We start from the raw sequence: 144,179 nt of genomic DNA on the forward strand, positions 1-144,179 counted from the left end.
CATGAATCTATCCAGCTTTTTCTGAACCCTGTTAAAGTTCTAGCCTTCAACACATCCTCTGGCAAGGAGTTCCACAGGTTGACTGTGCGCTGAGTGAAGAAAAACTTTCTTTTGTTTGTTTTAAACCTGCTGCCTAATAATTTCATTTGGTGACCCCTAGTTCTTATATTGTGGGAATAAGCATATATAGTGGTAGTATAGTCACAGTAGCAGAGGTAGTGGCAGTGGAAGCATCACTTAGCTTTCCAAATAGAGTCTGGGGACACCATTCCTGCCCATCCTGGCTAATGGCCATTGATGGACCTAACCTCCATGAATTTATCTATTTCTTTTTTGAACCGTGTTAAAGTCCTGGTCTTCACAACATACTCTGGCAAGGAGTTCCACAGGTTGACTGTGCATTGCATGAAGAAAAACTTCCTTTTGTTTGTTTAAAATCTGCTACCTCTTTATCATTTGGTGACCCCCAATTCTTATCTTATGGGAACAAGTACATAACTTTTCCTTATTCACTCTTTCCATACCAGTCATGATTTTATAGACCTCTATCCTATCCTCCCTTAGCCTCCTCTTTTCTAAGCTGAAAAGTCCAAGTCCTTTTAATCTCTCTTCATATGGGACCCGTTCCAAACCCCTAATCATTTTTTTTGCCCTTTTCTGAACCTTTTCCAATGCCAATATATCTTTTTTGAGATGAAGTGACCACATCTGTATGCAGTATTCAAGATGTGGGCGTACCATGGTTTTCTATAGAGTCAATAAGATATTTTCTGTATTATTCTCTATCCCTTTTTTAATGACTCCTAACATTCTATTTGCTTTTTCAACTGCCGCTTCACACTGAGTGGATGTTTTCAGAGAACTACCCACAATGACTCCAAGATGTCTCTCTTGAGTAGTTGTAGCCAAATTAGTCCCCATCATATTGTATATATAGTTGGGACTATTTTTTTTTTCAATGTGCATTACTTTACATTTATCAACATTAAATTTCATTTGCCATTTGGTTGCCCAATCACTTACTTTGGTGAGATCTTTTTGAAGCTCTTCACAGTCTGCTTTGGTCTGAACTATCTTGAGCAGTTTGGTATCATCTGCAAATTTTGCCACCTCATTGTTTACCCCTTTCTATAGAGCATTTATAAATAAGTTGAATAGGATGGGACCCAGGACACACTCTTGGGGGACCCCAGTAATTACCTCTCTCCACTCGGAAAACTTACCATTTATTCCTACTCTTTGTTTCCTGTCTTTTAACCAGCTATCAGTCCATGAAAGAACCTTCCCTCTTATCCCATGACAACTTACTTTACTTAAGAGCCTTTGGTGAGGGACCTTGTCAAAGGCTTTCTAGAAATCTAAGTATACTATATCCACTGGATCCCCCTTATCCATATGTTTATTGACCCCCTCAGAGAACTCTAGCAGATTAGTAAGGCATGATTTCCCTTTATAGAAACCATGTTGACTTTCCCCCCAAAAATTATATTCGTCCATGTATCTGATAATTTTACTCTTTACTATAGTTTTAACTAATTTGCCCAGTATTGACGTTAGACTTACCAGTCTGTAATTACCAGGATCACTTCTAGAGCCCTTTTAAAATATTGGTGTCATGTTAGCTATCATCCAGTCATTAGGTACGGAAGCCGATTTAAAGGATAGGTTACAAACCACAGTTAATAGTTCTGAAATTTCCCATTTGAGTTTTCAAAATTATTGAGTGAATGCCATCTGGTCCCGGTGACTTGTTACAGTTAAGTTTATCAATTTGTTCCAAAACCTCTTTTAATGACACTTCAATCTGGGACAATTCCTTAGATTTGTCACCTAAAAAGAATGGCTCAGGTTTGGGAATGTCCCCATTATCCTCAGCCGTTAAGACCGAAGCAAATAATTCATTTAGCTTCTCCACTATGACTATCATTTTTGAGTTCTCCTTTAGCATCTCTAATGTCCAAGGGCCCTACTGGTTGTTTAGCCAGCTTCCGGCTCTGATGTACTTAAACATTATACTATTACTTTTTGAGGTTTGGCTAGCTGTTCTTCAAACTCCTTTTTGGCTTTTCTTATTATATTTTTACACTTCATTTGACAAAGTTTATGTTCCTTTCTATTTTCCTCACTAGGATTTGATTTCCACTTTTTAAAAGATATATTTTTATCTGTCACTGCTTCTTTTACCTGGTTGCTAAGCCACGGTGGCACTTTTTTGGTTCTCTTATTGTGTTTTTTAATTTGAAGTATACTTTTTAGTTGGGCTTCTATTATGGTATCTTTGAAAAGTTTCCATGCATCTTGCAGAGATTTTACTTTTGTCACTGTGCCTTTTAATTTCTGTTTAACTAACTTCCTCATTTTTGTGTAGTTCCTCTTTCTGAAATTGAATACCACAGTGTTGCATTCAGATCCCTTGTAGTCCTCTGATTTCTGACTTTTAAAATGGAATGCAGCCATGGGACAGAACCAAGCCACATTCCAGGATCCCATAATTGCATACTGAAGGATTTCTTCCACCCGTCTCAAAATCATCTGGTACTGGACTGATGCAGAGATAATATTAGACCATATGGATCATGGGTATGATCCAATATGGTAATGCCTATGTGTCAAACCTCCTCCCAAATTTTGGGAAGTTCAGATCAGGACAGAATTTTTCATCTGGCTTTTGTCTCCATCCTGAGCTGACCTTAGATCTCAGACATGCACATGACTGGACATTAGGTTCTGGATTATAATGCTACAGCTCAAGCATCTCTCTAGAATACACATTACATGGAGATCTGTGCCAAAGAATTCACTTTCAGTTTCCAAACTTGCCTAAGCTAGATCTGGTACTGTATGGAGAAAGAGAGAGAGTGTAGGATGGGGTCCTCCCTATCTTCCACCTTTGCGTGTGTTGAAGTCACCTCCATGTGGTTGCAAGATTCATGCATTCTCATACCTAGTTCCCCATTGCCCAAGTATTATTTGTGTGTTTACAGCTGTACCCATTACAGGTGAAAATGCCACTTTGGAACAAACTAGGGATGTGAAAAGTTAACTGGCTAGCATCACCCTTAATGTGTGATGCTTACTGGCTCCGGTTAACCAGTGGGGGCTGGAACAGCTCCCTATCTACAGGAAGGGGGTTGCTCCAGCCCCACAGGGCCTATCGTGGACAAAGGCTGCTCCTCCGTCTGCAGCAGGGACTGCTCCATTGCTTGAGAGAGAAGGCAAGGAAGCAGAGTGGGTGGGGGAGGAGTGGCGGTACAGAAGGAGTTGCCCCACACCCACCTCAGAACGGTAGTGCAAGGGAGGACCCTGATTTGGTGTGTGAGTCTATTTTTTAGGGTATACCTTAAGATACATTAAAGAGATATGTTTTCGGAGATGTTCCACACCCCCAAATCCAATTGCTGTTAGTAGGAGTTTTGCATGCTCATCAACTCTCATAGCCAGGCCTTTCTAAAGGAAACAGTCACAACTAAGATCAACTGGCCATTTGAAAACATGTCTTAGCCACTCTGTGGCTACGTCTAGACTGGCATGATTTTCCGCAAATGCTTTTAACGGAAAAGTTTTCTGTTAAAAGCATTTGCAGAAAAGAGCATCTAGATTGGCACAGACGCTTTTCCGCAAAAGCACTTTTTGCGGAAAAGTGTCCATGCCAATCTAGACGCGGTTTTGCGCAAGAAAGCCCCGATTGCCATTTTCGTGATAGGGGCTTTTTTGCGCAAAACAATACCATGTTGTCTACACTGGCCCTTTTGCTCAAAAGCATTTGCACAAGAGGGCTTTTGCCCGAACGGGAGCAGCATAGCATTTCCGCAAGAAGCATTGATTTCAGACAGTAGGAAGTCAGTGTTCTTGCGGAAATTCAAGCGGCCAGTGTAGACAGCTGGCAAGTTTTTCCGCAAAAGCAGTTGCTTTTGCGGAAAAACTTGCCAGTCTAGACACAGCCCGTGTGTTTGTTTCCCCACACGCAAGCTGGGGATCACAAAACGCACCTCCTTGCAGGGGTATGAGGAGGTGTTTGTAAGTGTTATTATTGCTCTTCTCTTTCTATGTTCAGTCGAAGCACACAGACACCTGCTGTCCCACTGCCTGGAGACAAACCCATCACAGCAATGTGTTGCCTTTGCTTTATGACACCCCCAGAAGGTTCAGAGTTTGGGGCAGTTCAGAGGCCTACTTGGAATTTTGTTAGTAAAAACCAAGTGGGACACCTCTAGAGCACTCCCTTCGCCTGCCTCAGCCTTTCTGCTGCTGTTTCAGTCCCGACAAGAACCCAAAAGGGCAAGAACATGAAAAATAATGGGGCCAGACAAGACTGGGGTGGATCAGGGTCTCTGCTCCAAGGATTCTTGCCCTCCTCGCCTTACTTAATGGTCAGCTGCACCTATTCCTCTGATCTGCTGTGAACCATACATATGGAAATACACACACACACGCCCCCAAACACTGTGCAGCCTCTCAGAGCAGTGGATGTTAGGGTCAGAAGGGAACATTAGAACAGTGGCTCTGAGGGTTTTATTGAGTCCAATGGGACTTGGAGGGACTCACATTTAAATCCATCAGTAGATGTGTCAATATAGTTGAGGATCTGAGCCTCGGGGCTTTATAATACAATTCCAAAGAGGAGGATTGATTTGGTTCTTTGCCTGATCATCCGATACAGCAGACAAATCAATGTATCTGGTTTTATTAACGAATAATTATTTCTGAAGGAGATTGACGAAGAAAAATAAAAGCTTTGCCTATTTTAAAAGCTAACATGATTGACACAATTGCTAATATCTCCAGCTTCGCTTTTCACCCCACCTTGATCTCAGCCTCTTTTGGTGCTTATTCTGCACCCACATTTAGCTACCTAAATGTACCTGCTTAACCTGGGAGGAGCCCCTGTGAGGTTCACATGGGCAATGTGTGGGTTCTTCCCCTATTCCCTGCCAGAAGCAACTTGCGGGATTGATCCTGTAATTATTTGTGTCTGCAAAATTGCAGATGCCAAAGTGACTGCCAGGTGTTAAAAAGCATCCCCCTTAATGTTCCATGCTCTGGGCTGTGTGTGTTTCATTTTAAATAATTGAATTTAGAGGAACAACAACAAAAAAAGAATCTAGTTAGAAAAGGGAGGGGGAGTCTTTCTGAGGTTTTTTTTTCTTGAGAAGCCTTGCAGCAGAAGACGTGAGCAATGAATTGCTGACAAATGTGGCCTGAAAACATTTTTAACCATAGTACGTGACAACTGCACCAGCAAATCTGCTGCATTAAGGAGGATCCAATTTTAGTTGTGCTGCCCATTGCGGGGAGCATTTTTACCAGGCAGGAAGAGGGAAAAACGAGCAAGGCAGAACATGTTTTTATAAGCATCCCAAATTATACAGGGATCCACGTAGGAACCCAGATATAAGTGCCAAAGGGACTGCTTAAGCTGCAATTAGACACCTGTGGCTGACTCGGGGTCCCAGAGCTCAGACTACAGAGCTGTTTAATTAGGGGGGGCTGTTTGGGGCCAGATGGAGCCCGAGCTCTACGATCTTGTGAGGACCCCACAGCTTGAGCTGTAGTCTGAGCCCATGTGTTAACTCTGCTATTAGCCCTTTAGCCTAAGGTTGCCAGATGGTTAAAACAAAAATACTGAATCCCGCCCCCCCGCCAAAAAAAAATCTGTTGAAGGGGAAAAAAAGGGGGGGACACCAAAGTTGTTGGGGGGGAAAAAAAAGAACCCCAAGCCAAAAATAAAATAAAATACAACAGCATTAAAACAGCATGTCCCCTTTAAGAGTGAGTGCAGGGATAGGAACAGGGGAAAAGTTGAGCACTAAGACTCAGGGGAAAGCATTGCTTCCCCTAGGTCTTTTGACAAGCAGCCATTTTGTGCCGGCAGCCTTGGGGAACCAGGTAAGCATGGGGGTTGGAGTCGGGAGACTGGGGGTGTTGGGAGCCAGGAGAGGCTTTGGGAGGGGAGGCTGGGCGCTGAGTGTTTGTAGGGTTGCCAGGTGCCTGGAATTTTCACCTCCTGGCTGGGGAACAATTCAGAAAATACCGGACATTTTAAGTCCGGACAGGAGCTGAAAATACTGGACTGTCTGGGTGAATACCAGACACCTGGCAATCCTATGTTTAGCCTGAGTCAGCTGTCAGGGGCCAGCCACAGGTGTCCAACTACAGCGCAGACATATTGTAAGCCTTCAGTGTAGGCACCTAAGTCCTAGTTTTGGCTCCACCGTGATCCAAAGTCTCCCACCGAACCCTGCAGGTGCCTAAACTCACTCAGCGCCTGCGTTCCAGCCTCTGAGAATGAGCACGGATGCTTCCCTCTAGCTGCCTGGAGACCTACCTCCCACCTAAGTGCCCAGAGTGAGTCACCAACCAGGAGAAGACTGGCTTTCCACTGCCTGTCTCGAGTGTGGGGCCCCGCTGAATCGGCAACTTCAGAGCACGCCAGGCAAATCATGTCCCATTCGGTTTCGGCCTGGAGGCAGAGCTGGCCTTATGACCGTTAGCCCCGTGCTTGGAGTAGGGCACCTACCTGAGATATGGAAGCCTCTATTCCCTCTTGCCACAAGGGGAAAAAATATTTTGAACAGGGGCCTCCTACCTCTCAGGAGAGGCCTTGAACCACCAAGTTGTGGGATAATGTGGGAGGGGCTCGATCGCGCCTGTTAAAGCTTCTCCATTGTGGTTAAACCATTAAACAATCATTGAACTCCAAAGAAAGAGGAGGAATGACTGTAGTCCAAGGGGGCAGGGGGGAGCAAAAGGACACCTCCCTGGGAGGAGGGAGGCTCAGGGTCCTGTCCCCAGCTCCAATCGCTCTGTTATTTATCCACAGCGAAATGGCTTTGAGAGGAGAGGTTGAGAGGAGCCCCACCCCAACCTGTCTCATAGCTTAGAGAACTTGTCAGAGAGGTGAGAGACCCTTGGCAAATCCTCTCTGACGGAAGGGGGAACTGAGCCCATGTCTACCACATCCCATCTGAGTGCACTAGCCCCTCAGCCGGGGTGGCCAACCTGCGGCTCTCGCATCTGCAGCTCGTGGCTCTGAAAGGGGCAGTGTGTTTCTGTCTGAAAGAGACAGAGTCGTGGGGTGCAGACTTCAAAATGGCCACCTTAAAAGGGCAATGCCTGCTTTTTTTTTTGCTCAGCAACTTTTTCCCCTTGGCTCTTTGTGCTGTTTCCACCACTATTTTGGCTCTTTGTCTGTAATGGGTTGGCCACCCCTGCACTAGGCAAACCATTTTCAGACAGACTCCTTTCCTCCTCCCTCCCCCATTTTGTGTTTCAGGCATCTAACACATTCCCCTAAGCAAGGACAGCACAGCTTTTCACTTACTCAATGATAGCAAAAATGAATAATTAGCAGACTCATAATTGCATCTGCAATTAATACTGCAGCTGACAAAATGGGTTTTACCCATGGAAGCTTATGCCCAGATAAATCTGTTAGGGTATGTCTACACTACCATCCTAGTTCGAACTAGGGTGGTTAATGTAGGCATCCAAAGTTGCAAATAAACTTCGACTTCTTCTTTCTCCTCAGCATCATCAATTTCTTCTTCCTCATTTCTCTGGTTCTGTTTCCTTTTTTCTCTTGGGGATTTCAACGGAGCATAATTTGGGTTTTTAAGAAGCTTTATATTATGGGCTAGGAATGTCAGCTTGCCTGCCCTTTTTTGTGTTAACTTGTTTCTTTTTGCATTACGAATGATATTGTAAGTACTGAAACTTTTTTCAGTTGCTGCCGTTGTTGGTGACATATTCAATATGTTGATCACTGCTTTCCCTAATTCTGATCCATAGCAAAGACCTTTCCACCATGTTATTGCATCTACTGAGCCAGCTGATTGTTACATATGATTTTCCAAAAAAAACCTTCTTTAACACGATACTCTGCAAGCTCTGCAGTGACTTTTGCTGAGTGATCAGTGCCATACATTCTTGTGACTAATTTATCGATGAATTCAGTTCCTTGTATTTGTTCATTTCTAGAAAGGCACTCGCCATTGAATTTGGGATCTAGAATATTTGCAGCATAGTGAATGTCTTTTAGAGACATATCTTTTCTTTTTTCAAAACTTTTCATCACATCCTGTTTTTCTTGTTTGGTAAGTGGACTTTCGGGAAGTAGCCCATCAAAATGATCGCTTAATTCCCTGAAACATTCAGGAAGTTTGCTCATTTTTGGCTGGTCAGATTCAAGCAGCGTAATCCATTTAACAACAGGACTTATCAGTACATGCAGTTTTTGGATCCATACCCAAAATACATCTTCATCCAGGATTGAATTCCTGGTACGTTTGCTCAGTTTAGTCTGTAAATCTTTATGGACAGCAAGGCGTTTTAAGACTTTTTTTTTTTAATTTCAATAAGCTTTTCAAACAATATAAAATGGAACCCCAGCTAGTTTTAACTGGCACAAGTTTGATTTTTCTCTTTTTGAAATGCAGTAAAATGAGCTTGTAAAACTTGTGATTTGTTAATTTCCTTCACAATAGTTTTACAGGTAGCTTCAGTTTCTCGAACAGATTTTAAGTTACTGATGTCACCAATTAACAAATTTGGTGTATGAGCAGCACAAGTGTACATAGCAATGTGATTGTATTTTTCGTTAAGCATTGATAAGGATTTCACCATTGCTGCAGCATTATCAGTGACAATGGCACCACATTTTTCAGTGCCTATTTCTGTCATTATTTCTTCCATATGGAATGCCTTATACTCAGCAGTATGGCGTTCAACATCGGTTGCCACTGTCTTGTAAAACACTGGTTGGAGTGTTGATATAATAAAATTTATAACATTCACTTCTTCGGTTGCTCCAAGCATCACACTGCAGTGCAAGAGAAGAGGCTTCAGTAATATTTGTTTTTAAGAGCATCAACGTGTTGATATTCAGCTTCCAAAAGTTTGTCAGCAAGTGTGTACCTGGATGGCATCTTGTAAGATGGTCTTAATTTTTGCATGAAAGTAATCCAATCTTCATTTTCAACCAGTGAAAGAGGCAATCCCAATGAGAATATAGCTCATGCAAAAAATTCATCCAAAACTTCGTTTTCAAGCTTCATTCATAGAATCAAAGTAGCAACTTATAGAGTGAGACACCTTGGCTGAACTAGATGTGGAAGGCGGTGATGTAAATTCACTAGCACTATCACAGTGCTCTGTAGATGTTGAGGCAGTTGATGGTTGAGGTGATCTGCTTCTGGACTCTGGGAATTTTGTTGACTTTTCCTTGACGTAAGCAGGAGTCTTCAGACAATTGGAAATATGCTCTCTCATCCTTGTCGCATTTCTGATGTATTCAGCCTTGCAGTACTTACATTCACATTCATATAACACTTTGTCTTTAATTGTTTTATGAAGGAAATAAATCCTCACATCACTTTTAGGCTTAGTTCTTCTTTTCATACTGAGGAAAACACAATTACACCTTTCACAGAAGAGAATAAATGTGTTATTGTCTCTTTATATACTTTTTGTGATGCTTCTAGAAAGTTCCATAACAGTCTGAATTCCTGACTCATGAATGTTCTAGAAAGTTCCATTGCATTCTGGAATGTTCTATAACATTCTCAAACTATCTTGAATGATCAAGCTCTTTAACATACAGGGTGTTCTAAAAGTTGAATACAATACAGTAATTCCTCATTTAACACTATAGATATGTTTCAGAAAATGATCGTGTTAAGTGAAAACATGTTATGCGGGGTCAGTTTTCCCACTGAAAATAATGGAAAAGGTGGAAGTTGCATTTCAAGCGCTGGTGTCTGTTGGGACCGGGACATAAGGTTGGGGGAGAAGGGGACTGGGTTACAGCAGGGAGGGGAGGCGTTTGGCTCTCAGGAAGGAAATGGGAGGAGAGGGAAGGGGGATTGGGTTGGGAGTATGCCCCTGTGACGGGTCTGCCAGGACCTGCACTGCATCCGGTGATGGGGGGTGCCGGGGAATGCTTTGCAGGGAAACGGGAGAAGCCCCGCGCAGACGCCGGCATTGGGCCGGCTGGGGAAATCGTGTTATTCCGGGGATGTCGTGTAATTAAAAAAAATTCCTTAAAAAATCCTGTGCCATCGTGAAAACGTGTTAAGCAGGCACGTGTTAAATGAGGAATTACTGTATATTATTTCAAGAGGAAACGAAAAATTAGAAAATTCTCAAAAATTCTTAGGAAATAATCTTTTGGAGAATATTCTCAGAATATTCTTGTTATCCAGAGAATATTCTAACCTCACATCACTAATCACAACCCAGAGTTTGAAAACACCCAGTCTAGACGGACCCTGCATCTCCCATATCTACAAGACTGCCCTAACCACTGGGCTATTAGCTATTCCGGGATGGCCTCTCTCGTGCTTATATATATGTCTTTCCTGGAGCTGAAAAATCATTTGAACGAATCAGTGTTTCCTGCCAAACAAACGATTCATGGATGAATTCACAGCCAGCTCTAGTCTGCATCACAAAGCCTGGGATGACTGGCTTAGAACACGACAAGGATAGCAAAAGACAACCCTCAGACAGGCATAATGGGAGCTTGCGGTTCAGGAGTGAGGACCATCAGCAGATCTACGACAGGAAGTTGCACCTGCCAATGGAATTTGTGCTTCAGGAGCAATGAATTCACGTGACATTGCAAAGGATTTAAACTAGCAAGTGAAGTAGGGATGAACAACAGAGATGGGGAAGGGACAGCCACTGGATAACCAGTGCCTCAAACTTGTCCTTAATTTTAAAACTAATGAGCCTGAATCTCTTATTCCTTAACATCATTCCATAATTTGGCATTCTCCACAGACTGTAAAATCAGCCCAGCATTGGTCAACCCACATGGGATCTGTGGCACTTAAGGAGTGAGGTCCAGATATTAGACAGATTAGAGACCTAACACTCTCAGTGGGAATTAGGTGTCTAAATACCTTTGAGGAGCTGGGCCTAGTCCCAAGCTGGAAGCAGTAGACAGCTCATTAACCTCTTGGCTGGCTCAGCCACTGGAAGGAGACAAAGGTCCGCACTGTCTTAGCGTGGGTCACAATGTTCCATGATTTTCCTAGCCCACGATCCTGACATTTCAGCTGTCCTACTGGCAGCACAAGACACCTGCACTGCCTCACATTTGCCCCACTGTCTCCTGAGAAATACCTCTCTGGCCAGTTCCCAGAGAAGAGCTCTCTTCCCTAGTGGGAGTGGGCCACTGAGGGAATGCCTGCCGATGGGGGGCAGGCAAGGGGAGAACAAAAGAGGCATTTGCCTTGGGTCCTGGAGATTCAAAAGGGCCCAGAGCTCTGTCACCAGCAGTGCTATTGCAGTAAGTGGCCGGAGCTCTAGGTCCTTTAAATTGTCGCCACAGTGATGCACAGCACGCTCCAGGCAGTGTTAAGGGCTGGCAGGGGAGGGGTGCAGCACAGTGTGCTCCAGGCAGTGCTGAGGGTTGGCTGCCACCAGCCCTGCCCCATCCACTCGAGGCCCCACCCCTTCTGGGAGCGCAGAGCAACCCCCGCTCCCCCCACATCTTTCCCAGGGGCCTTGCAAGGCTGCATGGGCCCCCACGACTGAGGCAGTGTCTACACACTGAATACATTTAAAAAGCAGAGGCGCAATGTCTGGGATTGGGCGTGAGCCAGGAATCAGCTGATTCCCGGCTCCTGAGGAGACAGTGCTGGGAGAGACAGCAAGGGGGGGAGGGACATGACTAGTCGAGGGACTAGTCATTTACATCCCTAATCCACGTCTGCCTGACCCTCTGGCTCCGAGCTCAGGCAGTCTAGTCTGGGCTGCTGCCAATGTCACAGTGCTGTTTTCGGTGCATTAGCCCCCACTGAGCCGGTGCAAGTCTATCAGCCTGTGCAAGGCATCACACTGCCAGATGCAGGGTAGAGCCCAGACCACAAAGAACAAGAGGGGGCAGAAGGCCATTTTGGGAGGAGAAGCAGCAGCTGTAGGCTGGGGAAACCCAAGAAGAATTGCATAAGGGATATGCTTGCCTGGAGCCAGGAACTAGCTGTCTGCATGCAGCTGTGAGCTCATCACTGTTCCCACCCTCTCTGGACAGCTAAGCGTCTCCACTGTATCACCATGAAACAAACACTAAGTTCTTGTACAATCTTGTACATCACTGACAAATACAAACCTGCATGAAAACCAGTTTACACATGAAGGGCTCAGTCCTGCCAGGTACTAAGCATCCTGCACTCCACACACATCAATATCACTAAAGCAAGGAAGGCCAAGAGATACGAAGAAAACATGATCCAAGGTCACTAGTGCCCAGGATCCTCTAAACTAGTTAGGTACCTAATTCCCATTGGGCCCAGATCCTTATAGATATTTAGGCTCCTAACTTCCATTAGTCCATGGGAGTTAGACACGTGAATAGCTTTGTGAATACACAGAGGTACCTGAAGGATATGGGTGGGCTTTTGTATCTTGTAAAATTAAGCCCTTAGTGTGGATTGGTTAAATGACTGGAAGCCATTAGTTCTACGCAAGAATGGTAATTGAAACTAATTACTATTATTTGCATTGCAGAAGCACCTAGATATCTCGGTTGAGAATAGGACACTAAAGTGCACTGTGTTGTACAAACACAGTAAGAGATCCTGTTCTGAAGCATTTACCATATAAACAGACAAGAGGCAGAAGAAAGGAAGAATACTTATCCCCATTTTACAGATAGGACAACTGAGTCAGAGAGTGATCCATTGATTTTCCCAATTTCCCACAGATAGTGGCAGACCTGAACTGAACGCTGATCTGCTGACCCCCAGTCCAGTGCCTTTAAACATAAGACCATCTTCCTTTGAATTAGTAATGAATTACGGATAGATTTTTAATATCAGTCATTAGCCACAGGGTTTGGATAAAATTACCATCAAGCCAATGGCTCTTCAAATGTCCACAATATCTTGTTGAGAAGCTAGTGTTTCGCTCCTCTTTTTGCTTAACTGACAATGCCTTGTATGGAAACCAGTGTCTTGTTCAGAATCCCTCACCTCACTGCTTGAAATCATAATCCTGTTTGTAACAACACAATTTAGTTGCTGTGGCGATTATGACAACGTCACAGAGAATTGACATTGGAGGGGGAAGAAAGCCTCAGATTTTTATATCCTCCTCCCCCAACATCCTCTTCTTTATGCACGTTTCTTGATTAATGAAGAATGAGGAAGATCCCTCTCCGGATTGTACGTAAGCAGTTAGAGGATCTTAAAACCACTGTTTCCTACAAAAGCGGCAAGGACTCCTGTGGCACCTTATAGACTAACAGATGTGTCTGACGAAGTGGGTCTTTGCCCATGAAAGCCTATGCTCCAATATTTCTGTTAGTCTATAAGGTGCCACAGGACTCCTTGCCACTTTTGCAGATACAGACTAACACGGCTACCACTCTGATACTTGTTTCCTACAGAACATCAGCAGCTGGTTCACTGAGTGCGAAAGGAACACATTTTTACATTGGCCTCTGGGTTTACAGCACACCAGAGAATATTAGAAAACTCTCAAAAGCTACAAAACGCAAGCTTGTCCATAAAAGGTGTGTTTTCAGCTATTTAATGCATGCACATATTTAATGAATGTGGAAGCATGAGCTGTAATACAGGGAGTTCATTAGGATAGTGAATGATCCACACGCTGCTGCAAAAGAAATAAACACAACCACCTGGAAGACGGAAATTAGGGCTCCAACCCCCACATCACCAATCCATGTGCTTTCATGCCACTCAGACCCAGACTGGGGCTTGGTTTTCTGGTCCGTGTCTACTTGGAGATCAAAGTTACCACCAGGAAAGTGCCATTTAATTCAAGAGCATTCAGGGTCACAGGGAACAATGTGGAGGCAGCAGAGATGTGATGGTTTCAAGGAGGAAGTGGAAGAGTTCACTGTTCAGTAGGGATACTACTTGTTTCTCAGTCAAGACAGACTGGGCACCTGCTGCTCCTTGTGACCTGGTCTCAGGCAGTTGTATTAGACCAGAACGCCTACAAATTGCCACGTTCCTTCCAGTCATGTTCACTCTTTTTTTTCCTATTAGTCCAACGATTTTACTGTCCCTAATAAACCTGTTTGCCACATCTCCAGTGACAGCAGAAAATAAGTCTGTTTTCAATCATTCATACTGTATGTTACATAAGGCACAAGACAAGGAAAAACAAGTGATTTTGCAAAAGAGAACCAAAGTAACTCTTGATTGTTAGGACTTGCTGTGGAGGGACAATTGACTCTCCTAGAGTGTCTAGTGGGTAGGACACCTGGATTCTGTTTTATTTCATTCCCAGCTCAGTCACTGGACCTGGTGGGTGATCTCAAGCAACTCATTTGAACTCACTCTGTTATCCTTCCCCTGTGCGTCTGTCTTGTTTACTTTGGGAGTGACCTCTTCAGGGTAAAGCATTTGTTTATTCAGCGCCTGACACAGAACTCTGAAAGCATGCTATTAAAATACCCACGTCTTAAGAGTTCATTCATGGTGATGTGTCTTTAAGTCCATAAAAATGACACGGGTACATTTTTACAAGTGGGGGTGCTGAAACCCAGACCCCTTACCCTTGTCCATCTTCTGAATGAGGCCGGATGCTGCAGCACCGCCCTCCCCCGCGCACATCTTTAGTTCCTGTGCCTATGGTCCACACAAGCAGCTTTCAGTTTAGACAACTTGACCATATTCTTCACATGCATAGAAAGTTCTTTCTTTACCTCTTGCCAAAATGATTACTTGCTTAGCCTTTCTCTTCCTGCTCAGCTTTCTGGGTTCAGAAACCGTAGAGGACTCCAAGTGGCGCCATGATGGAGGGTAGACCATGGCCGTGTTGACCGTAGTGCAGCTCTGCCAAACCCATCATCATCTCCGGTCTGTTGGACAATGGCATAGTGAGACATGAACACGTGGACAGAAGACCACATAGCGGCCCTGCAGTTCTCATGGATGGGCACATGCACCAAAAAGGTCACTAACGAGGCCTGGGCCCTATTCAAGCGAGCTCTGACAAAGGCCAGGCTAGGGGAGAGCCCTCACGAGCTCATAGCCGGTCTGTATATAGGAGATGATCCACTTGAAAGCTGCTGAGCTGACACCGACAGGCCTTTTGTTCCATCAGCGGTGGTCACAAAGAACTGTCAATTTATGGGAAGGCTGTGTGTCCAAGTAGAACATCAACACCCTCCTGACGTCCTGGGCACGAGGCCACTGCTCCTTTGATGACCTACGGAGCTTGGCACAGAAGGCTGGCAGGAACATGTCCTGATAAACGTGAAAAGTGAAAATCTTTGGCAGAAAAGCCGGGTGCAACCGCAACTTGACCTTGGCTTTGCAGAAGACTGTATACAGGTGTTTCGAGATCAGGGCTCTGATCTGGAACCTGTCATACTTAAGTAATTGCTTGCTACTAGGAACATCACCTTCCCGGCTAGGTGGGAGAGGAGCAAGAACTAAGGGGCCCAAAGGCAGAGAGTCTTGCTTGGTGCTGTCCTCCGAGGTATCTCCCTCTGTATCCAGGGACCTGGTACGGGATGGACTCCAGTTGTCCCATGACCAGTGGGTGGTGTGGACTTGAGAGGACTTGGCCAATGAGCCTATTCCTCGAGCCTTTGGGAGTAGCATAGACCGATGGATCAACAACATGAGTCTGGCAATCTACGCTTCTTGAGCCTAGGACCAAGGGAGTGCACAGGTGCACTCAAAGCCCTTTTCCCATTGTCCGATTCTTGAAGGCTGTGTGTCAGGGAGTGCTGGCAGGATAGTGCCTTGGGAGAGGATCAGGGTTGCTGGGAAGGCAATGCCCGCATAGGGCCCAACATGGGCTTCTGATACCAGCAGAATCAAAGTCCTGCACTGCCCACAAGGCTTCTGGTGTAGATGGCTCTTTCACGTGCTGGAGGTTTTCATTTCTACTCGGCATCGCCAGAGCGGGATGGAAAGGGCTTGGCTGCTCTGCCTGAGCTGGTCCCTGGTTGGATCATGGTTGACAAGCTGCCTGGCACAGGCCTGGGCTCTCCTCTCATCTTCCCTCTGGCTCTACAGGCTGTGGGGGAGCATCCCCTTAATAGTGTTTTCTCCTTCCTCTCCAGAAACTGGGAGGGGGATGGTGCCAGCCCAGTGGGCGTACCGATAGCGTCCAGCACTGAGGCTCGGGTCCGAGTCTGACCTGGACTCAGTGCCTGGGTTAGTGCCGATTCCCTTAGGAGTTCCTTGAGGCAAATGTCTCTCTTTTAGTCAGAGGCTTAGACAACTTGCAAACATGACACTTGTCGTTAATGTGCCCCTCGCCCAAACACCTCAGGCAACTGTTATGCAGATCCCTAACAGGCATAGAACATTTGTATTTTAAAATGGTTTAAAACCTGGGGACCAGGGCATGCCCCATCCCTAGGTTAAGTTTCATCTGGGACGCTAACTAGATTGCCAACATGACTCAGGTCTATACTGGTGGAGAAAAATTGATGCAAGAGACTCAACTCCAGCTACATGAATTGTACTGCTGGAGTTGAAGTACCTTGCACTGATTTTCTGGGGGAGGGGGACCTACAGTGGAAAGTTGACAAGGGAAATGCTTCCGTCAACTTCCCGATGGGGGTGCCCTCAGTGTTCCTTACTAGGCCTTAGTAGATCTGCTAAACCAAACCCTTGAAGATCCATCATCAGAATGTTGATCCTCCAGTAAGTGGAAACATGACACCCCCCCCCCCCCACACACACACACCCCAGAGAGAAATATCTTCATGAAAAGACTGCCTACGCAGCAAGAAAAGAAGCTGTCTGGAGTCCAGCAGTTCCAATGCACTGTCACTAGCAGCAAGGAGGAACTGAGGGGGAGGGGGAGCACACAGTGCCCCTTATACCATGACATGGAGGTACCACTCCAGGGGTCACTAGAGCTTCTCCCCTACGGGTACTGCGGAGGGAAAAACTTCTGGCACCTACTGAGGAATGGACATGAGCAAGCACTCGAAGAAGAACTTAAGGAGTACTGATGCACCTGCGCCATTGTAAGATCACTCACATAGCCCTCTGTGCTGACGAGAGAGAGTGCTCCTGTCAACATAATAAAATCAGCTCAATGAGCAATGGTAGCTATGCTGGCACGAGAAGCTCTCCCACTGACACAGCACTATACACGAATGCTTAGCTGGCAAAACTTATGTTGATCATGGGTGTATTTTTTCATCGCCTGACTGACCTAAGTTTTGCCAACTTCCTGCCTGTCAGAGTGGTTAAGCACTGGAATAAATTGCGTAAGGAGGTTGTAGAATATCTCCAGGGATGGAGCTATTTAAGAGCAAGTTAGATAGACATGTCAGGATGATCCAGATAGTGCTTGGCTCTGCCATGAGGGCAGGGGACTGGACTTGATGATCTCACAAGGTCCCTTCCAGTTCTAATGTTCTGTGATTGTATAATAGGTGGCGTGGACATGGCTTTTTACTCTTTCGTGACCCCTGCTCCCCAAATCACTGATGACTATTAGTGTTTGGTGTGACTAAGAGCAAGTTTACACTAAAAAAAAACATTAAGTCTTTAAGTGAAATCAACATACAGCCCCAGCAGTAATAAAATCAATTTTTCATGGCCACATGAAAGGAAGGGTGTTCCTCACCTGTTAGTCAGAAGCTGCAAATGGGTGACGAGATGGATCAATCGATTCCCTGTTCCATTCACTCCCGCTGGGACACCTGGCATTGGTCACTGTCAGCAGCCAGGATACCGGGCTAGATGGACCTTTGGTCTGACCCAGTATGGCCATTCTTGTGTTCTTATGCCATGAATCTGATGCTTCACGCTCCATCCCTTGCTCCTCCTCCTCCCTCCCAGAGCCTGAACTCTGCAAATCAGCTGTTTGTGGCTGTTCCAGCTCTGGGAGGGAGGGAGGGAAGGAGCGGGGACAGAGTATGAATTAACAGATTCATGGTGCTCCAGAAGTGCTGGGAGGGAGGGAGAGGAGTAGGAAGCGTGGGGTCCAGTGCCCCAGTGTAAGAGGCACTGGGGAAAGGGGCAGACAGGGGGTGTATGGACCGTGGATGGAACGCAGTGTGCTGCAGGATACCCACCATCGAAGCCCACTGAGATGAAGGAGGGCCGTTCATGTGACCCACTCACTTGTCTTGGTTGCCCATCACTGCTCTAGGGGCCGACAGCCAGAACAAGCACCATACTGTCTACACTGAATGCATTGGTCTAGTTACATTGACTTACACATTGTCTCTCTCACAAAGGTGGTCAGCCAAACGGGCAGTTTATATTGGCTTCAGTAGCACCGTAGGGAAGATGCTCCGAGTTAGCTGCCTTACGTTGACCTGACTCTGTAGTGCAAACCAAGCTGAAAGCAGAGGAGAAAATAAAAGGACAATAGCAAGAGCTATAGTAGACCAGGCACTGCCATCCTCAGCAGGCCGTTGTTGCTAGCGTGGAACAAAGGCCACTTGGCAATATCCTTAACAGAGTCTTGAAACCAGGAGTTGAGTTTTAACGAACAAACAGTGAGGTTATCACTAATTTCCAATGGTGGCACAAGTAAGTTTGAACTCTTACCACTCTGGCACACTGACCCACCGAGCCCACCCTGCCCTGTACACAATAAACGTGTGTCACTACCCTGCACGGATACAAATTTATACCCGTGTGTGCAGCTAAAAGTCAGGATCTGCTGAACCAGGACACTCTCAGGAACTGCAACAGCAAAAGGAGTAAAATGTGGAGGTACTGGTCCCAGTGCTCTGCTGGCAGTTTCTCCGGGCAGCTATACCCCCTTGCCAGCCACCCCCAACCCTTCCATGCAGCTGTGTCCCGTCTGGGGTCCATATAGCTTTGAGAGGGGACAGGGCTGGGGATGGTCCACACGTGCTGGAAGAACTGTCAATGCAGCAAGCTGACTTCTGGAAGTGGCTGCCCTATGTACTGCTCCTTTTGCTGCTGTGGTGCTGAAAAGGTGTTTTTCCAGTATGGCATACTGGCAACAAAGCAGTGGTTCTCAAATTTGTCAGCCCGCCCCACTCAACGCAAATCTTTCTGCCAACCACCGGCCGACCACCCCTGATGACCAAATGCATGCAGGATGGGGAGGAGGCGCAGGGTCTGGGCAGGAATAGGGTACAGGCAGGCCTGCTGACAGAGGGTGCAGGAGCGGGGTGAGATCTGGGCATGAGAGGGATAGAGGGTGCTTACCTTGCTTTGTGCCGCCTGCCGCTCCCATGCTCCCTGCTACTCCCATTGGCCATGATTCCAGCCAATGGAAGGAGTGGAGAAAGCCTCCAGGTAGCGCTTCTCTACGCTGTCATTTCCCCCAGCTGTGTGGAGGGAGAAGGGCAGTGCATGGAGCCGCTTGCTCCTCCTGCAAACTGAGTCTAGCTCACAGGGCTTGGGCCTCCCCCAAACCTCTGCAGAGAGAAGCCGGTGCTGGTGCTCCAACCTCACAGGGCTGGAGCACCAGGGAAGGTTCCCTGCTGAAAGGGGAAGTTGAGCCTTGAGCCACAACCCACTTGCACTGCATCCACAGACCACTAGTGGTCTGTGGACTGCACGTTGAGAATCACTGTCTTAATGGTACAGGGTGTGCCTCATCGTACTGGCTTACTTGCACCACTGCTTTACAATCCCTTAACTGCAGCCTCCCAACCTGACATCGGAGTACAGTGTGATGTATTAACCCAGACACGTCACACCAATATGTAGGGTGGACTGGTAGGAAGGCTGTACCTTGCCTGTAGCTGCTTCTAAGTGCAAAATCTTATTCTGGAAGGAGGACAGAGGAGGAACCTGCTCACAGGCTGTTCACTCTCCAACCAGACGAGAAACGTTTATGGTTGTAATTCTTAAGTCTCTTGCTTATTGGACTAAGTCGATTGAAGGCCGTACAGAAGCAGAGCCTTTCATAAATGCTTTTGGCAGCCCCAGTAGATACAAACAGCATCAGTGGAGATGGTGAAAAGTGAAGGAACAGCCTACATCCACCATCCAACTGTGGTTGTCTCCACAGTGACAGGTATCTGGGGAAAAAAGGCCTCAAGGAACCTCAAAGAATTAATGGAAGTGGATGGGAGAAAGGCAATAGGAGGACTAACTTGGAAGCAAGGTTGTTGTAGAAGCTGCCTGGAAAAAAAAAAAAAAAGGCTGGATTAGTAGGGTAATTTTCTATTCTATAGCAAGTGGTTTGAACATTTCAAACTAGTTTCCTGTTGGTCTGTAACAGGAAAACTTTAATAAAAACAACAAATAGTTTAGTAGCACTTTAAAGACTAACAAAACATGTAGCATGAGCGTTCGTGGGAAGAGCCGGTCAGCTGAAGAAGTGGGCTGTGCCCACAAAAGCTCATGATACTATCTGCATGTTTTGTTAGTCTTTATAAAGTGTTACTCAGCTATTTGTTGTTTTTTAAATTTCAAACTAGGTTCGTCTCAGCCATGAAAAGCACCCGAGAAACTAGAGAAATCTAGAAGTTAATATGGAGGTGGGAGGAGAGAAGGAATGTTGGAGCCTCGTCTGCAGTATTAGAATTCACCTTCTTCCCCCTTCTCCTGCCCCCAGAAGCTCCACTAAAAAGACTCCCCATCAGGCTGGTACTCACAGCTACAGAATTCCATTGCACAACTTGTGGACAGGGCATTCTCTGGACTGGTTTGTTAGCCTCTGAGGCAGCGCCCCTTTTCTCTGCTGGGGATAGTATCGGAATATGGCATCTGGTGTACAAATGGCAAATTCTACACCTATCAAAAGGTAGGGGCATGTCTGACCAGCTGTCACCTGATCTTTTATTTTAAACAGGAAAAACAGTGGCACAATGTACACGGCACAACAGGAATAACTAAACTATAGGGCTACGTCTAGACTGGCATGGTTTTGCACAAATGCTTTTAACGGAAAAGATTTTCTGTTAAAAGCATTTGCACAAAAGCGCGTCTAGATTGGCATGGATGCTTTTGCGCAAAAAGTGCTTTTGTGCAAAAGCATCCGTGGCCAGTCTAGACGCGATTTTGTGCAAGAAAGCCCCGATCGCCATGTTTGCCATCGGGGCTTTTTTGCGCAAAACAGTTCTTCCCTGTCTACACTGGCCCTCTTGCACAAAAACATTTGCGCAAGAGGGCTTTTTCCCCGAGTGAGAGCGTCAGTGTATTTGCACAAGAACACTGACAATCTTACATTAGATCATCAGTGCTCTTGCGCAAATTCAAGCAGCCAGTGAAGACAGCTGGCAAGTTTTTGCGCAAAAGCAACTGCTTTGCACAAAATCTTGCCAGTCTAGACCCACCCTAGGGGCCTTAGCTCAAGAGTCTGGGCAGCTGAGCTAAAGACAGACAATTCAAGATCAAAAGGTGAAAGGGAAGGAACAATTCAAATGAGACACACCTCTGTTGTTGTAAAAACAGCCTTGTTCAGCTTGCACAGGCAGGGTAAGCCACTAAGCTCTCCTTGTCTGCAGCAGTCAGTTTCTGACAGTTTTGTTATTTCAGTTTTGCCTTTGCTTCTCTGGTTTAACCACAGTTTTGACCTCAAGAGATTGAAGTTTCACTATGTGAGAGAGCAGGCAGAATTCTTTCCCCTCTGCCTGATGTCTAAATACCTGTACTAGACTTTTAGTCACCCATATCCATAAAATGACAAGAGTCCCCAGCTATGCAGGGTCATTTATATGGATCTTTGGCTTCACTTTGTGCCTCCAGGCCATGAATTAATCAGTCCAACCCAACTGCTTGAGACAAAGAGCTGAAGAGGCTTTAGTCTGAATCTCTCACACCCACTATAGGGCAGTAATATCAGTGTCAAACTGAACATGCACTACCATAAACACATGCTAGCCACTGAGGGCATGTCTAGACTACATCCCTCTTTCGAAAGAGGGATGGAAATTAGACAGATCGAAACTGCAAATGAAGCCAGGATTTGAATTTCCCACGCTTCATTTGCATAACGGCAGCTGCACGTTCTTTCGAAAAAGGGCTTTTTGAAAGTAAAACCACCATCTAGATGGGGTTCTTTCAGGGAAAAAAAGCCCTTTTTCCCCTGAAAACGCACGGCCGCCATTATGCAAATGAAGCCCTGGAAATTCAAATCCCAGCTTCATTTGCAATTTTGATCTAATTTACATCCCTCTTTCCAAAGAGGGATGTAGGTCTAGACATGCTCTGACATCTCCCCACAACGTAACAGTCCAAGGCTCTGAGCAGTTCTAAGCTACTGCTTTTCAAAGGTTGCCAAAAAAAAGATTTCCTCTTTGTTTCATTTCCCACTGGAGAGTCTATGTTAGTGGAGCTGGGAATTATCCAGCCCTGCATTTCTGACAGGCTTTTTGCTCATCAGGTTAGAAAAATAGGCAAGTTCATACCACTGGAAAGGGAAGATTCCCAGTCTAACATCCACCTTTACTGTGGGAAAGTCCTTGGGCTGCTTTCAAAGTACTCCATGTATATACTAAGCATGGAATTTAGGTCACTTTTAGATGTTTTCAGTGTGTGTGATTTCCCTCTCCCCTCAATTCTTGAGCAGTGGGACTCATGGTAACTAGCATCTGATTTCCCAGAGGGATACAAGAGGCAATCCCAACTTATTTGGTTCAAACTTTTTTTATATAATTCAGACATGGGATGACCAGTGATGGAGATTTTATTGTCAATTGTTTGCCATCACATATAGAATGGTGCAGCCATTCTAACCTAGACCACAATGGAAAGGGAATGCAGATCTAATACATTTTGAGAGAGACAAGGGGAGTGAGGTAGTCTCAGCAATGGAAGCTGGGTCAGTAAAATATATTCCCTTCCCTTCCTTGCATCTGTAATGTCCTGGGACTAGTACAGCTATAACACTACCTAATGTGTGTTTGCCAGTTTGCACTTTCTTCCTTTGCATAAAGAAATGTGATCAGATCATGTGTTTATGATCTATTCTATCTAGGTATCGTGACAGGCCCAGGGCAGCTGGCAACAATAGTTTGGAGGACAAACGTAACGGAAGCTGAGTGAATGGTTTTCTGTTTCCTGAATAAACTGCCTGAGACTGCTGCCATGTAATCAAGGCCGGCGACACCTGAGGCTAATTAAGAGCTTTGCTTGAAGCAGCAGGCCTTTAATTGGTAGCAGGTGCCTGATTAGCCTGCTGGACTATTTTAAAAGGTTTCCCTTCAGGTAAGGGAGGGGGAAGAAGAGTGAAGGATCAAGGAGGAAGTGCGTGGCTGGAGAGCTGAGGCCTGAAAAAGGAAAGACTGTTTGTGCTGAAGCAGGAAAGAAGTCCAGGGAAAAGGCTGCTGTATTGGGACTAGAGTTGTCATTACCTACAGTCCCCTCGGCTGAACCCTTTGTGGGAAGGTCTGGGTTCCCCCCAATCCTCCCCACACCACTAAAAAGTGTTTCTGGAAAGGGAAGCCAGGATTAGAGAGAGGTTTCACCCCAAACCTTTGACTTGGCCCAGTAAGCTGTGACTTTAGCCTCTAGAAAAGATAAGAGGCAGTGTAGAGGGTCACAGCAAGCCTCTGAGGCAGACAACCACCTAGAAGCACAAAATCCATGGGGCACGGCTGGATTTTTGTCTCAGTATTTATGCTGCTATACTGTATTGGAAATGTGACACCTCCAGCATTGGAATTAAGACATCCCCACGTTCTTCCTGCCAGCAATACAAGGTATTCAGGGACCCTATACACAGCTCTTATTCAATCAGGTTTCCATTTGTAGAACAAAATAGCCCCAGGAGCCTTCATTTAGAAGCTGTGATTGTAAATAAGAACATAGATAAACCTAATTTAACCATCAGATCTGTGCAGCTGAGCTCATCAGTGTAGTAGCTGTAGACCAGGAGTATGCACAGATTAATACTAAAACTGCAGCCAGCCATGAAAGCCACATCAGCAGTTCTCTCTAAGATGGGGGGCAGCACAGCTTCACAGGTGATTAATCAGCCCCACCCAGTCAGAGGCTCAGGGCTGATTAATCACCTGTGAAGCCATGCTGCTGCACAGCTTAGAGGGAACACTGTACATCCGTTGTAGGGACCTGTAAGTTGCACACCAGTATCCATTCTAAAAGCTCCACCACTAGATCCCTGTTCCCACTGCACTCCCAGCATCTTCTGCCCATGGTTGGGCTGTTCACAGCCATTCAGGCAGGAAAGGCATTAATCTTCATTGATCTTACAGTAAAATGGTGCTAAGTCTTGAACTCCTAGACACCCCTACCATATGTGGTCCATATGCTTTAGTTCTTTACCATGGCTTGATTCAGCCTTGAAAAACGCGATCACTTACTAGCCAAAAGCCAACATGAAAAACTAACAGCTGCCTCCCATACTGAGGGGTAACAGGGTGAGATGTTGCCTCTTCCAAACATACTGGGAACAAAGAGGATGCTACATTCTACCAAGGTCAGTGTTCACCTCTGCCTAGGCCATTTACTGCACCAAACTCAGCTTTCTAGTGGTGGCATGGATCATGTGGGCTAGGTCTTTTTTCAAGAGAAAAGTGCTGATTCCTGGCATAAAGTACCTTTCCTCACCTTGGCAGCAGGTCACATATCCAAAACCACCAACACACACGAAGAGAAAGCTTGGGTATGAATTTAATGTAGCAGTTTCATTTAAGACAATCACGCATTATGCCTAGATCACGTATGCAGAAATTCAAAACCAGGCTACATTCTTAGAACTAGTTCAGACATCCCAGATCAAATCTAGGGCTTCTTGAAACAGATTCCGTGATCTGGAGACATCCAACCCACGCAGCAAAGCATCACAGAAGTTAACACAGAAGCATGTCAAGTAACAAACATCTAGTATTTTATTAATAAATTAGTACACTGGAAGGCAACTTTTCCATATCAGAACCTCCCCTCCCCTTAACCTCACCCCATCGCAGTGCCATCCCTATATTAGAATTCTTCCACACTGAGCGTATTACAGACTGTTCATTACAAGAACTTAACAGTTGCAAATAAACTATTCTTACAATGCAGCCTTTCTGGTTTTTGTTTTTTTAATAAAAAGTGAAGTGTGATTTAAGAGATTGCTAAGAGCAGGCAAGGTCTTTGGAACCTTGCCTCTTGGCCAACATCTGTATAAAAAAACCCCCCAAACAACCAAGTGACAACTGTAAAAGCAAAGCTCAGTAAGTCTTATAATCACAAGGAGAGTGTTACCACCAGGGCTCTCCCTCCCCTGCCACTATTCAGCACCAGTGCTGAGATGATCTACAAAGGGTCTGCTTATCTTCTTCTAAGTTGCAAGGCAAGATACTCCTTGTTGTGTGTGGTACATTCAGCTGCAGACCAAGCGACTTCGTTATAGTCCTGAAGGCTGGAGGAATTAAGCCATTGATTTTCTTGAAAACATTTCCGTTTTAGCTTAAAGGGGCACAAGTAATCAAGCATTCTAAGCATTGTCCAGGTGAAAACCATACAATAAATAACTGCTAGTAAAACCTCAGCAAGGAATATGAACCATACAATAATACATTTAAAAAGTCAACCCAAGGGGGGGAAAAATGCTAGTTGCGTTAGAGTAACAGACAACACTCACTTCTCACGTTTTCCCATTTTCCACCACAGAGAAGCGGGGACAAGGGGAAGAAAGTCTTATGAAGAGGAAAGTCACTTTGGATAAAACAGATATGATAAAAACTAAAATGAGTTCAGAACTATTCCAGATTCAATGTGTAAGTTGCGCCGGATTTGTGGTCTTTAGTTAATGAAGTGTGTTTTAAAGTGCATAAAATGATTGACTGGACTGAAAACAGAACAATTCAGAAGGGGACAGCGGGAACAAAGATTTTAATTTTGCAAGAAAGGTAAGCATGGAAGGTGCAATGTTTGTAAACCACCCCTTCCAGAAACAAGAGAAACCTTGAAGAAAATACTGGCCATGTATTCTACCAAAAAAACAAAAAACAAAAAACAAAAAGCCAACAAAAATGTTAAAACTCCCCCACCAGCCTGCATATTGTCAATCGTCTTTAACGAGTGCCAAGCTAGTACTAGCAAGATTCAGAGAGTGCAGTGGCCAATGCCTACAACAGATCAGGAAGGTGACTATAGACAGAGTCCAGCAGTGTTTGGCTGGCTTCCTGGCTCTTGACTCCAGCAATTTCAAATAGCCTGTCCAGCTTATCCTCTGCCTGCGGAATCTCTTCAATCATATGGAGCTCCTCAGGATTTAGGATGTGAAGCATGTCGTCAAAGATGGGTTGCAGATCACAAGGGTCCAACCGCACCTGACGCAACACTGTGTCTTTCTTTTCTGTGAAGGGAAGGGATTGAGGTTAAGGCACCATTTACTACAAGAGCATCCTCCCAGAGAAAAGACCACTAAAAACTAAATTAAATTCACACCTCTGAGACTTCACTCCCCATTCCCTGACTCTAGGAAAGTCACAACTTGCCAAGAACATAAAAGATGTGGGCAGGTTTTAGTCACAAACTAGAGATGGAGAAAGCCTTCCTGAGTCACCCAATCCAGATTCCTGCCAGGACAGCACTGTACCCTACAGTATATTTGCTTGGGCTGAATTACAAGTACTGAGGAATCCCAGCAAAAGAAGAGGCCAAAAGCCAGATTACTACATTCTGTTGGTTTCAGTGATTTTCATGAGTCAGATTACTTTGTGTACTCAAGTGTAGATGATGTGGTTTAGGTTCCAGTACGCCACGCTTCAAGTTACAAGTGATTTCAAAGGAACCATTTAAAAAAAGAAAATATACCATTTGGAAGTCATGCAACAAGGAAGAGGATCAATCATTAAAGTCTCTTTCCCTTGGATTTCTCAGACGTCAGATCTCCTGCTGCTGCCAAATAGGAAAGAGGCCATGGGAATAAAAAAATCCAAGGAAAATCACCACGTGGAAACTAACCTGGTTTCAAAGACTGCACATTTATAATAAATTCAATCCGGACAATTCTTGTGGTTTTGTTGCCACATGTTCCCCATATAACCCCATGTGTGAAAAACCTTTAGAAACGGAAGAAAATTCATTTAGGGTATGTCTACACTACACGGCTCCGTCGAGGGAGCCACGTAGTTTTGTTTACTGGGCAAAGAGAAATGAAGCGGCGATTTAAATAATTGCTGCTTTGTTTAAATTTAAATGGCTGCCGCGCTGAGCCGACAAACAGCTGATCAGCGCGCTAGTCTGGACCCTCCGCCGTCGACATCAAAGCCCTTTGTCGATCGTCCTGGTAAACCTCATCCCACAAGGAATAATGGGGCGGTCGACAAAGGGCTCTGATGTCGACCGCTGAGCGTCCAGACTAGCGCGTTGAGCTGACAAACAGCTGATCAGCAGTTTGCTGGCTCAGCATGGCAGCCATTTAAATTTAAATGAAGCGGCGATTATTTAAATCGCCGCTTCATTTCCCTTTGCCTACAACCCTAACCTACATGGCTCCGTTGACGGAGCCATGTAGTCTAGACACAGCCTTACTGAATAACCAGGGAAAAGAGTAGAATCTGCTGCAAGTTTGATCCAGGGCAACACCAGATAGTGTCTGTGGGAATGTATCCATTTCCTTTCATGGGACGTTGATCAGAAGCCATGAAAACACTGAAAACCTACTTGCAATCTGAGAGATCTTTGATATAGTCTCTCCAACTGATATGCAAATTGTGCTTATTCTAGTGACAATATGCTTCCAATAACTCCATATTGTTCTGAAAACACATTTAAAATTGCAGATCTGGGTACCTTTGGTAATAAAAGAGCCTGTTCGGCAGAGTGGGGAGGAGCCACTAGAGGCGGAATCACAGCGCAGAAGAGGTTCCGATTCATCTACAAAGAAGCCCTTGTTCTTCTCCAGCGGAGACGGTTCCACGGTGAGGATTGTGGCCTCAGGAGGTTTCGGATTCGGACTGGCAATGGGACTGAGAGGGCTGGGGCTCACCGGAAGGGCCAGTTTGTCAGTTTCTAGCTGTGAGGACAAAAGCAGATTATGATTAGTTATGCAAAACCTAAAGCAAAGTTCCTATTCAGAACCACTTGCATCCCAAACCGGGACAGAGGCCAGGATGTTAATATTGCAACTTTAAATAGACTATTCTAAATTGCTCTAAGAAAGGAGCTCCACCTTTTACCAGTGTTCACAGGTTTGCGAAAGACTTCTCCCCACAGAAAATTCACAGTGACTAATGTCAATGGCCTGTTCTTAAAAGCATTTTCCTTCCCTACAAACTGTCCCAGTAAACAAGGAACAAAGCAAAGCGCTCAAAATGATAAGACCTAAATTACCTGTTAGCATTCAAGTAGAAGTTCTTGAAGTCATTGTGAACAGTTCTCTGCAAACATCCGCCCAATGCCAGCGGCAGTCAAAGCTAACAATGTTAGGAACTATTAGGAAAGGGACAAACAATATCGTATCGCTACAGGTTAGACCTCCCCGGTCTGGCAGTCGGAATCAACAACAGAATTTGCCAGATCGATGTCCTGCCATAGGCCCTGAGCCAGCCAGCCCCCTGTCCCGTCTGCTGCCATTGGCCCCCCAGCACCACATTGCCACTTGCGCTGATGCCGCACTCCCATGGGCTGTCCTGGGTGGCTGGGCTTCTCCGGCTCCTTCCCCTGTAGGCACCTAGTGTTCCCCAGCCCCGGCTAATAGAGTTCTCCAGTCCTGGTCCCAGAACTGCTGTCCCCAGCCGGGCTGCTGGCCCTCTTGCCATTCGGCTCCAGGGCTTTCTGGTCCAGGAGTTTCTGTGGTCCATGTTGCCAAACCAGAGTACTGGTTTTCAGAGGTGCAACCCGTACTATATAAATCCATGGCATGCCTTCACCTTGAATACTGCATGGAAGGTCTGGTTACCCCATTTCCAAAAAGCTATTAGAATTGGAAAAGGTATGGAGAAGGGCAACAAAAATTAGGCTTATGGAACATCTTCCAATGAGAGGAAAAAATAAAAAAGACTGGGAGTTTTCAGTCTGAAAGAGACAATTAAATGGGGACATGACAGAAGTCTAAAATGATGACTGAGGTGGAAAAAAGTGAGTTAGAAGTGTTAACTTTACATGACACAAGAACCAGGGGTCAATGAGATTAATAGGCAGCAGGTTTAGAAGGAACAAAAGGAAGTACTTCTTCACATAATGCACCGTTAACACGTGGAACTCACTGCTAGGGGATATTGAAGGCTAAAACTATAGTGGGGTTCAAAAAGGAATTAGGTAAGTTCATGGAGGATTGTATTTAGAAGCTTGCTCCATACAGCCCTCTGCGTATGCTGGAAATGTAACATGGTGTTTCTGGTATTAACACTACAGCCTGACCCCTGAAGACACATGACACCGGCAGTCACTCCCTCGCATTCATACAAATGTCTTATGCACTTCACAGACAAAGATGGATTTGTATACACACTGTGGTTCTCAGGAACTTTGCACTGATCTTTCATACTGTGAATCACATTAATGTAATTCCACATTCTGCATGTGCAAAGAATTTACCACCTACACATATCCATTGAGCCACCCACCTCATTTCCATCAATTCATGAAATTGGCTTGTAAATTCCATTCCACTGTAATAAAAGGGCTTCTTTCAGCAGGAGACAGAGGATATGTTCTACTCCAAAATGTTCTGTAATATATTTTACAGTGGTGTTTTTTAAATATTTTGTAAGCTGCATTAAAAATGTCTTGCATGATTTCTGTGCAATCTGTTTACAATATTAGACAATTCTTATTTGAGGAAGACCACCATCAGTAGAGAATCAGGGTAGTAAACCTGTAAGCTTCCCACACGATATCCTACAGAATAGGGATTTTACCTTTAAAAATAATTTGACTCTTGGGGCTCTTCCAAAACTGTAAACATGTAATTTGTCTGTTCGATACACAACTGCAAGAAGGTCTGAAGACTAAGGGGCACAGAGACAGGACCAAAAGCATCACAGATGTTGAATACCTAACACCTCCTAGTACTACTTTGACTAAACACCAAATAAATCACAAACAGCTGCTAAAGCACTGAAGAAAGGGTGGTTTTCTAGAACCCTCAGGGTCTGAACTGTTTGGAACACATTATTGTTAGCTTATTATGCAAAGTAAACAGGATGCTGGAATGAGTTAATGTTTAAACCATGAGGGAAAGTGATCAGATTGGAGTGACACTGTTTAGAAGGAGAGTTAAACACTGCTCTGGAAAATTATTAATGGTAGGGCTGTCAAGCAATTACAAATTACAATTATTCACCAGAACAATAATAGAATATCATTTACTTTTTTGGGGATGTTTTCTACATTTTCAAATATATTGATCCAATCACAGCACAGAATACAAAGTGTAATATCCCCACTTGATTCTTGATTAAATATTTTCACTGTTAAGAATAACTTCACTCAAAAAAAGAACAATGTAAAACTTTAGAGACTCCAAATTCACTCAGACGTATTTCTTGGCCAGCCAAACAATTTTGCTTACATTTGCAGGAGATAATGATGCCTGCTTCTTGTTTACAACGTTCACCTGAAAAAGCTAACAAGCATTTGCATGGCACAGATGTAGCCGGCACTGCAAGATATTTATGTGCCAGATGAACTAAAAATTCACATGTCCCTTCTAGGAATGTGATCGTGTACATGTTTAACCGAGGAACCTGGACTCACGGGTAAACCCTCATGGTTACACACAAACTCCCCCTACCCGGTCTATATCAGATGCAGCAGTGGAGGTGGGAGCTGGTGATCATAGGGAGCTGTCTTAAGCTGGGTCCCTCTGCACACTGGCTCCCTCATAGCCGCTTCCTCCCCCCACCCCAGATGCGTAAACAAGAAAAATTACAGGACAGTATTTGTAGGAGATGAAAGAAACGGTATTTGTTTATCATTTTTGCAATGCAAATATTTAAAATAAAAATAAAGAACATTGTACACTTTGTATTGTGTTTGTAGTTTGAAATCAATATATTTGCAAGTGTAGAAAAACATGGAAAATAGTTAATAAATTTCAACTGGTATTTATTGTTTATTAGTGCGATTGAAACTGATTAATGGCAATTAATTTCTAATCACAATGTTGCATTAATTGCATGAGTTAACGGACAGCCCTAATTAGACTAACCTACATGAACCTGCTTGAAAGGCTTATTTTTAAAGCACTAGTCTAGACAGGTGCTGTCCACTTCCTCTCCTAAGCTGGGCTCATGGTGTTATATCTAGCTGAGAACTAGTCTATGGTAGCTAGGTTTCAGAACCTAGAAAAACCTCCTCCCATACACCGTCTATCCAGTACCATGGGTTCCTAGGAGCATGAAGGTGCGACCAAAATCTACGTCCAGCTGATCATGAATTGTTTCATGGGTTCAATTGGTCTAGGATAATCAGCTAATCGAGTAGTCAATGGAATTTCCATCGACTACTCAATTAGTCGATAAGGGGGGAAAACAGAGCTGCAGCAGGGTTCTGCCTTTTAAATGTATTAAGAACTGTCGGGCTCTTAATATATTTAAAAAGTAGAGGTGCAGCGAGGGGGGACCGGGAGCGAGCCGGGACAGCTGATTCCCAGCTCATGCCTGGCCCCCCGCTACACCTTTGCTTCCCCTGCTCCCCCAGAGATAAAAGCCGGTTTCCCCCAGCACTAAGACAGCTCCCCCAGCACTGGCTCCTGCTCCCTCCCTTTGCTGCCTCTCTCTGATAGAGGAATCAAGGGCGGGGGTGGGGGTAGGGGAGCAACTAGTCCAGTCACTACTCAACTACCCATTTTATCAGGTACTCAACTAGTTGCTTACAACCCTAATCTGGGATTTTGGAGATCTAGAGTCCATTCTCAGCTCTGCTCAGGTTTCCTGCACAGCCCTGGCCAAGATAATTTCTATGCCTAAATTTCTATGCCTAAACTCTCTCATTTGCGGGGAAAAAAAAGGAGACAATGCAACCTGCTCACCTCGCAACTGGTTAGCGTTTATAGCTGCTTCTACACAAAGCCCTGCACGGATACAAAATCTGTATCCGCAGCCACAAAAATGAGCCGCAGATCTCCGCATCCACATTTGCGCATGCAGATACCCACAGATATAAAAGGGGATTTCCACCAATTTGCAGGGCTCTGCTTATATAGAAGGCACTATGGAACTCCTCAATATTCTCATTCCTTTTTAACATTCTAGAGCCTTACATTAGCCATTGCTGCAACAGTTTAAGAATAGTGGAAACAAATAAAACAAGAACAATCTCACCATATTGGGAAATCACCATGTGTAATCAGAGAGGCATTCACTGCCACTGACCCGCAGTTACACATTTGTTTTTCCACACAGAAACCAATTCATGGCTCTGATGAATCAGTAACCCTCTGCAACAGTCATGATTAAATCACACAAGGGGCATAGGGCCAAATTTTCTCCATTACCGTAGCTAGAAGTTTGCATTGCAGAAAAACTTTTTGCCTACTTTTCTGCTATTCCAGGTTCCAAAGACTTAAATGACACCTCCCACTATGTCTCCTCAGTCCCTAATTGTAACGTAGCAATGGGAGCAGGCACAAAGGCAAAACAAGCATCTTCAAGCTCACTGTCTTACCAGACAACAGATTGGTTTTTAGTTTCTAATTGAGAGTCAACAATTTTTTCAAGGTACCCTGGAAGATGCTTAAAATGGCCTGATGAAACATACAGGACTTGTTTCATAAAGGCAGCTGCGAGGGCTTTCTGCAATGACCTTCAGCCAACCATCTGCTGAGAGCCTCCCCACAGTCTGTGCTTTTACATCTAGTTATTTTAGCTGAAAATGTTTTATTGGCATTATTACACTGCAGCACTAGAGTCTTGATAAAAATGTATTACCAGCTGAACTGATCTTTATGTATTATCTATGAATATATATGAATGTACTTATTCATTTATAGCCACTTCTAGAGCACCAATCACAATACCGGAGTGACTCAAGCCAGGTCTACACTAAAGAGGAAGGTCAAATTAAGATACACAACTCCAGTTATGTTAATTATGTAGCTGGAGTAGATGTACCTTGATTTGAGTTTCCCTGCCATTCCTGCAGCGGAAGGCCAACAGGAGCAAACGCTCCTATCAGCTTCCTTTACTCCTCTCAGGAGCACCACCCTCTGAGTTCAATTTAGAGGGTCTAGTAAAGACCTGCTAAGTGGAATTCCAGAACATCAACTGCAGCAGTGTCAAACTTCCCCAGAGTGAAGACATGGCCTCAGTTTGGGTACGTCTAGACTATATGTCTCTGGCGACAGAGGCATGTAGATTAGGTTACCCGGCATAGCAAACTGAAGTGGTGATTTAAATAATCGCCGCTTCATTTAAATTTAAATGGCTGCCGCACTGAGCCGATCAACTGTTTGTTGGCTCAGCGTGGTAGTCTGGATGCTCCGCAGTCGACATCAAAGGCTCCCAGGTAAGCCTCATCCCAAGAGCCGCTCAGCATGGCAGCCACTGAAATTTAAAAGAAGCGGCGATTATTTAAATCGGCATAGGAAAGTGAAGCGGTGATTTAAATAATCGCCGCTTCTTTTAAATTTCAGTGGCTGCCATGCTGAGCGGCTCTTGGGATGAGGTTTACCTGGGAGCCTTTGATGTCGACTGCGGAGCATCCAGACTACCGCGCTGAGCCAACAAACAGTTGATCGGCTCAGTGCGGCAGCCATTTAAATTTAAATGAAGCGGCGATTATTTAAATCACCACTTCAGTTTGCTATGCCGGGTAACCTAATCTACATGCCTCTGTCGCCAGAGGCATGTGGTCTAGATGTACCCTGTGTGTCTGAAGTTCAGCTATCTTAAACATAGATGAAAGGAAGACTTATATCTGAACCACTTCCAAGGTGAACTGTAAAAACAGGAAATAAACAGTGCCCCTCCCCACCATCACCACTCCCATTAATCAGATGATGAGAAAACATCCAGATGGACTTGTCAATTATTTTCCGTTTGTGATGGCTGATCAATCTTATTTTGATACATCACCAGTGTCTCCAGAGTTATAGAAGACTTTGATTTGCCACGTGGGGAATTTAGCAATCGGTGCTGGACTTCAGTTCACATCATCTGCCCCTTTGGATTATTCCTTAAATATAGCAGTAGCTTGTAGAAGCCCAAGGTGGGAGAGAAAAATTCACCTGACAAGCACAAGAAGAGCAACTACTTCAGGGCTCTTGACTATAGCTGCAAAGATTGTCTGGTTCTCCTCATGCAATGAACCCTTCAGGAGTTTTCTGTACATGCCAATGAATTGCCAAGGTCTCTTACATCAACGGTAATTCTATTGTAGACAGGGACACGACTCACTGAATACCTTCCTTTATAAAAATGGAGGGCTTTGGAAGCTAAGAAAAACACTGGGCTGAGCTAAATCTAATTCACATTTGTACAAAGCTGCATTCATACTGGGTTGTTTGAGGACCTCAGTGAACTCAGATGTGCATTTGCAGGTCCCCCCCACCCCCGGGAAGGGAAGAAGAGTCAAGGAACATGTTTCCACACAATAGCTGCATGGATTTTTTCTACCAAATGACACCAGTTGTATTCTCTGCATCCTCTCAGCAGCAGTCTAGTTGCAGGTGCTTTGCTAAGGAATGCAGCGAGAACCTCGCTGCAATCCCCACCTTTGAGTAAAGCTGTTAAACAACGTTTAATTTACTAGTTGAGTACTCAATGGAATTTCCATCGACTAGTCGATAGGCACTTGTGCATTTCAAAGCGGAAGCGCCTGCCTGGAGCCCGGAGTCAGTGGGACTTCCCGCTGGCTCAGGGCTGCACGAGGTGTGCCAGCTTTGAAACGTACAAGAGTCCCCAGCGGGGGCTTTCGTGCATTTCAAAGCAGAAATGCCAGAATGGCGCCTGGGGTCAGTGGGGGACTCAGAATCCCCTGCTGACTCCGGGTTCCATGCGGCGCTGCCGCTTTGAAATGCCATGTGGAGCCTGGGCTCTGCACACTTTCAAATGCTGCACTGGAGCCCGGGATCAGCTGGGAAGTCCCGAGCTGACTCTGGGTTCTGTGGAAATACCGCAGCAGTATTTCAAAGGGGCAGCGCCAGACAGCTGATCCCGGGCTCTGTGCAGTGCTGCTGCTTTGAAGTACCCCCCTCTTAGAGGCGGGGGAGGGAGGGAAGGAAGGAATAGACTAGTCAACTCGACTATCCAATAAGCATTTGTTTATCGGATAGTCAACTAGTCCTTAACATCCTTACCTTCAAGTCCTTCAGACAACATAATGGGTTTACAATTTCTATGCAGCTCATGAACAAGCACTAACAGACGAACGTCTCTCACTGGAACCAGAACAGCATTTGCATTGTTTCTGTTATTAAACTAGAATGAAGGAAATTAAAACGCGTAGACCTGAAGATTAAAAAGAAGCCGGATGGTAAGTTTTAATTAAATAGTGCATTATGCTGGCTAATTGCCTAAAGCCAATGAAGCAGCAGCAGCGTTTTGGTTAAGCAGTTTTCTTGCCTAACACACAACTAACACGTATCAACTGACTGTAGTCAATGGAGAAAATCTCAGGTTGAGATTTGTGGTGGCTGGATCAGGTGATGGCCCAGATTTCAGAGGTTAGGGATTTACATTTAGGATGGGGTTGCTTTTTTTTCCTGCTTCCTTGCTCTTAAGAGTACAGTGCCTGGGAGGGGAGGACCCAAATGAAACAGACAACGGTCCAGTCAGTTCCAAGCTGTGAGGAAGGACATACTCTGCAAGCACAGCACAAAAGACTAGACATGTCTCAGTAACTCACTGCAAGCATGCATGATCTTACCGGAAGGAACAGAAGGCACAGCAGGTGGGACAATAATCTCTCGAAGCACTTAACTCCCATTAAAGCTAATAAGCCCTCCAGGCACACGTGAGGAAGCTAAACCCAAGTAAGTTGTACACATATTCAACTGGCACCAGACTGTAAAATCAGACAACCAACCAAGTTAAAGTTTCCAGATTATCTGCACCAGAGGAGGAAACTGGGCAAGATTACATTTTGACCACTGGTTTGGGATGTAAGGGGTGGGAGTGTATGCAGGATTAAGTTCCTATATAGAATTGTAAAGGAGAAAGATTTCTATTGCAATTCTCTTCCTAACCCTCTTTGGAACTCCAGGTTCATTTTTTTAAAAAAGGAGAACTTTAGGCCACTCTTCCAAGCTACGGTGTTACATATTCATGTTCATTAAGGGGAGAGATTTTATTTCTGAAAGCTCTTATTCATTCAAAATCAGTCAACTGCTACCACTAACTGGACAGCCAGCCAAGAGAGATTTCTGCTGTGGGTTGAAAGGCAAGCAACTGATTTCTCCCTGTTACATTCTTCCACAATTTTCCTGTCTTGAAACTAAGAGCAGCCATTTTGAACAGAAAAAAAAAATGCCAGGAAGACACCTACAAAATCTTCAAACTTGTCTCCTGCACATTAAGGGTATGTCTAGACTACATGCCTTTGCCGACAGAGGCATGTAAATTAGACTACCCAACATAGTCAATGAAGTGGGGATTTAAATATCCCCCGCTTAATTAAAATAAAAATGGCCGCTGCATTGTGCCGGCTCATCTGATCATCGGCACAGCACGGCAGTCAAGACGTGGATTGGTCGACAGAAAACTCCTTTGTTGACCGCTCCCTCATGCCTTATGAAACATTTAAATCCCCGCTTCACTGACTATGTTGGGTAGTCTAATTTACATGCCTCTGTCGGCAGAGGCATGTAGTCTAGACATACCCTAAGAGGCAGAGAGATGACAAGACTGTGCATGGAACACCATCCTTGCTCTTAGTTCGACAGCTGAACAAACTTTCCCCTATAAAGGCGACTTAAAAATCCATGTTTACCCTACCTCTGGTTTCTGAGTGTTTTCAGCTTGTGTGGTTGCTGTTGAAATGTTCAACTGTTTTGCAGCAAGGACTGTATTTCCACTTAGCACAACGCCAAGGCTGTGTCCAGACTCAAGGGTTTTTTCGAAAAAAAAAAATAGACTTTTTTCGAAAAAACTTCACTTGCGTCTAGACTACAGCCGCGTTCTTTCGAAATTAAATCGAAAGAACGCGGCTTGTCTTTTGACGGTGGTAAACCTAATTTCACGAGGAAGAACGCCTTTTTTCGAAAGTGCTCTTTCGAAAAAAGGCGTTCTTGAATGCAAACAAGGTGTTTTCGAAAGAGAGCATCCAGACTGCCTGGGTGCTTTCTTTCGAAAAAGCGGCTTGCTTTTTCGAAAGTACTGGTTGCAGTCTAGACACTCTTTTTCAAAAGAGGCTTTCAGTCTAGACGGAGCCCAAGTGTGCTGTTAACACAAAGACTGATGTTTACTAGCCTACGTCTTCCTGAAGTGCGCGTGCAGGACTCAGCTTTAATGGTGTTAAGTTTAACATGACACTAATCATGATTAGCAGTGTTTGTTCCAAATACCATGTCACTATGTAGACAAGATTCCTTATAGTTAAGGCACCAAATTAGGAGATCATTATAGTACAGGTAGTGAGTATCTGAAAGTCTTGAGGCTTGTCTACATTGCAAATATAATCAAGCAAGGGCAGCTGGTTACAATACTTGCGTCCTGATAGCCTTGAACTTGACAAAGATTTTTGTAAAACAAGACCACAAGGATACCACAGGTGTTAACCCCATTAAGACAATGTACACTGGGATCAGGACTGGTTCAATATCTAGGCTCTATAGTTTCCTCATATGTTTAAAGAGCAGCACAATTAAGTATAACATTGTGCCCAATGCCTGCCATGGCTAGAGTGCATCATGTGGAGGAGAACCCTACATATAACTGCCTCCATTATAAAATTATATTTGAGGCAACATAATATGTACAGAGGGAGAACATGCAAAGTCCTTTAAAGTCTTGTGATCCCACCCCTACTAAATCACTGGATGGAGAGCAGTGCTTAGATCACAAAGATAGATTCCTAAAACCCCAACTGGTATTCAGCCATAATCAAACACCCTAATCTAATCTAATGTTATTCACGTTTTCCCTAAAAACCTTAATCTGAATTTAGGTCTCTCTAGGTCCCACTTTGGTACAATGAGTGGTCAAATTGTATTCCTGAAATTCGGAGGGAAAAAACACGCTTTCATGTACACTTATTTAACTGGCTACCTTTGTGTTTCAGATACTCACTACACAGACTGACATACGTGCAGTGTTTAATTCCTTCTCATCTTGAACCCTGCAAGCAAGGAAATTAGCTGTAACCCCCTTGTAAAAGAGTCCCGTTCTGTTTTGCTAAAAGAGGAAATAAAGTAAATAATGCATGAACCAGACATCTGACACAGCAAAAGATTTAGGCTGCATTTGAAAAGAGCTGCTTAAAAAGATCCAGACCAAAGAGGTTTGAGTTCTGATGAAAAAGGAACAAAACAAATGAATCTTGGAACAGCTATTAGGCCATTAGAAAACTGCTTCATATGGAACTTTCACATCCTCTTTTCCTTCACCATCCCCCATATGAGAAAAGCTGCAGAAGCCAAATGTCACGCGTCCAGTCAAGGGTCACACAACCAGTGCCAAGTGAAATACAGAATCTCGAGCTCTAATACTACAAAGATTCTGGAATGGGTTTAGATAGATGCACTGAATTCCCCTTGTCCTAACCAAAATTACACCTCGAAGAACAAGTAGCACGAGCCTCAGCTGACGTGGGTAACACAAACATTGCTAGGTTTCCGAGGGGTAGCTGTGTTAGTCTATTTCAGCAAAAACAAGGACTCCGATGGTACAGTACTTTAAAGATGAACACATTTAGTAGGGTGTGAGGGCATAATCTTCTGCGAGATACAGCTTCAAATACTGCTCTCATGAGGATGTTCACTGCCCTTAATCAAGACTCTAAAATATTTCAACTGCATCAAGAAAGTTTAGAAAATGGGATAAGAGTAATAGAAGTAGCCAAAACCCTAGAGCATATGCATACCTGTAATGTTCGGGCACAGCTATTTTAGTAAAGCTGACATACAATGCAGCTGCGAGGGAGTTAGCTGCATTCTGCAGCTGGTGTGAAGATATTTAGGGTCACATTTCAAGACACACTATGCTGGCCTAGTATCATTTGCAAACAGGGCATTGTGCTGCTAAGCAAACCACTGCAACTGACCTTATGCCAAACAGAATCAAGCACAGCTTAAGGTAGGGACACAAATGTTAAGCTTCCAAACCATCCCAAGAACAGAGATTTGCAAGTTATTAGTAACCTCAAAGTAAAGCTCTTTGGGCAGAATGTTACTGGGATTCTGGGAAGAGCCATGCAAACGGGCAACAGAACCTACCCTATGAAAACAAGACATGAATTTCCCACAGGCCAAGCCTGGAAAGGAGACATTGCAGAATGTGCTTTTCCAGCTCTCCAAGATGGCCAGAGCTCATTAGGATCCTGTGCATGTTAACATACCGCCACGTTCTTCCCAGCGCTGTTCTGCTCTTTGCTAATTTTCACAGCAGTCAATGATCCAGAAGACAGAGTGAGCCAGAGAGCTAATCTAGTTTTAACCTAAATTCACTATGTAGGGATAACATATTAATGTATTGAAAATGATTCCTCCAAATGGAAGTGACTCCCCATAACTTGTTCCCCACAACTTAGTGTTTAGATTTATTATTAATTCTTCTTCTTATTATTATTATTATTTGTTAAGATTGTTAAATGTTTAGATTTATTATTATTATTGTCCCTTTAGAATATAATATATTAGGTCATGTAACTTAGAACTGTTAAAAATATAATCCTAACTGTTAAGAATATAATCCTATGTAGCCAGAAACAGCCCCCCCCCCCCGCGCTCCAGGGCATACTCAAGCTTGTGCAAGGGGCTGCTTGAAATTGACATTGCAGAGATACATTGTAACAATGCATTGTCAAGCCACTAACTCTGCTATGGGAGCCAAGCCCTGTAATTGACTTAAGGGCATTGTTACTTAATTTGAGGCCTGTTCTCTTTAAAACATTGTAACTTTATTCAGCACTCAGAGAATGTTTTAAGCAATACCACCCAGAAACTCTCTGTAACTACAACTTTTATTATTATACAAAATACTGTATGAATGTATGAGAGAGTGCTTGGATGATGAGTGAATGGTTCTGAGAGGTGCCAGCCTGAGAATACAGCAACAAAGGGCTGAAGAAGGCGTCAGGTGCCAGTGCAACCAAAAGGTGTCAAGTGGAGAAACTGGAGGTCCACCCGATGAGATCACTGATGAGCACCTGGCAGCCACCCTGGAGACATCAGCATGATACAGCAATTTCCATAGACTGGCATAGGAAGAAATTCCTATAAGAACTGGACTAAAAAACTATGGAATCAGAGTCCAAGGTTCTGCTGCCAGCCCACCAGGAGCTTCAGATGCACATCTGATCAGGACTTCGCTCCCCACTACCATCACTTGTGTACAGAGTACCTGGCCAGTATCCTGTCACAAGCAACTTCCAGGCTGGTAACTATACACAGAACTTGAATGAATGGATGTATGAATGAATGGTTTATATATATATATATATATATAAGTGTATAAGGGTTAAGTAGTGTTAGGAATAAGTAGTTAAACAACGTTGTTTGCTTCTATCTTTTCTTTATTTTTTATTATTATCTTTACAATAAATGTGGCTTTTTGCCTTATCCCCCTCATAAGATCCTGCTTGCTTTTATTTGGTACAACAACTAAAGGTGATGTAAGACTGGCATCACCTTACACAGGAACAAACCCAATAAGCATTCAGCAGAAATGTCACTCTCAAGGAAAATGCTCTTCTTCTGTGTTATCCTGCTCTCCACAGATGAACGGATGTAAATTAATTCTATGATTACACAGTAGTAGTAGTGATTTATATTATGGTAGTGCCCAAAGAGTCCAGTCAAGATGGGGCCCCTTTTGTACTGGAGTCTTGAAAGTAAAACAGAGTTGGGGAGGATGGTCTAGTGCAGGGGTGGACAAAAGGGCCTCCGCAGGTCACATCTGGCCCACCAATGGAGTTGATCCAGCCCGTGGAGGCCCTGCTGCTCCCCCCTACCCCGCCCTCAGACCAATCAGGGCCTGGGGGCAGGGGAAGTGTGCAAAGTCTCCTCCCACTCTGGCAGGTGGGGAGACGACTTCGCGCCCGCCATCCTCCCACAGGCCAATCAGGGCTTGGGGGAGGGGGAGAGCTTGTGAAGTCTCCTCTGGCTTTGCAAGAGGCTTAGCACTTAAAGAGGAGCAGCAGTTGCTGCTCAACTAGCTAAGCCTGGTGCTCCTTTGCAGGGCGGGGGCAGGGAGCCAGAGTCTTCATGTGCTCCCCCTCCCCGAGCCCTGACTGACCTTGGGGCAGCAGGGGGGGGGAAGCACATAGTCTCCTCCCACCACCAGACACACAGGTACCTAGAGGGAACCGCCAGCGGGGAGGGATGGGAAGGCTTTGTGCGCTCCCTCACCCCAGACTAACCACAGTCTGAGGGTGGGAAGCAGGAAGTGTCCTGGGCCCGCCCTGCCACCTTTCGGGGTGGTCCAGGGCCACTTCAAAAATTTCTGAATGGCCCCCACTTGAAAATGATTGCCCACCCCGGTCTAGTGCGTCAGTCCCTGCTCCCTCCGTTTCCGCTGTGCCTCTACCTCCCCAGTCCTCTGCAGCGATGGTGCTGGAAGGAACTGGCTTTTAAGCTGGCTCCCCCTTCTTGCTGCCGCTCTCTGATAAGAGGCAGCAAGGGGGAGTGGGGGAGGAGAAGCAACTAGTCGTATCACTAGTCGACTAGTCTCATACATCCCTATGTGGCAGTACAGCTACTAGTCATGTTGTTGCACAGTGGGATCAGGATTAACTGGCAACCTTTTTGGAATTTTTCTCTAAAGGGAGCAAAGGCTGAATGATCACGAACACTGAACTCCTCTGGCCCATGTGCATTGCCATGTGGGGAAGGATCAGTGCCGCTTCCCATGATGTACCACTCTAATGGTCAGGGTATTTTGGACTCCAGGATTTTCAAACACACTTATGCTGCACGCATGAGATTTCATACTTTGACTTCTTCCTCTCAGGGCTCCTCTGACTGGAAACCAGGCCTCTAAGGAAGAGTGGGGTTGTAACAGGGACGCTCTAGGTTAAGCAAAGGCTCATATCCTAGAATTCAGTAGGACACTTTCCCCTCATCTGTCACCTCCCCAAAGCTCTTCCCCACACATTCCTTTCCTTACCTTCATCCTGACATGGCCTTTCGCTCTACCTGAATGAATTAAGGACACTCCTTTAGAGAATACTTTGCGGTAAGCATGTTCAGGCACAGTAGTAATTTGCACAAATGCACCAGGCTCCTGTGAACTTGGCCCAATAAGACCTCCTCAAACCACCTTGTCTCTATTATCCTGGGAGCGTAACAGCTACAATTACATTACAACCTCAAAAAAAAAAAAATCTAGTGCTGTCAGCCTAACTGGCAGGGTTCTCTTCATGCTACAGTGGAGAGAAATGTCAGGGAAAAGGCATGTAGAGGTCACAGCAAGGATGCAGCTTGTGTCTTAAGAGTTCCAGAAAAGGAGTTAATTGTAAGTGCCACTCAAAAGACAGACGATGACTTGCCACAGAGCATAAGGGAAAAAACATCTGGTCTCGCATTGTGTCAGTAGGTGAACAGGAATGGTAAGTGAGAAGCCGTGTAGTACCAGTGAGAGGGCCTCAAAAGTAGAGGATGCTCCCAGTCCAAACTTCACCTGACAAGTAAAAATCCATAAACTCCAGCCTGCAAGCTCCTCAGAGATGTTTCTCTGCAACGTACAGCCTCTACCATGGTGCATTCACAGAAAAGACTAAGTCTGCTGCTCTGTTAAGTCCATACATCACAGTTTACTAACTGGGGTAGATACACTCCTCCCTTCAAACACTTCTCCCTTCAAACACAGCCCAAAACCGGTTTATAGTAAAACTAGAACAAGTTAATTAACAAAAGAGCAGCAATTAAATGATACCAAGTTAAAGAGATAAAAACGTAAAGATGAACACAAGCAAAGTGAAAACATGCATCTACAAGTCTAAAACTTATTCTAGCAAGATTGTCTTTGCTCAAGATGGTTTCTTTCATCCAATCTACTTTCTAACTTTTATTGGTCAGGATGCACCATGGATCAAATTGTCTCCTAACATGAAGGATGAAGATGGGGTTTCTCTGTTCCATATATTTTCCCCAAATAGATTTCTTGTGTCAAGTAGATTCAATGTCCTGAGTCTCTCTGGGGTGCAGAAGCCATGTTAATTTTCTGTCTTTCATGTTCAGGAACATGACTACATCCACTGGTTTAGCTCCATGACTGTGTTTACTGCCTGTATGTAAACTGAGGCAAACCCACATTCCTTTATATAGGACAGACCTGTCTACCTAGATTAGGCTGTCGTACCTTAAACATGGTCTAGCAGCATCATACAGAGGCATTCATAACTTCACGTAAAGAGTTAACATATGCACCTTACAATGATTTCAATGTTACAAGTGCTCTTATAGACATCTTAATAAAAGCATATTTGTACAAAAATTGAAGTAGTGTGTAACCTGTGAATACAGGGATGCCTACACTCAGAATGGGGGCAGGTGGAGGAAGCTGATTAGCAATCTCTAAAATAAAATTATCCGCAACAGCTTAAAATATCTTTAAAATGGACCGTTAAAGCTGCACAGATTGAACTCCTGTAGAAAAGCCTAATACAGTGTGCTGAAGAGATTAGTGACCTAATTTCACTACTTTCCAGGAAAGCAACCCAATGCCACTGCTAGAAAGTGATCATTAGAGGACTGAGGGTAGATTGCTAGCCTCCAAATGCCATATGAGGACTGAAACAGAACACAGCACTTTTAAAAACGGAGCCTCTTTCAGAGGAGATTTTTAACCAAAGTAAAGTTTTGATATATGGCAAGCTTGTCCCGTATATTCCCTGGGATTCTCACAGTATCCTGTTCCATGACAGTTTAAGTCCTTTCTTGAACTCCTTCCTATGCTGCTTCCATTATTTCCAAGGTGCAATAGTTATGCCAGGGCCTGTCGTCTTCCATCAATAGGGTGACTAGAGACATTTCCACAGTCCTTATCAAGCTGCATCACTTCCCTAGCAACATGCAGGCTAGTTTCCTGAATATATCTTCACCCTCTCCCAGACAGGCACCTGCAGATAAGGTAGGGGAGCAAGGCTTTGCTGCTTGTTTAAGATGGAATGCATGCAAAGAAATGTGTGCCTTTTAACTTACCAAATGCACTTAGATTTAGGCCAAGTCCAATTCACTAGGCATGGGAATCCCACAGACTTCACTGAGGTTACACGGGTGAGTAGGGTAAGCAGGGTCTGACCCCACTTATGACAGCCTGTAAACACGTGTGGTGTAGTCAGTGCAGGAGACTCTGGAGGCAGGGGGCATGTCTCCCTGTATGTTTGTGGTGCAAAAACAAGAGAGATCTGAGCCCAACTGGCACATTGGCAGGGCTCGCCGAACTGTCCGGCTATCTGAACCCAGCTCTTCCGGGTTACAATCTACTCGCCATGGGTGAGTAGATTGTATTATTTGTTGAGCCCTGCACATTGGGATGCCTCAAATTCAAATTCAACACTATCAAATCAGGATTGAATAAGGATCTCAACTGGTTAACACATTACAGAGGCAATTTCCCCCTCTCTGGAGATTTACATCAAAGGCTGCAAACAAGACTCCCACACTGATTTGATTAACTTCACTCACAAGGACACTCACTCACTCACTCCAATGTATCTGATGAAGTGGGTTTTACCCACAAAATCTTATGCCCTAATAAATCTGTTAATCTCTAAGGTGTCACAGGACTCCTCATTGTTTCCACAACAGAAACAAGGCCTGAGATTTAGATATTTTGAAGCCACTTGTGGGAATTTGACCCTCAGTTCCCATTTGCAAGAAGTGAGCACCCAGATATCTTGGGCAGTGGTGCAGGTCTCCCCCTGGATACCTAAAGTTATCAGGATTGGGCAACGTTAAGTGGTAGAAACAGCATGATTTTTCAAAAGGTGTTTTTAGCAACTACAGTTTCTCCTAACTGGGAGCTGGAGGTAGCTCAGCAGAGTAAAGATAAGCCTTCGGTGTCCAAAATTAGCATACAATGAAAAGTGAGGTATTTACAGCCTTTGCCACCTGTAACACAGTAATGATTTTTGTTTTCTTTGAAAAGCTTGTTTTGGAAAATTAGCCAGTGTTATGCAGGAAATTGTGCAACACGCTGCATCTACTGTTAATTAAAAACGTGTTTAATCCACCACATGGTTGTCTGCTCTCACCGCACATTGTGGGTAAGTTTACTGAGTAGGGATTTGTGGTAGACCGCTGTATCCCTTTCAGGAGTCTGATTGGCCTTACCTACCCCATAAGTTTCTCCTCATTTAAAAACAGCAAAAATCATACATAAAAGGACAAATGTATCTTAGCACACTTATTAAAAAAAAAAGCTTGCTTTCTCATTTTTATCATAAAGTTATAAAATAAATTGATTGGAATACAAATATTGTACTCACATTTCTGTGTATAGTATAAAGAACAGTGCATAAGTCATTGTATGACATTTTAGTTTGTACTTATTTTATCAGTGTTTTTTTTAATGTAGCCAGTTGTAAAACTAGATAACTATCTAGAGGAGTTGATGTATCCCTGGGAAGACTTCTGTGTACCTCTAAGAGTATGCATACCCTTGGTTGAGAACCACTACGGTAAAGGTCTTGAAGCAAGTTTCATGGTCCTCAGAGAAATCAACAAATAATCACCTTGTTTCAGACCGCATGCAGCGTCAACCCAGATCTGACACGCAGCAAAAGCAACAGAGCCTTCTGTACCAGGCACGGAATCTGTGCGGCAGACAGTCCACTATGGCAAGGTGGGCAGCCACAAACCACAACACATATGGCACATATGCAAAATGGCTCAAGTTCCAGGAGGTTTTCAGGCCTTGAACACTGTTAAGAACATAGTGGTTTGGCTTGACTGGTTTGCATATACCAAATAAATAGTGCTTGGAATCTCACTGAAAAGGGATGAGGGAAGGATCAGGGTAAATATTGTGACCAATCCGTAGGATGCAAATTACCCTAATTTGAGGTTAGAGAGATTTGTGCTTGGAACAGGGATGTAAAATCCCAATTAACCAGTTAAACATTTATGTTAAACCCATAAATAGGTTAAGCAGCCCTCCATCTTTAGGCAGGCCTGCCAGCCACTGGTCCCCATGTGGCTGATGGTAAACTCCTTACCTGTTCGCATCCCTAATTTGGAAGCCTCCACCAACCACTGCTTCCTCATTACCCTGACATCCATGCTCCTAAGATTCAGATCACAAATCGCACCACTGTGTTTCCTAACCAATAAGTATTTCCTGGGATTCTGCAAGATTTACCTATGCATTAGTTTTAGTAAGTCCCCAATTTCCAAGGACTCTACCCACCTGCGCTCAATGAATCAGGAAAAAGTTTCTATAATATCCAATTCCCTGGAAACATTTGAATACCATTCCATCATGCAAAAGCCCGGAGTTAGACATGACCTAGCACTCTACTCCATAGAGATGAACACAATCTAGTTATAATCAGCTTAGCTGCAGCATTTCTCATTTGCGTTCAATCAGTGTCTCTTCCCAGCAACAGTTTAAGAACAAGCCCTTCATGTGTCATGTTCTCACAAGGAAAGAGGTCACTTTGGCAATTCTTTTTGAAAGACGCTATTAAGGCCTTATGTACACTAGGAGTGTTTGCTACTATACAAGTCCCTTAAAATACGCAATACTAGGAAAGCATTCTTTTGGTCAATGTAAGTGTGTCAATGCTAGAGCTTTTACTGGTATACAAATATCAAGAGAGTCATATCCTTAAATAAAGTTACTAGATCAGCAAATATTTCTAGTGTAAACCTGGCCTCACAGTAACACGGATACAGATACAGATCTACTAAACTGGTTTCAAACTGCATTTTTACACCCCTTTTTGCTGCTTAGGAGACACAGATGCTTATGTCTCCATTTTAGCCTTGGTAGAGGTCTCCAGATAACACACATTGTGAACATCCGTGTTTTAAAGGGAAAGAGTTTACTTGGACTAGGGATGTTAGTTATCAGTTAACTGAATACTGTAACTGCAAGAATTCTTAGCAATTAGTCAACAATTCTACAGTCCCCAGGGGCAGGGCTGGCAGCCAGTGCAATCTGGCCCCACCCCTGGGAAGCCCCTAGCACCTCGCATTGCTGCCTCTCCATCAGAGATAGCAGCATGGAGTGGCAGCCGTGTCCCATAATGGGCATTAGGCAGACACTGGAACTCACCAAGGGTCCATGTAAAGCTGCTTTTGGCGATATTAAAATTTTGCCCCTTAAGTGCTCTCAATCTACTCTTGTTAATATCATTAACTCACAGACACTTACCTTCCTTCCCCCCCCCCCCCCCCCCCCCAGCATCCACCTTCTGTTCTGAAATGTGATTTGTCCTTTTCATATGTGTTCATTTTTTTAATTGTATCCTTTGGTATATATGGTTGTGACTATTTTCTTCCACTATTTGATCTGAGGAAGCGGGTCTGGCCCACGAAAGCTCATCATCTAATAAACCATCTTGTTAGTCTTTAAAGTGCTGCATAGTCCTGCATTTTGCTTCAGCTACACCAGACTAACACGGCTACATTTCTATTACTATTCAACGCTTGTTAAGTTAGTTTTCTGGTTGGAATCTTCCATGGTCGTCTGAATTTCTACTGTAAACACCTGAAAGAAAACATTCTTGTTTTCTTTCCATGTTATAAAGCAGCAGCAGAAGGCTCAAACCTATTTGCCCTTTAGAAAGGAGCCTGTGAGATTCTCTCTTGCCTAGGATTTAAAAAGGTGAGTTAGAAGAACCCTGTAGTGGATACATTTCTAACACCTTTAAATCCTAGCTGAGATAAAACTTTTAGAATATCGCTTTTTAAAATACCCCTATGAAACATCTTTGCAGTGCTCCTAAGCAGTAAGTGTCTTAATTTCTTAACATCAGAAGCAAAGCAAGGGGGCCCTCGTAGGACAGTCCTATATAGTACAAGCATGAGTTCTCTGCATTGCAGTGTTTATTATAGCAATCCATTTTCCTGCTAAAGTCTAGTTTTCAGAATTAAACACGTGCTCAAATGTCTTGCTGATTTGGGGCCTCTGTTGCTCATTAAACCCAATAGAGGGGAAGTTTTCACACAGAAAAAACTTTACACAAGTTTTAGGTTAGTCTGTTTCAGCAAAAACAACAAAGAGTCCTGCAGCACCTTAAAGACTGACCAATTTATTTGTGCACAAGTTTTCCTGGACTGGAACCCATTTCATCAGATATTCTAACACACAGGCAGTGGGGATTACAACTGAACCAAACCTGTAGGTGGTTTGGTTTTGCTTGTTTTCAGAGACATTAATATAATAATATAATATTAATGGTATAATATGCCCTGCTTGTTTATAGAGGTCCTCTTACTGGAAATGAGATGGTCAAACCAAAAGAATGTATCTTGAGTACCAAAACACCAAGTAGCTATTCAAGACTTTTACCTCTGCCTTCCCAGGCGAACCCTTGAGAATTCTTTCAACAGTGAAAAATTTAGGGCAGGAGAAAAATGATGTACAGTATCCAATAGTTTTAATTAAATTACTGACTGTGATGCCTCAACAAATCCTCCAACACTGACTAGTTTTGTTCGAGCAATCTTAATTGGATACCGATGACAAATCCAAACCAAATGACATCTTATCTGATGCCCTAATCCAGGATTTATCATAAGTATTCAATGTCAAAATATAACCAGACAAAACGCCTAACTTATTACATACTCAAGGAGACTAGGAAGCTTTGTTTATTTATGCTTTTGATATGCCTCCCCCTCTCCCCCCACACACATGGAAAATGTACATCTAAGTATACAGGACTGGATTTTACATTAATTATGCCTCATACTTTTAATTTAGATTTTAAAGTTTGGATGCAAGAAGTCTTGGAAAATGGCATGCAAATCTGACACTTATGTGCTTTGGGTTATTTAGATTAAATTAGAATAGACGCTGTCACACTGAAAGACAAAGCTATTCATTATTTAACCATGCAACAAGAAGCTGTGCTCTGTGCACAAATGACTTTGGTAGGATTACAACTGAGAGGCTCGATACACCCAAGCATCTTGCTTAAAAATTAACTAAGACCCTAAGCATTAAGTCACTATTATAAAATGTGAAAGATCTGCTAACACAATACATGGTTGGTAGATCAAACACCAGGGAGCACACAATCTTAAGACTGCTCAAGCAAAAAAAAGTAGCTTTTAACGCATAGCATAAAAGGCACTTACGCTGTTTGCAGTTTACTTTTGATAAAGAAAAGATGGCATTTCTATTGCCATACGTACCCCAGCAACTTTAACATCTGGAATTTGAAAATTTCTTCATAGCCATAAAGAGTTCTGCACTATATTTTATTTCATTTGGGGGGGGGGGGGGGTCATATACTGCTGAAAACATCTGAGGTTTGCACTTTCCAAATGTTCAGGGGTTAACACTTACCTCTGAAACCTAAAGATTAGCTATTACACAGATCCTTTTAGCAGGAACCTCCAGTTTATGTTCGTTTGCCTACTCAAATTGCTTTCTACACCTTAGACACTCCACACACCCATCTGTAGTACACCTAGAGATGACAGGGATGGAAGGTCTGCACACAGAACTACATGAGAACTCTGCTCCAGCAAAACTCAACTGCACAGGGCAGAAGCCTGAACATAAGCCCTGGTGCAGTATAGGGGCCCCCCCCCCAGAAAGGCTGCACGGACATATCATCTAGGGCAGCTTCTAAGGGACCTTTAGTTAACCTGAAGCCTAAACACATTCACCCCAAAGTTACTGGCAAGACATGCATAGGAGCAGAGCTGCACTGTGTTCTAGAGCTCACGTCAGTTTGGTATAGTTCATTTCATTGGGCCTTCACAGACGAGGGATGCGAAATGCTTATCAAATAGTCGATAGGCTAGTCGACTAGTTGCTTCCCCCCTCCTCGCTGCTTCTATCACAAAGAGGCAGCAAGGGGAGGCGGAAGGAGGGGGAGGAGATGGGGGGGGGGCTTCAAAGCAGCAGCGCGGCTATGGAGCCTGGGGTCAGACCCTGGGCTCCACATGGCACTGCCACTTTGAAATGCCGCATACAGCCCAGGAACAGCTGGGAGTCCGCTGACCCTGGTTCCATGTGGTGCTGCCGCTTTGAAATGCCACGGGGAGCACAAGGCCAGTAGGGGCTGCTTGAGTGCTCCACTGGCCCTGTGCTCCCCACACGGCTTTCGCCTTAGAAGGGTAGCAACAGCCTTGGGGCTGGTGCAACATTTCAAAGGCAGAAGCACCCTCATCGATTAATCGAATAGTTGATGAAAGTTGTATCGACTCTTCGATTAGTCAAATAATCAAAATTTTACATTCCGATCATAGACAATACTCTAGTGAAGATGCTACTATGCCAATGACAGAACATCTCCCCATTGGGCAGTTAATCTGTCACCCTCAGAGGTATGTTGATAGGAAGAGGGGGAGGGGTTAGGTTGGTAAACTTCATTGCACAGAGGTGTGGATTTTTCACACCCCTGAACAACATAGTTACACCAATAAAGTTTTTCAGGGCAGGCCCAGGCTTGGGAGGACAGACCAAGACAAATTTCTGTCAAAGTGCATAATGAAGTACAGGCAGTCCCCGGGTTACATGGATCCGACTTACATCGGATCCCTACTTACAAACGGGGTGAGGCAACCCCACACTAGCTGCTTCCCCCCCAGCAGACCAGAGAGACGCGAAGCTAGCGCCCCCCCCAGCAGACCAGGGAGACGCGAAGCTAGTGCCCCCCCCCCCAGCAGACCAGGGAGACGCGGAGCAGCTTTTCTCAGCAGACACCTCAGCTTGAGAATAAAGGACTAAGGGAAGTGAGGTGTGGGAGAATAAAACTGAACTCTGGAGAAATGTTTGGCTAGAGTTTCCCCTACAATATGTACCAGTTCCGACTTACATACAAATTCAACTTAAGAACAAACCTACAATCCCTATCTTGTACGTAACCCGGGGACTGCCTGTAAATAAAAAGAGCTGCCTCTGCAACCACCATACACTTTACCTGAGTCGTATCTTCCATCAGGCCTCTGATTTTCTCCACTACATCGTTACGTCTGTGCTGACGCAGCGCGCTGATGAGCTGAGCGAGACTAGCCTCAGGGCCTCGGATGGTCCAGTGCTGTAAGGCGGCGTAGGCTCTTTCATGGTCTGCCGAGTACCCATTGGAGAAAGCCGCCATCTCCCGGTCACTGGCGTTGCTCAGGAATTGGTAGATATCTTTCCACTGGCTTCCCACCTGAGCTGCCACCAGCTTCAGAATGTCAATGCCTGTCAGACAGGAGAGGTGGAGATGAATCCTGGGGCTAGACGAGACCTCAGGAGGTCATCGAGTCCAACCCCCTGCATTCCCCACTAAATTATCCCAGCCAGGACTTGGTCAAACCACGATTTAGTAGCCAGCCTTGCAGCCTCTTATCAGTTAAATACCACACAACTGGCAGTTTTGTCCTAGCAGAAGGGTGGGCATCACCTAACAGATCTCTTCCATCAAAGAACTATACTTAACACCTCTTTACATCTTGCATTAGCTTTAAAGGATGCTTATAATACGGGGTGGCACACTACTTCCCAGTGTTCTGCTTTAACAATATGCATTTGACACTTATGTCACTGAAGGGTGTAAAAATACATAAATAGACTCTGATGCAGAGACATCTTCTTAAATTAGCTACCAGGACTGAGCAATGGCTATTGTTAACGAGCTTCCTCATTGGTGGCTGTATTGCATTATAGCTGGCCAACTAGCCCCCTTCAATTGCCTGTTTGATTTGGGAACCCAGGCTGCCACGCATTTCAAAGTGGATTCTGGTTAAAGAGGCACTCGCTATGCGTCTGCACGATGATCTCATCTAGTTCAACAGAAAACTGATTTTCCTCACTACTGGATGGATTCATCACTGCTATTCGACTGAAACCACATAGGAGATGCTCTGGATTGTGAAGAGGTCCTTAAAGAAGAGTGATTAAGTCTTCTGTAGCCCTGCAGAAAAGCACTGAAGTGGTGACACATTATGGAACTACTGACGTGGGTGTGTTAGGGTTCACCTGAACTTTTCTTGCCATTAAGTAACAGGTGCTTTCTGAATTATTCAAACCCCATTACAGTGGGATTGTGCTAGCGACCAACACCTGTAAGCTTCTGCTCCACTGTGGAGCCACTTGATAGACCTGCAAAATACGAGTTTTAGGAGGCAAAAAGCACAACTCTCACATGAAATACTTCACAAAGTTTTCTATTAAAAAGCCCCTCCCTGCCCTTTTTCACCCACCATGTCTCAAACAACTGAGCCCAAGAGCCTTACAAAACTACCAACACAATATCCTCTCACTGTGAAACTTCAGAAGGGATATAATTAAAAGCCAAGTTCATCCATGTGGAGAGATGGAGTGAGCCAGTACAAACTTTGAAATGCAAACTACAAGATGTTTGGAGCAAGAAACCCTGGGTTTTGGGGGTTTTTTTTAGACATGTGAACTCAGCAAAACCCATCTTAAGCAACCATACAAGGGATCCAACATAGATGGTTTTCATACAAGCAGCTCCAGTTTTCATAGGGCGGACCACATCTGAGATTTCCTCAGCCCTTTCATTTCATAAGCACACATCCCACTTCTCCCTCCCATTTGCAGGCACGCAACAGCTTTGTGGCAACTACAGCAAGAGCTTACAGAGAAATAACTTCCCAGTGCGATCAGATTTAAACAGCCTTGGTCACACAATTTTTAGACTAAGCAGAAACTGTAGTCACTTAATTTCTACACAGAGGGTCACTGTTTTAATAGTAAAATCGTGGTGATGCCTCATACACATGATTTTCATAATACCAGGGTGGGGAAGAGCAGCTGCGCTCGTAGGCTCTATGGAAACCCACACTGGCTATAAACAGTCACATTTGCAACAGCAATGTTTAAATAAGGCCAGTTAAGCATGTACAAGCAATTACCAAATATTCAATGACTTAAAATAGAGGCACAAAGGAAAGATTAAGGGCTGTAATTAGACGCATGAAGCGTTGTTGTGGCCATGTTGGTTGGAGGATATTGGAGACAAGGAGGCTGAGGTAATTTCTTTTATAGGTCTGACTTTGGTTGGTGAAAGAGAAGCTTTCAAGCTCACACAGCAGATCTGAGCAGCTCTTTGTAGGTTCAAAAGCTTCTCTGTCTTTACCAAGCGAAGCCAGACCTATAAAAAGTATTACCTCATCCACTGTCTCTAATATTGAGAATGTCACAGCGACATGTTCTAAAAGCTATGCGTCAAGGAGCTGCTTCTGAAGAAGCTTATTATTAGGGCTGGCAAACAATTAAAAAATCCCTTTCACACAAGATATTAAAAAATGGTTGTGATTAATCACAGCTTTAATTGCACTGTTTATCACAAATATGCACTGTAAAGAAGATGAACAGAAGAAACAGCATTTTCCAATGGACCTCATGCAAGTATGTTAGTGCAATATCTATTTTCCAAGTGAAACCTACAAATGTAGAATCGTTATATTTTGCATAACTGCACTCAAAACCAAAACAGTGTAAAAAACTTTAGAGCTTCCGAGTCAAAGCATGAAAGGCCATACAAATGTTTAGCATATCTAACGCACAAACACTTTGCAATTCCATGTACAGCTGACATGTGAACACCTGTTCTCACTTTCAGGTGAGATTATAAATAAGAAATGGGCAGCATTACCTCCCATTTGCCCCCACTCATGCTGCTGCCTTCAATACAGAGACAGCACCATCGGGGATGGGGAAAAGGTTGAGGCAGCTCCATGGGAGCCTGTATATGCAGGGAGCTGACTTAATACACACACACCCCCGCCAACCAGCTCCCGCCTGCCCCCCTGAACTGCTGCCTCTCATATAGAAACAGAAGGGTGCCTGTGTGTAATAGTGACGGTTAACCGATGGGCCAAGGCTCATCCATTAACCATGTGAATGGTTACACTTTCACACCCTTAGTTCAACTTTGTTTTAATATAAGCTTTCTGGGCTAATTCCCTTGTTCCCATCTTCAAAACAGAGCTAATAGCATTTCCCTATGCCCCACGGCAGCTGACAGAGCAAACAAACTAGAAGATAAGGGACTCAGATACTTAAGATGACCTCAGACTCAGTGTCAAGAAAGAGGAATAAGTGCCTCAAATGCAAGTCAATATTAAACTTGGTGGAAGCTCTGCTAACTGCCTGCTGCTGTAAAAGGCAATCACTCACACAGGTAATGAAACATAATTTGACATGTTATTGTCCTGGCGTATTAACTATAGCAGTTCATATGTTCAGGCAGTACTCAGTTCTGGGCTACCTGTGCCTATCCAGATAGATAAACATCAAACTTTGTCCTGGCCCGTTTAGGGTAGATCTCAGCTGATGCCAGTTTACACAAAGCTTTGCTATTTATCAATTGTGTTCTTGAATGAGACTTTGTGCTAAACAACATTTTTGTATGCTAATATTGATGTTCACAAGCTTAGTAAGCTAAAAATCATAGTTTTAGTGCTATATTAAGCGCTTATATGCTAGGACTGCTTATATCCTTTAGCAAAGGTCATTAACTTCTCATATTAAGATAAAACATTATGGCCTATCAAGCCTTTAGGAAAGTTTGTTGTGAGTTGTAAAATTTCAGCCTTATGCTCTACCAAAAGGCTTACACATTGTGATTTAAAAGTAATTTTTGAAATCTTAGATTCACTACATTGAACAAACACAGAAGAGACAAAAAGAACTAATTCAGCTTCAGTCAGCCAGAAGACGACCATTACGCCCACTGTTCTGAAAAATAAGATTAAGACTAATACATAACAAGTTCCTGGTACATGCTGCCAAGTTGAGATGAATATTGTTTGAGCCATTTAGTGCAACTTAATTCACTCATTACTTCCCAAGAAGTTATTAATGCTCATAACGAGCTTTAAATCGTACCATCTGCAGATTTCCAGAAACGGTGCTTTTTTTTTTGGTCTCAAAAAAAGCACTGTCCAGAACACTTACAAAATTAGCACTAGGCACAGAGACTGGTCTCTGTGAGGTAACTGTTAGCTTGTATCTGCAAAAATGATGAGGAGTCCGGTGGCACCTTAAAGACTACGGGTATGTCTACACTACCACCCTACTTCGAACTAGGGTGGTTTAATGTAGGCAACCGAAGTTGCAAATGAAGCCCGGGATTTAAATATCCCGGGCATCATTTGCATCTTGCCGGGCGCCGCCATTTTTAAAGCCCCGCTAGTTCGGGCTCCGTGCCCGCAGGTACACGCGGCACGGAGTAGGTAGTTTGGATTAGGCTTCCTATTCCGAACTACCGGTACACCTCGTTCCACAAGGAGTAACGGTAGTTCGGAATGGGAAGCCTAATCCGAACTACCTACTCCGTGTCGCATGTAGCCACAAGCACAGAGTCTGAACTGGCGGAGCTTTAAAAAGGGCAGCGCCCGGCAAGATGCAAATAAAGCCCGGGATATTTAAATCCCGGGCTTCGTTTGCAACTTCGGTTGCCTACATTAAACCACCCTAGTTTGAACTAGGGTGGTAGCATAAACATACCCTAATAGATTTATTTGGGCATAAGCTTTCGTGAGTAAAAACCAGTCCGGCAAATGCTCCCAGTGAAATGATTCCAGGCAACAGACTAAGAGACAAGTGCAAGGAAGTGGTGCAAGGCATGGGCAGGCAAGATGCAGCCCGCCAAGCTTTTTAATCTGGCCCATGGCTGCTCCACCAGGACTGAGACACGGAGCAGCTCCATGCTGCTCAAAGCAGCCCCATGTGGCTCTCTGCGCTGCGTGCTGGTGAAGTGTGTGCATGTGACTCCATGCACTGCTCCTATCCCCAGCACAATCTCAGCTCCTTTTGGCCAGAAGCCTGCCAACAGGAGATAAGAGATTGTGCTGAGGGTGGGAGCAGCACAAGAAGCCTCCCTCTATCCAGTGCATGGCGCAGAGAGTCACATGGAGCAGCCAGCCATTTTGAGCAGTCTGGGCTGCTTGCAGGCAGGGAGCCTGCCTGAGGGTCCTGCTGGGATGCTGGCTGGGAGCAGCCTGGGTGAGCACCACCTAGCCAGAGCCTGCCTCTGGCACCCCACCCTCTCCTGCACCTTATCTCCCTGCCCCATGCCAACAGCCAAACCCTTTGCACCCCTTGCCCAAGGTCACAACTCCCTCCCAGACCCTGCACCCCCTCCCAGGCCAGAATCCTCTCCTGCACCCATACCCTCCCCCCTCCACTCCTAGACCCTGCACCTCAATCTCCTGCCCCAGGTCACAACCCTCTTCTTCACCAAAATTCCCTCTCAGACCTCACACCCTTTCTTGCACCCCAGTCCCGTACCAAGCTCCCTTTGGCACCCAACCTCCTTCCCACACCCTGCACTCCCTCCATAGACAAGTGTGGCCCATGACCACTAATCAAAACTTTGGAGAGCTCCCCCAGAAAACATTACTGTCCTCCCCTGATGTCAGGTGACTGTGGCAAAGCTCCAGCTATTCAGGGTCTTGCGCTACTGGTGGATAGTGTTAGCCACAGCGGCTCGCTGTGGCCCTCCACACAGCCTCTTTCTTTACTAGAGGCAGGAGCCACTCTCAGAGGATAGTTCATAAGTTTGGGGGGTAAGCTCCTCTCTGGAGTCCTGATCTCCCTTCTCCGAGGCAGATATCTCTGATGTCATGGGGAGCTTTGGAGGGAACCTGGGCCTGTCCACTACTACGGGTTCCAGCCCAGGGAACCTAAGGCAGTGGTAACAGGCAGAGTTACTGCCACTCTCAGTCTGGCAGCTTTTTCCTGGGCAACTTCCCCAAACAATCCCTCCCTGCACCTTTCCTTTAGTACCTGCTTGTCAGTCCTCAGCTCACAAAGCTCTTCTACACAGTACTTCCTTCTTCCCATCCTTTGCTCTTTTCCTTCCCCTCTCCTTGGCTGTGAGACCTGCAGGTGTCTAATTAGCTTGTAGCTTCTAGCAAACTCCAATTGACCCCAGATACCTTCCTGGTTATGCTGCACGTAGGCTTGGTCTTTTTTTAAACTCAGGGAAGAAAAAGCTGTTCACCCAAGTCTTAGCATGTCTTCATGCCCTGATCTGGGTCAGTCACAGTGACCCAGAAGACAAGTGGCTGTCCCAAGATGCTAGGCACCAAAGGTATTGTCTACCCTGCTGATGGGAACACTGCTCCCAGCCCAGGTGACGACAAGAGTTCTGCCTGAACTATCATGCTAAAAACAGCAGTGTGGATGTCACAGTGTAAGTTAGCCACCTAACTACGGACCCAGGGGGAGGGATTAGAGAGAAAGAGGGAGTAGATGGATTTGTACTTGGGCAGCTAGCCTGCGCAGCGGCATACATACTGACCGTGTTCCCGGTGAGCTGAGTGCTTGGGCAGCCACCCAGGACAGATTCAAATGCTGTTCAGATGATTAGCAGAGCACCCACAGCACCAGCATGTGTTTCTAGGCATGTGCAAATGTGCACCATCACTAAGTGCATGTAACAAAATTTATTTCACACATAGATGGAAAAAATTAGAGAACATTGCACTCCGTTATCTTTAACAAGCTTTTTGTGAGCTGTCAAGCATGTCTGCCTACCAGGCTATGGGAGACACACTCACTGGCATTACACACCTTGTGTCAGCTGAAGACTGGGGAATGTCCTTGTGATGCACAGCAATTACAGCTGAAGAGGTACCTCTATAATATGCAGAGTCCAATTAAAATGGAAAGAAGAGTATGATTCCTGAACCTCTAGTGCAATTAGGGATATTGGTGCCTAGCTGTTTAAACAATTAACTGAGAAGAGGAGGCTTATCAGTTAATCCAAATGACTACATGCAGACACACAATACGGAGGGGAGGGGGAGAAGGGTATCAGAGGCAGCAGGGGAGAAGGGGAGCCAGTGCCATGGGGAGCCAGCTTAAAAGCCAGCTCCCCACAAGCATCAGCTCCCACAGAGCCACCTGCTCCCCTCCCCACTGCTTCCTCTCTATGAGAGGCAGCAGTGTGGGGGAGGGAGGAGACGGGATCCCAGAGCAGCATCTGTCCACGGGGAGTTCAGGCCCCCTGCTGGGAAGAGCTGCTGCTGCCTCTGATACAGGGTGCAGGGTGGCCGGAAGCCAGGGGCTGGTAGCACACTGGCTACCAGCTCTGCCCCCGGGGAGTATTTTAGTAACTGTGTAACCACTAAAAATTGTTGCAGCTACACGATTACTAAAATACATGATATTTGTAACCAGTTGGACACGACCCTCCTCCCTTCTCTTTACTGGTGTCTAGCTGACCAGACATACTCCTCTGCTTTTCCCTTCTTCCCTGACCTGGGCTTTCTTTGTTAAGCTTTTTATCATGTCTTTGGTATGTTATCTGTAGTACAATGCAACTTCTTGTACTCAAGGCTATGAAGCCCCATTTTGCTTAGAAACCACATTGCTTATGAATATGTATGTAACCTGTGGAATGTGTACGAGGTGTGAATGAAAAATACCCAGCCAAAAAAGGCAGTTTAGGATCTGTGACCTTTTAAGGGAGACAAAGACCCTGCAAGCAGATAAATTAACTGAGAAGCAGCCAGTGAATCCCTTTTCCTCCCTCTTGTACAAAAGGTAAGATCACAGCAGAAACCTGGGACTGGCCTGGAGGAAGTAAAGACCTGCAGATCTGAAGGGATCTCCCAAGGAACATCATGGACGAGTCTCCGGGAAGCTGATGCCTGGCCAGCACTCCAGCCACCAGTGAAATCAAAAGTAACTTATACCGTACTTGCAGCCAGTCTGAAGGTGATAGATGTGTGAGAGTATAACTTTACTCTTAAGAATCTGTGCCAACAACCATCCCCAAAAGCAACACTGCTCCAGCCCACCCTTTTGTCCGGTTTTGTTCCTTAGAAGCTCTAAGAAAGTGCAACAACATTGAACATCTCTACTTTCAATATCAGAAACCTGGCAATATTTCCACAAACAATACAGGAAAAATGTTACAGCTCAAGTCAAGGGATACTTCAGTTACAAGCATAAGTAGGAGAAAAAGTATAGGGAACCTGTGATTTCACAGACCTACGATTTCATTGCTCATTTAAAGAAAAAAAGCCCAAGCTTAACAGACCAGAGAGACATCAGCAGATAATTAAGTTGCAGTTGCCAGAGTAGCGACTGCTTTCATATGAGCGCTCCGCTTCACTTGTCTGTTTTGGCAGGTAGACAGACATTAATCCCTGTTCTCAGACACTGCCTGCCAGAGACACTGAGGTCTCCATATATCCACAACAGGCTGTTCCTTCGCAGACAGCTTCAAGTGCTATATTTTGCCATTTGTGTCTATGCCCTTTAGTGAGGTGCTCTAGACATCTGTCAGCAGCTCTCTGAAGAGTATAACCTTGCACTTGTACATGAGACCATCAGGCCACTCCCTTCCCCCCCCAAAAATCCAGGGATTTGTTGGGTCCCTTTCATACCCTCCCCCCCCCCCCCCCCCACCAACTAAACCCAAATGACACAACTGTTATGGCAACAAAAGATTATGGCTTTAAGCACGTGCCTTTGCACTTGTTCAGTGGCCAAATCTCACTTGTTCCCTCAAGTAGCCATAAAACTCAGTGTAAGTGTCAATAGCCAGGATGTAGCCTTGGCAATTCTGCCAATTCAAATTATCAACTTGATAGTTAAGATCAGTGGCAAAGTATCACGCTAGCATGGTTTGAAACCAAAGCATTAGTATGAGTAACTTATGCTTAACTGATTAACTGAGATCCCGTGAGCAGGGGGCGGCTACCCGCTTGTGGGGTGACATGGTGGGCCCAGCTGGGCTGAAGCAGACCCCTGCCTGCTGTCCAGCTGGGCCTGCCAGGCTGGGCCCACTGCATCCCAGGCGGAGGGCTCTTCCATCCTGGCTAAGCCCACTGGTTAACCACCCACCCGGTAAGGGTGATGCTTACTGGGTAACTAGCTAACCCTTTACATCCTAGAATAACTAGTGTTCACAGCTAAGGTGCTAACTAATCATAGTAGTATTTCCAATGGCAACCTACTCTGTCCTCTTAATAGACTGCTACGTGAATTTTACATTTATCTCTGGACTAAGCTCCTCATAGCAGGGCCTGTACTTTGTCATCCTAGTAAGGCACCCCATAAACTTGTAGGGATGTATACAGCGAAATCCACTGCTCGATTACGTTTCTGCACTTGCTCTCTGTGTTAAGCCCAAACTTAAGGGATAAGAACAAATTCAGCCCTTTACAGAATACTTTCAGACTCAGGAATAAGAGTACATTCTGAAGAGACTGTATTGGGGGTGGACGGGGTGGGGGGACAGAAAAGAATAAAAACAACAAGCAATTTTCACTTTAATGGCAAAAAAAGCATAACGTGCCCTGATTTTAACCTAGTGCAGAATATTTGTCTTTTAATAGTCCATGACAAATGTACAAGTGAAACACTATTGTGAGTGCGGCGAGGAGTCCTGTGGCACCTTATAGACTAACCAAAGTATTGGAGCATAAGCTTTCGTGGGCAAAGACCCACTTCGTCAGATGCATGCATCTGACGAAGTGGGTCTTTGTCCACGAAAGCTTATGCTCCAACACTTCGGATAGTCTATAAGGTGCCACAGGCCGCTTTTGCAGATTCAGACTAACATGACTACCCCTCTGATACTTAACACTATTGTGAGTGCCACTCTTCCAAGAAAGGAAAGTTTAGGATCTATGACCTTTTAAGGCAGACAAAGACCCTGCATGATCTGTTATGTGCAGGGAGCTGGCTTCCCCCATCTACCAGCTCCTGACATCCCCCTCTCCCCCACCACCTCCCACGCTGCTGCCTCTCTATTAGCTTAACAAGCCGGCTTGTCACAGGTTACAGAAGCAGCAGGAGGGTCAGGGTTAGAGAGTGTGTGTAGTCGTTAGAAGTAACCAATAAGCCTAGGCTGATACTCCATTATGACTGTAGGGCAACAGGGCCAAACCAGAGCAGCACTGCAACCTTGTGTGGCACATCACAATCCCCAGCCCTGTAGGACAGGCACTACTCTTGCCAGGTGCGCTTGCTTTCTTATCTCCACTCTCTAAGGACAACCCCTCTGAACCAGGCCAGGATGAGGGTTGCGATACTGGGGTGGAGGGTGCATAAATGGAATAGTGAGAGTGACTCTGCACCACCATAATTTGTATGGAAATGAATTTTTGAATATGAATATGCATAACTTAAATATGCTTTATGCAAATCAGGGCAAGTAACTTATCATTCAAGATCCTATAATCCCCTGAATGTGTATATTTCATTTGTGGGCATGTACCTCTCTTGTGTGTGAAGGTAGGTCTTCTAGTGAAAGCCACTAATGGTACTTGAGCAGTGGGCCACTGAGTTCCTTAAGACAAGGATCTATGAATAGTGTTGTTTTTCCTGTAAGCCTCAACTGTGGTAGGTCCTACAAAGACATGTGACCATGCTACCGGGAGCTGGAATCCATCTTGAATATGATATTTTTCCACAAGGATGGGGGGGGGGGGGGGGGGGGGGGAAATGGGACAGAGTTCCCACCCTGGTTAAATTCTATTGAAGGAACGGGAAGCAAATTATCATCTTCAGCTGGCTTCACAGACTGCTGCCCACCCCAAGAGGTTACATGAAAGATGGAAAAGAGCTTCTAGATCCAGGTCAGAAAGAACAGCTCTGGCTGGAAAAGCCTTCACTTGAAACGAGAACTAGGATGAAAAACAAGTCACAGTGGGTTGCAACACACCCAAAATGCAGCTGGCATGTCATCTTATAAATGATCTGACCACAGAACTAGGAGCCAGGAACAGTGGAGTTCTTTTTAGGTCTGCTGGGCCTTGGGCAAAATCCTTCTGCCCACCTCTGTTTCTGCTCTGTAAAATGGAGAGTGCTTCTCTCTAAAAAGGAGTTGTAAGGATTAAAGATTTGCAAGAGCACTTTGTTATCGAAAGAAGTGCACTGCAGTATCTGGATTAAAGGATTTAAAAAAAAAATACAGCTGCTAACAAAGCTACTAAATCTTGCTCAACTCTTTTCTTACCAATTTAACAAAGTGCTGAGTTGGAAATTTGCAGACCTAATTAATCCTTATTATAGAACTGGGGCGGGTGGGAGGGGGCAAAGGGGCCTTTGTGGGTCTGATCAGGCCCACCAAGCAGTGGATCCAGCCCGCGGATGCCCTGCCACTCCCCAGAGCTCCCAGGCCAATCAGGGCTGGGGCGGATGGGGTCCATGAAGTCTCCTCCTGCCCTGCAAGGGTGTGGGTGCCTAGAGGGAACCCCCAGCTGTTCAGAACAGCTGGCAGTTCTCCCTAGGCGAGTGGGGGAGGGGGAAGCTAACTAGGTGGGGACAACTTCATGGTCTCGCCACCCCCCAGGCCAATCAAGGTTTGTGGAAGGGAGAGCACAGAAGTGTCCTGGCCCCGCCCCTCAAAAATTAGTAAAGTGCTCCCCCTTCTAAAATTGCCCACCCCTGTTCTAGAACCTACTATGACAGTTTTCCCACACTAATAAAGACTCAAAACCCATGAGGCAAGGACGTGCTACATTTAAAGAAACTATAGGTACGTCTAGACTACATGCCTCTGTCGCCAGAGGCATGTAGATTAGGCTACCAGACATAGGAAAATGAAGCGGCGATTTAAATAATTTATATGGCTGCCGCGCTGAGCCGACAAACAGCTGATCGTCGGCTGTTTGTCGGCTCAGCGCGGCAGCCATGTAAATTTAAATGAAGAGGCGATTATTTAAATCGCCGCTTCATTTTCCTATGTCTGGTAGCCTAATCTACATGCCTCTGGCGACAGAGGCATGTAGTCTAGACGTACCCTGAGACACAATTAAGCAGAACCCCAGGCTCCTAAGTCTGTATTCTTCTATAATCAGAAGGCAAACTTTCTTCCCTTGCACTTGAGAACTTAACTTTGTTTAGCCGGTTTTAAGATCTGCTGGCAAAGATCTCATGTGTGTATATATAGTATCTAGACTCTCTTGGTGCAGTCTAGGTATTGATCCATTTTGATTTCTTTCAGAATAGTCCTTTAATCTAAACAAGTACATCAATCTGCATCTTCAACTATTCCAAAAACAGCAACCAAAATAGAGAAACTATGCATAGCTTGCATAGTTCAGATGTTGCAAACATCAAGCTCTGCACTGAATTTTACAAAACAATTTGTGTAACGCACAACATAATTCAAGATCTGGACCACCACAATGCTCAAACACAATTCAGACTATTAATATCTTATGTGCAGCAACCCAGGTTTACAAACTAGTGAAAAGCAACAGTTACCCGGACAGACTTTAACCTTAGCTAACCTTGAGGAGCAGTGACTTACTGTCACACCCATCTTGAGGCTGAAAAGGACAATAAAAACTTGATGCTTCACTCTTCCTCCTATCAGTGTTTACAAGAAATGAAAGACCGACACCTCCAGCTTAATACTCTGAGATGCCAGTGAGAAAGCATTTATTATTAACACAGACCTCATCCTCATACACTCCTCCCAAAATGCCATCTACATGCTTACTTACAATATCCAACTGGGGACGCATCTGCTGTTACTCAAAGTACCAAAAAGAAGAGAGGAGGCTACTTTTCAGCCTCTGGTGTTTTAATGGCAGATCAGCAACTGACCACTGGGGGACAGACATAAGTTAGTTTACTAGGAGGGACTCAAGTTGGTTTCAGATAAACCTTATTACTGGCTCCAAAACAACCATCTTGTCAGACATCCAAATGTAAGGTGTGGAAAGGAGAACGAATTTGGGGGGGAAAAAAAACGAACAGTATCCTAATCCAGTGGATACTTGACAATCTATAGCTTCATCATTAACCTGCCTCTCTTACCAGGCCTTTAGTAGAACTGATGCTTCTTCCAAGGCACAGAAGATAATCAAAAGTGATTTGGCATTAACACTGGCAACATTTATGAACAGAGCGATGGTGTTGAAAATAAAATGTATATCTGCTCCTTTCCCCTCTGTCAGTCTCTAACTGTTTGATTTCAAAGTAATATGATATTGGCTGCATTTAACTGGGCTTGACGTGACCTAATCTTTGTTCTATTAATAGAGGCACCCACAGGAAAACGGGAGCAAGAGACATTCTTTAATAATGGAGCTAAAACACTTTGCAAGCTATAAAGGTTCCTATAGGTTAGACTGTTACGCTCCTAGAGAAAGGACACTGGGCCACCCAAGAAAGGCTCATAGAGTGAAATCATGACTCTGCTGAAATCAGAGGGAGTCTTGCGTGTGACACAAACAAGGCTAGGCTTTCATCCGTTTATTCTATTCTACAATGAAGAAAGAGATAGAAAAATGAGACAGAAAATATCACAACGCCACTATGTAAATCCAAGATGCATTCACACCCTGAATATGTTCTGGTCACCCCATCTCAAAAAAGGATGGAGAGGAACAGGAAAGTGATCAGAGAAGGGCAGAGATGCGCAAAGTAGGCATGTGACAGGTTAGCCAGCAAGCACCACCCTTAACAGGTGATGCTTACCAGTTCCAGTTAATTGGTGGGGGCTGGAACAGATCCCTATCCATATGGGGGGGGGGGGGGGGGGGGGGAGAGAAGGAGACGGGTCCAAGCAGCATTTAAATGGGATTTTACAACCCTAGATCAAAAGTATGGAACAGCTTCTGTATGAGGAAAAACTAAGATTAGAGCTGTATAACTAAGGGAGGAGATGAACAGGGTATATAAAACCATGAGACTGGGGGGAGAGGGTGTTCACACACTACAAATGTCAGGAGTCATCCAATGAAAGGATAAGGCAGGCGGTTTAATACAAAAGGAAGAACTGTGGAATTCACTGATATGGGATGTTATAGGGGAGCCAGGACAGCCCTGTCTTGACAATAAATGGTGACGCCTTGACCACAGTGCAGATCATAAAAAGCAAAATCCAAGTCTGTCTCAAGTCTGGTGCACACAGCACGCAGGCAAGGCTGGGGTTGGGAGAAGCTGAGGGAGACTGGAATGTTTTGCATAATGCAGATTAAGTGGTACAGCGAGACCACATCAAAGACACACAACAAATCAACCTTGTACTGGTACTTCTGTTTCTGATGAGCAAAAATTACAGATGCAGCCATAAAACAGTCAACTACACACGTAGTTTTTGCAACATCCTGAGTAGCAGGATGCATCTCAAATAGGGCATTGGGCATTTTAAGTATCGTATACAATATGCAATCAATAGGTTAATATTAGAACAACCAAGTCTTGCTCTGCTATAAAATAGGCTTAGTAAGAAGAATCGATGGGAGGGAATGAGTAGAATTGACCCACAGGTCCTGCTCAATGTAACTAGAAGTAAATAGGCCCTTCACACTTGTAATCCCAGTGCATGGTGTTCCTACAGGTGGGAATCAAAGGAACCATGACCTCCTGCGTGGCACTGTGTACAGGGTGAAGTGTAAGTGAACTAGGCTTTCTTATTGTATTATAGTAGATCTTGCTTTTGCACTGCTTTGTGCTATATTAATTGCTTTGGACTGTATAGTATTTAAGGGTTAAATTGTATAGTAATTGTTTCTAAGGCTTGTGAAACTTCAACAACTGTGTTAAATGCTTAAAGCTTGGAATAAATAAGGAAGTGGTTAAGTCTCCCTAGAATGTCCTGTTTTCCCTTGGATCTAAAATAAAATCGAACCACACGACAGATGTTAAAATGGCCAAAAGTATAACTGGGTTAGGGGAAAAAAAAAAAAAAAAAAAAAAGAAATCACGCATTTGCCATTATTTCCGAAGGTAAAGCACCAGTATAAAAAGGAGACGTTTAGATGCAAAATGACGTGCTAGATGTCTGCAGTTTAAAAACACGCTTCCCCTAAAATTCAGGGCTTCACAAAGCCACAAGGAATACATTAGAAGTGGGGGGGAAGGGTTTCAGACAACTAGAGACTAAAGTAGCTGACAAAGGATTAAAAGAAAGATGGTTGCGTAAGACACTTTGGGATGGGCATTAGTTGCTATACAGAACACAAGGTATTGTGACTTTAGCAACTATGCAGTGGCTACATTGGCAGCCCTGCTGATGGCCATCTTACATTGGCAGCCCTGCTGATGGCCGTCAGACCAAGTCCTGTGTAGGTCACAGCAGCACCAGTTTCTACCCACAGTGCTTTAAGTAATCCAGAGGAATTACTTCATGGGGATAGTTCAGACCCTATCGGTATCTTAAGTGCCTCTTCTGGAGCTGCCAACCAGCCCATTACCAAGCCCAACCCAAACCATGAACTTGCATCTGGTGCTTAAGTTCATCCAGGTGTTGTGTTCTAAGGTTCTGGGACAGGTGACCATCCAGGTTACATAGTAGTAATCTGGAACTCTGTTAATTCACGTTGGTATTACAGCAAGAGCAAGACTGGAATGCGTACAATTTTTTTCCTCTTTCAGCTTTGTTTTTATGAGGCTCCCTCAGTTCTGAGAGGAGTGAATTTAATGAAAGGGTAAAAGACAATAGAATGGAATACAGAGGAATCTATTTTCCAACAGATTTGGCTTTGACGAACCAATCTTCCATGTCAACAAAGCAAAAAGGAATTTGGACACTACTGTAACTGAAGAAATGAGTTCATGTCACAGACATCTTTGTTGCAAGCTGCCAACCAAATTAAAATTAACAAGTAGTCTGTTCTAGTCAAACCCCAAATCATTTTTCATCCACAATCATCAAAATATTAATTGGTTTCTGCTCATCTTGTCTTCATTTCTAAGCAATGAAGTTTCAAATGAAATCATTTATGGCAAATGCAAGCCATACACCAGCCAGCCGGCTCGGCAGGTCACACCAATATTGCCTGTGTTATAGAATGATTACAAGAGCTGCATTTAAAAAAAAAAAAAAAAAAAAAAAAAAAAAAAAAAAAACCACCACACACCTCAATCATGTTCTAGTAACAATGGCAACAGATGCTGTTTGTGCCACTCCCTACAAATAGGCTATGTTTAGGGAAGGCATGAGGAGGGTTTAGCATACAACTAGAGAGCCCCACATCTGCAGTTCTGTTCATTGTTCAGATTCAGATTTTTTTTTTTTAAATTAGAGACAGGACAACAGTGCACAGGGAGATGCAGAATATACCTATTACTTACTTTATGGCTCCTAAGTTTTAGTTCTCTATAATCCCATAGGCACTGAAAAACCTCTAGATGATTGTACAACATGAAACATTGGATTGCAAGCTCATTAGAGCAGGAAAAGACTTCTCACTGCAAATGCACCTTCCCTCCGTGATCTGTACAAAACTTAGCTGCTAAGATTATCTTCCTGACCCATGGCGTTGATCAAAGCCCAGCCTCCCAAACCCTGGCTAGCCCTGCAACACTACATCAAGTTCCAGCTTCTTTTCCCCACTTTCCAAGCTCCCATCCCCAATGAGTTCCTCACTACTGGTCCATGAAGCATGCCAACTTCTTGCTTTCTCTATTTTGCCAATTGAATTCTCCATACCAGACCTGTTTTCCAGGCAGTCCCCTTTGCACACAGACAACTGAACTGAGATACAGGCAGACAAACATGGAGACAGTTCACACTTTTTGACTATCAGTAGAAACCCCTCTTCTATTCACCTTGTTATTTTTCTTAGGCTTTGTCTCTACTGATGAGTTAAAGCACTACTGAGGCAGCACCTTAACGTGACAGTGGTCATAGCACCAGCATTGGGGGGAATACCTCCCCTCGCACTCTAGGTACTCCAGGAGAGGAGTAGCTAACAGCTACCATTGGGAGCCTGTTTACACTGGTGCTTTAGAGCTCCATAACTTGCTGCGCTTTGTGTGTTGTTTGCTCCCCTCCACAAGTAAGTGACAACACTAAAGCGTAGACAAAGCCCTTAGATTGCAAAGCTCTTAGATTGCAGAAGATACCACACTGGGACTCCAGATGGACTGCAGCAATGGAAACTTGGAAATAATGAGGTTTCAGCAGGTGGATAAGTATCCCTTTGGAATTTAGCATGACTGGACGGCATCCCCTCACCAGCTTCTGGGATAAACATACAAAACATACAGGCTTCTCTTGAGCAATCCCATTATTACAGCAAGCAGGGTCTGGACTGAGCTGGGCTGATGAGTCAGTATTTGGGGGAAGAGGGGAGATACAAGGAGTGGGTGTCAACCAGAGAAACCATAGCCAGTGGTAGGCAAGGGAGAAAAGCAGAAAAATAAGAAAGGTCATAGTGGGACAGACACATGATTTATCTAGCTCAGTGTCCTGTTCTCCAAGAATGGCTAGTGCCAGCTGCTTCAGAGGAAACGAATAGAATGAGGCAATTATTGAGTGACGCACCCTGATTTCAACTTGAAAGAACTCAAGATCTCCTCATCTGACGAAATGGGTTTTGCCCATGAAAGCACAGCTTGTAATATGTATATTTATCTATCAGTCTCTAAAGTGCCACAGGACTACACGTTTTGATACCAAAGTTAATGTTTCTGCAAATCCATATCTGAATTCCTTCAGAAAGCTTGGGTGAATATTCCTGGTGACTTTGTTATTGTTCAATTTATTATTAATTATCTCCTGTCCTCTCTTGACACCTCAGTCTGGAACAATTCCTCATATCTGTCACCTAAGAAGACTGGCCATCCTCTACAATGAAGACTGATGCAAAGAATTCATTTTGCTTTTCTGTAACGGCCTTATTTTCTTCCAGTGCTCTTTCAGCACCTTGATTGTCCAAGTGAGTGCTTGGCAGTCTTCTTGCTTCTGCTGTACATACAAAAATTAACAGCAGAAATATCTTTTGCGAATTGCCCTTTGGCTTCTTTTTTGGCCTGCCTAATTATAGCTGTACACGTGACTTTCCAGAGTTTACACTCCCTCCTATTTTCCTTACTAGGTTCAGAATTCAAAGTGTTAAAAGATGCCTTTTTGCCTCTAGCCACCTCTTTTACCCTGCTGTTTTGGTCCCCTTGCTGCTTTTGATTATCATCATTTTGGGTATGTATTTAGTTTGAATGTTTATTATGGTGTTTTCAAAATAGTTTCCATGCAGCTTGCAGACAGTTCAGTTTTGTAATTGGTCTTTTCAATTTTCTGTTTAACTAGCTCTCTCAGTTTTGGGTAATTCCCCTTTTCTGAAGTAAAAGGTTACTGTGGTGCGTTTGGCATTTTTTGCCCTACAACGATGTTAAAATTTAATTACACTAGGGTCACAAGGACTTGGTGGTTCTGCTATATGCACTTCTCAGACTAGATCCTATGCACCACTGAGGACCAAATCAAGAATGTATCTGTCCCTGTGAGTTCCAGGAATAATTGCTCCAAAAAGCAGTTACTAGTGGTATCTAGCAATTGTAGTATGGCATCTTGGCCTGAGATGACATGTTCCCAGTCAATATGGGATAACTGGCCCAGTCAATATTAGGGCCCTACCAAATTCACAGTCCACTTTGGTCAATTTCTCAGTCATAACATTTTAAAAAATCGTAAATGTAATGAATTCAGCTATTGAAATTTCAAATTTCTTGGTGTTGCTACGGTAGGGGCCCTGATCCAAGAAGAAGTCATGAGGGGGGAGGAGGCTGCATGGTTTTCGTAAGGGGGCGGGGAATACAGTACTGCTACCCTCACTTCTGCACTGTTGCCCATGGTTCTGGCTTCAGAGCTAGGCAGGCTCATCGGCTAACTGTTTATACTATCACGTCCATATACAGAGAAAGGGGAGGTGATAAATCAAAACAAGCAGCAAAATCTTTCATGCTCCTATTGCCACGTGAGTGTAGGATGGAAGGGAAACAAACAACAAGGGGAAGAAGCTGGAGGGAATTGTGTAGCCTAAGGAAGAATATTTAGTGAGAATCTGGAACATATGTTGAAGATTTGTCTTGCCATGATGGACAGAGCAAAGCAGAAGCTTACTTCTCACTCACTAAACATGTCTGTAGATCAATGCCATCTGCAACCAATAAAGACCCAGATATATTTTTAATGCAGAAGAGGCCTGGAGGTGTTCTGCATGTGATTAACAGAAAAAGCAAGGCACATTACTCCTTGAATACCTGTTGCATTCCCCCCGCAGCTAGTTTCTCAGCGGCTATAACTCACCATGCCCATTGCAGTAGTAGATCCACTTCTCTCTGTTCTGAGTCGGAGTAACGGATTTTTTCAGACCAGCCTTCTCCACAATAGCACTGGGATCTTGCCGAGGACCTTTCTTCAGTGTCCGTGAGCTTTTACGAACACTGCACACAACTATCACCACGAGAACTAGCAGCAGAAACAAGACAATCATCCATGGTAAGTGCTCATTGATATCAAAATGCTTGTGAGCGTTCTGGCGCGGCAGGCCTCTCTTGGGGGGCATGTAGGGAATGCTCGACTTTTCACCGCTTGTCATCTCCAATGCTGGTTGTTGTTTCAGAACTGACGGGCTGTGTTTGTGATAATGATTTTGCTGGTGATGTGTAGCCCTGGAGTTTGAGATGGTCATATTGAAATTATCTGTCCCATTCTCTGAGGTTTCATTGTAAAAGTCTGTTGGTTCTATCGTGCCATTGTACACATTTGGTCTAGGAGAGGCAGCAAAGCTGGAAACTGAAGAGTTGACACCTGTGAACAACAGAGAAACTTGAGGTCCATGAAGGTTCTGTTTATTTTTAAAAAATCTTAAGCCACACAAGGACACCAAAATTGGCATAGTCATCTTGTGCTTCCTTTCAAGGTCCACACTTCGAGGGCTATATACTTGTGTAGGATAGTGAGGTTCAGTTTTAACGACATAAGATGCAAACTTATGTTATTTCTTACACACTAGCTTGCTCAACTTATCTCTAATTACTCTGGCTTAGTGTGTGTTAGACATTGGATTTGTGAAAACTCCTCAGCAAAGACTGCTGGGTGATTAGAGGGATGTTGTCACCTTATATTCAACCCCAAGTTTTAGATTTTTTAAAAAACTGAAGCACACATTCTTTACAGAGCTTCGGGTCAACAGGAAAGCTGTCAAACCACTAAAAGCACTCTCCCGTGCTGTTTGTAACCCAAATATTGCAGAAGTCACAAACTGAAACTAGCTTAACAGATTTTGGTAAGAGAAATACAGAAAGCAAAACCAACGTAAGTAGCTGCTGGAAAATTATCCAGTTCAGGAGCCTAGTTGTTCTTAGGAGAGGCTTGAGGTCCTTTGGCCACAAAGTATGACTTAAGTTCAATGTGTTCCTTGAAAGTTTATTTTCACCACTCATGAATAGATTTATGTATTAGTGACTGTCCTGAATTTTTAGTCAATCTTATGAATTAAAAGCCTTGCAAAAGAATAGCACAGACTAGCATAGCAGGGACTGTAGCCTAGTAAAGTACTCACAAGGCTAGGCTAGTAGTCCTGAGAGTGTTTCTATTCCAGCCCTGCCAGGTTGTAACTTTTTGTAGCCATTTAATCTGTGCCTCAGTTTGTCAATTGGATATGAAACTTGTCCACATTAGAGAGCTACAAATTAAGACTATTATATATAGTAATAGCTAAGGAATCAGCTGGAGAGAAAATGTAAACGTAACAGACAAGGTTTGAGTAACTAGAAATTTGGTGTGCCACAATGTGAGAATGCCTAATTTGAGACCCGTTAATACGACATAATTTACAGGCAGCAATGAACACCCATTCTCTATAGATCAGGTCCCTTTAAGGTATCTCAAATTGAACACCCCAAAATATATTTCAGTGAGAAGTCTCAGCTAAGTGTAGTATTTTTGTACAATGCTTAGCTTTACTCTAACTCACTAAGGAATTATTTTCAGGCGCTTTACATAGTCAAAACGGGAGCTGATAGCGATTGGAAGCTTTCTGTATTTCTGATCGTGTTAAAGAAAACAGAGTTTGAGATCCAATGGAAATTTTCCCCACCTGCAATGGCTTACGGAAACCTTAACTATAAAAATTAAAGAGATTTAATACAAGGATGTTTCACTCCAGACTTAAGAGAAAAACACAAAACTCGATTTAAGATAGGCCACAATGATATATTTAAAAAAAAAAAAAAAAAAAAAAAACCACACTACTGGAGGTAAGACTGGAGTTCTAGGGAGTTAGTTTCACGCTTCCAGCTCTCCTGCAGAAACCACTATTGGAACAAGATCCTCCGTGTCCTAGCTTGATGGTGTAGTACACAGGGGAGTAAACTCCCTTCTTAAATGGGTTTCCAAACTGTGTTTGCCTTACAGAGCAGCAGCGCAGTTTGAGCCTGTCAATGGTGCAAGAGCCCCTTTAACAGCATCCAAGAGCCTAGAGTTCTGCATCTGAATCCCCACTTTACTGCATCAACAAGACAGGCTTAAACAACAACTCTCTTTGGGGAGGAGGGGAGGGTGGAAATCTACCTTCAGGAACGTAAGTGGTAGATGGAACTTCATAGTTTACATCCTCCTCTTCTGGGCTCACTGAAGACATAACTGCATTAGGAAGGGATGATGGAAACCCACAGATGTTGTCGCTTGCCTTTGTTCCTGGCTTTATCACCACCATATTCTTCCTCGAGCAGTTAGTGAACGTTCTGCATCTCATCACACTGGAAGGCACATCAGAAAAGGTACCACGAGGGCAAGGTTTACATCTAACATCTTCAGTCTCCGTTCCTTTTTTCCGCACACCCCAGCCAACTGAGCAGACTGAATAAGGGACGCAGGTGTCATTCAACTGAAATGTACTGGACGGGCAAGTGCACTCGCGGTCAGTCAAGGCAGTACAGGGTGTTTTCTCCACCATTGGCAGCTCGCAAGGTTTCCGACAGATGTGGCATCTCTCTATACCATTCTCATGCTTCGTAAAGGTCTCCTCTGCACAAGGGCTACACTCTCTTAAGGTTGTTTTTGTACAGTGCTTAGACACATAGGTTCCTGCTGGACATTTGTCACAGGTCAGCTCTTTGTTAGTGGCACGGTCAATGTGGTGATATTTGCCAGAGGAGAGGCTTATGGCATTCTGTTCAGGAGTCAGCTTTGACTGAGCACCAGTAGTGCCAAGAAACACAAGCACCTGAAAGAGAGCAAAATGCAAGATATTAACCTCAGACCCATCCCGTCACCAACATGTATTTGGTTAACAATGGACAGTCATCCAAGGTAACATCCCATTCCCTGTACAGTACTGAGATGAGCCCAGCTGTCCCTAGCAATTGAGGGCAGACCAGAGAATTGGGAGGCCAGGATAAAATTCTAGCATTTAGAGGAGAAGTAGCCAGCTTGACTAGTAGTTTAACAGAAGGGGTGCAGAGGAGAGAATGGATTCTGAAGATGTACAGGATCTGAGGAAGTGGGTCTGGCCCACGAAAGCTCATCATCTAATAAACCATCTTGTTAGTCTTTAAAGTGCTACATTGTCCTGCATTTTGCTTCAGGATTTAGCTAGTAACTGGATGCAACAAGGAATGGGCTTCAAATTCTGAGGAGAATGTGCTCATAATATCTTATATTTAGTCTATCTGAACAGCAGTGTACTACTTTCCTGTCCTTGAAGGGATTACAACCTAAATAAGACTAGATGACCTGCAAGCTATTAATGCTCAAGACAGAGGAATCCACATTAGTTTTACATTTTAAAAGGTAAGAGTTTCAACTAAGGCTTGCGCTACATTGAGTTGGGCTGACAGCCATGGCAGTCAGGAATGTGCAAAAACCCCAGCACCCTCCCAACCCTCATCCACACAGCTATGCTACCGTAACGCCCAGTGCAGACACAGCACGACAGAAGAGAGATTCCATCAACACAGCACACTTTGGGGACAGACAAACTCTTCTGTCAGCATGCACTGTACCCCTGCTCTATGCGAGGATATTGTGCCAAGCACGGGGATGGAGAAGTTTTGCAAACCGATCAACAATTGGGCCTGAGATTTACATTAATTCATATGCAAGACAGACAGAACTCCACACGGAAGTGTTTTATAATTGGATTATGGTATTACACTTTTCATGCTATGGAATATGACGCATGCTAGATAATAGGGTTTTGTTTACATATACTGCTATATTCATGTTTTAGCCCCATAATCTACTATATTAAAGGCATTTCACTAAGATATCTTTCCGACTGTTCTAAATGCATTAACATGAATTTTTTTTTGTTTAAGAAGGGATGAAAAATGTGATGGTTTATATTGTTAATCATGCCCTTTGTCTTGCTGTAATCCAGTTCTACTGCATTAGGGTCATGGGTTCAATTCCCCATCCCAGGTCTCTGAGCTGACAAAGATTTTAAGGCACTGGAATGCCATGCAAGCAAACTTGGATTTGATTTTGGCTATACAGAGATTATTGAAGAGTGATTCACACTTACTTTCTCTGTGTGTCCAGGATTTCCTGCTCTACCCACCGCCACCATTTGGTACCCCAGCTTTCAGTCTTCAAGTGCAAACAAGTATATCAAATCTCCTCTAGATTTCGCATAAGATACCAATGTTCCCTCTCGTCTTTTCCAACCATGTATGGAATAAACGTTATGTACACCAAGGCATGTGCAAATGTGCACCACCAACAGCAACCCAAAACCTAGCTGTGGATGTTCTGCTAATCAGCTGAGCAGGATTTGAATTTCTCCTGAGCAGATGCATAAGCTAGGGATATAAGCGACTAATCAACTACCCAATGTGCAAAAGCTTATTGGACAGCCGACACAGTAGTTGACCAGTTGCTCCCCGCCCCCCACCACTGCTGCTTCTATCAGAAAGAGGTAGGTAGCAAGGGAGGGGGAAGAGGTGGAGGTTCTGGGGGGAAGCCGGTTTCACCCAGCTCCAGCTCCGTGGGACGGAACAAAGGTGCAGGCGGCGTTCCACCTTTGAAATGCACAAGAGTCCCTGCTGGGGCTCTTGTACATTTCAAAGGCAGAATGGTGAGCAGCGCTTCTACTTTTGAAATGTAGCAACAGCCGGGCAGGCTCTTACTACATTTCAAAGTGGAAGCGTCCTTATTGATTAATCAAATAGTTGATGGAAATTCCACCCAACTATTCAATTAGTTGATTAATAGCACAAGTACACAGCTTACAGGGAATACCAGTGCCAATGGAATTAAAAAAAAGCCAAATTACAACACAAAGAGTATCAGTGGGGACGGCTGATGCAACACCATCCCCCAATGCATAGTAACGTGATATAAGCAGAGTTCTTGAAGACAATATTCATATAGTTACAACAGAAATGTTTCATAAATAAATCAAAATAAAAATTCCTTTAGAAGAGTGGATTTCAACCTCTCAATCTATTGATCCTAAACATTTTCAAATGGAAGCATGCCCCCCCCCCCCCCCCCCCCCCCTTTGGAAACCTTAGAAACAGAGTACAGACTTTCAGGGGTCTGCAGACCGCAGGCTGAAAGCCACTCCTTTAGAAATCGAGTTTGGAAGTTCAGTTATTACACTGATGAAAGATTTAAATTAAATGCCGAAAGGAATACTGGGATGGAGACTAATAAAGCCCATGTATTTTAATCTGCCATCTGAGTTCATACATCACTTTGCTGCACTATATGGTTACTTGTTCTTGCTTTGCTACCTATTCTGGGAAATCAGCCAAGGAGAATACATTTAAAACTCAACAAACATGACTCTGCAAAAATGATATCAGAGTAACAGCAAATTACACTGCATCATTTTTGGTGCAGTCTCCGGCTTCCTGGAAAAATATGCTCAGCCTAGCACACTTACATTTCCCCGGGTAAATAATTTATGGCCAAGGATTTGAACAAAACACATAATATTTTATAAAGTAGTAATTACTTGTGTACAGAAGTTGATGAGCTGACCTGCCAATTACTGTGCATCAAATTACTGTTCTGACAGTAAACAAAGGTTACATTAAAAAAAAAAAAAAAAAAAAAAAAAGTGTCTCCCCTCCTCCTTGGTACAGAAATGAAAAGTAAGTGTCTTGCTACAGAAAGGGAAACATCACACTTGGATCTGGCCCTCACACAACACTTAGGCTGACTTAGCTAAGTAACTCATGAGTGTGAAAAACTCACACCCGAAACCATTCTGACCTAAACCAAGGTACAAATACCACTAAGTCAATGGAAGAATTCCTCTATCAATCTAGCTACTGCCTTTCAAGGGGATGGATTAACTACCATGACAGAAAACCCCTCCCAAGGCTGTACAAGTGCCTATGCTACAACATGACATTGGCACAGCTGCGGTGCTGTAGCCCTGCTGTATTGCCTCTAGAGAAAATAAGCCCTCGGGGTATGTCGACACTATGGAGACCATAAACACAGCCTGCAAGGGGTTTTATCTGTTGGGGAAGGAATACCTTCTCCTTACAGCTCAACTGGTCCAACCAATATTGATCTGCCTTTGATTTGCTGACCCTCTTCCCCTTGGAGGGAAAACGTCTGCTTAGCTTTCTGATTCTGTATTTATTTACTGGGTTTTACAATCTAGCTCATCTAGGGAAGAGATTAGGGCCAGGCAAGTGGTACCAGACAGTCATTGACTTGTTCCCCAGAGAAGCAGATGGGCTGGAGTATTACCCAGAGAAGAGAGGGAATAGGGTAAAGATTTCAGACACACACAAAATAATACTGTCCCTTTTAAGAGAGGGATCAAAAAAGCATAGGTCCCAGCTGCAAATGCTTCCAAGGGCTTTTCTACAGCACTCAGAACTCTGCTGCCCAGCACGAGGGGGCAGAATATGGGGAGGCAGCAGATAGAGAGGGGTTCAGTGAATTTCTTGAGATGGGTGAAGATACACGAATATGAACTAAAGGTGGAAGCGGCAAAAAAAAATAGGCTTCCAGATCTCCACAGAACAGAATCACATTAATGGGAGTAGAGCGGCAGAAGGAGAGTCCTGGAGACAGGACCGATTCCTCTGCCGGGCTAAAAATGTGGCTGGAAAGGTTGACAGTGTTGCTAGGTCAGTTGAAAGTACCGGGAATTAAAGATCCTGAGGCGTGTAGGAGTTTGGAGAGTTTATTGTCCTTTTTCTTCTGATGAACGGTGAAATAATCCTTGTAGGTGGCTTGTTGGGTTTTAGTAAAGTCTACCCAAGAGGAAGCGTATGTGGAACCTTGGGTTTTTAGGGGAGTCTCTAGTATTGAGAGCGCCTCCTTGATTTTCTTCTGTTTGTTGTATAGTATGCACAGGGTTCGACAAATAATGTAATCTACTCACCCGTGGCGAGTAGTTTACAACCCGGAAGAGCCGGCACGGAGCAATCTGCGCATGCGCAGAACCGCGCGGCTGGCGAGCAGGGCTCGCCACTGCTTGGCAAACCTTGAGTATGCAGATTAGGTGGTTCCCCTCAGGAACCACATAAAACAAGAGGGGCACTGAGGGCATGATGGAGGTAATTATGTCCTTTAAACTCTCTGGTAGGAATGGTAGGAATAGAAAGGAGAAGTGTTTCAAAATATTGGTTTATTAAAGATATTGAAAGGCAACTCAGCAAAGCAGATTGAGTGGACTGAAAAGAGGGGTTTTTAAAATAGAAAAAAAAAAAACCTTAGTATTTTCCATGCTAGAGTTTCCCGGACTTAGCCCAACTTCAGAGTCATGTTAACAACCTGCCAGGATTCCAGGGAAACAATTCTCATTGAACCATAGCAGAATACACGTGCTGCCCCGATAACATGTGGGGAAGGAGTGGATTGGAGAAGGCTGCTCAGATCAAGGTAGGACACTGAATTCTGGGATTTACAGTTTATAGGGATTTGACATCCACACCTGTTTTATAACATGAGGCTGCTGCAGGCCACTGCTGGCTCACTCTTCCGATTTCATGACCATACACGTAACTTACTAAGCTTCTAAAAATGATATACAATCCTACTTAAAATATATTTCACACAACCCTTCACAATCAACTGCACAGTTACATACACAGAGACAACTTCTGTTTCCTAAGCCATTTGGATCCTTTAACATTTTTACTCTTCTCCTCACTGTGGTAATGGTCTGGAACGCACTCCCATAATTAAACCCAAATGAATTGACACTGGTGATTTCCAGTAGGAGTTACATTGGGACAACAGGATAGAATTTGGCTCAGAGTCATTTTGGAACAGCTTGTAGTTCAACTATATAGGAACGATATCATATCAGCAGCCTCAGATGGGTAGCACTGTTAGTCTTTGTTGATGCCTCTATACTGTACCCCTTAGCTCGAAATAAGCTATGCAATTTGAGCTACGCAAATTGCAGAGTTTATTTCAAGTTAATTTTGAAATAGAGAGCTACTCCGAAATGTCCCTTAACCCTCTTGGATCCTAGGGCTGTTGCTACACTTCAAAGGCAGAGGCGCCCTATCGACTAATCGAATAATCAATTACCTGATACTCAACATCCTCAATTCACACCTTCTATGATTGGGTTGGATGTTAATGGGATTAGGTGAACTCTCAGGGTGCCTCTAGACAGCGGTGCTATTTCAGAATACTTCCGGTATCACAAAATACCATTTTCCACATCCTGACAGCTTGCCCGTTATTTTGAAATAAGAAGCGTGCTATTCTGACATCCCTGTAAACCTCGTTCCATGAGGATTAAAGGACATTTCAGAATAGCTCTCTATTTCAAAATTAACTTTAAATAAACTGCAATTTGCGTTTCCCAATCTATGCATTTGCTTATCGGATAATCGACTAGTCCTTCACATTCCTAGGCTGAACAACAAACCAGAGCAGGTTTAAAAAAAAAAAAAAAATCAGGATTTTGTGACCCTTCGAGGCAAGTTCAGATACACTAGGGAAAGATAAGCTGAAGACACTATAGATAATATTCATGAGATTCGTGCAGAATATACACATCTTTGATCTTAAGGGTAATTAGAGTTACAGGATATAGACATACACACTGCCGTCATTGATCTTTTATTAACAGGAACGGACCTAGTTTATTAGCCCCTTTTACCATCTCTTTGATGCCCACACACAAGTGAATGGTCTTGATTACAGTTGCACGTTATGCTGAATGACCAGCAATTGCTTTTTGTAAAGGAGCACAACTGAATTATTTTTACATGCACAGCAAATAGAAATGATAACTTCAAAGAGTGGGTCCTTGTGGGCTCCACAATGAGGAGTCTTCTGACACATGCGCTCAGAACACTTGGCAGCTGGTTTCAGCTATAAAAGAAAAACCTCCTGCTTGAACCTGCCATCTCAATCTGCTGAACTTTTACAGGGGAAGTTTGAGCCACTGGATGGAGCTCCCCAATTCATTACTTGGGATGCCCTGAAAGATTAACGGAAAGACTAGCAGATTCTACATCTAAGCTGACATTTGGACACCAGTCTTTTGGATGAACCAGAGAGACCTATTACAAACTGGCAGATTTAACAATTATATATTGATTTCCGAGTTTGCAGTTCAGGATAATATCATTTCAGCCCCTTAACTGTCTTTTTGGTGTTAACTTTTAGTTTGTAGTTAATAGAGGACTGGCTACTGGCATGGTTTTGGGGTAAGATCTGATGCATATTTTGATCTGGAGAGTGTGTCTGGTTCTATGTGATTCTGGTTTCAATAATCATTCATCACAGAAATCTAGTTTGTCTGGGTAATGCATGAGCAGCTACAGGCCCGGAGACGTTCTGTGGCCTCATAATAACCAGTCCAGTATTTTCAAAGCACACACTTACTGCTGCGGTGGTGAAATCTAATGATATACCACTAATTTGGGAATATGTGCCCTATATTTTGGCAGTCTGACCTGAGATAGGCACTCTTTGTTGTGTTCCATACCAGGCAGTGTGACAGATCTCCTCTCCCAAAATTTAAGTGCCACTTCAAACAATGGGGGGGGAGGGGTGTCCCCAAAACTAAGTCTTGAAGAAGTATCCATGTGAGGAAAGGCAACAAAAACAACTGCGTTCCAAGCAAGATAGTTAAAAAAAATGCTTATCATTTTTTTCCCCTCGCAGTGTTAGGAAACTTCAGATTTACCAGACTTTCAACTCGGTCTTAGAGCAACAGGTTTATAAAATCTCTGGTGTCCCCTTTGAAGGCAGGAGTCGGTCAATATTTATCTGATGATGCTATGCCTCCTACGGTAGCATCAGCAAATCTCTTTGGCTTTACTTTGTGCCTATGACAGCACATTTGCATACAATTAAGTTTCACTCTTTCCCTGCTGTGTAGTGACCTTCTCCCTTGTTGGGAGTACCTTAGAAACAAGAGAGAAGGAACCCCCCCTCCCCCCCATTAAAAAAATAGATTCTCAAAACACGTTTTTTTAAATCAATTTCCAGCAAGTCTGAATTATAGAGTTAGAAGGGACTGCAAGGGTCATGTAGTCCAACAGTGTTGCTTTAAGATACTATAAGCCATCACCATTTGCTGACAGCTAAAAAAGGGAAAAAGAGTTTGAGTCAACTTGAAGTGAATCTCTCTGGTTGTTTTCAGACTACACAGGTGCTAAATACAGGCTATAGGGCAGTGGTCCCCAACCTTTTGGGGCTGCCCATGCGCCATACACCCGGCGCCGCCCATGCGCTGCGCGCCCGGGGCAGGCAGGGGCCGTGCATGTGCCGCGCGCTGGGGAGGCAGGGCAGCCCAGATCATGCGGAGGGCGCACATAAATGCTCTGGCGGGCGCCATGGCACCCATGGGCACCACATTGGGGACCACTGCTATAGGGTATCAAGGAATATGCTCACGTTGATTTGATTTTTTTTTTTAAACAGGAGTGTATTGTGATCTTTTAGCCCATACTCTTTTCAGTCTTCAGTAACTTATATTTCTTTTACTAATTAGACATGTTAAAGCAGCAAAGCCTGTAAGCCAAACATTTCAGAGTTAAGGCTGAATGAAGTGAGGCTGTAAAATCGTCATACCGCAGTAAAGACGAGGCAAGCACAGAAAATACCTCAGTCCTGGGACTGTCCAGCTTTGACCCCTCTCCTGCATCCACATCCCCAAATCCCTCATTCCTGGGTCTAGTGGATCTTGCTCCATGCAACAGTCTGGGCTCAGCCCCCTGCCCCACTTCAGGCATTGCCATCTGGCTCCAGACAGACAGACACAGACGGCCACAGCTGCACTGAGATTTGGCCCAGTCACGCCACTCTCGAGTTGTGATAACGTCCTATGAGCCGGGACCAGATGGCACCCCCTGTGGAGCAGTCCAGTCACCCCCCAACCACAGGATGGGGTCTCTCTCTGTACAACCTCTTCTCCCATCTTCATGGCAAGACCCATCCCACTTCAGCCACTGGAAATGTCGGAGGTTTGACAGAATAAGCCCAGAACAAATACCACATTTCATCCAAAATCATGCCTACACAGGGAAAACGCAGTGTTAACAGATAACGTCCTGCAGACCAGTCACTGCACCTATACTTTTAAAGTAGAGGCGCAGCATCTAGGATCAGGCGCGAGCCAGGACAGCTGATTCCCGGCTTGCACCCAGTCCACCACTGCACCTTTGCCTTCTAAATGTCCCCAAACCATTTTATTATATGGTTGTTAGAGACAAGGTAATTGAGGGAATATATTTTATTGAACCAGCTTCTGAGGGTGAGATGCTTTTTGGCCACAACATACATGGTTGTTACAGTAACCATAAGTCTGTGAGAAGAGACTGGTGTTTCTACCCACGCCCCTTTTCCACCTCTCCATAGGATAAGTATTTGACTTTTCGCTTTAACAAAGGAATTTATGGTTCAATTAGTATTTGGTGGTTTCCCTTATCAGTATTAATTTAAAATATGAATAATGCCAACAGCCAGTGTTCCCTCTAAGATTTTCCATCCACGGGCAGAGCGAGTTTTGTCTTGCGCGCCAACAATGAGGCCATGTGCGCTTGTTCGGATGTATGCCACTGTGGCACTCACCAGTACCGCTGCTCCTGGTCATGATCATGAGAGTTAGTCAGCAGCCTGGGGATTAAGGGGTTAACTATGTCCCTTACCTAAGCCAGGTAGAGTTGGCCAATAGGAATTTCAAACTGGGACAAAGGAATTTTTGGTTTTTCCCTCCTTTGTCCCTGGTCAGTTTCTCTCTAGCTACTGAGGATTCTGTCTCCCTCCAAGAATAGACTCTTCACTATCTGTAAGTAGGGTAATGTTTAGATAAATCCGTTAATTTTTCTTGTTTTATGGTTTGGGAAATACGATCTGATGTCTGTGCATTTTTTAAAATGGGTTTTGACCTCCTTTGTAATTAAGTCTTAGCCCATGGTGGGGTTTCCCCCATGAGTATATTAATTTGTGACTTTTTCCATCTAGTCATTATGCTTGCAGCAACAGGAATACTGTGGTGATAATAAAAGTTCTTTTCTTTTATTAACCTGGTATTTGTTAATTTGTGTGTCCTGGTTTTTACTTTAGGGGTGAGATTTCCCAAGTGATCTCTCCCCCTATTTTCTTATTACTTGGGTGATGGTAGCGGATTTTATCCCCAAAATCTAGGTTAAGATTATGGGGAAGTTTTATACCAAAGTCTGGAAAGACAAGGTTTTGGGGTACTTCTGCGGGCCCCCACTTCTGCATTTACCATGCCAGAGTGGGGAAGAAGTCTTGACACTCCCCAAGAGACTCTCCCAGGTAGCGCACTTCCACATTGTGGGGAGAAGGTGAGATGTGCCCCCTCTCCAAGGAGCACTGCTCCCGGGGCAGGCTGCGTGCATGGCAGGAACTGCCCCAGGCTGCTCCTAATGGGGTTGGCTGAGAGTCCCCACCTGGCAGAGGGAAGTTGCTGCTAGCACCCAGGCTTTGCAGCGAGTGAGGTGCTGGGGGTAGGGCAGTGACAAGTGGGGAGAGACAGAGGGTTGGGGGGTAAGGGACTCTGAAGGGGGGGGGGGAAGAGAGGTACAGGAGGCCCCAGCCCTAGGAGCAGACATACCTCAGCCCCACTGCAGCTTTGGGTGGCTGCTATGCAGCCAGCCCAGGGAGCAGTTGGGAAGCCACTTTGCAGCCCTGAACACTGGAACACAGCACCGCCACACTGCTCCCCCGAGTAGGCCCCGGTCCCTCTGCCACGTGGCCCCAACCAGCACTGGAGCAGCCCCCACACCACACCGCCTCAGCCAGTCCCAGCCTGGAGCAGCCCCCTGCTGCGCCACTCACTCCCAGTTGGCAGGCAAGTGCTGCTGCGCAGCTCTGCAAAGGAGGTGGGTAGGCGGAACATGTGTTGTATGCGGCCGCGCAGGTGCACACCTGAGCAACATTTCCAATTCTCCCTCCCTTTCCTATCCCATTAAGCAAGGGCTCCTCAACCGTGGAAGCCCCAGGGGCCACAATGACACTCACAGCACATGTCGAGGGCCACAACTTCAGTGTGGCTGCATATACATGCAAACATATATGTAAATACATGCAAATCCATACCCCAGGCTCATCCAGCCCACACCTTCTCCAATGCACCTTCTGCTGCATTCAGAATACATTTCTCAGAGGGAGCAGGTTTTTCCCCAAAAGGTTCCAGCTCCTTCTCAGGTTTTTACTCAAGGTGGGTTTCAGCCTTCAAAGCTGCAGGCTCAGAAGGTGTTAAGTGGCCCATTTATCTCAATTAAATGTTCTCAGCTAAAACAATGAACACAGCTTGAAACAGCCCCGAGGCATGTTAACGGCTCCATTCACATTAGTTCCCTTCCCCTGTCCCTGCTGCCAGAGGGCTTCTGGTACATGTGCAGTATAATCTGCTCCTCACCCCAAAACAGCAGTGCGTTCTTGATGTTCTCCCTGCACGTGTCAAACCTGCCTGCTGTAAGCTTCCCACACAGGGGAGTTTGACATTTCCAGATCCTAGTTCATACTGAGGGGCTCAGACTCACAAAAGCAAGTCCCACCCCCAACCTGGCCAGGGAAGGGACTCAGGCTTCACAGATGGGTCTGGTCCCACAGGTCATGGCAGACACACAGAGCAGGTAACAGGCTTGGACACCACTTGGGGAGCAAGGACCCCAGATCAAGTTAAGAGGGATATAGGAAATGGGGGGGGTCAACCCCCCCTGAAACATACACCCTTGCCCCCACACAATCTGGCTCACAAGAGGCAAGCAGGGAATGGGACACCCCCAGAAAGGCCAGGTCCTGTTCATATTAGGAGAACAATGAGAGAGGCATCAACTTCCCAGATCCTGGCACGCGCACACAGCCTCAGACAGACACCAGCTGGCCTTGAGCTATGCAGCTGGTGTAAGACTCTGAGGGCTAGCTATCCTGTTAACTCCTCTGTCTGTGCAGGGAGCTTAGGGTAAGCTCTTACAAGCAAGAACAGGCTCACAGGCACGGTCCCATGCCCAGAGAAGCAAACTCTTCCAAAATGTTTTGATCTGGGATTTCCCCCGGCAGAAGTGGAGGATGTTATGCACTGTTGAGGTAACTGTGGAGTGTCAGACCTGGGGCAGTGATCTGAGCTAGGGATGTTAAATATAGTTTAATCAACTAATCGCCTTGTCGATGATTCTCCATCAGCTAGTCGATAAGCGGGGGAGCCGCAGCGGAGTTCGTGCACAGTCCCAGCAGCTAAACCCACTGCATCTCTGCCTTTTAAATGTATTAAGAGCTGGCAGGCTCACGCTGGGTCTCCCCTGCTGAGAGCTTCGGATTTTTAAACATATTAAGAACCCTGTGCAGGTTCCCTCCCCTTGCCCTGCACTGCACACCATCCCTTTAAATTGGGCTCTTAATACATTTAAAGGGCTAAAGCACAGCCGGGGGGGGGGGGGGGGGGGAAGGAAGGGGGACAACCCAGTGTGAGCCTGCAATCAGCTGGCCTGGCTTGTGCCAGGTCTCCCTGTTCCGTTTCTGAATGTCAAGTGTATTAAGAGACTGCCAGCTCTTTATACATTTTAAAAGCAGAGTCGCAGCATCTGGGACTGAGTGCCACTCGGGAATCAGCTGATTCCCGGCTCGTGCCCAGTCCCCACTACTCCCCTGTCCCCTTATCTAAGGCCTGGTTTACACTGGGAGGTTAGGTTGGTAGGGTGTGAAAAATCCACCCCCACCCCAAGCAACACAGTTAAACTAACCTAACCCCCAGCGCAGACAGCACTAGGTCAACAGAGTTCTGCAGGCAACTTAGCTTACTCTTTTGGGGAAAATGCAGCATAGGTAGCATCTTCACTAAAGTGCTACAGCAGTGTCACTGCAATATTTTAAGCGTAGAGAAGCACTAATCTTTAGTGTGAGGAACATCCCTTATGCTGCAGAAAGAGGGTTTCAACTGACATCTCTGCACTACTGTCACACAAAATGGGATACTTCAGTAACAGTTATTTTCAACCTGAAGCCTTTGTACAGACAATTATGCTTCTGGAGGAAGAAAGAAGCAGCCTGGGTACAGCATTTTTTAATCAACATGAGCTCCATTTGAATGTAAATGTGTCATTTTATTTAGTGTGCATTGAACCTGGAACAGAGGAGCAGTTCTATTAATTAAAATAAAGCTAGGAAGTATTAACAGAGAAAGCATATAGCTGCTGGGATTCTGATACCTAGAATCATAGAATAAATAGGACTGGAAGGGACCTCGAGAGGTCATCGAGTCCAGCCCCCTGCCCTCAAGGCAGGACCAAGCTCCGTCTACACCATCCCTGACAGATGTCTATCTAACCTGTTCTTAAATATCTCCAGAGAGGGAGATTCCACCACCTCCCTTGGCAATTTATTCCAATATTTGACCACCCTGACAGTTAGGAATTTTTTCCTAATGTCCAATCTAAACCTCCCCTGCTGCACTTTAAGCCCATTACTCCTTGTCCTGTCCTCAGAAACCAAGAGGAACAAATTTTCTCCTTCCTCCTTGTGACACCCTTTTAGATATTTGAAAACCGCTATCATGTCCCCCCTTAATCTTCTTTTTTCCAAACTAAACAAGCCCAGTTCATGAAGCCTGGCTTCATAGGTCATGTTCTCTAAACCTTGAATCATTCTTGTCGCTCTTCTCTGTACCCTTTCCAATTTCTCCACATCTTTCTTGAAATGTGGCGCCCAGAACTGGACACAGTACTCCAGCTGAGGCCTAACTATGCAGAGTAGAGCAGCAGAATGACTTCACGAGTTTTGTTTACAACACACCTGTTGATACAACCTAGAATCATATTTGCTTTTTTTGCAAAAGCATCACACTGTTGACTCATATTCAACTTGTGGTCCACTATGACCCCTAGATCCCTTTCCGCCATGCTCCTTCCTAGACAGTCGCTTCCCATCTTGTATGTATGGAACTGATTGTCCCTTCCTAAGTGGAGCACTTTGCATTTCTCTTTATTAAACCTCATCCTGTTTACCTCTGACCATTTCTCTAACTTGCTAAGGTCATTTTGAATTATGTCCCTATCCTCCAAAGAAGTTGCAACCCCACCCAGTTTGGTATCATCTGCAAACTTAATAACCGTACTCTCTATCCCAATATCTACATCATTGATGAAGATATTGAACAGTACGGGTCCCAAAACAGACCCTTGCGGAACTCCACTTGTTATCCCTTTCCAGCGGGATTTAGCACTGTTAACAACAACTCTCTGACTACGGTTATCCAGCCAATTATGCACCCACCTTATCGTGGCCCTATCCAAGTTATATTTGCCTAGTTTATCAATAAGAATATCATGCGAGACCGTATCAAATGCCTTACTAAAGTCTAGGTATATGACATCCACCGCTTCTCCCTTATCCACAAGGCTCGTTATCCTATCAAAGAAAGCTATCAGATTAGTTTGGCATGACTTGATCTTCACAAACCCATGCTGGCTATTCCCTATCACTTTATTACCTTCCAAGTGTTTGCATATGATTTCCTTAATTACCTGCTCCATTATCTTCCCTGGGACAGACGTTAAACTGGCCCGTCTGTAGTTTCCTGGGTTGTTCTTATTCCCCTTTTTATAGATGGGCACAATATTTGCCCTTTTCCAGTCTTCTGGAATCTCCCCTGTCTTCCATGATTTTTCAAAGATCATACCTAAAGGCTCAGATACCTCCTCTATCAGCTCCTTGAGTATCCTGGGATGCATTTCATCAGGACCTGGTGACCTGCTGACATCTAACTTTCCTAAGTGATTTTTAACTTGTTCTTTGTGTATCCTATCTTCTAAACTTACCCTCTCTCTGCTTGCATTCACTACGTTAGGCACACCTCCAGACTTCTCGGTGAAGACCAAAACAAAGAAGTCATTGAGCATCTCCGCCATTTCCAAGTTTCCTGTTACTGCTTCTCCCTCCTCACTAAGCAGTGGGCCTACCCTGTCCTTGGTCTTCCTCTTGCTTTTAATGTATTTATAAAAGGTCTTCTTGTTTCCCTTTATGCCTGTAGCTAGTTTGATCTCATTTTGTGCCTTTGCCTTTTGAACACTCATGCCAGTTGGCCACACAGAAAACCCAGCTGTATCAGCCACTTCCTAGTCCCCCATTCACCTGTGCATGACTAACTAGCATGAATACAAGAACTCTGAATAGCCCATGCTAATAGTCAACTAGGGGTTGGTAAATGTGTACCTGCTAACTGCTAACTCTGGAACACAGAGTGCAGGCCACCAATCACAAAAGCTTGAGGTAATGGTTTAGAAGTGTGTAAGTACAGGGTGTTCAAAAGTTATTCCGTTTTGTTCTCCACCTGTATTCAGCCCACAAAGGGAACAATCCATGTATCACCTAGCTTGTGAAAGATTCAAGTGTGACAACGAGACAGCCAGGAACTACAAAAGTACATTAGTTAAACATTAAGTCAGTGTTGATAACAGATTCCTCATTCCCATGACTTTCCTTAGAAATGTCAAAAATCGTCTCTAGCCAACTGATCAAGTTGCTTAATACTTCTAAAAACCATAGTTGCAGAAGCACAGGAATAATGAACTGAAACTTGAAGCATAATCCAATCCTTTACTCGGACAAATACCAAAGAATGGATTGCATGAGAAAAAAAAATAAAAAACTATATCTTGTGCGTAAGGATGTTAGCGAGTAGTCGACTGGAGTATCGACTACTCGCTTCTCCTCCTCACCCCCATTGCGGTCTCTGAGAGGCAGCAAGGGTGGTGGGAAACAGGTGCCAGGGGGAGCTGGCTTAAAAGCTGGCTCCCCGCAGCCCTTTCTCTGGATGCTGCCTGCCTCTCCTCCCCTGCTGCTTCTATGAGAGGCAGCAGGGGGGAATAGGAGGGCTGCTGCGAAGCACCCTCAGCCAATTCTGGGTTGAGGTTTGCCATGGGTAGAAGCTGCTCTGGGAGCAGAACCTGTTTGCGGAGGTCCCAGCATGGAGCTGGACCGCCCCTCCCCAGAGGTGATGGCTGCTGCCACCAAGCAGCCTCTATTTGTGGTGGCACAGGACTGCTGCCACCAAGCAGCCCAGGCTGGCCCTGTGCAGAGGCTGGTGCCAGAGTAGCCTCTGTTCATGGCGGACAGGGTTGGCCGTGGCCAGGGGCTGCTGGACTCATCACGCGGTGGGACCGAACCGACACAGCTCTCTCTGGTTGGGGACACTGCACCTCTGCATTTTAAATGTAGTAAGAACCCAGCGGCTCTTCCTACATTTAAAACGCAGAGCTGCAGCATGGGTGGCTCCCGAAGCCAGCATAAACCAGGTCTGCTCAGGGCTAGCTCCTGAAGTTAGCCCCGCTGCAGCTCCGCAGAGCGGTCCTTCTCGACTAATCGTATAGTCGATACAAATTTCATCAACTACACGATTAGTCAGATAACCGCAATTTAACATCCTTATTTATGCTGACTAGATGAGTCTTGCACATTGGATTTCAAGTGGTTGATCCAGCACTGTTCTTAATGCCCGATATGTCCACTGAAGCAGTGAAGAAAATTTGCATTCTACATCCAGTGTGAAAAGGAGTTGATACCCAATTCTTTGCAAAGAGCTGACTTACCCAATGTCTAAATGTAACTGAATACTGAAGTAACCGAATGAATTCTTAACAGTTACTCAACTATTCAATTACCCAATATCTAACATCCAGTCCATGAGGGAAGCCAGTTTAAAAACCAGCTCCCCGTGCAGACCAGATACAGAGGAAACAGTGCAGAGTGGCAGCAGCCCCTGTCTGTGGGGGATCTGAGCGCCCCATGGACAAAGGCTGCTCCACCTCCCACAGAACAGTCTGTGTGTGGCAAGCCTGGGCCTACCACAATCAGAGGCTGGTCTGGCAAGCAGCCCCTGTCCACAGGGGGTCCCAGCTCCCCATGGACAGAGGCTGCTCCAGCTTCTGTCTGCAGAGAGCCAGGATCCCCTGCAGACAGGGGCTGCTTCCGCAAAGCAGTCTCTGCCTGTGACAGGCCCAAGCTCACCACAGACACAGGCTGCGCTGTGGGATGCAGAGCAGCTTCTGCCTGTGGGGAGCTCAGACCCTCTGCGGACAGAGGCTGTGGAGCCGGTGCTCAGGGGAACTGGCTTTTAAGCTGACAACCAGCTCCTGCTTCCCCCACCACTGCCTCAGATACAGAGGCAGGGGAAGAAGGGTGGCAAACAGTCAACAAGATTAACTGATAATCCTAAACTTATCAGTTAATCATATAGACAATAGGGGTGTGATTACTTGACTACCCGATAAGCATAAGCTTATCTGATAGTCAAGTAGTCACTCAACTAGTTGCTTCCCCTCCCGCCTTGCTGCCTCTATCAGAGAGGAGGAGCGGGGGGGGGGGGGGGGGGGGGAGAAACAGGAGCTGGTGCTGGGGGAGCTGGCTTAAAAGCTGTTTCCCCCCAGCACCGTCTCCACGGGAGGCAGGGGAGGCAAAGGCGTAGCGGGATAGCAAGCATTCCCCCATCCCGACTAATCCAAGTAGTCGATGGAATTTCCATCAACTACTCGATTAGTTGATTAATTGAAATTTAACATCCCTAATAGAAGACTACTTATTTATATCCCTAATTCAAGTATTTTAAGGGTTTAAACATCAAGGCGGCAGAGACATTTTGGAGTGCTGCGTGGGACTAATTGGGTGACACTGGGAAAGAGGGAAATTCAGGTTGGATATCAGGATGTTTCCCGCAGCTCCGGCAATGCCATTCCTATTTTAATTCTCTTCACTAGCTCCTGTTTCTTTATAAGGATGTAATATCTTGTTTAATTGTCTAACTGGTTAACAAATTAAAGGGGGGAGGGGATAGTCCAGGGAGCAGCCCTCCCCATCCACTGCTGGGCTGGACTGTCTCCCACTCCTGACTGTGGAGGGTGCCCTGTAGGCAGAAGCTGCTCCAGTGTCTTGGCCAGAGCAACCCCATGTGCAGCGCATCACCTGCGGGGCTGAAGCAGGCCCCCGCCCACAGCATTAAGGGAGCTGCGCCAGCCCCACAATTAGCCTTAACTGGTCAGTCTCACCCGTTAAGGGTGAGACTGACCAGATAACTGGGTAAATCTTCACATCCCTATTTGTTTCCACATCAAACATGTCACCCTCATCTGCATTCCACTGCACAGTTCTGCCCTTCTCTACCTACTCCTCCACCTGCCCCCTCTGCTCAGCCTACTTCTTGACTTGGTTTTTTTCTCCCACTACGGAGTGGCACTGAAGTCTATCTATGACATTCTCAGGACACCATGTGTCATCTTATTTCTGTAGTATCACTCACTCACTAAGTGAAGATCAAGACACCAAGGGTTCTGGGACACTTTTTATAGTGGGGGTGCCGAGTGCCATTGAACCAAACTGTAAACCCTGTGCATACTGGAAATAATTTCAAGTCATGGGGTGCTGCAGTACCCCCACCCTCTCACTCCTATATACATATGCAAGGCACCAGTAAATTTATGAAAGCACACAGACAAAAAAAACATTTGAGCATGGTGCACATGACAGTAAGTTGGTAGAAACAAGAGCTGATGCGTAGGCAAAGAGAGTTATAGTTAGCAGTGAATTTGATGCTACAGCTGTTAGTCTGTAGAATTGCCTCTGGAGGGAAGTGTCAAAAATCTCACCACCTAGCACACATAATACTGAACTGGACACCACATTAGTAAATGTCCGATGGGAAAAATCCTGCATAAGCTAGTGAATTAGAGAAGCCACTAAGTAAAGTGAGCTTTCACTTGCTAAATAAGCCATATGAGCAGTTTCATTTATGCAGAATGCATTTTTATCTTTACTACTCAATTTGGTTTAAATCAAGCATAAATTCGGTCACTTGTATTATAGTGATGACAGAAGCCAAATACGTGTTTCCCCTTTAGGAGCATTAGTTTTTATACTCTTTCCAGCCACAGGTGGTTTTAGCTTCCCTAATTATTTATACCTGCTTTCCTTTAGATTGTGGATCTGAAAAAAAAGCCACCTGTGCTAAGAACTAGGGATGTTAAAATGTGTTTAAGTAACCTCTTAACTGCCTACATTTTCTGACGTTACACTGGGGGGGGGGGGGCTCCCAGGGAGCTGCCTGCCCCCTCGCGTGTACTGTGGACCTGTGTGTAACTTTGAAGTTAACCAATGATCCCAGGCTCATCTGTTAACCATGTACACGGGTTTTTTTTTCATATCCTTACTAAGGGCAGGATAGCATCACAAGTTACATCTATCTCTAGGTGATTCCATTCTCTCCTCCACCCTTCAAAAATAGGAGAGCAAGAGACTTTTAATAGAGAACACAGAAGAAAATGTTGTACAGGTTGTACTTCCTTGGTCTTGCACCCTCAAACCTGAGCAGTCCTGGATGAGGGAATTTGCCGGACCAGGAAGGTCCCCTGCCACCAGCTCCTTCAGCCTGCTGCCCCTTCCCACAGCTGGCTCCTTCAGTCACGCTGCTAGCCAGGTGACACTGCTACCTCGGCCCGCTGCCGGCGGTTTGTATGGCACGTGGCCTTGGCTGAGTGGCTGTGGTCCCAGCCTGGTTGCCGTGGCAGCCCCAGCCCCATGCCAGACCGGCATGCAGCTCTGATTGGGCTGCCAGCTTGCCCCAGCTGGGTTTCTGAGCTACCCCTTGGGACTGCTACTATGGTGCTGCTACCATCAGCCTGGCCATGCATGGCGCTCTCTTGGCTGCTAGCCCTCCTGCCCTGGGGCTCTCTCAGTCAGGAATATCCATGGTCCTGATATTGCCGGATGACACAGTCCTGGTTTAAAGAGGTATGTGCAAATAAACTGTACCATACTAATAAGTCACAACAGTACCAAGGCATCATTCAGTCCCCACCTAAAAAGACAACGTGTCACATGAAGAAGCTATCAGAAAAGCTGTGAAGGTTAGTTCCTACCCTAGTACATAAAGAAATAAGACAAATGTTAAGTGTCCAGAGGACTACACATTTCTGTAGCACTTTATGATCCCGTCCCACCACAAATGGCAGGTCTCTAGCTGACCTCAATAAAAACAGGATCTCTAGGATGCTAATCAACAAGCAACCCTGAAGTTCCCCTCCCTGCCTTGGGAAGAGAAACAAAGCAACACAGAGAAGGCAAAGCAGAAAAGTGTTTAAACTGATGAAGCAAAGGTAGAATAGGCTGCTCCCCCTTCCTTAAAGCTCACTGCATTCAGCAATCTGACAGTCGCTGCCTGTTGCATGTTAAGCGACACAGGTACGAACACAGGAATGTTACATAAGGATTACTGACAGATCAGACAACCAGTTGTAGCCTCAGAACCATTGCCTTGCTCGTACCAATGAAGAGGCATTTTATTTTTTAAATGTATTCAACTCTTACACTGATGCACAAGCCTCCAATAAGGTGATAAGGATCACTTACCATGTAGTCTGTCCCATCAATTATGTTACCAAGGGACAGCCAGGGAAACACTGTTTCAGAGCCCGAGAAATGTAGTTTGTTCTCTGTAGCTTTTGCTGTGTGTATTGAGGCAGAATACATATTGCTCAGATTCTTGGAGTTTGCCAAAAAAAATCCAAATGTGCTCACCTAGATATTAAAATTATGTTTCCCATAGGAATTGGAGTGTTCAGCAGTCTCGAGAATTAGGCCACAATACACACCATATCTCGTAAATTTATTAACCTAAGTTGATGTTCTATTTTCTGAAAGTCTTTAACTTTGTATAAAAATCAGTGATTTAGATCTGAAGAAATAATTCATGTCATGTTCCATTTTTTAGTTTACTTTTGTTTACTCAGGGATTTCCATAGGGCCAGCAGTGATTTGCCAAGACCCACCCTGATCCCGAGAACAAACATATTCCGTAGCAAGCCACAGTTCACCCGAGTACATAATTTATTTATCATCCACCTGGATGAATTCTGACATGCCAGCTTACTGGTGTCTCCTGGGAAGGGAATGGGGCAAACTGTAAGCATAAATCAACATTCAAATGAACTCTGCTCAGGCCACAGAACAGTTAAATGCTAATGTAAGGCAGCCAACTGCAGTAAGATGTGGTGAGCTTTCACTTCTCTCTCTACAAAGATTGCAGCAAACACACATTTGGCCTGTAAAGTGCTGAATAAACACTGCCATAGCAACAGCAATGTTCAAACCCCGGGCGCTCTAACTCTTCCATCTCCAAAGATGTCTTAAGTCTAGACTGCAAAATTGCTTCTTTATGAATCCAGAAAAAAAAATAATCAGAAACTCAAATCTGTCACTTGGGTTTACAATACAAGCTACCCTAAGTCACCTCCTAAAAGGGGCTCTGAACAGAGCAATGATCAATTCTGCAAGAGCCAAGATGCAGCCCTGTTAAATGTCTTCACCATAACGCTGGCAAAGAGGGAGGAGAATGCTTGGAAAGGCTGGAGATTGTTTTTATTTCTGATGCAATTAGTTGCACTTATTAGCCACATTTGTGGGTTAAGGAGCAACATCTAGGCCTCTGCCAAGATGACAACTGGACAATCTATTTTCCAGCCGATGCAAGATTTTTCCCTTCGCTATTTAAGACATTAGACTGGAAGCTCAGTTGTTGAAGTCCTGAGTATTGTAGTTTGCAACACCTCCCTGGTAGAGACAGTTCTGTAACCTCTTGCTGTTGGGAAGGTTGTTGTGGCAAGAGGGACATCGCCCCTCTCTATCCCACCCTTTTAAATCCAGTGACACCTCCCATGGCAGATTTGTGAGGCACTCACAGAACAACCAGTGCAAAGCTGTGCAGAGATCCCAGTAACAACACATCCAGCCTGTGCCCCCCCCCCCACCAGCACCCTGATTGCTGCCCAAAAGCATCCACCCCAATCCCGCTCCCACTGCTGTAGCGCCCCCTGCCGGGATCTGAGCTGGGATCCTGACCCGGGGAAGAAGAGACAGTGTCCTGGAGATCCGACAGCGACTCCCCCTCAATCCTCCTGGGGGAAAGGAGAGCAGAGCTTGTCTCTTCCCTCCCCCCCCCCCCCCCCCGGCTGTGGGCACCAGCGCGCGAGTGACAGAGGGAACAGAAGGGGGAGACGGGGCCGCTCGCGGGGAAGGGGGAAGAGACAATATTGGGATTTCTCCGCCGCCGCAGCAGCAGCAGCATCGTGCGTGACTCACTGCAGCGACAAACGGCACAGCCGGCCGGGCGAGCACCGCGTAGCGCCGAGCCGCAGCAGCCGGGACAAAGCGCTCATCGCCCTCCCCACCTCAACTCCCTACCCCCCGCCTTCCCGGGCAGCTGGCGCCTGTTCTCCGCCAGCGATGCACAGCCCGCCCCTCACAGCACCCCGCCGTGCCCTAGCCCCCACCCCGCAATGCACCCCCGGAGTGCAGGAAGCCCGCACGCATCCCCCGCCGGCCCCAGCGCTCCCGGTCCCTGCCCTCCCTCGGCAGCCCCCTACCCCACCTAGTTCCATAAAAAGCAACCCCGTGCAGTAAACCCCCTGCTAGTCCCAACACCCATCCCCATGTGCTCCAGTCCCCATCACCAGCCCCTGGGGCCCCATCCATCTCCCTCAGCACCCATCCCTCGGCTCCCATGTGCCCAACCAATCCCCGCGTGGCCTGGGCTCCCCGTCTATCCAACCCCCACCCAGCGCTGCCTTCCCCACCGTGCCCTTCCCCCCATCCATCCCCGCCACGTGCCCCCCCTCCCTTCGCGCACTCACAATGAGAAGGCTGGAGATGGCTGCGGCTCTCCGGCCGGCCTGGGGGAAGGCGGCGGCGCGGCTGCCCGCAGAGGCCCCCATAGCTGGCGGCGGTGAGGCTGGGCGTGGGGATGTCACAGAGCCATGGAGCCGGCCGGCAGCGAGAGCAGAGAGCGGCGCGCCTCGCCCGGCACCGCAGCGTGCACGGCGGAGGAGCTGCCCATCTAGGCGCGGCGCCTCGGGCTGGCTGGGCGCGCTCAGCAGCGGCCGCTGCCCGGTTGCGCGGCGGGGACCCCCGGCTGCGCGGTGCTCCCGCCCTCCGGCTCCAGGAGCGCGGGCTGCAGGTAGCAGGGGAGCAGGGCGAGGAGCCCGCTTCCCATCGCTACCGTGAGGCTGTGCCAGCCTCGCCGGCCGGCTTCGAACTGGCAGCGCCGGGCAGGGCGGAGCGACCAGGAGCCGCGCGGAGAGGCGGGGCGCACACGTGGGGCGGAAAGGGGTGGGGTCCTTATTTGTTGCGTCACACAGGAGGTTGTGACGCCACCCAGCGTTCTGCCTGGGAATAGCACTTTGACATCACTCCCATCGCATGGGGGAAAAACCGGACCTGAACCCTGCTGAAGTCAATAGCAATCTTTTCTGTCGGAGAGTCCATTCTACAGACTAGAGATTCAGCAAAGTCCCCGGGGCTTTAATGTTGATAAATGTAAAAGAATGCACATTGGAAAAAATAATCCCAACTATACATACAATATTATGGGGACTAATTTGGCTACAGCTGCTCAAGAGGGAGATCTTGGAGTCACTGTGGATAGTTCTCTGAGAACATCCACGCAGTGTGCAGCCGAAGTCAAAAAGCAAACAATGTTAGGAATAATTTAAAAAGGGATAAAGAATAAGACAGAAAATATCTTATTACCTCTGTATAAAACCATGGTCCACACACATCTTGACTGCTGCGTACAGATATGGTTGCCTCATCTCAGAAAAGATATATTGGCATTGGAAAAAGTTCAGAAAAGGGCAACAAAATGAGTAGGGGTTTGGAAAGGGTCCCATATGAAGAGAAATTAAAATGACCTGGACTTTTCAGCTTAGAGGTCTATAAAATCATGACTGATGTGGAAAAAGTGAATAAGGAAAAGTTATTTACTTATTCCCACAATATAAGAACTAAGGGTCACCCAATGAAATTAATAGGCAGCAGATTTAAAACAAACAAAAAGAAGTTTTTCTTCACTCAGTGCACAGTCAATCTGTGGAACTCCTTGCCAAAGGATGTGGTGAATGCTAGGACTTTAACAGGATTAAAAAAAGAGCTAGATAGCTTCATGGAGGTTAGGTCCACCAATGGCTATTAGCTAGGGAGAATGGGAATGGTGTCTGTAACCTCTGTTTGGATATGGGTGACAGGCGAGGGATTACATGATTACCTGTTGTGTTCCTTCCCTCTGGGGCATCTGGTATTGACCACTGTTGGCAGGCAGGATACAGGGCTGGATGGACCATTGGTCTGACACAGTATGGCTGTCCTTATGCTCTTATGGCTTCTAGGCAGATTCTTTTAGTCCAAGGGTCGGCAACCTTTTCAAACCAAAGAGCCAAACTACCTCAAAATTCAGAACAAGCGATCAACAAAGAGCCATATAAGAATGCCTATTTGCATGATTGAAAATATGCAACTTAATCTTATTGATAATTGACATGATGATTAATAATAGCACAACTGAAACGTACTCACAGACTTTATTTAATGGGAATTCTGCAGCTGCATCTTTTCACATATTTCTTTGAAATTTACATCATAACTGGTCAAATTCAGCTTCATGCACACATTCAGGCTGTCTTCTGTCAATCTTATGGCAGGGAGCTGGGGATGTGGAGGTGCAGGAGTCAGGGCTGGAGTGTATGAGGGGCTCAGGGCAGGGGATTGTGTGTGTGGGAATGCAGGAGGCAAGGCCAGGAAACTGGGGGTGGGAAGTAGAGTATGTGGTGGGGGAAACCTGGATTACCTTTCCTTGCCAGGACTGGGCTTCTGCACCTGGGACGCAGTGGCTGGATGAGGGGCAAGGCTAGGATTGCCACAGCTGGATCATGGCCTCCCCTTCTACCCATGCCAGGTTCAGGACACTGCGGCAGGCTGGGCCCCAGTTGGGGCCTTGTTAGCCAGGCTGCCATGGGCAGCTGCACTGGGCCCCTGCCCTCCCCCCCCCCCAGCCCCCGCAGCTCCAGCACACACAGCAAGCCACGCAAGGCTGAATTACCCAATTGGCAGACTAAGCACGTGTTTAGGGCACTATTTATTGTGTACCTGAGGGATAGCCTATTTATCGATTCCATCCTTCCAAAGAGAATGTTAAGGAAAACAAAACCTCAGGGTCAAATACTGGAATATTTTCTCAGGTCTTACTCTGGCAAAACTGTTACACTTGTAGAAACAGAGCTAGCAGAATCTTGTTTGGAGGGTAAGGCCATATGTTGCGTTTATTGTGAAGGCAGAATTCATTTTGGATGCCATGCTACTAAATTTGGCCACCAGACATACACACACTCATATACACAGTTCTACAGATGGGATATAATTACCAGCTTCCATTGCTCATGCTAGTCCACTGGCTGAGTGGTCTAGACATGAAGAGGAAAGCTGGGTTGTGTTGGTGCGCACTGATGCTACTGGAGAACGATCGTAGAACCAAAGGACCCAATTCTATGGTTTTGCACCCATCTTTTTATATGTTTTAGTCTTAGTTTATAAATCCCATCCTGTCCCACTGCCCCAGGACTCTGTGACACCATGAGTCATCAGTTAACAGCAGATGGGACTTTGATCTTCTCTGTTCTCTCTTTCTTAGGTGGGTTCTTTTGCAGGGCTCACTCCCATTGTTCTTCTGCCATCAAAGTGGTGCTGGCAGCTGGTCATCCAGACAGGCTGCCTTCAGGGACTGATCCCACTGCATACATAAGGGGTGGGGAAACCTTTTTTGGGTCGGAGGCCACTGACCCACAGAAAAATCTACTGGGAACCGCACAGAAGTGAGAAGTGCCCCTGACTGAGAAGGAGAAAAACTCCCCGCATTCCCCTCCCACACCAGAGAGTAGAGAGGCCCAGCCTAATAGATTTTATGTGCTCCAGCCTGGCAGTGGGTAGTGGGAGGGCTGGAGCAGCAGCACAGGCTCCCCAACATGCCAGTGGGGAAAGGAACAGGGACTGAGCCTTCAGAGCCAGAGCCAGCCAAGCCAGGAGCTACATCTGGCCCCAGGGCCTGAGGTTCCCCACCCCGGCATATATCTTCACTTTCACACTTCTAAAGGAGACTACAGACACACCCCTAACTTTAAATAGAGTCAAGGAAGTACAGAGTTTAAAATGGGGTTTCAGTTATAATATATAAAAAAAGTTACAGATTCCTTAAAGGCAATTCTTAACAAATTAATCCAAATTCTATTCATAAAAATTGGGCTGCAATTCATGAGGCTACATAATGTCACAGTGGTAGATATAATTCAACAAAAGGGCAATTTCATTCTTCAGCCCTACAAAACTTGTATTGAAGTCAACAAGAGTTTTTGCTGATTAAGTGTAATCCACTGGTAAATGTATGTTCCAGGTCCTTTTGCCTGACGCTGAGAATACGAAAGGTTTCAGGGCCCAGTTTTGAGAATTTAGACTGAAATATTTATAGCTGAGAGTTGCTGCTAACCTGCACAGAATTAGTCAACTGCAACCAAAACACCATCTTTTTTTAACTGACAGACCAGTATTATGTGCACCTTTTCATCTAATAAAAGGCCAATAAATCCCCCTTAGAAATGCATTCTATCCACCTATGCTCTTACCGTCTGTATTTTACAGAGGGGCTGTGTCTACAGTGGCCACTTATTCCGGAAAAGCAGCCGCTTTTCTGGAATAACTTGCCAGCTGTCTACACTGGCCGCTTGCTTTTCCGGAAAAGCAATGAAGATCTAATGTAAAATCGTCATTGTTTTTCCGGAAAAACTATGCTGCTCCTGTTCGGGCAAAAGTCCCTTTCCAGAAAAACTGTTCCGGAAAAGGGCCAGTGTAGACAGCCCAGTAGTCTTTTCCTCAAAAAAGCCCCAATCGTGAAAATGACGATCGGGGCTTTTTTGCGGAAAAGTGCATCTACATTGGCCACGGACGCTTTTCCGGAAAAAGTGCTTTTCCGGAAAAGCATCCTGCCAATGTAGACGCTCTTTTTCTGGAAATACTTATAATGGAAAACAGTTCCGTTTTAAGCATTTCCAGAAAAGGGTGCCAGTGTAGATGTAGCCAGGGTGTTCTTGGAATCTGAATTTACTGGTTCTTTTTCCACAGTGAAAAGCTGTTTGTAATCATAGGAGCTGCTCCATCATCTGTACATGAAAGAAACTGGCAGTTCCTGCTATATGCCCTGCTAGTTTCAGACCTGAGATCTCTTACGTTCCATCCCTACTGTGGGAAATTCCCATAGGAGAAATGGACCAGGAAGGCTCCTGCTTTCAAGGGTACCTACAAACAGTCACAAGAAAGGAAAAGCTGACATATAGCCCTACAAGAGCCCCTGTTGCTGTTATATGCTGTCACAAATATGGAACAGCTGTTTTCCACCCCAGCAGCTGTTGCACATGTTGCCAAAGGGATGAATCAGAGCTGGAAGAGACCTCAGGAGGTCATCAAGGCCAGCCCCCTGCCCAAGGCAGAACCAATCCCAACTAAATCAACCCAGCCAGGGCTTTGTCAAGCAGAGACTTAAAAACCTCTAGGGATGGAGATTCCACCACCTCCCTAGGGAACCCATTCCAGTGCTTCACAACCCTCCTAGTGAAATAGTTTTTTCCTAATATCCAACCTACATCTCCCCCACTGTAACTTGAGACCATTGCTCCTTGTTCTGCCATCCGTCACTACTGAGAACAGCCTTTCTCCATCCTCTTTGGAACCTCCCTTCAGGAAGTTGAAGGCTTCTATCAAATCCCCCCTCACTTCTCTTCTGCAGACTAAACAAACCCAAATCCCTCAGTCTCTCCTCATAGGTCATGTGCTCCAGCCCCCTAATCATTTTGGTCACCCTCCGCTGGACCCTCTCCAATGTGTCCACATCCTTTCTATAGTGAGGGGCCCAGAACTGGACACAGTACTCCAGATGTGGACTCACCAGAGCCGAATAAAGGGGAATAATCACTTCTCTGGATCTACTGGCAATGCTCCTCCTAATGCACCCTAATATGTCATTCACCTTCTTGTCTATAAAGGCACACTGTTGACTCATATCCAGCTTCTCATCCACTGTAATACCTAGGTCCTTGTCTGCAGAACTGCTACTTATCCATTCGGTCACCAGCCTGTAACAATGCTTGGGATTCTTCAGTCCCAAGTGCAGGACTCTACACTTGTCCTTGTTGAACCTCATCAGATTTTTTTTGGCCCAATCCTCTAATATGTCTAGGTCACTCTGGACTCTATCTCTGCCCTCCAGCATATCTACCTCTCCCTCGGCTTAGTGTCATCTGCAAACTTGCTGAGGGTGCAATCCATCCCCTCATCCAGATCATTAATAAAGATGTTGAACAAAACCGGTCCTAGAACAGATCCTTGGGGCACTCCACTAGAAACTGACTGCCAACCTGACATGGAGCCGTTGATCACTACCCATTGGGTTTAACAGTCTAGCCAGCTTTCTATCCATCTTACAGTCCATTTATCAAATCCATATTCCCTTAACTTTCTGGCAAGAATATTGTGGGAGACAGTATCAAAAGCTTTGCTAAAGTATTGTTGTACCAATAAAAGCAAGCAGGATCTTATGAGAGGGGTTAAGGCAAAAAACCGCATTTATTGTAAAGATAATAATTTTATATATATATATATATATATATATATATATATATATATATATATATATATATATATATATATATATATATATATTCATTCAATCATTCATCCATTCATTCAGGTTATAGTTACCAGCCTGGAAGTTGCTTGTGATAGAATACTGGCCAGGTATTATGTACACAAGTGATGGTAGTGGGGAGCGAAGTCCTGATCAGATGCGCATCTGAAGCTCCTGGTGGGCTGGCAGCAGAATTTTGGACTCTGACTCCATAGTCTTTTGGTCAGATCTTTATAGGAATTTCTTCCTATGCCAGTCTATGGGAATTGCTGCATCATGCTGATGTCTTCAGGGTGGCTGCCAGGTGCTTGTCAGTGATCTCATAGGGTGGACCTCCAGTCTCCAGTTTTTCTCCACTTGACACCTTTTGGTTGCACTGGCACCAGACGCCTTCTTCAGCCCTTTGATGCTGCATTCTCAGGCTGGCACCTCCATTCATTCATTGTCCAAGAACTCTCTCTCTCTTACATACATTCCCTAATTAGTGTTTCACATACAGTATTTTGTATATTTTGTATAATAATAATTTTACATGTACAAGAGTTGTAGTTACAAAAATTTACAAAAGTTTCTGGGTGGCATTTCTTAAAACATTCTCTCTCTGAGTGCTGAGTTAGTTACTGTTATAGTTACAATATTTCACATTGCGATTAGGGTTAATTGCTTCACAATGCTTTGAAGAGAACTGGAGGTCAATTGTGTAACAATGCCCTTAGTCAATTACAGGGCTTGGCTCCCAGAGCAGAGTTAGTGGCTTGACAAGCAGCCACTTGCAAAAGTTTGAGCGTGCCCTGGGACACAAAGAGGGGAGCTGTTTCTGGCTACATAGTATATTCTTAACAGTTTTAAGTTACATGACCTAATATTACATTCCTAACAAATTATATTCTAGAGGGGCAATAATTATAAATCTAAACATTTAACTATCTTAACAAATAATAATAATAATATTAATAATAATCTAAACACTTATCAAGCTTGATAACACTAAATCTAAACATTTTAACAAGAATAAATCTAAACACCTATATGCTTCTTCTACTTAACAAACTTATACTACTTAGACTTTTAGTTGTGGGGAACAAATTATGGGGAGTCACTTCCACTTGGGGGAATCATTTTTAATACTTTAATATGTTATCCCTACAGTATATCACATCCACTGACTTTCCCATATCCACAGAATGTGTTACCTCATCATAGAAGCTAATCAGATTGGTCAGGCACGACATGCCCTTTGTGAATCCATGTTGATGGATAGGTGTTGGATAGGTGTTGATGGAACAGGGATGCTTAGGTGGAAGTTCTCTCACTGCAGAAGCATGGCCATGGGATTAGGAGGAAGAAGATCTGACTTCATCACATCAAATCCATAACCACACTTTTTTTTACATAATTTTTTAGGCATTGTTCCAGATAGCCTAATGTTCACAAAATATGTCATTGACCTCCGTGGGAACAGAGGTAGGCATAGGTGCTGGAAGTAGGGGTACTTCTGCACCCCCTGGTTTATAGTAGTTACTTGGAAGATCCGTGATTACATCGATGCAAATAGTCTTGCCACGGATGCAGATCTCAACTTTTTCATGCCATCCTGTGTTGTCCAGTTCTCGTCCATGTCCTTCCATGAATCCTCCATAAAGGATCCACCCAATGTGCTGGAGGCCTTCCTCTTGTTCTCTTTATGTCTTGTGGATACCAATGAAGTATATGCTCTGTCTAGCTGTTGTCTGTCAGTCTCACTAAGTGGCCAGCCCATCTCCTTTTCCAATCGTATGTAACTTGGAGGATATCATTGACACCGCTGCTTGAGCGCACATTGTCAATAGTAACATGCTGTAGACTACTTACACCCACCAGGCGTCTTTCCATTGTTCTTTGGGTGGTGTGCAGCTTTAATTCTTCTGTAAGCATCGTGTTCCAGGTTTCGCAGCCATAGAGCATTACCAGAAGGTTATGGGTGTTAAAGAGACGGGCTTTCGCAGTGATGGATAGCTAGTGTGTATTCGTTATCTTGCCATACAAACGCACCTCTTTGGCCGAAGAGACAAAGTCAAGGTGAATGGGTGAGCAGGGAAATTAGGCTAAAGGGCAGCATTCCATGTTCTCTCCCTCATATTGCCCCCTGCTCATTACAGCATCTCCTGCTTTCCCACCTATGCACCCTGCTTTGTAACTGGCTCGTGATGGCTCTAGCAAACATAGCTCAGCACATGCAGAACTGGAGTCACTGGCTGCTACGCTGTCATAGCTTATCACCTCCTGGTTGTGCCAGGCATTTGGGGAGATGTTTCTACCAAAAACTGCAAAGAAGATGTAACGGTGTTGGAGCTTGCATCAGGTTGCTACGTCCATTGAACATGCTAGTATAACCCTGGTGTTTCCTGGTATGGAACATTGCAAAGACATGATTGTGAGTGGCATCCAGATCCAGTTTTTGGAACTGAGGGGAAAGAGTGTGGTCTTGAATCATCTCTGATAGTTGTATTGTGTAGTCCAGTACATACCACCTTAGGACACAAGGAATATCTACTGTGCTCCATTGGAAGCACAAAACCCTTAGCAAATGGTAATTGCAAGGGTGAAGCAGGGGTGCTGACAGCCACTGAACCAAACTTTAAACCCTGTATATAATGGAAACACTTCAAGACAGGGGGTACTGCAGAGCCCCCCTCCTTCCAGCACCTATGAAGCGAAGACACAAATAGTCATGCAGCAAAGGCAGACATGGTCAACAGCTATTTCTGTGGTGCATTTGAAACAAAGCAGGAGGAGGGGAGGCAGCATCTGCTAAAAATCTTACATTTTCAAATCAATAAGCCAGGGTAACTTATCCCCAGGAATCCCAAAGGAACAAGCAGAGGAACTCTCTGAATCACTAATGATGATTTGTAACATCAGTGAAAATAGGGAAATGCCAAAGGTGTGGCAGGCTGCCAACTTAATTGCAATATTTAAAAAGGGTAAAATTGGTGATCCAAGTAACTATAGAGCAGTTACACTGACATTGATCTTGGCAACATAATGGAACAGTTCATTCAGGACTCTATCAACAAAAATTTAGAGTCTAAAAATAGAAGTAATGCCAGCCAATATGGTTTTATAAAAAGGAGGGCTTGTCAAAAAGTGTCCATTTTTGAAAAGATTTCAGATCTGAGTGGTAAAGAGAACTGTTGATATAACAGAGGGGTAGCTGTATTAGGCCAGATCTACAGTAAAGGAGAAGGTCAAATCAAGATACGCAACTCTAGCTTTGTTAATTATGCAGCTGGATTCAATGTGCCTTGATTCAAGTTTCTCCATTGTCCCCACAGTGGGAGGCTGACAGGAGCAAACACTCCTGTTGGTTTCCCTTACTCCTTGCAGGAGCAGGAGTACCGGCTTCTGATGGGGGTGTCCTCTGAGTTTTGATTTAGCAGGTCTTTACCAGACCTGCTAAATCAAACTCCAGAAGATTGATCACAGACAGCAGCATTGATCTTTCCTGGAGTGAAAACATGGCCTTAGTCTGTATCTGTAAAAACAAGGAGTCCTATTGCACCTTAAAGACTAGCAGGTTTATTTGTGCATACGCTTTCATGAGTCAAAACCACTTTGTCAGATGCAACAAATCAATCTCTTAGGGTATGTCTACACTACCCTCCTAGTTCGAACTAGGAGGGTAATGTAGGCATACCGCACTTGCAAATGAAGCCCGGGATTTGAATTTCCCGGGCTTCATTTGCATAAGCGGGGCACCGCCATTTTTAAAACCCCGCTCGTTCGAACCCCATGCAGCGTGGCTACACGGGGCACGAACTAGGTAGTTCGAACTAGGCTTCCTAGTTCGAACTACCGTTATTCCTCGTGGAATGACTCACAAAACTTTGACTCACAAGTGTCTTTGACTCACAAAACTTATGCCCAACTAAATCGGTTAGTCTTTCAGGTGCCACAGGACTCCTTGTTTCTGTTGACATAATATACTTGGATTTTTCAAAGGCATTTGACTTAGTGCTACATGATATTTTGATTAAAATCTCATTTTATATTGAATTAACAAGTACTATTAGAAGGATTAAATGTGGCTTGCAGTTAGATCTCAAAATGTAGTTGTTAATTGGGAGATATCAATGGCCATTTCCAGTTAGGCACCCCCAGACTGATTCTTGGCCCAATGCTACTTAATATGATCAGGAATGTAGATTATATGAAATCTTTACTGGTAAAGTTTGCAGAAGACAAAGATTGAAGGAGGACAGTCATTTGACTGGTTAAATGGGCACTGCCCAACAAAATGTATTTTAACCAAACCAAATGTATCTCAGAACCAAGAGCATAGGTTATACCTACAGAATAGGAGATTCTGTCTTGGAGAGCAGGGATTCAGAAATCACCATAGATAACCACCTCGACAAGAGGTCTCAGTTGTCTTTTCTGCTCAGTGGAGCAATGCTTGGGCAAAAAGGGCTGATGTGATCCTTGGATGTATAAAAAGGGGAATATCAAGCAGGAATAGGGAAAATGTTCTTGTTTGTATACACAGCATTGATAAGACAGCTATTTGAAGAGTGCATCCAGTTTTCGTCTGCATACTTTCTGAAGGGTGTGGAATTACTGGAGGGAGTTCAAAGGCAGGCCACAAAAATTATGCAGAGGTTGTAAAGCAACCCTTATGATGTGAGGCTTAAACTCAATTTATTGGGTTTCTCAAAGAGATAGGGTTGCCTGATGGTTTCAACAAAAATACCGGACACACTTGACATTACATCACAATCTATATTACATCTTATTTAGAAAATACCGGACATATATATTTTCTCATTTATATTTTCTCAATTTGTTTCCTGAACAGAAAGCTCAAATAGCAGACTGTGCGGTTCAAAACCAGACACCTGGAAACCCTGAAAAGAGATGGCAGAATGGTAACTTGATTGCTGCATGCAGGTACTGACAGACTGACCAGAGATCTCATAGAGGGGGACTTTTCAACCCTGCTAACAAAGGCATAAGACAATCCAAGGGCTGGATGCTTCAATTAGATAAATTCAGCATTGAAAGAAGACGCAGTGTCCTGGTCACAAGGGTGATTAAGCATTGGAATAATTTATCAGGAGAGGTGGTGAATTCACTGTCACTTGCAGTCCCTTGGAAAGGAGATTAGATATCTGTCTAGTACACATGCTCAAATCCAGCTGCAGGGAACAATTCTATGGATACTGGAGATCAAACAAGATGATTGTAGTGATATCTTCTGGACTGACCTTAGTGTGTGAAAAACAAATCCCCGTAATTAATGTACTCAGCCCAGTTTTTGCTAGACTTTAAGTTCCATGGGATGGGCTGTGTCTCTCAAGCTGTGTGCACAGCACTCACACAGTAAATTAGGCACAGGCCTGCAGATGTGGGGTGGGGGAGCAAAGAGGGCAGTTGCCCCATGGCCTGGAAATTCAGTGGGACATGGAGCTCCTGTCTGCTGCTGTTAGCACAGTAGCAGCAGTGGATGGGAGCTCTGGGTCCCTCTGAATTGCCACCGGAGCATCGGTGCACCAGTCCACACTGCTCTGAAGGTTGGAGGTGGTGCGCTGTGGTCTGGGCCGCACTAAAGGTGGACTGTCCTCAGCCCCTCCCCTTTTCCCCTCAGCCCCACCCTTTCCAGGAACACAGAGCTGCTCCTCACACACCTTGCCCCAGGTTCAAGACGGCTGTCAGCCCTGCTGATTAGGCATAATTAGAGCTGATCAGGAATTTTCCAAAGAAACAGGGTTTAGTTGGAAAATGCCAAATCGTCAACATGGAAATGTTTGGTGGAAGCGTATGGGTTTCACCTAAGTGCCAGACACCAGGAGAATGCAGACTCACCTGGTCGATCTCAAAGGCAGCCCAGCCATGTGGACTACCTCAGAGAATATAGTGCCCATCTATAAAAAGGGAAATAAGAACAACCCAGGAAACTACAGACCAGTTAGTTTAACTTCTGTGCTAGGGAAGATAATGGAGCAAGTAATTGAGGAAATCATCTGTAGACACTTGGAAAGTGGCAAGGTGATAGGGAACAGCCAGCATGGATTTGTAAAGAACAAATCATGTCAAACTAATCTGATAGCTTTCTTTAATAGGATAACGAGTCTTGTGGATAAAGGAGAAGCGGTGGATGTGGTATACTTAGACTTTAGTAAGGCGTTTGATACGGTCTTGCATGATATCCTTATCAATAAACTAGGTAACTACAACTTAGATGGGGCTGCTATAAGGTGGGTGCATAACTGGCTGGATAACCGTACTCAGAGGCTGTGTCTACACTGCACCCCTTTTCCAGAAAAGGGATGCAGATTAGACCAGTCGGAATTGCAAATCTGCAGGGGATTTAAATATCCCCCGCGGCATTTGCATTTACATGGCTGCCGCTTTTTTCCGGCTTGGGGATAAGCCGGAGAAAAGCGCCAGTCTAGACGTGATTCTCCGGAAAATAAAGCCTTTTCCGGAGGATCTCTTATTCCTACTTTCAAGGCTTTATTTTCCGGAGAATAACGTCTAGACTGGCGCTTTTCTCCGGCTTATCCCCAAGCCGGAAAAAAGCGGCAGCCATGTAAATGCAAATGCCATGGGGGATATTTAAATCCCCTGCAGATTTGCAATTCCGACTGGTCTAATCTGCATCCCTTTTCTGGAAAAGAGGTGCAGTGTAGACACAGCCAGAGAGCAGTTATTAATGGTTCACATTCCTGCTGGAAAGGCATAACAAGTGGGGTTCTGCAGGGGTCTGTTTTGGGACCAGCTCTGTTCAATATCTTCATCAACGATTTAGATATTGGTATAGAAAGTACGCTTATTAAGTTTTCAGATGATACCAAGCTGGGAGGGGTTGTGACTAATCTGAAGGATAGGGTCATAATTTAAAACCGTGGTCACCAACCAGTAGATCGTGAGCTACTGGTAGATCTCAGGGGCTCTAGGAGTAGCTCTTGAGCCCTCTCTGAACTGCGCGCCTGCGCAGTACATTTACATTAGATTTCCTCATTTGAGGAGCAGCTACTCACTGAGTAACAACACAGGTGAGTAGCTGCAAGGAATGGTGGGAGCTGGGAGGTCGGGAGGGCTGAAACACCCCAGCCAGCTGACTGTGGCTTTCACAGCTGGAGCTAGGCGCAGCCTCCCTGGGCTGAGCGCAGGGCAGCCGGGCTGGAGGGAAGAGAAGCAGCTGCCTGGCCAGCTGGCCATGGCGCTCAGCCAGGGCGCACCACGCTCCACGTGGGCTGGTGCAGAGGAGAAGCTGCCTGGCCAGCTGGCTGTGGTGTTCAGCCCAGAGGAGGCTGAATCGCGCTCCAGCTGATTGGGTAAGGTAAGCTCCTTACCTTGCAGGGATGCTGCAAAGGAAAATACATTAAGCAGTGTGAGATGTTCCGTTACATACTATGGTAATGGGTGCCATAAAAGTAAGTTAGATAGCAATGGAGTTCCAAGTCGAAGACTTCCTTACCAGCAAAAGTGGCCTGTGACCTGACTCCTCCTCTATGCCCTTGGTAAACAAATGCTTCTGAAAAGACTTCCAATTTTGTGTTGAGCCCCTTGCTATATATATTATGGTCACACCAAAAAGCCCCAGCTGAAGCTTGGAGGCCATTGTAGGAAGCAGTGTATGTTGCGAGAGATGATCCCTGCCCCAAAGAGCCCCACGCTACATAGACAAGACAGATTGATGTTTCCTTTCTCCCCATTTTACAGGTGAGGAACTAAGATGCAGAGGGATCAGCTGACTTGCCTGAGGTCACTCATCTGGGACAGAGTTTGGAGTTGCACCCAGAGCTCCCCTCCAGTCACTTAACCACAAAGCCACCCTTCCTTCTCAACACTTGTAGAGCCTTATTCATTGAACCATATTGTACAGCTTCCCTGTGACACTTAGCTAAATCCAAAGCCCTTGGCTTTTCCAGACCAGGACTCACATTCTTCCCCAGCTTAACACAGTAGCCACACACAGGGTCCCAGACATGTTCCTTCTTCAGCCCAGCGGATGTATTGTGGCACTGGCACTCAGAAAACGAGCTCCCTGCTTCCCAGCCTCAGGGGGATCAGCGGCTCAGCTCCTCTCCTAGACAGAGTGGAGCCTGCCAGCACCACAGATACGGAGCAGCCAGAATGAATCCACAAGCTCCTTCCCAACCAAAGCTGATCTGGGGTCAGTGTCTGGGTGTCTGGCTTCAGTGTTGTTTCTGTTGAGAAAGTAGGAAGATGAACCCAACAATGAGTGGTTCTCCAGCTCCTCCAGTCTGCCAACCCTTTCATAAAACAGGGACCACTTCCCCTCCCAGGCCCTGCAGGCTTTGGCTTCTTGCCTTTCCCCAGCCTCAGTGTTTTTCTCTGTCCCAGGATTTCTCACCCTTGTTCTTTGCCCCCAGGATATTCCTCACTGTCTCCTATAGCCCTTTTCAGAGATCACTGTCCCAGGCTACTGCTGTGGAACGTCTCCTTAGCTCTACCTCCCTAGCCTCTCTGCAGCAAGGCTGGGTGTCACCCGAGGGACACTGGTCAGCCCTATGTGCAGTACTGGAGAAAGGCGGTTCTCTTTTGCAGACAATGGGGCAATCCATAATAGGATGGCTAACAATGCGGGAAAATAGAATACACCCCGAGAGAATCCTGCAATTCTCAGCTTTTCCTTGTAGGAGGAGTAGTGTGGGCAGAGTGTTTATTCTGCCCCTTGCCTGATAGACAAAGCTGAGCCTACACAATAGGATTCTGTGGCAGTGTCTGCACCCTCATCTCCCACTGAAGCAGACAATGGGGCTGCTTGTCTCAGACCTCACTATGATAAGGCACAGTGATCAGATTCTTGGGTTCAGGGCAGTGAGGCCTAGTGGCCAGCCTCAGTACCATGGCTCTTGATGATAGGGTTGTGTGGCTTAGGAGCCAAAGTCAGCACAGCTGCCCAGGGCTGGATTATGACATTCTGAGGCTCTAAGCTATGTCAAGCGTAAGAGGCTCTAAACCATTAAAAACTGATTTATTATTTTCACAGTAAAGACACTGAATATATAAACACAAAAGCGTTATGTTCTTAGTGGAAAAAAAGATCGGATATGCTGGTTTTTTATACTATGAATAAGGAAAATTATCCTTCTATTCATATGAATACATAAAGCAATTGATTAATTTTGTTAGGGAAATACAACATTTTTGCATAAAATATATTTACAAATATTTGTTCTGCTTTAATTTTCGCTATGAAGCAATGAATGGTTGGGATTTTTCTTTTGCAATACTGTAAAAACACAATCAGGGTTACCAAAACTAAGGGTGTGTCTAGACTACCTAGTTTTGTCAACAAAAGTGGACTTTTGTCGACAAAACAATACCAGCGTCTACACTACCGCGGATTTCTGTCGACATAACGTCGACAGAACTCCACGGTTTTGTCGACGCTGGTATACCTCATTTTACGAGGCATAACACTTTCTGTCGACAGAACTCTGTCGACAGAAGGTGTTATTGCCTGTAACATTGCGTCCAGACTACGGAGTTCTGTCGACAAAGCAGCTTGCTTTGTCGACAGAACTCCATGTGTCTGGACGCAAATTGTCGACGGAAGTTTTGTCGACAGTATCTGTCGACAAAACTTCCGTCGACAAAACGCGGTAGTCTAGACGTACCCTAAGGGAGAGTGACTTGCAGAGAGGGAGGATGGTGCAGTGCAGTGGCAAGCCAGATTCAATTTTCTGCTCTGCCTAGAGTGGCCATCAAGGTACCTCAAAAATAGACAGTTGCCTTTAGTGCGTAGGGCAGTCAGATGTGGAATTTTCAGGAGTCAGGGCTCAGGGCTGGAGTAAGGAGGGTCTAGGGGTGACTGCAAGGGGAGGCTCAGGGTGCCATTTTGGGAGGCGGTGGGCTCCAGCTGCACATACTGGGTGGTCTTCCTCTGACCCTCAAAGAATGAGGGTAAGTTCGCATCCTGCTGCATTTCTCCTCTGTCCTCCTCTCAGCAGTCAGGAGCAAGAGGAAGACACAAGCTGAGCACGTTCCCCTTGCTCCCTGATTGTCAGGGGAAGAGGAAGAAGACCAGAGATGTGAAGCTGCAGCCCCTCCCCAAAAGGGTGCTGGCGGGGGAGGGGAAGAAGATTAGGGGCTAGGACAGCCTCAGGAGGGGGAGGTGTGCTCACCTCCAGGCAGCCCCTTTCACCTGCCTGGCTGCCTGTTGCTTAGGAGGCAGCCTGCAGGAGAGTCCCAGGAGTCCAGCCTGGCTGGAAGCAACTGCACATGAGCACCCCAGCTGGCTGGCTGCTTCTTGCCAGAGTGCTGCACCAACTTACTTTCACCTCTGGTCTCAAGAGAAGAATAGAGGGCATAACAGCATCCTCCTTTATATCCATAAGAAGACAGAGTAGCAAAAACCAGGGCTGTCCTCTGTAAGAGAGGATGAATGGCCACCTTCGCTCTGCCACAGACTTTCTGCATAACCTTGAGCTTGAGCACATCAGAGCTTCACCGCATTGTTGGTTTGAGGTATAATGCGAGCGTTGTCCCTATCCCAGCTCCCATCCCCACCCACACATCTCTAGCTTGTGTTAAGTGATGCCCCAAACTCTAGCTAGCTGGCATGGTAGGAGAGATGAACCTACGCTCCAGTGCGGATGCTGGAGCCGCTAATATGGAAGGGGGATGCAGCAGGTCGAATAGTAACTCTGGAGCTGCCAAAACAATCATTGTGTGTCATGCCAATGCTGTGTCATAGGATGCGTCTAGACTGCACCATTTTTCCAAAAAAAAAAACCTTCCCTTACATCCACACGGCTATTGCGTTCTTTCAAAAGAAAAATTGAAAGAACAGGGGTTTTTCCAACATTGGTAAACCTCATTCTACGAGGAAGAAGCCTTTTCTAAAAGAGTACTTTAAGAAAAAGCCATGTGTGCATACGGAAGAGGGAGTTTTTTCAAAAGAAGAGGAAAGAGGAAAAAGCACAGGTGCCCTGGTGACCACTCTGTCCATCGTAATCACAGCTTAAATGTGAGATAGCGTCCATTCAGTGTGGACGCTATCTTTCGAAAAAAGCAGATTGCTTTTTCGATGAGCTTTGGCAGTGTGGACGCGCTCTTTCCGAAGAAGTTTTTTTGGAAGATAACTTCCGGAAAAGTTGCTTCCAAAAGAAGCCTGCAGTCTAGACGAACCCCCAGAGTGGTCACTTGCCCTTGAGCTAGGCTGGCTTGCAGGGAGTAATTTGAGTTACCTGCTGCAGTGAAGACGGACCCTTGTGTTTCTCTGTGCTCAGTTCCACAGAAGCAAAAAAAAAAGGGGGGGGGGGAATAGAACTTCCCTGCCTTCTGAAGTGATGAACGGCTAAAGAGTGTGATGTTCTCAGATGTTATGATCCAAGCTAGATTTTCTGGAAAACCAAATCTCAGGGCCTGCATCTGTTTGGTCTTTGACAGTGATCTGATGCCATGAAAGGACTGTAAAGGAAGCAAATCTGGCCCCTGGGATATATCCCTAGCAGAGGGGCTTCTGCAAATAAAAAGGTGCTAGTGCAGTTAGCTAGCACAGGGATCATGTCAGAGGCAGGGTCAAAGGTTCATGGCTAAAATTCCATTTCCTTCTAGCTATTCCTGGCTGCTGCCGTGGCCCATACACCTAGATATATAAGTAAAAGCCACCAAGAGGCTATTGTAATTCATGCCAGGATCTGGGTAGGCCACCAGGAAATCCCAGGCTATTCAGAGCACTAAGGAGATTTAACAAATATAGCTGGGCCTGAACAAAGACTCGGGCCCATGGTGTTTGCCATGGAAATGCTGACTAACGAAGAGGTAGCCTTCGTCACAAGGCTGTGTTCAAACCAGACCGTTCTGCTTCTTCCAGAGCTCTTGAGAGACTGTGTATAGTTGCGTGGAGGCAGAAACTACACTTACTTGTTGAGTCAAGCCTGCTGATACCACTCAGAAGGTGGGCGGGACAGAGGGAGGAAGAAGTTATGTCAACTTTAGACAATGGCAATTAGGATGGTTGCAGCCACTATCTGATGTTGCCATCTTGCAAGAGGGGATGGGCACGGAACTGGTGCATAGTTGTTCATTCCACGGGTATTAGGTTGCATAATACTCCCCCTCCTGTTCCCCTCCTTCAATAGTGGGTTTCACAGTCAGCAGGCTGGGAATTTATGAGTTGCATTTGTTTACTTTAGTTGCCACTGTGCTCAGGTGCCGAGCCAGATACACCCCAAAGGAAGTAGTGATGCCATTAATATTAGCTTCAGGACAGGTTTTGCCTGATGTGTTTGAAAAGATTTATGTCATTTCCAGGACTGCAATTTCAGAGTGTTCATGAGATAGGAGAACTATGAATTCCTGCTGTTAAGTACTCGTAGAGATCAGGCACCCAATTCTCCACTTCCTCACATCTTGTGCAGTCATTTGCACCTAGAACATCTCTGTTATGAATTGGTATGTGCACTAGAGTAAATTAGGAGTAAACATTGTGCCGTGGAGTAGAGTAATCAATCATATCCGCCGTCGGTCTATGGACCATCGTGTCATCTGACACCACAGCAAGAAAGATGAGACTGTTTAACAAAGGAGTAGGCAAACTATGGCCCATGGGCTGTATTTGGCCCATCAGAACTTTAAATTAGAGCCTTGAGCTTCCAGCACAAAGCAGGGTTGGAGGCTTGCCCCATTCTAGCACTCCCACTGAGGAGCAGGGTCGGGGGCTTGCTCTCAAAGGCAGCAGCTTGCCTCTCCTCTGCTTCCATGTGTAGGGGCAACCAGGGGGCTCTGCACACTACCCCCCATGCCAAGCACTGGCTCTGCAGCATCCATTGGCTAGTAACTGTGGCCAATAGAGACTGCAGGGGGATTCAGAAGGAGGGCATGCTGCTGTTTCTGGGAGCTGCTTGAGGTAAGCACCACCCAGAGCCTGCATCCCTGACCTCCCATGCCCCAGTTCTGATCCCCCTCCAAACCCTTCAATCCCAGCCCGCAGCACCTTCCTACACCCCAAACCCTTCATTCCTGACCCCATTCCAGAGCCAGATCCCTCTCTTCCTCCCACACCCCAACGCCGTACCTCAGCCTAAAGCCCCCTCCCACACACTATACTCCTCATTTCTGACCCCATCCCCAGCTGGAGCTCTCACTCACTCCGGCATCCCAGTCTCATGAGCCATCATGGCCTGCCATACAATTTCCATACTGAGATATGGCCTTAAGGCCAAAACGTTTGCACACCCTGGTCTAATATGCTCATCGTTGTCTAGCATGAGGCCAACAGTGCGTGCATTTGAAAATCCCACTTTCTGCATCAGAAAAAGCACATTATGGACCAGATTCTGTGAGATGTCAAGCTACTCCCAGCTCCTGCTGTAGACAGTGGCACTGAGGGCTTTCAGAACCTCACAGAGCTGCTCAGCAACTAGCCAGACTGTGTCTTTGGATGGCAGATTTCACCTATAACTAAAACCAACAAGTTAAAAAAGGGCCAGTGTGCCTAACTCCCAGGCTATGTCTACACTGGCGCTATCTTGCGCCAGAGCTATGCAAATGAGGCTAAGCATGGAATATCGCCAAACCTCATTTGCATATCTAATGAGCCTCCATTTTTGCAGAAGAGGCTCTTGCACAAGAAGGAGCTGTCTACACTGCCCCTTCTTGCACAAGAAAAGCCCTCTTGTGCAATGCTATTACGCTGATTATTTTCAGGAATAACGGCATTGTGCAAGAGGGTTTTTCTTGCGCAAGAAGGGGCAGTGTAGACAGCTCCTTCTTGCGCAAGAGCCTCTTCCTCAAAAGGGCGGCTCATTAGATATGCAAATGAGGCTCGGCGATATTCCATGCTTAGCCTCATTTGCATAGCTCTGGCACAAGATTGCGCCAGTGAAGACATAATAACCCCAGAGGATAGCTCCATGTTGGCTGAAGGAAGCATGCCACGAGTTCTCTCTACTCGCTGCTGGAGCACCCTCTTGTAGCTGCCTCTGGGGAATAGCTCCCCCTGCTCTGATGCCCCTTTCCAGCTGTCATTAGCATGGCTGCAGGTTCTCCTCAGGACTCAGGATGCTCCCTTTCCATGGCTGGGCCCTCTGTCCAGGTCACTGTCAGTGTTCCCTCTAATATTTTCTATCTTTGGGCGGGTTGAACTTTCTGTTGGTGGGTTGAAATTTCTTATGTGCAACACAAGTATTAAGGTAGTGTGTGGATGTGCACCACCAATACAAACTATATATATATATATATATATATATAAATAAATAAAAACAGTCCATATGTGTGGAAGAAAATATATGAAAACAAGGGATAGTTAACAAGGAACAATGCTTATGATATTTAATAGGAAAATAAATAAAAAAGAAAGTGAACACTACCTTTGGGGTACATATATCATCATCCTAACAACTCAAGCTAGTAAAAACATCAAAATGCATATTATCCACACAGAGCTCAGATGCCAAACAAATCTAGGAGTCAACTAGAAATAGTATTTGCATGACTAATACAGTATTTACATACACTAGAAAAGGAGAGTAAAAGACATTCATTAAGGCTTATACAGTTTCTCTGGGGAATGTTTAGGATCCATGCTGTATAAACAGATAAAAGTTCTCTTGGTTTGAAACTTTCACCTTGGGTGTGTCTAGACTACATGCCTCCTTCGACGGAGGCATGTAGATTAGCCAGATCGGAAGAGGGAAATGAAGCCGCGATTAAAATAATCGCGGCTTCATTTAAATTTAAATGGCTGCCCCGATCTGCCGATCAGCTGTTTGTCGGCAGATCGGGGGAGTCTGGACGCGATGCCCCGACAAAGAAGCCTTTCTTCATCGACACAGGTAAGCCTGGTTTCACGAGGCTTACCTGTGTCGATGAAGAAAGGCTTCTTTGTCGGGGCATCGCGTCCAGACTCCCCCGATCTGCCGACAAACAGCTGATCGGCAGATCGGGGCAGCCATTTAAATTTAAATGAAGCCGCGATTATTTTAATCGCGGCTTCATTTCCCTCTTCCGATCTGGCTAATCTACATGCCTCCGTCGAAGGAGGCATGTAGTCTAGACACACCCCTTGTGTGTATCACCAACTCAAAAAGGAGAAGCCCCAGAACAGATTAACACATGGCTTCAGGGTTTGTAGACAGATAGATGTTTCAAAGAGCTTGCAAATAAGGTTTCATGCTACAAAACTAGCATCACACCCAGTACTTCCTACTTCTGACTCATAAGAGCCAGAACTCTACTACATAGCAAAGATCTGCTCTTAATGCAATACAATTTACCATGCATGAATTAGTAACACAGGTTTTTTAAAAAAATCATTAAGATCCAAATTTTAGATATCTGCAACACTCCAAAACAAGCTGTTAAAATAATCTTTTTCTGTCTTACCTTAAGCCATTAACACTTATGTAAAGTTTGTTTGAAATGTAATCATGCAAATGTCCTCCTGGCATACACCCCAAGTGCAGCCTGCTTTCCCCCTCTCCAACCCAGACAGAGAAGACTGCAGCAAGTGAGTCAGGATACCCCAAACAAACTGCCCCTGCACAGATGCCAACACCCCCCACTCCCTTTCCCCCACATACCCCTGTGCAATTTGCTTCCCCCCAGCTTAGCTGCGGGGTGGGATGAAATCCTGCTTCCCAAACTAGCAGACACCAGGGCTGTGTCTACATTCCGGAAAAGGGATGCTAATGAGACAAGTCGGAATTGCAAATGCCGTGGGAGATTTAAATATCCCCCGCGGCATTTGCATGAACATGGCTGCCGCTTTTTTCCGGCTCGGGGCTTTGCCGGAGAAAAGCACCAGTCTAGATGGGATCTTTCAGAAAATAAAGCCTTTTCCGGAAGATCCCTTATTCCTGATTTTAAGAGGAATAAGGGAACTTCTGGAAAAGGCTTTATTTTCCGAAAGATCCCGTCTAGACTGGCGCTTTTCTCCGGCAAAGCCCCGAGCCGGAAAATGCGGCAGCCATGTTCATGCAAATTCCGCGGGGGAGATTTAAATCCCCCGTGGCATTTGCAATTCCGAAGTGTCTCATTAGCATCCCTTTTCCGGAAAAGGGTGCTAATGTAGACATAGCCCAGCAGTCTAGTTGGGAGTCAGGACAGGACAAAGGACAAAGCACAAAGACATTACCCACACCTCACCCCAGGACACAGCACAAATAAACTCTCACCCTCCACCTCACCCCAATGCCAGCACCCATCCACCCCCTCTTTCCCCCACCTACCCCAGTCAGTCCCTTACCTCCCTCTTCCTAGCCCAGAAGGGTTGATGAGACTGCTGGGTTTCTGCCTTTGTCTGTGTGTGTGTCTCTCTCTCTCCTCTGGCAGACGGGAGTCTAACACCCCTCCCCTCTAACTTCCCCCAAGCCAATTAATTAATTACTCACTCACTTCATCCCACCAACCATTTATTCCCTCCCTATCTTGTCTTCTTATCTGCTTTGGAGCGTCTCAATTCAAGCACATAGTTAGCTCCTTTTAGCTACTGCTTAGCTAGACACCTCCTGCTGGTCAGCTAAGCTCCCTGCCTGCATGGGAGATTTGAACCTCTGAGTGAGAGTCAGAAAACAGCTGCATGGCCACACAGCCACGCAGCTTATAGGGAACTTATGATATTTAATATTACTGTAGTTTTCCTGTTCTGGGGAATCGAAGTCTCACCAGACTACCTGATTGTGATTCATTCCCTCCAATTCAAGGTGATGCCACTTCCCCGCTATCTGCTAGGGGAAAGAGAACTTGTCCACTACTTTGGGTTCCAGGACATGGATTCTACAACCGGCAGGTAAGGTCTGTACTGTCTCAAAAACTTGCTACTGTTTCCCTTGGCTCCTTTCTCAAGCTTCCTTTTCCACCCCCATCTTGGCAAACCCTTGCCTCTGGGGTAGAATTCTCGGACTTCTACTCTCCCCCTGAATTTTCTCTTTTTCTCTCTCCAAGCCCAGAAGGTGACTGCAGACATCCACATTGACACCTCTTTCTGCTGCAAACGTCCTGGGTTTATACCAGCCATGCCGGCTCCTGCCCACTTTGGCTTTATCCTCAGTCAACGCTCGTCTGTCAAGTCTTTCTCCCTCAGGTGTGAGCTATCCCATTCCTAAGCCACTTTAACACTCTCCGGGCTAGTGTGAACACCCCATCACTGGGTATTTAAAGGCTCCTGCTGATTGTGGTTCCCTACAGGAAGCTATGAGGCTCTACGCACCTCACCCCGGAAAAGGAACAGGGAAGGGGGCGCCAGGAGCATCCTTCAGGTCTTGCCTAGAGAGGCCTTATGGAGCCAGCTAATCAGAAACCATCAGGTTCAGATAAAAGGAGGTTCAGAGGCTTAGCAGGTCAGTTCCTGGCTGCAAGCTAAGAGCAAGGAAGGGTTGATCTGGAGAAAGGCCCTTGAGGGATAGCCAAGCGGAGAGTGAGAACTTGAGAACTTTAACCCCAAAGTAAAGGACATAGAGAAAGGGATGATGTGGGCCAGGGAAATAGTAACAACAAATGGAAGGGAGCAGTCCAGAGGGTCCCTAGATCAGTACCCGAGATAGTGAGTAGGCCTGGGTTCCACCACTGGCAAAGTGGTATAAACCCCAAGGAGGGGACAAGGCTTGTTTAGGAACCCCAAGAGAGGGCTGAATGTCAAGGCCCTAGAGCTGGGGATGAAAGAAAAGATTCATTTGGACCGTGTACCTCTGAAGACCCTGACAAGCTTGGCTGTCAATCTCCCGGGGAACCAGAAGTCAGAGAAGGATGGCAATACTGCATCCACTTGCAAGGAGGTACTTGGAAAGCAATGACTTCCTGTAACAGGAGGCACTCAGGGGCTTGACCCTGAGCAGTGAGGTGAGCAGACACATACCTGACTGGGAGAGGCCGGTGCAAATATTGCCGTGTGAACAGGACTACAAGAGACAAGACAACATGGACTTCAGCCCCCTTCCGAAACACGGGCTGTCTGTTGCAATCCACGTGTCTATTTATGGTACATTTTAGAACAGAGCACTTTTTATTCATTCCATGTTAAACAAACAACACTCTGCCTTCCAGTCACTGCAGAATGAGGAAAAAGTGGGTCATGCATGTAATTCTACAGCAGAAAACAAAAGGCATTTCTGCCCCTCTTGGATCCCCTACTTATGGATGCTGCAGCAAATTAATGTAAGTCTCAGTGGATTCAGGCATATAATTAATACATTTTGGTGATGGCCCTTTATTTTGCAGCTGTTGAGAATGCTCATGTTATGAGAGAGACTGTAAAATCAATCCCCTACAGAATCCCTCATCAGCCCTCCCAACTCTTGTGTCTCCACTTTGTATTCGGGCTTTTCTGGGAGCCTTAGAGTCTTGCTAATTATCAACAAAGCTTTAAGGTCTCTGCGCAAATTCTTTCATCTCTTTCTGCTCCACTCCCGCTTCCTTTTAAAAAAAATGGCACAGGCCTCATTTTGATAAGTGTGCTGTTCTGTTATGTTTAACCTCCCCCCCCCCCTCAGCTTTGTTACACCTGTGCTACCTCCCAGGGGCTCTCAGACACTGGACAGTTCAGCAAAGTGGGAAATTGGGGAGGGATATACACAGAAGGGAGAAAATATTTAGGGGCAGATCAGCTGGTGAAAACTGGTGTAGCTCTATTGATCTCAGTAGAAGCATGCTGATTCCCACCCTGTAGGGCAGGGGTGGAGAACCTTTTTGGATTGGAGGCCACTGACCCACAGAAAAATCAGTTGGGGGCGGGAGGATGCGGGGGCGTACACAAGTGAGAAGCAAAAAAACCACCAAACCCTCACTGATGTGGCCCCCAACCGAGAAGTAGAAAGACACTCCCCACATTCCCCTCGCACACCAGAGCCTGGGGGGCCCAGATTAGTAGATTTGTGTGCTCCAGCTCCATCAGGAGGATAACGGGGGGCTGGAGCACTAACATAGGCTCCCCAATACTGGGGAGGGGGGGAAAGCCCTGAGCCTTGGGGACTGGATCCAGGCTGGCCAGAGGGAATATCCAGTCTTCGTCCCTTAGGTTCTTCACCCCTCCTTTAGGGATATGGGCAGTGTTCCCTGTAAACTGAGTACTTGGGTGAGATTCAAGTGCCGACCAGCTGATAAGCAGTGCCCTCATAGTCGGCAGCATGTGTTTCTACTGGTGGTGCACAGCCACACATGCCTCGGTGCACCTAACAACATTTATTCCATGCATGGATGGAAAAAATTAGAGAGCATTGAATATGGTCCCCAATTCATGATTCTCTGAAGGACAAAGTAGGGATCTCCGAAAGATCCTCAGCAAGAGGGGAGTAATCTGTGCCAATAACTGTATTGTGTGCTGGGAGCTGTCAGAGAGGTGTCTAAGGCTGTGTCTACACTTGCATTTGCTGAACAAAACTTTTGTCGTTCGCTAATGCTTAATGCAACACACCCTTGTCGCTAAAAGCCGCATGGCATAGACGTACTCTTAGGCAGCGTATAGACTGGCAAGTTTTTCCGCAAAAGCAGTGGCTTTTGCGGAAAAACTTGCTAGCTGTCTACACTGGCCGCTTGAATTTGCTCAAGAACACTGACGATTTCATGTAAGATTGTCAGTGTTCTTGCGCAAATACTATGCTGCTCCCGTTCGGGAAAAAGCCCTCTTGCGCAAATGTATTTGCGCAAGAGGGCCAGTGTAAACAGCTAAAAACTGTTTTGTGCAAAAAATCCCCGATGGCGAAAATGGCGATCAGGGCTTTCTTGTGCAAAACCACGTCTAGATTGGCACGGACACTTTTCCACAAAAAGTGCTTTTGCAGAAAAGCGTCCGTGCCAATCTAGACGCTCTTTTCCGCAAATGCTTTTAACGGAAAAACTTTTCCGTTAAAAGCATTTGCGGAAAATCATGCCAGTCTAGACGTAGCCTTAATGTATACGCTTCGCTGGCTGGATTTTGCTATATTGACCTTACAAAGGAGTTTGTGGAAGGTTTCTGATTCAAAAGAAAAATATTGCCCCAAGAGATGAGGGGTAGAAAGGGCACATGGAATCAGAATAGAGAGCACTGCTTTGTGGAGCTATCGGAGAATCAATAGAGTTTTGCTCTGTTTTGGTCAGCATCTGATCTTATGAGAGAAGGACGTCAGCAAGAAAACAGAGGCAAGGGTGACTGGGACATCTGGCAACCTTCCTGGTTCAACTTGTTTGGTTTGTGCTGTAAAGCAGGCTTTTTCTGTCCACGGCCTCTGCCACACAAGGCCCCTCACACAAAACCCAGATACTCAGAGGAGCATGGGAAGCACAATGCAGTTTTTGTGAATGGAATTTGACCTTATAGGCATCCTGGAACTCAAAGCCACCAAGAAAATAGGGAGGTAAGCATAACTAGATAACGCCTAGCTGAATTTACAGATAAGCCTCATTTGACCGTAGCTTAACCGGTCTTAGGGGCAAGGGAAAAAGTAAACACAGGGTAATAAAACACAATTGTCTTACACTAACTATGCCCCATCTGGTCCTGTCCACGAGGGGATCACTCATACATCACGAAAATTCCTATAGGGCAGTATTGTCATACTACCTCATCACTAGCCTATCAGGCCCTGCCAAATGCAGACCCTAGCATGGCACAGACACCGAATTTTTGTATAAAAGACCCTCAATCCCTTTGTTCGACGGAGGTTCCGTGTATTGAGGGCACGTATCTTTTTTTTTTGCCCGGCTAAAGGATTGATCACCCTGAAGCTACCTCCCCACCCTTCGAGTCAAATATAGGGGTGCACGAGTCCTGAGCATGCTCCGAGTTCTAGTGTGTCTTTCTGTTGTTATTGTTTCTGGATTTGTAAGTATTGCTTAAATGTATTAGTTATTGGTTTAATTAATAGTTAAATTGTGTTAATTTCACTGTGTAATTCTGTAAAATGTATCTAAGTTCTGTTAACCACATTGTATAAATTGTATAATCTTGTGTTGTATAGTAGTGTTGTATTTAGGCTAAGTATAAGTGTTAGAAATAGAAGCCCAGGAGTTAAGTTGTAAAAGTAGATTTATGACTAACTCCACCAGCTGACCTAAAATAACCATAGAGGGGCTGGCTTTGGATGGTGCTTTTATTATTATTATATTGTCTTTGTTTTGTATTTTTGTTAAGCAAATTAGAGACAGTGATTTGGTATAGTTAATTGTAATCAAAGAAGTTTGTAATTAGTTAAGTACAGCTAAGTTTAGGGTTTTCTACCCTGTAAAAGCATTGAGCAATTGCTAGTTTAAACACCTACTTGTTAATTGCTGGTTTTGACCACTTAATAAAAATCATTTGTTTCACCATCATCCAGTAGTTTTCACTGGGTAGTCGGCTTTAACCCTTGAGGCTCCCATCACATCACCGAACCAAGGTGTAACAGTTTGGTCTAAAATGGGGTCTACCTCCAGCCCCTCCTGCAGGGGTACGCTGATTTGAGGCTGGGTCACACAGCTTTGGGAGCTGGGGGGGGGGGGGGGGGCTGCTGCTGTCTCCATCTCAGCAAGCCCCTCTCCGCTGTCCAAAAAAGGGCAGCCTTCTTCCTGTTTACTGCCCTCTTCCATGGCAGGTTTTCCCTTTTAATCTCCCCCATCATCCAGGCAGAGTAAGTCCTGCAGGCAAACCTCCTGGGTGCTGACCAGGCCCAACCAGTTCGTTAGTCTCCTCTTTTCCAGAGTGTGAGTGTATCCATTTAAACCCTCCCCTCCCCCAAAAAATATCCTTTTTCAAAGCATTAGAGAGACTACTAGACTATGTACAAAATATTTCACAAATAGTAAGGGCTCATCTACACATGAAAGTTAACCCATAGTAAAAAAGGGTGTGAAGTCAAAGTGGATTAACCATTCTGTGTGTGGATCCTGTAAGGCCTAGATCCTCAAGAGTATTTAGGTTCCTAAAGTGGAAGTGGATTAAAGTAATTCAGGATAAGACACTCTTACGCCAGAGCCACAGCATCCACACAGGGAGTTAAGACTAGCTACTCTAGAATAACTCCCTGTGTAGACAAGCCTTAATGAAGGACCCGATTCTGCACTCTCACTACCTACCAGCAATATGCTGGTGACATTAGCAAATCCTCACAAAAGCTTTGTGAGGAAACTGACTGTAGGTATTATCTTGATGATGAATACAGGCAAGCAACACGGGAATGCAGGAGCAAGATTAGAAAGGCAAAGGCACAAAATGAGATCAAACTAGCTACAGGCATAAAGGGAAACAAGAAGACCTTTTATAAATACATTAGAAGCAAGAGGAAGACCAAGGACAGGGTAGGCCCACTGCTTAGTGAGGAGGGAGAAGCAGTAACAGGAAACTTGGAAATGGCAGAGATGCTCAATGACTTCTTTGTTTCGGTCTTCACCGAGAAGTCTGGAGGTGTGCCTAACGTAGTGAATACAAGCAGAGAGAGGGTAAGTTTAGAAGATAGGATACACAAAGAACAAGTTAAAAATCACTTAGGAAAGTTAGATGTCAGCAAGTCACCAGGTCCTGATGAAATGCATCCCAGGATACTCAAGGAGCTGATAGAGGAGGTATCTGAGCCTTTAGCTATGATCTTTGAAAAATCATGGCAGACAGGGGAGATTCCAGAAGACTGGAAAAGGGCAAATATTGTGCCCATCTATAAAAAGGGGAATAAGAACAACCCAGGAAACTATAGACCGGTCAGTTTAACGTCTGTCCCAGGGAAGATAATGGAGCAGGTAATTAAGGAAATCATATGCAAACACTTGGAAGGTAATAAAGTGATAGGGAATAGCCAGCATGGGTTTGTGAAGAACAAGTCATGCCAAACTAATCTGATAGCTTTCTTTGATAAGATAACGAGCCTTGTGGATAAGGGAGAAGCGGTGGATGTCATATACCTAGACTTTAGTAAGGCATTTGATACGGTCTCGCATGATATTCTTATTGATAAACTAGGCAAATATAACTTAGATAGGGCCACGATAAGGTGGGTGCATAATTGGCTGGATAACCGTAGTCAGAGAGTGGTTATTAACGGTTCTAAATCCTGCTGGAAAGGGATAACAAGTGGAGTTCCTCAAGGGTCTGTTTTGGGACCCATACTGTTCAATATCTTCATCAATGATGTAGATATTGGGATAGAGAGTACGCTTATTAAGTTTGCAGATGATACCAAACTGGGTGGGGTTGCGACTTCTTTGGAGGATAGGGACATAATTCAGAATGACCTTAGCAAGTTAGAGAAATGGTCGGAGGTAAACAGGATGAGGTTTAATAGAGAGAAATGCAAAGTGCTCCACTTAGGAAGGAACAATCAGTTCCATACATACAAGATGGGAAGCGACTGTCTAGGAAGGAGCATGGCAGAAAGGGATCTAGGGGTCATAGTGGACCACAAGTTGAATATGAGTCAACAGTGTGATGCTGTTGCAAAAAAAGCAAATATGATTCTAGGTTGTATTAACAGGTGTGTTGTAAGCAAAACTCGTGAAGTCATTCTGCCGCTCTACTCTGCACTAGTTAGGCCTCAGCTGGAGTACTGTGTCCAGTTCTGGGCGCCACATTTCAAGAAAGATGTGGAGAAATTGGAAAGGGTACAGAGAAGAGCGACAAGAATGATTAAAGGTTTAGAGAACATGACCTATGAAGCCAGGCTTCATGAACTGGGCTTGTTTAGTTTGGAAAAAAGAAGATTAAGGGGGGACATGATAGCGGCTTTCAAATATCTAAAAGGGTGTCACAAGGAGGAAGGAGAAAATTTGTTCCTCTTGGTTTCTGAGGACAGGACAAGGAGTAATGGGCTTAAAGTGCAGCAGGGGAGGTTTAGATTGGACATTAGGAAAAAATTCCTAACTGTCAGGGTGGTCAAATATTGGAATAAATTGCCAAGGGAGGTGGTGGAATCTCCCTCTCTGGAGATATTTAAGAACAGGTTAGATAGACATCTGTCAGGGATGGTGTAGACGGAGCTTGATCCTGCCTTGAGGGCAGGGGGCTGGACTCGATGACCTCTCGAGGTCCCTTCCAGTCCTATGATTCTATGATTCTATGATTCTATGATTTACTCACACTGAGTAGTACCTGATATACTGAAATCAATGGCAGCTAACAGTGCAGTAGGAAACTAAATAATAAAATAATTAGGAGTATCAGAATCTGGCTTGAAATTAATACAGAGGCAGATTTATAAGTGTCTAGACCTGCATGAACCAGCACATGTCCCTGGGTCCCAAGTGGGGAATGAGTTTGCAACAGTCATTCCAGGGGCAGCCAGAAGGGGGCAGCCCTGGGCAAGAAAAGGTGTGGCCAGGTTGTCCACCGCTAAGTAGTTTCAGTTGCATCCTTTGAAGGACAGTAGTGGACACACCACCATTTTCTGACAATATATTTATATGAGGACTGATGGAAGTGTCAGACTGGTGGAAACCGGAGGAAGTTGGAGGTATCTGTGCTGGTCCTCTTCCACAGTTACATAGATTTTATTGCCTTGGTGCTCTGTGTTGTCTGTATTGCCCTTTCCCCTGTGCTGCCAATGAACCTGACTTCGGCTCTAGAAGTGAGAGAGAGTTCAGTCGGTCATTGGTCTTGCTGTTAACGATGTGCAGTGACGTGGTCATGTGCACTAGAATAAGGACTTCAGGCTGCTATAGCTCAGATGTACTGTAGAGTAGCGGTGCCAATTCAGATATTTCTGGGATGGCAGCAGAAAAATTCCATTCCCAGCTTATTTTTTCCTACTCCTCTGAAATCTTGCAGGGATCCCGGGTCTCCCTTAGTCAGGGAATCTCTCCTCTCTTACCCACATCATGCATTAGCTGATGCCTCCAGGAGTCAAATTCATAGTGGACTCTCTTATGCTCCACCATCCATGAACAGCCTTCCCAAGGTTGCAACAGCATTTGGCCATACCACCCACACCTGTCCACCTGGGCAGAGTGCTAGCTGGACGAGGGGCAGCTGGAGCACATTTCAGGGGCATAGCAATCCTATGGGCTAGGTAGCAATATCACTCACTGAAACACTGTGTAGCTATTAGCGACAAGGCTGTGTCGACATCACCTTGTAGCAGTCATGTGTGGACACTAAATGATGGCACTTTTTCTGACAAAATACTTTCCGAGGGGGTTTTGCTTCATCAGCAGGAGAGCGCTCCTGCCAGCAAAGCAGTGTTCACACTTTCACTTGCCGCAGCAAAACTTTGTCGTTCATGGGTGGTTTTTAAAGCACCCGTGAACAACCAAACTTTTGTCAATCAAGATGCACCCTCAGAGACAGCTGCACCAGATTTCAGGTGGAGTGACATTTCTACTGTTCCAGCAGCAGCCACCCAGCATTAGCAAGAGAATCCTGCTTAAGTGTCCAGATCGTGGCTCCCCAAGTTCTGCAGCTCATGGGACTGGGAGCAAGTGCAAAACTCTGCCTTTTCCCTCCTCCCCCAGCTGCACATAACTGGAACCATAGGATCTCATGTTCGATTTGAAGTGGTGACTTTACATACCCTGTTAGAAATCCACTAATCTTCACCCAACTGCTTTCTTCCTTGAAGTTATTTTGCGGTGATGCGTTGCTAAGCAAGGTATAAAGAAATAACCACACAGAATAAAACCTTCCATGTTTAACTTGTTCTAATACTGCTGTAAAAATCAGACTCGCTCCTATAATGTCACAAAAAATAGGTAAATGTGATCAGTGAGTGCTCAGTCATTCCTCTGTACTTGGATCTGTTACTAAGATTCTCCACATTACCATCAAAGGAACCAGACTCTGCAGCAAAGAGCTTCTTGGGTTTGTCTTTGTGATCCAGCTGCCACTTTCAAACACAGATGTCTGGTAAGGAACAAACATTTTTGTACTGAGATTCCCACCCCCCCTCCACCCGATCTCTGCTTAAATGTACTATTCCTGTCTCCATTTAATGACATGCCATTTCTAGGCATTTGGAGGAAGAATACAAAGGAGAGCAATAATAATTATGCCGTAGATGACTGGCTCTAGGATGTCGCTATTATGGTTAGATATAATTTCCCAGGCCAAATAATGCCCAAACCAACAGGGTACCAGTAAATGACAGGCTTGTGAAAGAGGGACCTTCCACCAAAAGGCTTTGGGGTCCTTGCTGTACGGTCTCATTCAGATGAGGTACAGTTATTGGTAACCTTAAATTGGATAATTGGCCTCTAATGGAAGCATGAATTCATCTTTGGAACTGAAAGGCTGGCTGCTCGTGCCTGACTTACTGCCCATGTGTTTTGTACGCTGACAGCCTCTCTTCTCTTCCACTGGCTTTGTTCAGCTCTCTCCCTTTGCCGTAACTGTCTTTTGAGGTTACTGGTGCCTATTCTTCACTAACACTTAGGGCATACTCACAAATGTTCATCTCTAAAGACTCTCCGACTATTCATGAAGCCTCACAACGCCCCTGGGAGTTGGGGAATAAATAATTTGTCCTCATTTTACAAAGCAAAGAGGTTAAATGACTTGCCCAAGTGCACACAAGTCAGTCCTGGAGTCAGGATTCTATATCAGGAGTTCCTGAGTCCCACTGCCATGTTTAGACCAATGTACCACTTTTCAGTGCCCTAGAGAACTTCAGCTTTAACAAAACTTCACAAGGGACAGGCTGGAAGCAGCATTTTGGAAATTTTCAAATTGCTACAGATCACTATAAAGAAACAGAAGATATAAGGGTATGCTCTTTAATATATGCTCTGCCTGCTTCCCCGTGCTGTATCTTTAAGTCCTTTGACTTTAGTGAATACAGTCACAAAGATGACTGAAAAAGTTCTAGCTTTTTTTGTTGCATGCTTCAGACCTCAGGGACATGTGGTTTATGAAAGAACATGTCTTCCACCAGAGTTCATGGACCTGGGGAAAATGTGGACTATTTTATAAGAGCCCTGTATGCATTGGCTGAAGATCAATTTGAAAACCATGAATTATGCAAACATCAGACAGGTTAATAAGTGGATTAACAGATAACTTGTTTCACAGCAGCTACAATTAAAAACAGACTTAATCCCTCACTCAGCTATTCACATCGCAAAGCAGTCTGAGTTGGGAGATAGCAAAATCTGGAGCAAGCGGCTAAACCTGAAAAACAGAACGTTAACTCTCAAGCTATTAACAGATTTACCATTACTACAAAGCTATCCAGTGTGATAAATGCCCAGAGGGACTGTCCTCCTAGAATCAAGCTCTATGAGGCAAACCAAAGAGAGCAGCTGAGATACAAAGTATCAACTACAGGCAGTCCCCGAGTTACGCGGATCCGACTTATGTTGGATCCGCAGATACGAACAGGGATTTTCTCGCCCCGGAAGACTGGAGCGGCGGGACGCCTGGTCCCGCCGCCTGCCTCGTCCGGGGCGAGAAAAGCTACTCCCCGTCTCCCTGGTCTGCTGCGGGAGCCAGCAGACCAGGGAGACGGGGAGCAAAGCGGCGCAGGACCCAGGGCCGGACCCGCGGCCGCTTCCAGATCAGCTGGAAGCGCCGCGGGTCCGGCCCCGGGTCCTGCGCGGCTTTGCTCAGCGTCTCCCTGGTCTGCAGACCAGGGAGACGCTGAGCAAAGCCGCGCAGGACCCGGGGCCGGACCCGCGGCCGCTTCCAGCTGATCTGGAAGCGGCCTCGGTCCGGCCCTGGGTCCTCCGCCACTTTGCTCCGCGTCTCTCTGGTCTGCTGGGGGGGACGCAGCTAGTGCCCCCCTCAGCAGACCAGGGAGATGTGGAGCAAAGCCCGGGGCCTGTGGTAGAGCAGGTGGGGCGCTGCCGGTTGGTCCCACAGCACCGCTCCTTGGCGCTACTGGACCAACCCAGCAGCACCCCAGCTACTCTGCCCAGGAGTCCTGATTCAGCCGCTGCTGGTCAGTTTCAGCAGTGGCTGAATCAGGACGCCTGGGGCAGAGCAGCTCGGGTGCTGCTGGGTTGGTCCAGTAGCGCCGAGGAGCGGCCGCGCTACTGGACCAACCCAGCAGCACCCGAGCTGCTCTGCCCCAGGCATCCCCAAGTTAGCTGCTGCTGAAACTGACCAGCGGCTGACTACAGGAAGCCCGAGGCAGAGTTGCTCTGCCCCGGGGTTCCTGGAATCAGCTGCTGATCAGTTTCAGCAGCAGCTGACTTGGGGACGCCTGGGGTTCTTAAGTTGAATCTGTATGTAAGTCAGAACTGGTGTCCAGATTCAGCGGCTGAATCTGGATGCCAGTTCCGACTTACATACAGATTCAACTTAAGAACAAACCTACAGTCCCTATCTTGTACGTAACCCGGGGACTGCCTGTATATACAAGAGTGAGGTATCCCATAGAGGTTTTTTGCAGGTGGTAGGCTACTAACGATGGGCTTAATCTAGGGACATATTGAACCCAAGAGTACGTAACTCCTCCTCCTGGGCTAGCTCCAATCAGCACCAATGGAATGTAACTTTCCTACAGTCCTAGACACTGATGTATATTAACACCTAGCTAGCTTGGGTTCTTCTATAGCCCCTTTCCCTATAGTATCTGAGTGCCATGAAATGTTTCATGTGTTTATTGTTAGCACCCTGGGGAGGTAGGGAAATACTACTATCTGCATTTACAGCTGGGAAACCGAGGCACAGATTTTTAAAAGTGTTCAGGCATTGATCCGCTTGGCACTGCAAAACCAGTGGTTTAGATGGCCAATTCACACTCTCAAAACTCAATGGAATTAGGCTCCTCAGTGCCTTATATTAGAAACTTCAGGGGGTAGCCGAGTTAGTCTGTACAGGATGTTAGTCTATAAAGTGCCTTCAGACCATTTTTTGGTTTTTAAGTTTATTTAGATTAGAAAGTCTGCCTTGCAGTGGCCGAACTCCTGGAGTCACTCTGTTATGCTAAAGAGAGGGTTACGAGGTGACTTGATCCTGTAAGTTCCTGCGTGGGAAATATTTGATGATGGGCTCTGCATTTTAGCAGAGAAGGTCTGTCACAATCCAATGGCTGGGAGTTGAAGCTAGACAAACTCAGACTGGAACTAAGGGGTCAAGTTTTAACAGTGATAAATTGTTCCCATTAAAATGTGTCAGTGGTCATGGTGGAGTCTCCATCACTGACAACTCTTAAATCGAGACTGGATGTTTCTTCTAATGGATCTGCTCTAGTGATTATTTTGGGAGAAGATCTCTGCTCTGGGCTGTAGAGGAGATCCTGCACCCCTTACACCCATCCCCCAGGCTGGAATCCTCTCCTGCACACACATTCCCTTCTGGACCTTGCACTCCCTCCTGAACCCCCAATTTCCTGCCCTTGATCACAATCCCCTCCTTCACCCAAACTCCCTCAGGCCCCACAGCTTCTCCTGCACCTACCCCAAGCTCCCGTCTGCACTCAACCTTGTAAGAGAAAAAACTGCCCCCCCCCCGCCCAGTAAAAAGTTTGGCCAGGCCGCTTTTGCTATAGTGGGCTGCAGTACTCCTCGGGAGAAACCGGCCGCATCCTTCCTGCATACCATTGCCTTTAGAAAAAGGAAAGGTGTGAAAAGGGGAAAATAGCCTCAGACTCTCCCACCCGTCACCTTGGCGTGAGAACTGCGGGGCTCACCTGGTCTCATGAAACCTGCTCAGTTTCGGCCTAACCCCTGGGACACAGACCCCCACTTGGTGACCCTTGGGCCGTATAAGGTAATATGCAAGCGCGGCAAAGCGATGTGCAGATTTGGGGATAAATACCCATCACACAGTTCGCTCGAGGAGGTCTTCGCAACACACGTACCACCGTGCGTGTGTCTTCTCGTATACTTCAAAGCGCTGCCGGCTTGATCAACCGACCAGCCATCCCTCCCCCGACTCTCGGGTGTAACCAAGGCCTTCACAACCGAACCGATATCTTTGAAATGTTCTGTGTGCTGTATAAGTTGGTATGTATGATTTGATTTTTTCTTGTTGTATAAGCTTAGTGTTGTAGTTGTTTTGGGTAGTACATAGAGTTTGTAGTTATCACTGTTATTTAATTAGTATAGCTGGATATTTTTAGAATAGAGACTATTCCCCTTGCCATTCCCATCCTTATATCTCTTACACGTTTAACTAGAAATCATAGAATAAATATAATAAAGACTGTAACCTCTAGCCTAGCCCCCCTCAGCATAGCTCATGGGGCACCCCATAGAAAAGTGACCACTTACCAAAATCTTGGAGTGCTCCCTCCCTCCACCCCCGGTGAAAAATGAATGCCCTTCCTTTGCATAGATGATCATACTGATTCCTTCTGACTTTGGAGTCTGTGGCTCTTGTAACTGGGTTTGGTCCGCAGACTGTAGCACTGTGCAGCTGGCAATTTCACTCACACACACATTCCCCTGTTGCTAAGCGATGGGATACATGTCTTGTTCTCCTCATCCAATGCCTGCACGCCGGGACTATGCCTTCAATGCCCTCTCTAGCTCACCTAATCAGAGAGAATCTCCTACCTTGGCTTTTATGCTCCACAGGGGCCGGTGCAAAATCTTTTTCCGCCAGATTTGTTCTGCCTGGGTTTGAAGCCCCTTAATTGTGATTTGAGGTTGCCTGGGCTACCACTAGCAGTAAGTAGCACTGTGTGAAGAAGAACAGGTGCTTCACTACTCTGACAGAAGCAGCTCCATGTGTCCCAGAGCTCAGAAGGCCAATAGACCTGCATAACTCCCTCCCCACCCCCATTTCAGCGTGGACAATGAATAAGCCAGCTCAAAGAACTAGTTGCCATGGTTATATTCACTGCTCGTATACCGTATGTGACAATAGACCGGTGTGATCATGGCTTGAGAGTCTGTGATGGAGACTCACAGACACAGATAAAGCCTCCACTTCACTTGTAGCTTCATAGATTTCAGTTCCCAGGGGACAATGTATTCTAGGTCCCAGGACATAGATGTATGTCAAGATTTTGGGGCAGAGGCTGTCATTTTCAAGGTCTTTTTTGAAGCACTTAGTATTCCTTAGGAATAAAGACCCCATAGATAAAGACCCCATAATGATAATTGTGGAGTGGTCCACGTTACTTCATGATCAAGGTGAAAGCTCGGTTAGCCTTTCAAGTCCAATTTTCAATCCTACTCCACCTTAGCTTCCCTAAAGGAGACAAATTCTCCTGAAATTTCACAATCCGCATGTCATCCCAGACTAGAACTGTTCGGAAGCCATCTTTGCGCCCACCCCCTCTGCCCCCACAATCCTGGGGCTGGATCCAGTGTGGTCATTGGTATAGCTGTAAGCAAGTGCTGAGCCTGCTCTAATTTTCCTTCAGCAACTAGCAGCCTCAAGTGGCCACCCCTGGGATTACTGAGGTACAAGTGCACTGGAGCTAAGCTCCTTTCCCCAGGGAACACACCTTGGGCTAGGGAGTGGAAGCAGGGGACAGCCATGACTACAGTGAGTGGCTCTAGGACACTGTGAGATCCTCTAGGCAGAAGAAATTTCCAGAGGCTGAATAGGGGCTTTGCCCCTGAAGTTCTCTGGGGATATGGGGACACACCTCCTACTTGCAGAAAGCAGCAGGGTGTTCTCAGTACTAAGCATTGAAGGGCTGATTCTCATCACCAGGCTCCACTGACTTCAGTGGGGTTTCTTCAGAGTCAGATGAATCGGGCAAGCCTGAAGGTAGCATGAAAGAGTAGCAAAGGTAATTGTGAGTTGGGGTTTTTAAAAGCTGTGGTTCAGAAGCACGCTGAGTGAATCACTTCTCATGAAGCCTGAGTTCTGAGAACTATCCAGAAGCAACTGGTAATTTGCTCAGATTTATTCATTACAAAAATCACCTGCCAGGAAAAATCAAATCATTTCCATTATTGTTTTTCACCTGAGTCACAGAAGCACCTCCCTGGCAGGCCCTACCAAGATCAGGGCTCCATTGTGCTGGGCACAGTACAAACATAATGTCTAGGCACAGTATAGACAGGAGCGTGAAGGGAGGGAGGCAGCTGATAGATTTTTGTTCTGGTCGGGTAGGGTTTTGTGTGGAGAGGGGATTAGCTAAGTGGAAAGACAAAGGGAGGAGGATACAGAAGGGAAGGGGCTGGTGGTTAGGACGGGTGACAAAGTCCATTGGGGGGAGGCTCAGGTGAGGAGATTGTGAGGGAGCAACTGAGAGTGGGTTTTCAACAGCTAATCAGCACTGGGGAGAGTGGCCGGAGTGAAAGCCGCCTGACTCATCAGTGCCTGATAATCCCTGTTTAAATCAGTAGCCTCCCCGGGAATTGAAATGGGGGGGGGATGTTCGAATTTACAAAGGAGGGGTGTCAGGGCCGATGAGGGATGACATCGTGAGGGTGAAGGTGGGTTGTATGGCACCATACTTCACAAAACTAGGGGAGTGTTGGGGAAATTCAGGGGGGTATACATCCCCATAGGGGGCGGGTGTAGGGAAATCCCTGGTTTAAACAGCTCCGTCCATATACCCAGGGGAGCATCATATGGGTCCTAGTACCCTCAAAGCAGATGTCTCACCAGCACAGTGCTGGCAGAACCCTGACTAGGCCCAATCTGGCCCCATAGAAATGGTGGGGGGAAAGGAAGCAGGATCATCTCCATTTCACAGACAGGGAAAGTGAATCAAGGAACACCAATCCCAGGTCATATAGAGCCTACAGCAGAGGCAGGCACCAAACATTAATAGGAGTGTTGTGAGCAAGACATGAGAAGTCGTCATTCTGCTCTACTCTGTGCTGATTAGGCCTCAGTTGGAGTATTGTGTCCAGTTCTGGGCACCACATTTCAAGACAGATGTGGAGAGATTGGAGAAGATCCAGAGAAGAGCAACAAAAGTGATTAAAAGTCTAGAAAACATGAGCTCTCGGGAAAGACTGAAAGAACTGGGCTTGTTTAGTTTAGAAAAGAGAAGACATAGGCAATGTCTGCACTGTTGGGGGGTTTTTCGGAAAAAAGTTTGCAAATTGCGAACCGCAATTTGCGTATCTTTTTCCAATTCTTTTTTTTTTTTTTTTTTTTTGGAAGAAGCTTTTCTGACATTTGGCCTTTCTACACGGGGCCAAATATTGGAAAAACCTTTATTCTTCATAAGAAGAGGAATACAGGACATCCGAAAGAGCTCATCTGCTCTTCCGGAAAAAAAATTGGAAGAGCAGACGCGTTCCCTGGATGCAGCAGTTTTCCGAAAAACTCCATAGTGTAGACATAGCCTAAGAAGGGACACGACAGTTTCCAAGTATCGAAAAGGGTGTTACAAGGAGGAGGGAGAAAAATTGTTCTTGGCCTCTGAAGACAGGACAAGAAGCAATGGGCTTAAATTGCAGCAAGGGAGATTTAAGCTGGACATTAGGAAAAACTTTCTAACTGTCAGAGTGGTTAAACACTGAAGTAAATTGCCTAGGAAGGTTGTAGAAGCTCCAACATTGGAGATATTGGATAGACACCGATCAAGAATGATCTATGGTGGTTGGTCCTGCCCTGAGGGCAGGGGACTGGACTTGATGATCAATTGAGGTCCCTTCCAGTTCTAATATTCTCTGATTCTATGAAACACGGAATTGCAGAATCTCAGGCTAGTTCCTTCACCATAAGACCAGCCTTACTCTCCAGCCTGGTCTTCCTACTGACCAGAAAGTGATCTCTGAGCATATTCACTAACGTGAGGCCTCAGCTGTGCTGGGGCATTGGGATAAGGCAAAGGGTTGTTTGTGCTTCTTGCAGTGGTTTACAACCTGTGATATGTGTGCTACTTGCAGGCCAATCAGCACACAGCTGCAGCCCGTGTAACATCCTCAGGGCCATGCAGCTCATATTGGGTGGACGGGACCAACATAACAGAGAGAGCTGCTTATGCAGCCCTCACTGGTGAATAGGTTGAGAACGACTGTCGCAGGTAATAAATAGTTTACGCTACTTATCAACAAAAATACCCCAGGCCCACCTGCCCATGGCAAATTTTCCTGGTGTTGTAGAAAGCCTGCTACAAGAGGCACAGAATGGAAACACGGCATTTGCTCCGCAAGGCACCACATCTCCCATGCCTGAGCCCTGCAGATGCAAATACTCACATGCTCTTTAAAGCGACTCGGATCCCCAGCCTCAAGGCATTATCCAGAAAATGTCAAATGGCATTTTTTTTTAAATGTAACACGATCACAAGAGAGAAGCTATTAAATGTCAGCAAAAGGCTGGTGCCAAATACGGAGGTGGGCAAGCACAGCAGATTGGCTGCCTCTAAAGGCTCCTAGCAGCAATCTTGGAAAAGGGCTGATAAAACACACTGTTCTGTGGCTTGTTTTTCCGCTGGTGCATATTAGCTGGCCACTGTAAAGTTAACCTCTTTGGTGCCTGATGATACAGAGCAGATGTAGAGGAGATATTCAACCTTAGAGTTACAGAATCTGGTCCTGGGGGGAAACAGTGTGGAGAGGAGGGGAAGTAGAGGACACGGAGTCGGTCGAGAAGGTTACAGATACTGAAGCAACAGGCATTTATTCAAGAAAACAGCTACAATTACAGCCAAACAGTCCTTTTGGGGGTTCAAGGATTTAGCTATGCTGCCCCACACAAAGAAATCCGTAGGTCACACCGAGACAGCTTGTAGCCAAATATCATGTTACAAATAACTGTTTCCACAGGGGGTAGGTGTTTTCCCTTATGTGCATTGGAATAGCCCTGTTGTTTTTCTGTCTGCTGGATGTGGCTGAAAGATTGCTTGAAATACAAGGGAGGCAATTTTTATTTTATTAGCTGGGCAGCTCTGAACAAGATGCATGTGCCATTCTGAATGAATAGGAATTCGTCAAACTCCCACCCTCGTTAACTACAGAGACTTGATGTAAGAGCAGGGGAGGGAGAGTGAAAATCAGCATGTGGTACTGACAACTTTGAGTGGAATGAGGTGTACAGCTGGTTCGGATTAGGAAGCCTAATCCGAAGTAGCTAGTCTGTGCCGCGTGTAGCCGCTCGGCACGGGGTCCGACCTAGCCGGCATTTAAAAATGGCGCCGGCCGGCTTTATGCAAATGAAGCCTGGGAAATTCAAATCCCGGACTTCATTTGCAACTCCGTATGACTACATTACCCCCTAGTTCGAACTAGGGGGGTAGTGTAGACATACCCTATTACATCAAACTTTCACACACATTCATAATTTTGCTCACATGCCTTATCCTATTGAAAGGAATTGGCTATTTTTACATAAGTAATTCACATTTGCCCAAGGATTGATCCTGGAGCCAGTTTTGTTCAACGTGTTCTTTAATTATCTGAATGATGGGTCAGTTTCTCTTCAGCAAGTTCGCAGATGACACTAAGCTGGGGAGAGGTAGATATGCTGGAGGGCTGGGATAGGTTCCAGAGTGACCTAGACAAATTGGAGGATTGGGCCAAAAGATGAGGTTCAACAAGGACAAGTGCAGAGCCCTGCAATTAGGAGGAAGAATCCCAAGCATTGTTACAGGCTGGAGACCGACTGGCTAAGCAGCAGTTCTGCAGAAAAGAACCTAGGAATTACAAGTAGATGAGATGCTGGATATGAGTCAACAGTTTGCCTTGTAGCCAAGAAAGCTAATGGCATATTAGGGTGCATTTGTAGTAGCATTGCCAGCAGATCCGGGAAGTGATTATTCCCCTCTATTTGGCATTGATCTGCAGGGTAGCGTTAGCCCCAAGGCTTGTGTATCCAGTACTACTGGGCCGGGACTGGCTGGGTTTCAGACGCATCCTGCGTGACTGGGATGAGCAGGGGCAACCGCCACCAGCAGGGATGGAGGACTGGAAAAGGGGAACATCCCCAGGCCCAGAGGAGGAACCGGACCCTGAGAAAACCCTCGCTTTGGAGGAAGTAGGAGGGGATGAGGACTTCACAAGAGACCAACGGGAAGATCCCTCCTTAACCCATGCCTGGGAACAAGGGGCAGGAGAGACTGGAGACCCCGGTGCGGGGGCAGCTGATCGACCGACACCGCGCTTCGAGGTAAGAGCTGATCGATTATATCGGATCGCGCAGTCGGCCGATGGGCAGACAGAGGTTAGCCAGTTGTTGGTCCCCGCAAGGTACCGTAGGCAGGTATTGGACTTGGCACATGCGAATCCCTGGGCAGGACATTTGGGGCGAGAGAAGACCCTACAGCGCATAACGCAGAGATTATTTTGCCCAGGGATTTATAAGGAGGTCAGAGACTTCTGTGAGTCCTGCCCTGAGTGCTAGAGGACGGCGCAGGGAGGGGTGCCGAAAGCCCCCCTAGTTCCTCTCCCCATGGTAGAGGTGCCATTTGACCGGGTGGCTTTAGATCTGGTAGGACCCCTGGAGACGTCCCGAAGAGGACACCAGTATATAATGGTCCTAATTGATTATGCCACCCGATACCCCGAGGCCGTCCCACTTAAGAACACGACGGTGGCAACGCTGGCACGTGAATTGGTGCAAGTATTCTCCCAGGTGGGAATCCCAAGGGAGATACTAACTGACCAAGGGACCAATGTGACTTCCAAACTGATGGCAGAACTTTGCCGCCTCTTAAACATTAAGACCATGAGTACCTCAGTTTACCACCCGCAAACAGATGGACTTGTTGAACACTTCAATTAGACATTAAAAGGCATGTTGCGGCGGTTTGTTGAGCTCAACCCAAAGGACTGGGACCTATTACTACCGGCACTGTTGTTTGCGGTGCGAGAGGTGCCCCAAGCCTCAACGGGATTTTCCCCATTTGAATTACTTTACGGCCGACAACCCCGGGGGATACTGGACTTATTGCGGGAGACATGGGAGGAGCAGGACTCCAGGGTGAAGGGTACAGTACCATATATCTTGGACTTGCAACAGCAACTCCGGACAGTAGGGGAGCTGGCTAGAGAACCTCCTCCAGGCCCAAAATAAGCAAGCCCAATATTATAACAGAGGGGCCAAGGCCAGGACATTCCAACCGGGAGACAGGGTACTCTTGCTATTACCAGCGCCAGTGTCAAAATTATTGGCCAAATGGCAAGGGCCCTTTGAGGTCATATGACAGGTAGGACCAGTCGATTACGAAATTAAATTATCAGGAAAATGGAAAGACAAGCAGATCTATCATGTCAATTTACTAAAGAAGTGGAACGCACGGGAGGGTATGCTTATCACCTTACAGCCACCAGAACCAGAGCTTGGACCTGGGGAGGCGACTTGAAGGCGGAAGGGGCAACGCATATCGGGGCAGAGTTGACGGAGGAACAACACCGAGAGACTAACTCCCTTCTTCGGGAATACGAACAGGTCCTAACTACACAACCGGGTAAGACCCCCTTGATGAGCCACCATATCGCGACAACTCCAGGTAAAAAGATCCAGGACCACATATGACTCCTCCCAAAGAAAATGTGGGAGCCCGTTGAGGAAGAGCTGCAACGGATGTTGCAAATGGGGGTGATCAGGGAATCGAGAAGCGAGTGGCGCAGTCCCATCGTTTTGATGCTTAAGTTCGACGGCACAATACGGTTCTGCATAGACTTCTGGAAAGTCAACGCAATTTCGCGATTTGATGCGTATCCTATGCCCAGAGTAAATTAACTGTTAGAACGGTTGGGTAAAGCACAATACATATCTACGCTCGACCTCACTAAGGGGTATTGGCAGATCCCCCTAACACCAGCCTCTGAGGACAAGACCGCATTTGCCACACCATTTGGCCTGTTCCAGTTCACCACAATACCATTCGGATTGAATGGGGCGGCAGCGACGTTCCAGAGGCTGATGGACAAAGTATTATGCAAACATCGGGAGTATGCTGCTGCATATATTGATGACATTGTCATTTATAGTGAAACCTGGCCGGAACATCTGCAACATCTAAAGGCGGTCCTCGGAGCCCTGGCTGACGCCAAGCTCACGGCTAACCCCGGTAAGTGCCACTTTGGACAAAGGGAAGTATCCTATTTAGGTTACGTGGTGGGACGGGGAAGGATAAAACCTCAGGTGGACAAGGTAGAGGCCCAAAGAAGTTACAAAGCCCCCACCACAAAAAGGCAAGTCCGCCAGTTCCTGGGCTTAGCCGGTTACTATCAGCGATTCATCCCTGATTTTGCCACGATTGCGGTGCCCTTGACGGACTTGACGCAAAATACACGACCCCAAAGGGTCCAGTGGACCGCGCAGTGCGGGAAGGTGTTCCAAGCGTTAAAGCACCGATTGACGCAGACACCGGTCCTCCATCAACCTGACTTTACTAAACCATTTATAGTAAAGACAGACGCGTCAGACAGAGGGCTAGGAGCTGTCCTCTCACAAGAGCAGGAAGGGGAGGAACACCCCATCCTGTATTTGAGTAGGAAATTACTACCGCGGGAGCAACAATATGCCACGATCGAGAAGGAGGCCCTGGCAACTAAGTGGGCAATAGAGGCACTCCGCTATTATCTGCTAGGGGGAACCTTCACCTTGATAACAGACCACGCACCATTACGATGGATCCAGACAATGAAGGAAACCAATCCCCGGATCATGAGATGGTACTTGGCCTCACAACCTTATAAATTTGAGGTCTGTCACAGGCCGGGGAGAACCCATAACAATGCAGACTTTTTTCTAGGTCCCTAGCTAATAGCGAGGCGGCGGAAGGGGATGGAGCCCTGGAAAGAGGGGTGAGCGATGGGGCAGTGGTGTCCCACACCGACATTGGCGGGGTGACCCTCTGGGGAGAACGCCTGCCGACCCACCGGCGTTGCGGCGCATGCTCAGAGGCAGCGAGGGCAAGCCCGAAGGCAGTTAAGGCCTTCAGGGGAAACCAGACCCCGGGGGAAGGGATAGGAGAGGCCCGGCTGGGGACCGGCGGAGGAAGCGAAGCACGAGCCGAAGGGGAAGGTGTGTGACAGGGCGCCTGCCCTGCACTGGGCCTTTAAGCCCAGGGCTCAGGCCCTGGGCCTTAAGGTGGCTGGAAGAACCCAGCTGAAGCTGTTAGGCTAATGAGAGCCCAGCTGTCAGATATTCAGAGAAGCCCGGGTGGCTTGGGGAGCCCAGCTGTCAGCTATAAAAGGAGGAGCACAGTTTGCTTGGGGGAGAGCCAGTGGAGGGCTGAATGCAGAGGAAGTAGGAGCTCCTTGGAGGGAGACAGGCTGGGGATAGCCAGCCAAGACCCTGGCTGGAGACAAGACCCTGGATTTGTAGCTGGATCATGAGGCCGGCTTGGTAAGCAGGGGAGTTGAGACAAACAATGCTGATGATGAGCAACCCATACAGACTGTAACTTGCCCTGAGAGGGGCTAGATGAGGACAGTCAGGGGGCACTGAGGCACGGTGGGGGCTTGCACCGTGACACTATGCTAATATTCCATAGTACAAACACCTAGAAGTCAAAGCAATGGCACCAAACCAATTATGCTTGACAGTGTATGCAAACACAGTAACAGACAGTGTTGCCCAAATAGACAAGACAAAGGAAGATTTATAATTCCTATTTTACAGATGGGAAACAAACACAGAGGCTCACATTTTCAGAAGTGATTAGTGGTTTCGGGTGCCTTAGTTTTTCAGGGCCCTGCATTAGACATTATTAGGGTACGTCTACATTGTGGAGCTATTTTGGAATTCTTTCAGTATCCTGAAATAACTATTCTGCGTCTTTTGAGCAAGCCCATTATTTCAAAATGTAATGGGCTCGCTATTCTGACGTCCCTGTAAACCTCATTCAATGGGGAGTAAGGGACATGTTGGAATAGCAATTTATTTTGAAGTGTGGCACTGTGCAGACAGCACCAAATTACCAATTAAGCAATTTAGAAATTAACTTGAAATAAGGTACGCAATTTGCAGTATAGACACACAAACCCTTACAGTCAGATTCTCAGAGGGTTAGTGCTCAGCTTTTTTGAAAATTGAGCCCTTTTAAGGCAACTCAAGTTAGGTCAAAAACTTCAGCACCCAAAATCACTAGTTACTTCGGAAAGTCTGAGGCAGAGATTAAGGGATAGATTTTCAAAGGCATCTAAAGATGCAGGTCGGAGTGTGGAAGGATAGTGGCCTAATGGGATTTCCAATAGCACTTAAATAGGTTAGGCACCTGTGAGGTTTTGAGGCTCACCTAGACTGGCAAGGAGATTCTGTTACTACCTCTGCCTTGTAGTTTTAGGTGCATAAATGCTAAGCTGCTCTGGTTCAGAGCTGACACACCAGGGCTGTGTCTACCCTGGGCCACTTATTCCGGAAAAGCAGCCGCTTTTCCGAAATAACTTGCCAGCTGTCTACAATGGCCACTTGCTTTTCCGGAAAAGCAATGATGATCTACTGTAAAATTGTCAGTGTTTTTCCGGAAAAATTATGCTGCTCCCATTCGGGCAAAAGTCCTTTTCTGGAAAAACTGTTCCAGAAAAGGGCCAGTTTAGACAGCCCAGTAGTCTTTTCCGCAAAAAAGCCCCGATCGTGAAAATGACGACCGGGGCTTTTTTCCTGGAAAAGCATGTCTACATTGGCCGCAGACGCTTTTCCGGAAAAAGTGCTTTTCCGGAAAAGCATCCTGCCAATGTAGATGCGCTTTTTCCGGAAATACTTATAACGGAAAACTGTTCCGTTTTAAGCATTTCCGGAAAAGGGTGCCAGTGTAGACGTAGCCCAGTAGCCACTCTACAAATTACATCTCAGCCAGGCTTCGACTCACCTACTTTCTCCTTTCAGTATGATCCAATAACTCATCTGGTCCCAGATTCAACTGAGTTTTTGGTTGCCGGACCCTCAGACTTTTCTTGATTCTTCACCCTGGAAGGAATGAAACCTGCTCCCCGCTATCAGTGCACTGTGCCTAAGTGACTTGCTAAACTCACATAAGAAGTCTGTGGTGGAGCTGGGCAATGAATCCAATTCTGCCAATTTCACTTCTACTGACATAGGAACACCATGTCCTAAGAACACTTTTGCAGGATTGGTTCAGTTGCCATTTTTTGTCATTTTACCATATCTTTGTTTTGTTTTTTTCCAAAGTTCCAGCTTCTGTGGTCAGGTGATTACATGAGACTCTAAGTTTTAATTTAAAACACACATTTTTATTGATCATGGCTGCACAGAAAAGTTTGTAACCTTTTTGTAAAGTCTGTAAAGGCTGAAAAACCAGAAGGCAAATAAAAAACCCTCCAAAGTTATTTGCCTTAAAAATTGTAAGATGTATTTTCAATCTCATTAATTTTTTAAACCTAACTCAGAGAAGAGTGACAATAAATGATTAAAGGTTTAGAAAATATGACCTCTCAGGGAAGACTGAAAGAATTAAGTTTGTTTAGTTTGAAAAAGAGAAGACTGAGGGTGTGTCTAGACTACATGCCTCCTTCGACGGAGGCATGTAGATTAGCCAGATCGGAAGAGGGAAATGAAGCCGCGATTAAAATAATCGCGGCTTCATTTAAATTTAAATGGCTGCCCCGATCTGCCGATCAGCTGTTTGTCGGCAGATCGGGGGAGTCTGGACGCGATGCCCCGACAAAGAAGCCTTTCTTCATCGACACAGGTAAGCCTGGTTTCACGAGGCTTACCTGTGTCGATGAAGAAAGGCTTCTTTGTCGGGGCATCGCGTCCAGACTCCCCCGATCTGCCGACAAACAGCTGATCGGCAGATCGGGGCAGCCATTTAAATTTAAATGAAGCCGCGATTATTTTAATCGCGGCTTCATTTCCCTCTTCCGATCTGGCTAATCTACATGCCTCCGTCGAAGGAGGCATGTAGTCTAGACACACCCTGAGAGGGGACATGACAGCAGTTTTCAAGGATCTAAAAGGGAGTTACAAGGAAGAGGGAGAAAAATTGTTCTTCTTGGCCTCTGATGATAGGTCAAGAAGCAATGGGCTTAAAATGCAACAGGGGAGGTTTAGGTTGGACATTAGGAAAAACGTCCTAAATGTCAGGATGGTTAAACACTGTAATGAATTGCCTGAGATTGTGGAATCGCCATTACTGGAGAAATTTACAAGCAGGTTAGACAGACATCTGACAGGGATGATCGAGATGGTGTTTGGTCCTACAATTAAGGCAGTGGACAGGACTTGACCTCTCACAGTCCCTTCCGGCTCTAGTATTCTATGATTCTTGAATGTATGGAATTAGCACTAGAACTGATCAGAAAGAAGAACTTTAAAGGAAATATTTTTTGGTTTAAAAAAAAGCAGTTCCATTAAATCTAAATGCTTCACGAAATCATTGTATGAAGTGTTGCTGCAGCCACGTCAGTCCCAGGATACTGGAGACAAGTTGGAGGAGGTAATATTTTTATTGGACCAACTTCTCTTGAGAGACAACAAGCTTTCAAGCTTACACAGAACTCTTTCTAGGTCTGAAGAAAAGCACTGGGTATGCTTAAAACTTGTCTCATCAACAGAAACTAGTAAATCTCACACAGTCTCACAAGAGTGTCAGTTTTGCCCAAACTTCATTTCAGAGAGAAAAAAATAGCAAAATAAAGAGTTTAGACAATATTGAAATGCCCATTTTGATATTTCAGTTTTTCATTTTGAAACTATTTTTTTAGTGATATAATCTAATGTAAAATTTTAAAAACACTCAAAATATTTTGATTGTTTCAAAACAGGATCAGAATTTTCTCTCTGCACATTTTGAAATTTTTGAATGAAGCCAAATCATTAAATGTTTTACATACATTTTTGTCCTCCACACAACCCTAGCAGCTATGTCATTGGCAAGGAACTGTTTTTGCTGGACAAGATGGCCTATTCAAGCAGCTTGCCTCCTGTAACAGGTGGCACTCACCTCACCTATGAACCCCCATCTGGCCAAGTGCAAGTTCTTGCACTGCCTCTTTAAAAGCCTTTTTGGCTACTTACCCCTCCAGCTAAGTCATGCGATACTGTATAATCATAACCCTTTCCAGGGTACATCTAACAGGGCCCATCCCAGTGCCCTCAAAGTCTGGCATCTCAAAATCTGTATCTCTCTTTCCCCACAGTCTCTTTCCCCATTCAGTCACAGTAGCACCTTCAGGACTCGCACTCCGACAGACAACTTCCTCAGCCAACCTCACACTCCATTTACCTTGAGCACTACCCCCACACTGACTGCCACTAAGCTTTCCAGCTCTTTTTGTAGGCCTCCCTGGTCCCTGATTGGCCAGTTCCTCCAGATCCTCTTTGGCTTCCTGGAAGACTTATCTATGGCTCTTTCTGGGTTCAGGGCTTTGTCCGCCCTGTCACACTGTCATTTTGAGAACCTCTACTCCTAGCTTCCCCTACATCATGCTTTTCTTGTGAATACAGTGTGTGGTGCCATGGCTGATTAACACTGATACCAGAAATAAAGACAAAAATAATAACCTTGTTCTAAAAGGTTTTAAAAAAAGCTGCAGGAGAAAGCTTTTAAAATAAGGCCTCGTTACAGATGAGTTGTTGAACTATTCTAGACTCTCCCAGAGTTGCAGAAACTGCCACTCTCTTAATACAGCACACAGAAAGGCTGATATGTTATCCTAATGGTTCATGACACAAAGAAGTCCTGCAGCACAATACAGACATCTGACCTCTTTTCCAGCACTGGCTTTGGAGAAATCTAATGCCAAAAAAAAAAAAGAATTCTGCTAAGCTTGAAGACAATTGCTTCCTGTTGTCTCAGCAATAGTTTATTAGAATTCTATGCAGTGGCATTAGTGACATTTATGCTATCTTACTTTGTTTGTTCAACATTATTCTAAAGGTGCATTTGGAATCT

At 45.5% G+C, this 144,179-nt stretch overlaps 1 protein-coding gene across 1 annotated transcript; it reads right to left on the reverse strand.

Moving 5' to 3' along the window:
* Positions 1-24,500: 24,500 nt before the first annotated feature.
* On the reverse strand, positions 24,501-95,273 carry TNFRSF21 (TNF receptor superfamily member 21). The gene is made up of 6 exons (XM_075923388.1): positions 94,814-95,273; positions 72,300-72,954; positions 70,032-70,535; positions 50,988-51,253; positions 27,633-27,855; positions 24,501-26,190 (listed from the first exon to the last, which is right to left on the reverse strand). The coding sequence occupies exons 1-6, from the start codon at positions 94,892-94,894 to the stop codon at positions 25,961-25,963; spliced, it is 1,959 nt and encodes a 652-aa protein (XP_075779503.1). The 5' UTR covers positions 94,895-95,273; the 3' UTR covers positions 24,501-25,960.
* Positions 95,274-144,179: the final 48,906 nt, after the last annotated feature.

The sequence above is a fragment of the Pelodiscus sinensis genome, chromosome 3 (genome assembly GCF_049634645.1).
Source record: "Pelodiscus sinensis isolate JC-2024 chromosome 3, ASM4963464v1, whole genome shotgun sequence".
NCBI lineage: Eukaryota > Metazoa > Chordata > Testudines > Trionychidae > Pelodiscus > Pelodiscus sinensis.

Coding starts and splice junctions, on each gene's coding strand:
- TNFRSF21 (XM_075923388.1), bottom strand. CDS start 94,894: ATGGGGGCCTCTGCGGGCAGCCGCGCCGCCGCCTTCCCCCAGGCCGGC. Junction 51,254..70,031: donor CTACTACTGCAATGGGCATG/GTGAGTTATAGC, acceptor CCTGTCTGACAG/GCATTGACATTCTGAAGCTG. Junction 26,191..27,632: donor AGGCTCTTTTATTACCAAAG/GTACCCAGATCT, acceptor TTCCCTTCACAG/AAAAGAAAGACACAGTGTTG.